Source organism: Myodes glareolus, chromosome 22, assembly GCF_982192425.1.
Source record: "Myodes glareolus chromosome 22, mMyoGla1.1, whole genome shotgun sequence".
In the NCBI taxonomy this organism is placed as follows: Eukaryota; Metazoa; Chordata; class Mammalia; order Rodentia; family Cricetidae; genus Myodes; species Myodes glareolus.
This window is the reverse complement of record NC_142047.1, coordinates 46,412,387-46,531,457: the sequence shown is the minus strand read 5'-3', so window position 1 is coordinate 46,531,457 and position 119,071 is coordinate 46,412,387. Positions and strand designations below refer to the sequence as shown.

The following is a 119,071-nucleotide window of genomic DNA, read 5'->3' as shown; positions in this document are numbered from 1 at the left end:
TACATGGTTAAAGAAAATCTTGAACTCTGGATCTCCCTGCCTCCACCTCCCAAGTCATAAATTAGTAAGTTTAAAAGCACTCTGAGCTACTTAACAAAAACCAAAATGAAATGAAACAGAAAAGGGTTTTGACAAGTGTTGAAACAGCTCACTGCAGGACTTGAAACAGCAGGTGTAGCAGGGGGCAGCTGCCCCCGGTCAGGCCACTACCCCTTCCAGCAGCATTGGGCAACCAAGAGTCATGGCTATGCTCTCTGGCCACTTCACTGTCCCCCCTACCTCTTTTCTGGCCACAGCTGCTAAGAGCATCCCACGGGATATACATATATCCACCCTTACTGTGAAAGCCCAGGCTGGGATTCTGGGCTCCTCTTCCCACATCTAGTTCAGGAGTGGGTAGCAGGGAGAAGGTGAGACATTCCCCACCTGCACTTCAGACTGGGAATTGCTGGGAGAGAGCAGGCTGGTCTGACTAGGGCAACTAGGATTGACTCTGGGGTGGGGGTGAGAGTAGGACGTTCATTCACCAACCAGCAGTCTTCTTGGGTGGTGGTGGTGGGGTGGTGGTGGTGGGGTGTGTGTGTGAATGTGTGTGCTTGTGTATTAGGAGCTGACATCAGGTATTGGTATCGTCCTCAATCACTTTCCACTTTTTGTTGTTTTTGTTTGTTTGTGTGTTTGTTTTGAGACAGGGTCTCACTATGCAGTTCTGGCTGGCCTGGAACTTGCTAGGCAGACCAAGATGGGCTCAAACTCATGGGAGATCTACTTGCCTCTGCCTCCAGAGTGCTGGATCACTGGCCTGTGTCAACAGCCCAGCTACTTTGCTTTTTAGAGATAGGGTCTCTCACTGAACCTGGAGCTCTCGATCAGCAGGTTTTACTGGTTGGTCAGCCAGCCCCAGGAAGCCTTTCATCTCTGCCTCCTCAATACTGAGAGTACAGGTTACTGCCTGGCTTTCTGATGCTGGCTGTGTGGCATCAGAAAAGAGCCCATTTTCCCAGCTGTTGTTTGGTTAAGACAGTCTGACTATGAAGCCCAGGAAAACTTCAAACTCAAGGCCCTTCCTCCTAAGTGCTGGAATGACAGACATGTGGTGTTGTGGTTTGCCCCTTGTAATGAGCCCCGCCCACTCCTCCCCACCCCAGGCAGGCAGATCTTCCTTTCCTTTACAGATTCAGATTCTCTCCCCAAGAAGTAGCTGCTGCCCTGGCTCCCCCTCCTCTGTCTGCTTTTCCCCCTTCTCCCCTTCCCTTCCATAACCCACGAAATAAATATCCAATCTCACTCTGCATGGCCCGCCTATCCATCTTGGTCTCTCACCCACCATGCAGCTCCCTGCCTGGGACCTGGCTACCTTCGTGGCCTGCCGTGGTCTCTGGACCTGCTGCCCGCTGCAGCCACTCGGGGTTTTACAGCCATGACATAGTGGTTTTCTTTTTGTTTGTTGTTTGTTTTGAGACAGGCTCTCTCTATTATGCACTGGCTGGAACTCACTCTGTAGACCAGGCTGGTCTTGAACGCAGAGAGATCTGCCTGCCTCTGCCTCCCCATTGCTGGGAGTAAAGCCGTGTGCCACCACTGCCCGGCTATGCCATAGCGTTTCATCATCTCTTTCAAGTGATGGGTCAGCATTGCCTGTATGAACGCAGCACAATTTGCCCTGATGACGCTTGCATATTAGCATTCCTCCCTCCTTCCCTTTGACAGGCTCTCACTGTCAGGTCCAAAGGAAACTGGGCAAAGGGCTATCTCTGGCGCTGCTGGCCCCCTAGGCTCCCTCAGTATCAGGACCGCCTGTGGCTCTGCCCAGCTCTTCTCCCCACACCCCTGCCCTAAACCTTTCCAGCTCCCAGGCTTCTTATTCCCACAGAACCCTGTCATTTCGGCTCCGTTCTCTCCTTTATCTTCCTCTCTCACCTCCACCCCCTTCTCTCATGGCCAAGTCCATTCTGCTGGCCCCACCCCATTCAACTTACTACTTCCCCTGCTCTGGACTCTTCCAGATGCTGCTGGCTGCACCCTTCCCCCTATCTACAGTAAAAACTTACCCCCACCATACCTCGGTGAGGTCATGTCTTCAGTTTATGTGCTAAGTAGCCCAGGTTAGCCTTGAACTTTCAGCAGGGTTCCAGCCTCTCAATGCTGAGATTACACAGCAGCCTCCATGCCCAGGTTCTTTTCTTTCTCCCCCTTTTCTTCCTTTCCTAAGAATTTTCCTATATAGCTCAGGCCTGGCCTTAAACATCTGACCCTCCTGCCCCCGCCCCTATAGTGCAGGGATCACAGTGTGGCCACCATGATGCTGTTTTCTTTCTTTTACCTGCTTTTATTTCTGTTAGGTTCATACACATAGGCATGCAACTGCTGAGGGTCAATGTGTGATTAACTTAAAGACTTAAATTTTGTATATGTTAATGTGTCTGCTTGTATGTGTATGCAGGCATACGTGTGCCTGTGTGCATGCGCCTGTGTGTGCGTGCACGTGTCTTTGAAAGGCAGAAGGGTTGAAGCAGATCTCCTAGAGCTGGAGTTATGGGCAGTTGTGAGTGGTTCCATTCCAGTGCTGAGAGCTGGACTCTGGTCCTCGGCAAAAGCAGCAAGTGCTCTTAACCACTGAGCCCCACCTGCAGTTCCCACATGGCAACGGTTAAATTGAGCAATAACTACCCATTTCCCTGCTGTGGCTGTGCCATTTCACACCAGTCAGACACAAGGTTCCTGTTTTGATACATCCTCATCAGCTTGTTCCCTTTATTTAAGAAAAACAAAAAAACAAGAGCCAGGGCAGTGATGGTAAATGCCTTAGTCCCAGCACTCAGGAGTCAGAGGCAGGCAGACCTCGGAGTTTGAGGCCAGCCTGGTCTACAGTGAGTTCCAGGACAGCCAGGGCTATACAGAAAAATCCTGTCTCAAAAAACAACCCACATTCAAAAAAAAAGAAAAAAAATTGAGAAAATGTCTCTTATATCCCCAGGCTGGCCTTGAACTCCCTACATGTCTGGATGTCTGGGGTTGAGCTTGAACCCACAGTGTTGGGATTACTTATATGTGGGCTGTCAGTCCGTCAGCCCAGTTTCCCAGTTTTTCTGGGGTTGGGGATTAAAGCCAGGACTTTGGGCACGCTCGACAAGCACTCTACATGCACAGCCACATCCTCAAAATGTTAATTTTTTGTTTTGTTTTGTTTGAGACAGGGTTTCTCTGTAGTCCTGGCTGTCCTGAAACTCTCTCTGCAGACCAGGAGCTGGCATTGAACTCACAGGGACCTGCCACCACTGCCCAGCCTTAGGTTTGGATTTTTTTTTTTATTGTTGTTGTTAAGTGCCTCTGATAGAGTAACTCTCTGTAGCCATGGTCAGACAGCATGTAATGAATCCTTTGGACTCAGTGTCTACCACCCATGTGAGCCGTGGTAAAAGGCAGGCCTCCTTTGAAGACTGGTCCATGCTGTGTCTATAATGCCAACTCACGGAATCCACTCCAAAAAAATAAAATGAGGGGCTATGGAGCGGGCTTAGTTGGAAAAGGGCTTGCCTTGCAAGGATGAGGATGTGCATTTGATCCTCAGGACAGACATTAAAACAAACAAGACCGAGCAGGACAGTGGTGGCGTACATCTTTGAGCCCAGCATTTGGGAGGCAGAGGCAGGCAGATCTCTATGATTTATAGTCCAGCTTGGTCTACAGAGCAAGTTCCAGATCAGCCAAGGCTACAGAGAAAATGTTAGGATTCAGGCATTATGCTGGGCTGGCCCCTGTCACCTGGCAGGATGCACTCAGGCAGTACTCTGGCCAGCCCAGGGTCCTATGGCTGCTAGGTCACTACATAGTCTCTACCCTGCCCTTCCCATGCTCTTCTGTGAACATCTTACTTACGTGCTTCACTAAAGCCACACATGCAGCGTTACCTCCACAGGCCTGGTTTGTAGGCTTTCACTTCAAGCTCTCTAAGAGTGTTCTCGAGTATCTTCAAAAGAACCTACATCCTCCAGGTACTGTACACAGTATTTTTAAATATCTATATTTTCTGTTCTTTGGAGCAGGATGTTCTGTATCTGGGTGCTTTCTGGCCTTGACCAAATGGTGTGAATAGTGGGGACTCTGAGTCACGACACCAATGTAATGATTCTGTGCAAAGAGGGACTTTGGCGCGGGTGAGAGCCCATGGTGGGTAAGGGACTGACAATATAGAGCTTGGGTAAGGAGCTTATTGAGAGAAGAGGAAAGGAGGGGGAGAAGAGAAAAAGGAGAGAGAGAGGGAGAGGGAGAGAGAGAGAGGAAAGAGAGGAGGGAGCAGAACAGCGGGAAGAATAGGAACTGGCAGAGCTTGTCTCTTAAAGGGACCGTTTCCACCCGCTTATAGACTACTTTGTGACTAATGACGTAGCAGCCATAGGATACTGGACTGACCAGGGTACTGTCTGAGTGCGTCCTGCCAGGTGATGGGCCAGTATAATGCCTCAATCCTAACAGAAACCTTGTCTTGAAAAGCAACAAAATAAAATAAAAAAGAACCCCAAACCAACCAACCAAAAATGCTGGGTATGGTGGCATTCACTTGTAGGATTCTGGACACACTGGCTAGCCGGCCTAGCCGACTTGCTGAATTCCAGACCAATGAAACTTACTCTTTCAAAATTAATTAATTAATAAAATAAAAAGGCAGAAAGTGCTTAAAAACAAAAGACACCTAAGTTTGACGTCTGGCCTCTGCATACATGTATACACACACACACACACACACACGCACATGCACACGCACACGCAAAAACAAAGTGACTCAAATGTCTTCCCCATCAAATTATTTTATTAAGTTAATGAAACAGCTTGAAGACAATTCATTTTGTTCAGCATTCTTCTAGAAAATAGTTCAAGTTGTAAACGAACTTCCAATACATAAAACAGAACTACTTGACCATACACAAATTTCAAGCTCAAAATACAACGTTCTGTTTTCTTACCATTATAAAACCCAGTCAATACAAACTACGTAAAAAAGATAAAACACTTTCACTGATCCTTGGTACAAGAGAACAGCACAATGGCAATATTTCCCCAGGACACAGGTCGAGTCCTGGGGATGAGGGACCCAATCCCACAGTTACTGACAATATCCAAACCCCTAAACAAAGTGCTGCTACTTAATTTAAGAAAGTTACCACATCCTTCTGCATCAGTGTTGCTTGTAAACCATAAAGTAACTTTGTAAGAAAGGTTACAAATTAAAAAAAAAAAAAAAAGACGTCTGACTTTGCTATAGACACCAGCAAAGCAATAGAAAATCAGTCACTCCACTGAACAGATACATTTGGCCCACAAGGCAGCAGACAGGGACATTGCAAGGAAGTTCAAAAGTTTTCTATTCTCCTACTAAATCTGGACAGTTTTGTAAGGTGCAACTTTTTGGCCCCTCAATATTTTACACTATTTCAGAGAGTGACTTGTGTTGCGTTTGTATGCGCCCATTGCAAATGTCCCATTCTCAGTGGGAGCACTGTGTGGTGCGCGCTCGGCTTTACCACACTCAGTTCAGCCTGACCTGAGCGTGGTCTTCCTGGGAACTTCACCGGACAGTTACAGCTGCAAGATTTAAATGAAAAGCCGTCCTATAAGTACCATGCCAAGAAACACAGAGATGTTAATGAGACAGGTTTGTTTTGGCAGGATGGATTTGGGGATGGAGTTTTTGAGACCTGGCAGGCTATGGTCTTTATGGGGTTGTTCTTATGGAGAAGCAGCAGAGGACGAACCAGCTGGGAACCCGCTCTTGGCAAGGGTGACCACGAGGGTGACCACTGCACGCCAGTGCTCCACACAATACTGACAGGGCTAGGGAGTACATGGCAGGCCACTGTGCTGAAGCCAGGCCCAAGGAAGGCTGGTCCCGAGCCTGGAGACAGAATGTCTTATTTAACTCAATTACATTCTCTTTTCAGTGGGGTTTCCTTGGTAGTTTTCTGTCCTGGCAGAAGACAGACACTCAGTGACGGAACGGCTACAAATTGCCATGTTCATCGTGTGTTGTGGGCAGGCCTTATTCACATACGGAAACAAATGCCCCATCATTGTGGAATGAGGTCTGCCCAGGCTGTGTCTACAGTCTGGGTACTGACAAGGAGTGAGTGCCGGGCAACCTCCATAGCGGCAGTTCTCAACCTGGGGACCGCATATCAGACATTCACATTCCAATTCATAACGGCAGAGAAATCACAGTCATGAAGAAGCAATGAAGTCAGTGAAGTAATTTTACGGTTGGGAGTCACCACAACATGAGGAACTGGATTAAAGGACTGCAGTGTTAGAAAGGTTGAGAACCACTGCTCTTCGGGCTAGGGGTAGGGGCCCTGGGCCTGTGGGCAAGAACTATGGAACCCACTGTGAAGTATGCTCAGCACTTCCTCCAAAGCCACCATCTTTGTCTGCGGCTGTCACAATTTACAGATGGGACAACATGATTTAAGCAAGTATCACCATGTACCGCCATGCCACTGTTGACATGAGGTTCAGGGGAGAGGGAAGACAGATGGTAGCCGGGTTCTGAGTGGGTTCAAAATGGAAAGACCCCAGAGACAGAAAAAGCCGCTGACTACTGAACTAGGCAAGCTTTGCTACACAGTTTGTGCTTTCTTTTTATTTACTTATTTGTTAGTTTTTGTTTTTATTTTTATTTATTTTTCAGCAGTTTTTCTCTGTGTAGTCCCGACTGGCCTGGAACTCACTCTGTAGACCAGGCTGGCCTCAAACTTACAGAGATCTGCCTGCCTCTGCCTCCTGAGAGCTGGGATTATAGGCATGTGCCACTCCTGGCTTCTTTTCTATTCTTTTCCACGGAAGGCCACTCGGTACAGTTCCCGACATAAAGTTCTTCAGCCCATGGATTTAGATGCCCTCTACATGATGAAGCTGGACCCTAAGGTGCCATCTAGAAGTAGGTGTTGCATGATAGACAGGGTGAGGGCTTAGGTGCTTTTAAAATCTGATACTTCCCTCAGGGTACCAGTTTCCACATTACTTATTATCTATTTGCCTGTATTTATGTGTGTCTGTGTGAGCGGTTGAGGAGGTCAGCGAGGGTATCAGATCCCCTGGAGCCAGACTTATAGGCAGCTGTGAGGCTCTATGTGAACACTGGCGGATTCAGGTCCACTGAAGAGCGGCAGAAAGCATTCTGAACTACTGAGCCATCTCTCCAGCCCTTCACTGTTTATTATTGTTGCCTTTTTAAATTTTTATTTATTTATTTATTTATTTCAAGACAAAGTGTCTCTGTGTAACAGCCCTAGCTGCCCTGGGACTTGCTCTGTAGACCAGGCTGACCTCGAACTCACAGAGATCCACCTGCCTCTTCCTCCCAAGTACTAAGATTAAAGGCATGCTCCATCACCACCTGGCTTATTGGTGTTTTTTTTTTTTTTTTTTACAAAGCCTAATAGTCAAGTACAGTAGGCTATTCTAAGTTACAATTCATGACCACCATATTCCTCATCACCCTGGTCATCAACATTACATACACATTCTCTTGAGTTTCTTTGAAATCAAATACCCTTGTGATGAGAACATGAAAAAGTGGTCCCTTTCTCAGTGCAAACAAGACGTGGGAATACCCACTTCTGACTCAATTCACTGCTTGAGATGTTCAAGTCAGAGTTAAACAAGACGGGAGGAGATGGAAGCCTGGCCTGCTCTTGGGAACATGCCACGGGATGCAGGAAGGAACCCCATAGCAGTTTTCAGGGCCAAGTGCAGAGTGAGGTGTCAGACGGCCTCTGAGAGGCCACCCAGGCTCTGAGTACATCTTAATGGACAATCTGGGACCACACGATGCTGTGACTGAGGCTGGATGCTGAGGTAGTGTGTGTGGCCTGGTGCTGGCCCCTGACTCAGAGAGAGCCCTTGGTGGCCTGAGGGCAGGTGTGGAAGGCTCCTGTTCATCTCCAGTTGCTTGAGGCTGGAGATGGGTTGGGGCTATGCTGGGTGCTGGCCCAGGAAGCTGCTGGGACTGGCTGGCAGAAGGAATGTGCCAGCACAAAGGTATGGTCAGCGACTGAGAAGGCACGCCTCCTGGCTAGGCTGCTGATCCCATGCTCGGTGGTCCAGGGAGCAGTGAGTTACAGCTTTCCTTCCTTTTCCTTTTCCTAATTTCTCTTTTTACATTTCCTTATCAATACACATATGTGAGTGAGTGTGTATGTGTGTGGGGGGGGGGCAGAAGACAACTGTGGGAGACAGTTCTCTCTCTACCACACGGGTCCCGGGAATGAAACTCAGGTCATCAGGCTTTCCCTGCAGAGCCACCTGCTAGCCTGGCCCCCTTTTCCTTACACAATTCAAGTGACTAGAAAGCCAGCCGGGGATGAGCGTGAGAGGCTCGAGAGCCGCAGGAGAGCGTGACGACAGCGCTCTGGTGAAGAGAACCAGCGTCCTCCTCCTGGACAGAAGCCCTCAGACTGCGAGAGGTGACTGTGCAGGCGGTGGGAAGGACCCTGTTCTCACCTGCAGAGGATGCTCCCTCGTGACCACAGGGTTCCCATTTCGAGGTGAATGGCTGAGGGTCCTATGGCAGGCTTCCACCAGAGAGGAGACAGAATAGGAACACAAGAATGGGGCCCCTAGAAATGTTTTACAAGAGGTAACAAAGAACCATGCCAGCTCCCAGGGAGAGTTGGCTGAGTTCACCAAGCACCTTCCCGGGCAGCCAGCCCAACTTGGGAGGCATGACTGTCATTCACCAGCTTAAGACAGAGTAGGCAGCAAAGAGCTTAAAACAAATGTGTGTCAACCAAAAATCATGGTTCTGGTGGACATTATGGCTTAAAGAAATCTCTGGAAACCAAAGACTATTATAGAAAGTTGGACCATGAACACCCTGGTGAAGGGACTGCCATGGTGTGGGGGCCAATGGCCACAGTCAAGGGACCAAAGTGATGACGAGTGGAATAGAGGGGAAGGACATGAGGCGAGCGTAGAAGGGACACAAGGCTGCTTCACACAACCCTCTGAAGGACTCCCTTTTTTCCAAATAAACAGCCACCAGAAGCCAGGGCTTGCAGGAGCTCTGGACGCCAGGCAGAGCATCACACTGACTCCTGCCCACAGCCGGCCCTGGTAGAGTACACAGAAGCCATCAGTTGGTAATGTAGAAGGCACTCTGCTACCCCAAAGCTGTTCTACCTCATGGGTCTAAAGATGACAGAAGAGGAATCCTAGCATTGGGAGGCAGAGGCAGGAGGCTTAAGACCTCGTCTCCAAAACATTCAAGAAAAAATAAATTAAATAAATAAGCAAGGTGATGAAATTCTGTAACTCTGCCTACTTGGCCTGAAATGTTCTGGAGTGTACACACCTCCTTGCTAAGCCTAGCATCAGGCCAGAGCCTGGTCACTGCAAGTGACTCGGTGGTCCCAGGCTGCCGTACCTCACACTGCACACTTGCCTACATCCTCCAGGCTGGACGCTTCACCACAGACACAGGGGAGCAGTTTCCACACATGATATCCAAGTTAAAGAAGCAGAAACTTAGGTTTGTGACCGCAATCAGAGATGTAAAAAAATACCCAGTTTATTTGGTCAAGCTAGATGATAAATTCGATATTCTGGTGAAAAGTAAAATTCTACCTTAGTAAAAGATTTTAAGGAATCTTAGAGAACTCGATTAGGCAAGCTCTCAAGAGGGTGACTGGCCATATATGTGTGTGTGTGTGTGTGTATACACACACATATATATATATATATTATATATATATTTTGGAGACAGGATTTTTCTATGTTGTCCTAACTGTTCTGGCGCTTGCTATGTAGACCAGGCTGTTCTCAAATTCACAGCGATCTGCCTGCCTTTGCCTCCCAAGTGCTGGCACTAAAGGTGTGCATCAACACACCTGGCTTGACCATAATTCTCGAACACTCCAAGCACACGTGTTGGGGGTGTTTCTGATATCCATGGTTACCGTGAATATAACCATTAACGCTGGAAGTGAGGTGGCATGTGGCCAGAAGGGAACACATTTTGCAAGCATAAGCAGACATTTACGTGTATCTAATGTGGTGGCAGACACTGGGGTGAGCAATGGCAGGAGCCCAGGATGTTCAGCTCCAAGCAGTCCCCTACTGGCCCGGGGTCTCACAGCACTCGTGTGGACAGACGAGATGATGACTGAGCAATGACAGCCACCACAACTTGTGTGTAGTCACCACCCAGGCTCCACAGGCGTCTCTTCCTTACCACCCAGGGAGGTCAACACCCTCTCTCCAAAGGCAAACGGAGCTAAGCCTTGAGACCAGAACGTAGGTGGCAAAAGTCTTCAACTCTAGATTCTCCAACTCCTGTGCTCTTGACCACCGGGCCTGTTCAAGTCCCAGGTAATTCCCTAGGAATAACCAAAACCACAGACCTGGGGCCTAAGCAGGAAGGGAGGATTTGCTCTCTTGGGACCTGCTCGTTGAAACCATGGGCTCCTGTTGCTCACCTGGGCACAGATGCTGCCATATGCTGCCACCTGAGGAGAAGCTTTGCTATTTAGTGTCTCTGGGCCAACTCTGAAAGCACCAGAATACACATTCAATCATCTGATTGCATGAGGTGATGTTTTTTTTTTTTTTTTGACTTTCGGGATACGGTTTCTCTGTGTAGTCCTGGCTGTTCTGGAACTCACTCTGTAGACCAGGCTGGCTTCAGACTCACAGAGATCTGCCTGCTTCTGCCTTCTGAGTGCTGGGATTAAAGGCTTAGGGCACTACACTTGCATACGGTTTTAAAATGTACCAGGACTCAGTTGCTCTAGCATGCAAGGCTCTGAAGCGAGGGCTGGAACCAGGCAGGGAGCTCTGAGGGGAGCACTCGGGAGGGTGTAGTACTCTGAGGGGAACAGGAAGCTGAAAAGAGGGTTGGCCTCTGTTGATTACCCAGGTCTCCTACTTAGTAGGCCAGGTCTACCTGTGACCTGAGAAGCGGCCATTCCTGTAAGAACGCACTCCTGGAAGAGTGTCTTCAATTGCTGAGCTCCCTCAGCGATGCCATTCTGACCTAGGGACCAGCAGAGACCAGAGGCTGGGGCAGTGAGAGCCTGTTACTGGGTGAGGAGAAGGGTGAAGTGCAGGACAGTCCCCTACGAGTGTGACAAACCAGATGAGTCATGGTTTTAAGTAAACCGTGATTCAAGGTAGTTGGGTCAACCTTGAAAACATGTTTCATTCTGACATCTGGTGCTCCCAGGACTGAAGGAAGAAGAGAATGTAGTGAGGAGCCAGCAAAAGGAGGAATCAATTCCCAGGAATCAGCAGCACCTTGCAAGAAACATCACAGCAGCCTCAGGCATCTAAGTGCCAAACACAGTGTCAAATCGCAGACACGGTCTCCACTGATCCTAACAAGGACAGAAACTCCACAGCACTGCTGCGATGCCACTTCTCTGCTACAAGGAAACATCGCCTTTAAGTGACTCTTTCAAGTTCAAGTTGTGTTTCAAGTAGTCACCTCGCAGAAGCCCCAGAAGAATTCCTGCTCCCCCAGGTTTGGTTTAAAGTGCCTATTAAAAAAAGTACGAAAATGGAAAATACGCCTTAGAGGACTGACCTTCTCAAGGCTGCTCACTGCTTGCTTCCTTCCAGGCGTTTGTTACAGGACAGAACCAAATCCAATGCCATACCATGAGGTAGCGGACAAGAGGGTTTGTTTTTCCCCTAGAAACACAAAGAATGGGAATGACTGCAAGTATTCCCATTCAATTAAACAGGAAATGCCATAAAGTAAGCTACGGAGACTTCCCTGGTGCAGTTTGAAGAAATTCAGCACCAGGGTCTAAGGGGTACGGAAGAACAGTACTAAGGTGCTCAAAAGGAGGAAGGGAGCTCACCAGGCAGAAGGCAGAGCCGCTCACAGCTGCAGAATACGCGGAAGAGCCGGAAGAGCCTACTCTTCAACTCCACCCGGACTTCACTGACTGCGAGAGTGAGACACCCGCCATCTGAAGCAATGGACTCTCATCCCTACCCCAGAACTGTGTGTGTACAACAAGTTGAGCTAGAATGAACCTTTGGATATGACTCAGAAGACAGAAAGACCCCTCGGCTTACCAAAGCAGTCCTCTGCCCCCCACCCAAGGACAATCAATGAAATATGAGCTTTAGTATTTATAAATAAACCGGGCCTTGCTTCCAGAAGACACTCAGGAAAGTGTGAGACTTTCAACAGCCAACTGACAGGGAGAGGCAAAGGTTTTCCAGTTTCTCCAGCCAGAATTTAGGTCTGGGAGCTGAGACCATACTACAAAATGATGTATATTTTAGGAATAAACACACCTGCACGCCAAGGAAGCTCAAGCGCTTGCTGAGTTGGCTGGATTACCCTTGGTAACCCTGGGGCCTGGCTTCTGCACACACTTGAATGTTCACTGCAGGAAGAGGAGAGCGCCCCTACCCACCTTAGACACGGAAAAGATTTTAAGCCCATGTAAGATGCAGCCAATCAACATTAACATGGTGAGCATTATGAGGTGCGTGGGGCACAGGGCCTCCACTGTCCTGCGGAAGCACTTGGGGACGCAGGCATGTGCGAGTAGTACACGAGGCACTTGGAATTTCCACAGGAGGCCAGCCCACCTGTGTACACGGCTTCTCATTTAAAGCCCAGCAGAATCGAAGAGCGCACTCTCTGCCTAGGGAAAAGCATCCCACCGAAGGCCAGGGTGCTGTGACTCAATGCCTACTTGCAAACCCTGGGCCAACTCACACAGACAGGGTTCCTGCCAAGCTCCAGGCATTTCACAAGGCAGAGAGGGAGGGCTGTGTCCCCTCTGCCTCCTTGTAAGGTTCCCAGAAACGCAAGCACAATTCTTGGGAGGCCCTCCGTATTTGCTGAGTGGCCCAGGGCAGGTGCCATTATGCCTCTCCAATCACTGGCTTTCTCGGTGCTCTCTTGGCTAAGGGGAAGCGACAGTAAGAAGGAAGCCTTGCTCTACCCCTCCGGTGGGCATTTCTCAGGTAGTTCTAAAGCCTCTAAGTGCACACAGTAAAAGTCACCTCACCCTTTCCAGAGCATCCGACCACAGGAGGACTGTGTAACCAGAAAAGCCTCCCTACTCTAAGAGAGCACGGCGGTGCCTGTCATACTCCTTGGAGGACTTCTGAGACCCTAGCACAGGGCACTGTGGAGCAGGTACCAAGTAGAGCCCTCAAGGAGAGCTAGCTGTTTCCGTAAACACCTGACTGGCATCTTGTGAGAATCTGAGGCACCACAGAAAGGACAGCCCTACCTTCACCACCTCCATAAAGAGACTGTGTTTCCGAGACACCTCTGAGGGGTGGCCTCTCCCCACTTATAAAGGTACAATGACACTGTCGAGTCATCGGAGATCAGAGTAGCCTCAGCAGCCGTGAGACATAACAGAACACTCGCTCCAGCACAAACAAGATTCAGACACAGCCCCCGCAGGCTTTTGGTTGCTGTATGGTGTGGAAAGCCCAACCAGAGCCATGACTCCTCAGAGCAACCGCACAGCACGCTTGGCCCCTTAGAGACCAGCCCTTCCTAGGAGCAACTGCTAGCTGGTAAATCCACGGTTTAGCTTCTGCTAAGGAAAAGATGCAAAGCTGGTAAAATTGACTACTGTCCACAAACAGGTGGATTTACACACGGCATGTGTTTGACACAGCCATGTAACTGAAGGTCGACAGACTCAAGGTTTATCTGAAGCACCAGGAGACGGTAGCATAGATAGCTCATGACTACGATTCAAAAGTAAACATATACAGACAGACGTGTCGCGTCACGTGGCACAGCACGCACACATTCACTCATCTCTCACTTTCTCATCGCACAGAACATAAACACTCTTCACATAAAAAACACTTCATTTTAAATTAAGCACTTAAATCTTTGAAAAAAATCTATGTTTAGATATGTTAGAGAAACAAACAAACAAACTTTAGACTCTAGCCTAGGAGAGTGTCTTGATTACACAACTGTAGCCTAAGACCTTCCAGTGAAAACAAATTGCACTTCCCCCAAGATGTTTGCGTTTCAGATTTTAAGATCCAGCCTCCGTTGCCAAATGCAACATCTACCCCGTCAAAGCACCTTACCGAGATGGGAAGGACCACTCACGCAGACTTGACCAAGACACAGGTGCAGTAGGGAAACACAGCCGACATGACAGGGGCTACAAGCTACTGCTCGGCACTAAAAGAGAGTGGTTACCAAGAGGTTCGGCTGACTTTGAAACATCATAGTAAAATTAAATACAGCCCTGCTTTTCAACAGAATAGTCAGTCTCTCTCTCTCTCTCTCTCTCTCACACACACACACACACACACACACACACCCCAAAAATTAACAGTTTGGCACTTAGCAGCTTTTGTTATTGCATCCCATATTAAGTTGCAAATTTATTTTATAAAACATTAATTTCTGCAGCCATAGTGTCAATGAACTGAATTGAAAAACCTGTTTGTTTGTCTGTTTGTTTTTTTAATGAACTGACCAAGTCAACAGGCACTAGTGACATCACCATTGGACCCATGACTCTAAATAAGGAACTGTCTCCTTGGAGAGGCCTGAAGCAGACTGAGAATTTTAAACTTCAGGAGTGTAAACAAACAAACAAACAACACCACAACAAACACAAACCAAAACAGAGCAGTTGCCACAGCTGTCCTGCACCAGTTTCGCTCTGCTCTGGCAGGCCATGGCTGTCCTGTGCAGGTATTTCACCAAAGTCAACTTGCCCTTCTGGCAATTTCTCTCCTCTGAAGCCCCCATCTCAGGAAGAGCAGAAGGTGCTCTTTCTACTGTGGCTTCCTCAATGGAAAGCAACATGGCTAATATGCAACATAATCCATTGACTGACAGTAAATCTGACTGGATGGGATGGCATGGATGGGTGGCACATCTGGCCTAGAATAAAGGATAAAAACTTAGACCTTCTCTTGCCAAGTTGCTCCTGGCCACAGCAGAGTTAGGAAGCCACTCCCAGCCCTTTTTACATCCACCCTCTGGGTTCTTCTCCCCAACTTTTTATAATGCCAATCCCTCGAGACAGGTATAGGAAAATCCCTGCAGAGAGGCCATGCCCTTTCAGGTCCACAGGCGGGAAAAGAGGATTGATGTTTCATATGCATTTTAATTGCATATAAACATCTCATGTAGGAAGTTTCTAGAAGAAATTCCTGTTCTCCAATTTATAACCAAAGGATGTACTTATACATTTAGTGATCACTAAGATACAATGTTGCCTCTTCTAGCCATACTCTAAGAGAAAGAAACTTGTCGAAAACAATTAGAAATGAAGAACTCTGTATCAAGTTGACTAGAAGTTTGATATTGCATACAACTCACACTATCAAGTAATGGAGTGCACTCCAGTCCCTGATTTCACACCAAAGTGGCATAATCTGAATGGAAAACAGTATCTTACGAGATAAATTCCACCAACTAAAGATTTTTTTTTTTTTTTTACACTAATGGGAAATGGGAAAGAGGGTGGAAGTGGCAAAGAGTGACGGGGAAGGAGGGAGAAAGGAAGAGGACAGTAAGGGGAACAGAATGAAATTAAGTTGAGGTAGTTTATTCTACCAGCCAAACATTACTGGGAGTGAACGTCTTCTAAAACTACCAGAGAACGGCTTTGGGAGCAGCCTGTTACAAAGACGAGATTCCAAACACACCTGCATTCGAAGATAAGTTTGTAATGTCTAAGCAGCAGTAAACAGGACTTCGTGTGCTTTCCGACAGGGTAGAAGAAGGTTTGACTCCTATGGACATCACCTGGACAGCTTTTTTGTGTGTTTTTAGTGTTTCATTATTTTTAGTTGCAGCAGACCTCTGTCATTTGCCTGACTCTGAAGTCTCCTCTGTGCTAAGCCTAGAGTTTGCTTTTCCAGGTGGAAAGAATGTTACACGCTCCCTCCCGAGCTCACAGCGCCCCCAGAACTCTCTCAGAATGCAGGGTCTTTTATAGCGAGCGATTCCTTTAAGCTCATACGGGGCTGCAGACTTGAGCTCTTTGGGCAACTGAATCTTCACTAAGACAGATTGTTGTCAGAGAGGAGTTTTATCTTAGTCTCAATTCATCAGAATATAGTTCTTAAAGAATCTTAAGACAGAGCACTAGGAATAAATGGGAACTAACTGGCACAAACCTCAGTTTACTGAGTGTGGCTAGGCATTATACCCTCCGCACCATACAAGGACAGCCTTGTGTGCGGGGTATGTTGGCTTGCATATATGGGCTCTGCTGTTTGTATACCACAGCCACACACACTGGGACACAGTCAGTTGGGTAAGAGTTCCCTTCTGGGAATACGCACCTTAGGGCTTTAACTCTGATATTTCACATGACACCAATCCCCCACTCCCTCCTTTTGACACTCACTAGCCTCCACGGTTTACGGACGCATCGGGCTGGAGGAACTGATTCCTCCCGGGTAGTTTTTCAACAGTTACATGGTCTCCAAACAAGAGCAGAAGCCCAAGTTTCTAAGCATTAAAAAACCACCGAAGAGTAACCATACTGATGCCCAGCACACAGCAAGATGGAGCTGCTTCTCTGCGCTTGCTGACGACCAGCCACGTGATGCGCTTGGGGCAGGATCTCGCATTTGGCTCCTCTTCCTCTTCAAGGGGAATGGACCCGGATGCGGAACAAGCCTTGCTGCAGCTGCAGGCGGAAGAGCTTGCAGTTGGCTATGCGCAAAGCTGCGCAGCCTGTGCGCCGAAGGTCGGACGGCAGGAGTGGCTTCGTGTGGTGCCAGGTGCCCGTGCTTCTCTTAAACTCACGCACGTAGTCATAGTTGGTACCTAGACCCAGAGAGGGAGCAGAGCTGAGCTGGTGCACCCGAGCCCCTGGAAGCAGCTCCCGAGAAACCCCCGCAGTTTTCTCACCTGTGTCAAGGTCTCCGATAACATAAATACTGGCTCCTATGGGGACAGCGCCATACACAAAGGATGAACTGGCAGGAATGCATAGGTTCTGATCGTTAAGATAGATCCACCTGGAAGCAAGACCAACAGACACAACTCAGGAAATCAAAAGAACAAATGGCATGTTTAGGAAGACAAATGGAGACAGTGCAACCTGGCAGGCCACCAGCATGCTGTGCACCGCCACTCTTGACCCCCCACTCCACTTGCAAGAACCTTGGCTGTGGTTAGTGTCGGGAGAGACAACAAAGGCTCCGGCAGTGACTGCCAGAGTAGGACCGCCTCTGCCGAGCACCAGAGCTCCTGGACTTGTCCATGTGTGGCTTGCTCACTCACATACTTAAACTTTTAAGTGTGTGTGTATGTCTGTGTAGGTATGTGCATATGAGTGCAGTGCCCATGGAGGGCAGGGGACAAAGCCAACCCCCTGGAACTGCAGTTACAGGCAACTGTGAGCCCCTCTGATGTGGGTGCTGGGAACTGAACCCCAGCCCTTTCCAAGAGCAACAAGAGGTCTTCCCCACTGAGCATCTCTCCAGCCCAGGGATATGCGTGGTGTTAAGGTTCCAGCACACTTGCTAGCGCTCGTCTGATGCCTTCCGCTTTGGGCTGCTCTAACGACAGCCGTCAGGGACATTAGGTGAGCCTGAGCCTTGTCTGGTTCTGGCTTTTGGTGGACTTCCAGAACGGCTGGATTCTGTGGAGAGGGCATGTGCCATGTGATGGGAAAATATCCCTCTTACTCAAAATACAATGCTGCTCTGTGTTTTAGTAGCAAGGCGTGGGAATCCCAGCTGTTCATGCTCACTGGGTCTTGGTGCCCTCAGTCCTTTGAAGACTGAGCCACTATAACAACAAGAATTCCCTTAAGTCTAACTGTGCTGGGGATTTTGGCACATGCTTACTGGGTACTTCTATGCACCTTCTTTTGCAAAAATTTGCTCATTTTAGAGAACACACACACAAATAAAAATAAGATAAGTCCTTTAAAAAAAAGGCTTTCTAGGAAAAAAAACCTGACTAACCTTCAAGTGTCAAAGTCAGGAAAGACGGGCTATCAAAGGCTAAGGGGCAGCCAGGAAATAGCACCTGTTGGCAACTGCAATCCAGGTTGAGTTGAGGCAAGGGACATGTTGGCAGAGAGCAGGTGAGGTTGCAGGCAGTCTGTACTTTAGACTAGCCCTGCATAGCTTTGACACCAGGATTCGGGTCAATGGGAACACTAGCATTAGAAGGCAAACGGATGGCTTATGGGAATACCCTGACTTTATGAGACTTTCCTAGAGGCCTAAAATGGCTGCAGGGGCTGGAGAGACGGCTCAGGGGTTTAGGGCATTTGTTGCTTTTACAGAGGATTCAGTTCAGTTTTCAGCACCCACATGGTGGCTCACAGCCATCTGAAATTCCATTTCTAGGGAATCTGATGCCCTCTGCTGACCTCCACAGGCACACACATGGTAGACATATAATACAGGCAAAACACTCATAAACAAAAATACATAGAAAAATCACTGCAAACAGATATGGCTCAGTTGGTAAAGGTGTTTGCTCCTCAGCCTGTTGCCTTAGTTTGATCCTTGGGATCCACACTGTAGAATCAGCTCCTGCAAAGGCTGCTCTCCGACCTTCACATGAGATAGATAAAATCTAGGCTTTGCCATGTAGGATCGTTCACTCAGGAAACCGTGGCCCATTTCCCACTAATAGCTTACAGGCCTGCCAAATCATAGCCACTGCCTAAGCAGCCTCGAGGCCTCACTGTCGAGGATGGCGCATGTAGCAGTGGACACTGTGGCCTCTCCACTCTGCACAGCAGCAGAAGAGCCTGTGGAGCAAGCACGTGAACGCTGACATCACACCAACACAGGAACATCTCACTTCGACTTCAGTCAACTCCTCCCTGGCTGTTAGGAAACAGCCTCCTTATTTTGAATTCCAAGAAACAAGGAAACACGATTATTTGCCCAAGATTATAAAATAAAGCTAAACCACCACCCCCTTTCCCTGCCCCTCTCCTATCTCACCTTCCCTCTTCCTTTCCCTTTCTCTGAGACAGGGCCCCAGCTGGTCTCCAACATGCTAAGCTGCCAAGGACGACCTTCTGATTCTTCTGATCCTTCCACCTCATGAGTTCTGGATAACAGGCCGAGCTATGGGGCACAAAGGAAGGGCCCCAGGGCTCCATCATGCTCTCTTCTGAGCCACATCCCCAGTCTATGATCAGTTGATTTGCTGGGGCTAACAATATGGACTTTGGCCTCACAAATGTTAAGCATGTACTCTACCTACTGAGCCAGCCCAATGGCTGCTGTTCTCAGAGTCCTTCTCATCCCTTATCATTGCTGGTCAATAATTATAGACATTATTGCACGTTCTCTGTTTAGGTTACAGTGTGGTTTCTGCCTCCAGGCTGGGCCATGACTGAAAGTGATGAGGTCAGGAGCAGGGTTCACGCAGGGCGGTGGGTCTCAGCACTTGGGAGGCAGAGACAGGCAGATCTCTGTGAGTTTGAGGCCAGCCTGGTCTACAGAGTGAGTTCAAGGACTGCCTCCATAGGTACTGGGAAGCCCTGTCTGGGAAAAACAAAAACAAAAAAAGAAACAAACAAAAGAGCAGGCTCACTCCCTACTCACTACCCCACACGTCTTACTACGGCAGATGAAGAGCTCCCTTCTTCCCAACCATTCAGTGCAAATGCAATGCCATGCTCAGCAAGGACAGGCAGTGTGGTTTTCTGCAGAATGTCAGGATGACCAATTTTCATACATGGCTGAGTCAGCCCTGAGACCACACTGCGCAGGTTAACTGCTGGCCCTGCCTTCTAAGACCAAGACAGAGAAACTTCTCTGTTGATCCTTGCAAACAGGATGAAGAGGAAACATCAGCTAGCTCACAGCTGCAGATCAAGGACGGAACGGGAAGACACAGCCTGCCCACGACACACCACATCTGGACAGCAATGGCGATCAGCCCAGTCACCTAGCAGAGCTGCACACACTTTCCTCCCCACTCTCCCTCCTAAGTTTGCAGTATGTATCCATGTTAGCTTGAACTAAAACTTCTCCTGTTTCAGCCTTTTGGGTACTAAGATTACAGTGTATTCCACCATGCCCAGCCCTTTCTTCTTTTTCTAAGTGAATTGAATAGAGGGATAGGTTTCACATGCTTGTATTTTTTTCTACCAGTTCCTCTTGGATACAGTGGGTTTCTTGTCTTTGGAGGGCAGAAGGAATCCAGGGATTGAGTTAGTCCTTCCTGCCACATGACTAAGGGTCATGTGCCCAAGGGTCACTAGCATCTGCTCAGGTGTCAAGCATCCCTGTTCTATTGTACACTCGAAGATGAAAGGATGGCACTGGCAACACAACTTCAGAGTTAACACAAGGACCATGTGTCAAGGCAGGAAACTCAGGCAGAGGTGAAAGGACAGGACTCGGGAAAGGAAGACGCCACAAGAGAGGCCTCAGCCTCAGGACACAGAGGACACTCAGCAGGGCACTCGGAGGACAGGACAGCAGTGTCTGCTTCCCCTTGCAGAAGCCTGGGAAGGGGAATGCATGCACACATTGCTCTGAGGGGAGGAAGAGTCCATGGCGGGGGCAGCAGGGGAGAAGGTGGGTGCCCAAGAGACCTCCTGTCAAGGTGAAAGGTAAAATGTGGCAGTGGCATGAGACTGAGAACTGGGAGGACCCTGTCAGCGTGTGGGCACAACTGGGAAGAGGGCACAGAGACAAATACCACAGGGACACAGGACCGTCCAGATAGAGAAGTCCCTGCTCTCTGGGTGTCATGTGTCATTACCATGACTCAGAAGTAACTTGCGGCCCTATTTATTTATTTATTTATTTAAATTCAGAAACCACAGAAAATAGTAAGATATGGTATTTTCCCAGGAAAGCTTTAACCTAAAAATAGGGAACAAAGACAGGAAAGACAAGAGACACCTTACAATTGGAATGGTCTCCGTGCTAACAGAGATCGCACATCTGGCATCAGCTCCCACGGCTGCGAGGAGAGCATACCCGGGAATGCTGCCCTGTGGCTGGGTGCTATTTTTCTGCCAGGATTTACGGGAACAGAGTTAGGCCAGTAGGGTGGGTGCATTGGAGAGCCCTGCAGTCAGAAGCCTGAGCTGCTCGGGTGCCAGGTCTGCTGCACGCTCACCTCCGTGTGCTCTGGGGTCGTCACATGTGACACGGGACAGGGCAGTGCCTGGGCCTCAGAGAGGAACAGAGGAGCCAGGCAGAGGCTGTGCAGCATCTGGTGTTGCTCACGCTCAGCGTTTCACAAATGTGCAAACGTCCTGCACGTCACTGACAAGATGTCTTAGCAGCTGCTTTCTGTTTATAAACTAACACTGGGGAGCCTGGGAACACAAGGCTGGAGATGTATGTATTTTATTTGAAATTCTTCCCCCCATGAGACACGGCTTCTCTGTGTAACAGCCCTGGCTGTCCTGGAACTCACTCTTTAGAACAGGCTGGCCTCAAACTCACAGAGACCTGCCTGCCTCTTCCTCCCAAGTGCTGGGGTTAAAGGCGTGCACTACCACGGCCTGGTGAAAAGAATATTTTAAGACGAAAGGTTGGTGGTTTGAAAGCAAATGGCCCCCAAAGGGGGTGGCACTACTAGGGGGTGTGGCTTTGTTGGAGTAGGTGTGGCCATGTTGGAGGACATGTGTCACTCTGGAGGCGGGCTTTGAGGTCTCATACATGCTCAAGCCACGCCCAGTGTCTCAGACACTTCCCACTGCCTGCAAGATATAGGACTCTCAGCTCCAGCAGCGTGTCCCACTATGATAACGGACTGAACCTCTGAACTATAAATGAGCCCCCTCGATTAAATGTTTTCTTTCTAAGAGCTGCTGTGGCCATGGTGTCTCTTCACAGCAACAGAACCCTAACTAAGACAAAGGGTTTTATTTATTTCTTGTGTAGATGTGGATGTATTCGTATGTGATAGTGCACTTGCACATATGTGTAGGTCAATGTCATGCTTGACTTTCATGTGGGTGCTGGGGACAGAATGAGATCCACATGCTTGAGCAGTGAGTGCTTTCCCAGCTGGTCCACTTCTCCCCCACCCCCTTTCTAAATACAGGCACGGGGCTGGGGAGGTGGACAGTGGTCAGAAGATCTGAGTTCACTTCCCAGCACCCACATCTGGTGCTCATAACTCCAGCTCCTGGGGATCTCACACCCTCTTTTGACCTTCCTGAGTGCAAGCATATGCATACACACACATATAAATAATAAAAAATAAATTTAAAGCCAGGTACGGAGGCAGAGGCAGACAGATCTCTGTGAGTTCAAGGCAAACCTGGATTATACAGAGTTCCAATTCAGTCAGGGCTACAGGGTGAGACTGTCAAGAAAGAAGATAAAAAAGAAAAAGGAAAAAAAAAAGGAAGGAAGAGAAGACAAATAGAAACAAGGAGTACTGCGTCTACTCGTAGGGCGGCGGTTTGGTACTGAGAGCAGGCAGTCAAGTTTACCAACAACAAAGATGCTGTGGGTGACTGGCAGGAATGTCAGGGTTCTAGAACGCAGCATGTCACGGGACAGCCAGGAAGCTCTACAGCCAGATTTGGGTTCCACCCAAGGCAACAGACAAAATGAAGAAAGAACGTCAGCAAACGACTGCAGACAAGTCGCAGCTCACAGTGACTACGCACTGAGTCAGTCGTCATGAAGAGAGGTGTTTATCCAGAGCCAAACACGCTGCTACTGCCTGTTAATCAAGCGGGACAGACTGTCTCACACTCATCTGGGTGAGAGATTAATACACTATTTTCTACTGCGGCAGCCGGCCCCCACAGTAGCGTATCAAAGAAGAAATGTAGCAAGCCGCTGATATCCTCTACCCACCCTCACACAGCAAATAACGTCTAAACGGCTTCATTTTCTGTCTAATAAATTCCCCTAACAGTCTACCCGACTAATGGGAAGCAAAAGCATCTCTACAAACATCCCGGAGGGAAAGCACATGGCGGACTGGGCGACATTTATATGCGTGTGGAACGCCTGGTATCGGCTCATTCTTCACCCAATCTCAAAGGCAGGAAATGAGATAACATCTATCTTATGGCTCCCCTCTCTGGTAACATGAACATGACCAAAGCACGTAAGATCAGCCATGACCTTCTGTGGGGATCTGAACGGGTCACTGCAGTGAGAACACTGCCTCATGCTTATGAGGGGAAAGTGTGTGAGACGAGGGGACAGCACCTACCACAGAAGCACGCCATGGCCTGTTAGGCATTTTAAGAAATGTTTTTCTTAAGCTGGACATGGTGGCACACGCCTTTAGTCCCAGCACTTGGGAGGCAGAGGCAGGTGGATCAGGATGTGAGCTCTCAGCTGTTGCTACTGCCACGCCCTTTTCCCCCAATCATGAATGCTAGCCCTCTGAAACTGTAAGACCAATTAAATGTATACTTTTATAAGCTGCCTTGGTCATCATGTCTTATCACTGCAACAGAGAAGCAACTAAGGCACTCATCAACTTCTGAAGTCACTGAAAAATATCTAGTATGTACTGAACATACTCCTTAAACAGAGAATTCAGAAAAGTCACTAGAAATCAAAGCTGAGACACATCTCGAAAGCACCCAGGGCCTCGAGACTGTCCAATTCTCAGAGCAAGAGAACCTGGGCAATTGGATTATGGGATAATAGCTTTGTACTTGTGAGTTATTGTTTTTAGACAAATATATTGGTATTGATTCTTATATATTGATACAAAGTTAAATTATGTTGACTATTTTATGCATGCATGCTTCTACCTCTGTTTAAAACATTTTTATGTATTGACATATATATATATATATTGTATTGATATATGTATATTTTACCATATTGCATTGTACATTCCTACCTCTTATTAAGATACTTATGTATTGTTTATGTATTGATATATATTTACCATATTGCAATGTATACTTGCACATTGTTTATATTTGGAGGTCACATTGTCCTCATTTATTGCACAGTTGTTTATTATCTCAGTCTTTAAGTTAAATAGATATTGAGAATTATATAGAACAATAGTCATCTAAATTTGACATTTATTATTAGACTAATCAGGTTCTTTATATATACAGAGATTATATCAGTATAGATAGATAATCTCCAACCTCTTCAAAGAGCTGTAGAAAATGGCCTTTAATCTAACTCAGAGTTCTGTGGTAGTGAGACACAAATACTCCTGGCAACACTGACCTATTCCCGAGAGAATGTTGAGCACCAAAGACACTCCACCTGGAGCCTTTCTTCTTGGCAGAACTGGCCTTTGGGTAAAGAAATGCCCATATCTCAACTACTGACAGAGTTTCAGAATATCCGTAAATGGATAAAACAGGACTGTCATATCCTGCCAAGACAGGGTAAGATAGTTTTGAAAAGTTCCTTGCCTTTGAAAATGGTATGTCAGTTACGTTAGGCCTTAGCCAAAGTTGGTTGCTTCAACGCTGCAAACGTGACTTTGGGTGTTTGCCCAGGTAGCCAGTTGTCTCTGTGATTTGTTACATGTTCTGGAAGTTTGATTGCACTTCCTAATTACTCAGGTAACATTATTTCCCTTCTCAGATCTTTGATGGGATTGAAGATTATATAAATGTAGTTACTTTCCTTTCATGACTTGGCCAAGTTATTTATTATACAAGACTTTAGCTAGTTAGAATAGGATATTTGTACTTATTGTATATAATTGTGTAGGTTTGTACTTACTGTATATAATTTCGTAGTAGGCTTAGAACTCTCTTACTTAAACAAAAGGGGGAGGTGTTGTGGGAGTATCTTCTGCTGCCTCAGCCAATAGTCGCTGAAGCATGAGCCCACAGTGCGCAGGGGAGCGCCTTCCGCTCCGTCAGCCAATAGCCGCTGAAATACCAGCCCACCGGGGCATGGTATATTTCTCTTTTAAAAAGAGACACAGATCCTGGATCAGGCTCTCTTGGTTCTGGCGCTTGGTCCCGGCTCCTGCTCCCGGCTCCTGCTCCAGCGACTAGGCTCCCTTCCTAACGGTTTATGGTGTATGTAAGTTTGACCCCCCAAAATAAATAACCCCTTAAAACATAACTGGTGTGGGACTGATTTGCCGATAATACTCCTGCGCAGACCACGGAAGAGGCAGCATGTAACTTGCCCAGCTGAGAAAGGTACGGAGCCATTATGGCTAACATAGATGAGAATAATGGGTTAATATAAGTTATAAGAGTTAACAAGAAGACTGACCTAATGGGCCAATCAGTTTATAACCTAATGTAGACTCCGTGTTATTTTCTTTGGGAATTGCCAGTTGTGGGGTACCGGGTGGGACAGAAACCCCAACAAGCCGGCCCTCGTGTTACACTGGGCAGAAGCCTCAACACCGCTTACCTCTTAAACTCGTCGTGATAGAACTCAGACTTGCAGGTGACCATCTCACTGCCCTGGATGTCCTCTCGGCTTCTGACGCCTCCGAATACATACAGCTCCATAGCAACGCCGCAGGCCACTGCTCCAAACCTGTAGGGCCACAGACACAGGTGCGGGCTCAGAGCTCAGGACCTCAGCCCTGAGTCCGCTGCTCGTTCTTCCGTCTGCTGGTCTCTTGAGACAGGGTCCCGTTATGTACTCAGGGTGGGCTGGAGCTCATTGTGTAAACCATACCAGCCTTGAACTCACAGTAATCCTCTTGCCTCAGCAGTCTCCCAAGTGCTGTGATGACAGGCAGATGCCACCATGCACAACCCAATTGCTTTTGCCTTCATGTGTTTAGGCACACGTGTGTGTGTGTGTGTGTGTGTGTGTGTGTCTGTCTGTCTGTCTGCATGTGGAGGCCCTAAGGCTGACATCAGTAGTGATTTCTGGATTCCCTATTCGTTAAGGCAAAATCTCTCAACTGAACCCAGAGTTTGCTAACTTGGGTTAGCTGGGCTTGTCTAGCAAGCCAGCTTTCTTAGGAACGCTTGCCTCTGCCTGTCCAGTGCCGGGACTGCCTGCCTGGCACTTCCTCAGGTACTGGGGATCTGAACCCTGGTCCTGACGCTGCGCAGCACACCACACCCTCTAGCACTAAGCTACCTTCCCAGTCTCTAGTGCTTGTTCTAACTGCACATGGGCCTTCTGTTTTAAGAGATGCCGTACTCTGAGGCCTCAGCTACATCAACAGTGGCACACTGCTGGGCACACACACTCTGCCTCACCTCCTCTCTTTCAGCGGACATATGGCAGTCCACTGCTGGGTCCGTGGATCGTAACACTCCACAGACTCAAACAGTTTTCCATATGATCCTCCACCCATGGCATAGATTTTCTTTTTCATAGCTGCATAACAGCCAATCTGAAAGGAAAAAAAAAAAAACAACAACAATGGCAGGGAGAGGTATCATTTGTCACCGGAACTGGATGAGCAGACAGCAACTGACGCAGAGAACACGGTCTCATACGCAGGACAAGCGCTGACTCCTAATAGCAAAACAATGACACCTCCTCGCATGACCCCACAGGGCTTTGGAGGTGGAGACACATACTGGAAATCCCCAGAGAAGGAGTCTTCATCCATCTTCAGAAAAGAAGCAGCAACTAGCAGTAACTATACTTTACTTTTTGTGGGGTCATGCCGGGCCGGTGTTCTGCCACTAAACTGGACCCCAGCCCCTAATCTTATAAAATATATATATATTTTTTGCCCTGGCTCTCTTCTTCCACCGTGTGGATTCTGGCACTTGAACCCTGGCCATCAAACTTGGCAGCAAGCACCTTTACCCACCGAGCCATCCTGATGTCCCCGTAATCTAACTTTTCACAGGAGCTTTGAAAACCGGTGTGCACAAGCCACAAGTTCCATCCGTGCCACACTGGCTGAGATGGGCGCAGGAGGGCTTTCCAGCATCCGTCTCCTTTCACCAGTATTCGAGTCCCCCAGAGTTAAGATTCTTGGAACAATAAGCTGCTCAATCACTTCACAATGGTCTCACTGGTCGGGTACACAGTAAGAGAAGACAGGATATCCATGACCCGAACCAGAATCGCAGTCAGACGGCTTGATGGACAGCTCTGCCTGGGACCCGAGTCTCAGTGAGGGAGGCTCACGGGAGGAAGCCGCTGCAGTTTTTTACTTGTAGAGGGCAGGAGGAATGAGAGGTCAGGCTATCCACACGGTATTTTCTACAGACCCTGCAAGCCAACACTGCTGCTCGGAGGCAGACTAACACTTGCTCGGGCGCTTTCCACTCGGGACATGTAACCTGCTGACATGAAGGCAAGCTGCCAGCAGAGATCTGTCTAGAATTCTCCAGCCTTGATCCTCTCGGCATTGTTCAAAGGCATGCTTAAGAACGAAGATGTGTGCTGGGGACTTTGAGGAGCAGAAGAGCACTCTGTGAGTCCCTGGGTATGAGCCTCCCCAGGAAGAGACACTGACTTTGAAGTCAGCTTGCAAAGACGCCAGCTCCCGCAGCCCGCTGCACTCACCTTTCTAACCATGGTCAAGTCAGGCTGCTTTGTCCAGGTTTTTGAATAAATATCATAACACTCCATGGAAATCAACTCCCGGTCACCATCCTCCCCTCCAAGGATGTACAGCATCCCATCTATCTCCACGATCCCAAAGTTGTGTCTTGCCTGGAAAAATATCACAAACCTTTGTAGGAGAAAGTGGATGTTGAACATTTGCTAAATGTCACAGGCACTGTCCTATTCCAGCATCCCAGCAGGGAAGAACCTTCTATACTTTCTCCTTGGAACTATTATGTGTGGCTTCCTCAGCACAACAGAGAGAGCCAGTCACTCCTTAGGACCAGGGACCAAAGATGCAGGGCTCAGAGATTCTGTGCTTAACCCACAGAAGTCAGAGGAACGCCTGCCTCCCAGGCTAACTGAATCCGGGGCATTGATTATCAGCACTTATGGGCAGGCAGGTTTCCGAGGAGACTGTGACAGATGACAAAAGCCAGGTACTGTGGACTATCAGTGGCCAGGACTGGCCCTAGAGGGGAACAGGGCATGCCAGAGTCTCAGGAACTACAGAAGCCAGAGGTGCTTATGATTCGCCCTCAGCCCAAACAGAACATAACGACTTCCTGTCTTGTGGAGTCTCCGTAGGAACACGAGAAACCAGCGTGTGCAGAGGTGGGGAACAAGAGAGGAAGGAGACTGGGGCAAGCAATGGGGGGAGGTGCTAGGCAGCAGGCCACGAGGAGGCGGGGGAGGGGGAGGAAAAGGCAGGAGAGGCAATGGGGGAAAGCAGGGCTCCAGGCAGGGGGAAGCCAGGCTGCTGTCTCTTTCCGTACACTAGACCCCACACTGATAAAATGCCACGGAGAAAAGAAACACCTTGGAGACAAACCGCACCGTACCTCATTCATGGGCGGGAGAGCAGTCCACGTGTTGGCGTCTGGGTCGTACTTCTCTCCCGAGCTCAGTGTCTGCTTATTTTCATCTTGGCCCCCCAACACAAACAAAAATCCTTCTGAAGAAAGCACAGGGGACACATAGGACACCTTCAGCAAATGCTATGGTGCATTTAGAGCTTCCCCTCCCAACCCCTGACAGTCTTCTTCTTCTTCCCTGGTGACAGATCCAAACTAATTAGTCACTCTGGCCATTCTACTATACTCAATACTGTCTTTGTTTATGTTTTTCAGCACAGGGTTTCTCTGTGTATCTCTGGCTGTCCTGGAACTCGCTCTGTAGACCAGGCTGGCCTCGAACTCACAGAGATCTGTCTGCCTCTGCCTCCCAGGTGCTGGGATTAAAGGCATGCGCCACCACTGCCCGGCTCAACTTTCTTTTTTTAAAATTACATTTGACACTTTTTTTCCCATCTCCCAAAATGGTAGCTTCTCCTCTCTTCTCCTCCCCCTTCTTCTCTGTTTCTCTTTCTCTCTCCGTCTGTCTCTCCTCTTCCCCCCTTCCCTTTCCCTCCATAACCCACTGAATAAACTATACCCAAACCCTCAAAAAAAAAAAAACCACATTTGACATTGAACACACTCTCTCTCATGAGTGCAGCTCTCAGCCTCATCAAAGAGGCTGTTGTACTACAGCAGTGAGTACCACTGGCCAGACTGCAGGAAGTAAATGACCACGGGGTGCCCGACCCTAACTGGGACATCACAACACAAGCGCTGCATCTAAGGCTCAGGGGACACCATGGAAGAGAGGGTGGGGACAGATGGGCCAGGACATCTGCTGCGAGACAGTGTCTTCTAGACAGGAAGGGAAGCTGCACCAGCGAACTCTCAACAGCTGGGTCGCCTGCACAAGACCACAACCGTCCACAGCCAACACAGCAGGGGAAAAATCTCATAAGGCTCCACGTGCTTCTAAAGGAAGCTCTAGAGGCAGCTAGATAGGTTTCCCAATCCTAAGTGGTCAACCCTAGACACACATACATACAGACAACACTGACTCAGGAGATTACACACATGTATATATGTGTGTGTGTATGTACATATATATACATATATATATATATATATATTTTACAAAAGGCCATTAATTTGAGATGGGGTCATGGTGGAACACAGAAGAGTTGGAGTGAGCAGAGGAAAGGATAGGAATGGTATAAATATAATGTACTCATAAATGGTATTCTCTAAAAATTAAAATTAAAACAGTTTCAAGTGCGTGTGTGTATGTGTGTATGTATGTGCACATGCCACAAACCACAGAACATGAAGGTCAGAGAACAACTTGCAGGAGTTGTTTCTTTCCTTCCACTGTGTGAGCCCCAGGGATTGAACTCAGGTCCTCAGTGGCGGCAAGTGACTTTCCCCACCTTGTCCAGCTTGACTGATTTAAACCTCCTGCTTGTCTAAAAAGTTTCAAGCTTGAACTCAATTTTGGAAACACAGTATTTTCCTGTGACTATCAGAAACAAATGTCAAACCTCTACTGAAGAAAGAGGGCACTCTCATGCAAGCCCAGACTACCTGACATGTTGCAAGGCTCTCAGGCACATCAGGAAACATGGTCCCCCGGAGTGAGAGCAGACGCAGGCACTGGCAATGGGGTTGCCAAGACTCGAAGTACTGATAACTAGAGAAGGCAGAGCAGCAACCCTTGCCACAACCCCGGAAGACACATAAGTACTAAACGAATGAACACCGAACAAAGATTCACAGACAAACAGAATCAGAAAAGCCCCATGGATGGACCAATAGAGTCTCAAAGCTGAAAAGTCACAGAAGATAAATCAAAAGCCACCATTAACCCAGCAACAGAGAGACAAAAGTCAGCAGCCGACAGGAGCAAGAAGAGGATGGGGGAGAAAGGTCTGACATGCTTGGCAGGACTCCTAAGAGCAGAGGCAACACAGGCAGGACAAATGGATGAAGACGAAAAGGGCAGACAAAATGGCTTAGCAGGAAAAAGAGCTTGCTGCAAAGGCTGATAACCTGGGTTTGATCCCTGGAACTCATGTCACCACACCAGGTGGTGATGGAGCCCAAACCTGACCACACTACTGTAGAGCCACACCCCCTATCTTTTTTTTTTTTTTGAGACAGTATGCAACTATATATCCCTACTGACCTAAATTTGTTAGGTAGACCTGGCTGGTCTTAGACTCAGAGATCCTCCTGCCTCTGTCTCCCAAGTTCTGGGATTAAAGGTGTGTGGCACCACCCTGGGCAAAATTGCATCTGCGTATCTGCATAAGCCTGAACCAACATACTCCTTGGTCAGGGCTCTGCTAGAGCTAAGTGGAGCATACCTGCTGAGAGAACGCCATGGTTAATTCTGGGCATGCTCAGAGGGGCCAGTTCGATCCACAGCTGCCGATTAGGGTCGTAGAGAGGGCACATACATCGCATGGCGGCCGTGGGTTTCCGTGAACTAAGGAAATACACAGTTGATGTTTTACACTTCTGTTCACAGTTGAACCCACTGTCAATGTCAGTGGTCTACAGACGGTTAACCACCTCAGAAAGCCAATTACTGTTATTGTATATTACCAGAATATTACCCTGCATTTTTTTTTGTGTAGTAACTCCCCCTCCCCCCATACCCCTCTCCCAAGGTCCCTGCCACACTCACACTCTTTCCTCCCCTCCAATGGTCACTATGCACTCTGAGTAGCCCCTCGGCTTGAAGCTGGCCAGCATGGCCTCCCCCTGCTGCGGCTGGCTGAGCGGGATGTTGCTGCACTCTTTGACGATTTCTCGTACCAGGGGCTCATTCAGCATCTGCTCCCGCAGGTAGCTGGAGTCCAGCCCTGAGACCCACAGTGCTGACATGACATCCTTCATGTGGACCTGCAGAGGGAGGAGGAGGAACAACAGGAGAGGGATGACACGGGTATCCGAGGCACACCTCCTGACTCTCAGCAGAGGGCGGCTGCTAACAGTCTATTGGCAGACACCGTCACTCCTTGCAGAGCCTGAATATGCATACCAGCTCGCTCTTTTTCTATTCTTAAAAAAAAAAGATTTAATTTTTATTATTTTACGTGTATGAGTGCTTTGCCTGCATGTATGTCTGTGCACTACACACAGGCTGGCGCTCACAGAGGTGGTGAGCCTCCATGTGGGGCTGGGAATCAAAGCTGGGTGCTTTGCAAACGCAAGTGCTCTTAACCACTGAGCCAGCTCTCCAGTCCTGAAGATTTTATTTTTATTTGTGTGTGTGTTCCTGTGGGTTAGAAGAGGACACCCAGTTCTCTGGAGTTAAAGTTACTGGCTGCTGTGAGTTGTTCAATGTGGGTGCCAGGAACTCAAGATGGGTCTCCCTCTGCAAAAGCAGCAAATATTCATAATTGCTGAACCATTTCTCCAGCTCCCCCCTTTAAATAAAGCTTTATTTTATTTTATTTTTAATTATGTGTGTCGTATAGGTGCCTACAGAACACAGAGGCCACCAGGGTCACTGGAGCTGGAGTTAGTGTGGTTGTGAACCACCTGATAGACGTGTGTCCTGAGGACCCAACGCTGGTCCTCTGCGAGAGCAGCATTCATTCCTAACTGCTCAGCCATTTCTCTGGCCACCCCCACCCCTTTTCTTTCTTTTGAGACAGTGACTTGCTATGCATTCTAGGCTGGCCTCAAGCCCACCATCCTCCTGCCTCAAGACTCCAAGTCCTGGGATTACAGGTGTGGGCCACTCTGCTCCCCTCTCTTTTTTGATTTTTCTTGCTGCCCCAAGTCTCTGGGAATAAAGGTTTAATACTATAGCAACAACAACAACAACAACAACAACAAAAATCAAATTCATTTGTATTTGTTTTGCAAAGTTCCAAAAAGTTTCCACACACTGAAGTGCCCCATGTCAGTGGGTTCCTGAGTGAAAGCGGCCACACTGCTTTATCTCACCGTCTGGACGGTGACTAAGCCGCTCACGAAAACACTGGAATGATAACAGCTACTGCACGGTAAACATTGATATTGGAAGAAAATCAGCAAAGCCAAAGGTAAAAAAAATCCCCAGAACTGTATAATAATTCAAGCAATGATCATGGCTCAAAACTACCTGACAGCTTTGGGTATTTTTGGGTCTCTGACACTTGGGCATGCTCTGGGTGATTTTGGCCATAGACTTGATCCAGGACCACCTCTGTGGTTAAGGGGACACTCTTGAGTAACTTAAAACATACTTTCCCATGCTCTGAGAGGTCAGATTAGTCAAAGCGCAGAGAACTGCCCTGCTTCCAGGTAACTTGCCACCCTGAGCACCTTGAGCAAGAGGAGGACCCAGCACAAGTCAAGGAGGATCAGTGCCTCCTAGTGGCCTCTGTGAGTATCTCCTTTCCTCAAGTACCTAGCATGGAGCAGAATGCCAGGTGTCTACTTGCAGCTAAGACCTCAAGTGTGGTTGTACACCCTCACAGGCTTACAAAATTTAAAAACTACAAGATAATCCCTGTTTAACTTTAATTCTAATTTCTTTCTTTTTCTTTTTTTAAAATTAAATTTATTTTACATACCAACCAAAGTTTTCCCTCTTCCCTCTCTTCCCACTCTGGCCCCCTCTGCCACCCCCCTAGAAAACTCCAGCTTAAACTACATTTCACCACTAAAAGCAATGTACAATGGAGAGTACGGCTTTAGAGGTGCCTAGCATATTGTGAAGTATATGGACCCCTCTCTCAGGCTGTCTTTGGGGGCCAATGTGATGACCCAAGTCTCCTCGGGGATGCTAGGTTAAATAATGTGAAAGCATTACACTGCTTATGTTTCGTTTTGTCCTGTTTTCCGAGACAGGGTTTCACTGTGTAGCCTTGTTTGGCCTGAACTCGCATGGAGACCAGACTGGCCTTGAACGCAGAGGTAATGTCCATCTCTGTCTCCAAAGGGCTGGAATTAAAGTATCTGCCCATATCCAGCTAAGCATCCCTTTGTTTTTATTTTTCCTCCTAATCAGCTCTGGGGTCATCTGACTCTAGTTGACAACTGTTAGTCCCTTACCTGGCACCCTAGCTGTCTGGAGTAGAGACCGTCAGCTAAGCAGCCAGTTAGGCCTCCTTCTGCCCTGCTTTAAACATTCTACAGATGCCTCTGGGAGGCAACATAGCTGCCTGCTGCTGAAGAGAGGGCGCTGCATGGCCACCTCAGCTGCCTGCTGCTGAAGCGCAAGTCTGCCTCCAGCAATCTCTGTCTCGGCCACAGCATTTCAGACAGCCTGCACTGGACCTTTTGTCCATCACAAGCCTCACTAACCCCCAGCAGCCACTTTCACTCAGGCCAGAGGGGGAGCACTTCCCAGTGGCCAGCCTGAGGGTAGTGGGAACAGTCCTTCACTGGTATGAAGGTCTACCGTGAGTAGCACAGATACAGTCACCTCCTCACAGGCAACCCTCAAGGACGGCTGTAATTATTCCAAACACCGCTGCTATACTCCCTTCCTGGGTACACAGGCAAACTCTGAATGCTAGTTGGGCGCTGCCCTCCTGTGCTGTCCCCTCGTGTTATTACCCCCCCCCCCCCCCCCGCACACACACACACGCGCACACAGGTTATCCTTCCGCGGCCCTTCATTCCCGCCTTTGATCTTAACTGTTAGCCTAGGATGAACTGTGGCACAGAGAGGAGAGACTGGAAGAAAACAAAGTGGGGACAGCAGTGCAGAGACAGCAGCAGCAAGACAGCTGAAGGGGCATGACGCGACCAGGACTGGGGTGCAGGGGATAACAAGGTCTGTAAAGAGCTAAGAAAGAGAAACTATTAGCCAAGTTACTGGAAGAGTTCCAGAGAAGGGCTAAGATGTAAAATCTGAGAGTCTCAGAGGAACTGAGGGTCAACACCTGAGGCCCTCAGAAGCTGTAGCAGCTATAGGAAGGAACCCTGCTGCCCACTGCTGCTAGAAACCTAGGATGTTAAAAGCTGTCCAGTGCCAGGACCACTGGTAATCAAAGCCCAAAGCAGTAAGCTTCCAACCCGAGCATCTCCAGCCTCCAGTGAGAGTCTGCCTGAACAGCCTGGACAAACAGGATCCTGGCTCTCAGCGCTGGGAGTGTGAGCCTCTGGGTCTGCCCAGTACCTTGGCCTTGGGCACTTGAGGACCTGGGACTGCCAGCTATGGAGTATTTTTCCTTGCCATCTGGGAAAAGCCAAGGATCGCAGCCAGATGCCTGCAGATGGCCCGAGAGACTGACAGCTTCAGCAATAGATAGAAGATGCGTCCCAGATATCCTTTCGTCCAGCTTGGTTGAGTCTTTCAAGATGGAGAAGACAAAACTACTACAATTTGTTAACAATAAACAAAGGGCTTGCCCTCCAATTGTGTTACCTGAGCCTGATCTCCAGACCCACGTCAAATGCTGGGCACGGGGATGTGAGCCATGGCTGACCCAGGGCTGGGCAGGCAGAGGCAGGAGGACGAACTCTGGGGCTTGCTGGCTAGTCAGTCCATCCTAATGGATGAGTTCCAGGTTAATGAGAGACCCTCACAGAGCTGGATAGTGTTCCTACAGGACACCACCAATGCTGGCCTCTGTTGTCACATGGATCCCTCCCATCACACAAAGCAAATAAACACATTAATGCAAAGGGGCCCCGCGGCCATGTCCTGGGTGGCCGGTACCTTTCTCATCTCTGTGTCATGTGCTATCCACCGAATCACCGCCTCAAACACGTATTTTTCATTGCCAACATTCAGCTTCTCCAGAGAGATCACTTCTTTGAGCTTCTGCGGACTCAGCTCCAGGAACTCCTCCGTGTTGCTGACGTCGCGGAAGTGAGTCTCCAGGTACTCCGTGGCCAGGTAGTGCACATGGTGCAGGCAGTAGTGCAGCGCGAAGTCGCGGATGCCGATGCAGTTCTCCGCGGCAATGCAGCCCTCCAAAAACTCACAGCACAAGGTTTTAAGGTCCGTCAGCAGCAGCAGGTCGGCTGCCTGTACAACATCTTGGATTGTATCTTCATTTAGCCTGATCTGTAAGAGGACCATAAAGATTTTACATCTGAATGCAGACATAAAACCCAAACCACCAACTCAGTTCTGGTTCACAGGAATTTCCCAATTTTTCTCTTATCTTTAAAGGTTTATTTTTAATTATGTGTATGTGCAGGCGAGTGTGGATCCCACTGGAGCTGGAGTTACAGGCAGTTGTGAGATGCCAACATAGGTGCCAGGAACTGAACTTAGGTCCTCTGCACGAGTAGGAAACGCTCTTAACTACGCCATTTCTCCTGCCCTCAGATTCCCACTGTTGTATGTATACTGCACATCTTTCAAGAGTCTGAGGCATCAAAGGGCCTTCTCTCACAGCACATGCGTGTGACTTTTAGCCTGTTCCCCTGCCCACGTTTTCCCCTCCTGTGCCAGCATGATCTACCCTCCTCCTGTTGAGGGAGTTCATATTTGCAACTCACATAAAAACTTGACTGAGCATTTAGGAACAGTACTGCTATTAATGGAAATTGGAGTTATCTACAGATACATCAAGGTTTCTGTCGGCCAAGTGGGTGCGAGCCTCAAAGTGGGGGACTTTGTATCTCTTCGGCAGCCTGTCCTCAACACCAAAGCACATGGCCCTCAAACTACCATCTAGAATAAGTCCCCACTGTACCGGTTACCCTCCCTGAGTCTTTAGTTTTCTCCAGTGTCCTGACTGATGCTTCTCTCCCTGTCTCACGCTTCCCCAGGCAACCATAAAATGCCATACCACAACTAAGCTCCCCTAGGCTTTGCTGCTTCAGAAATGAGAGAGTTCAGGGTCCAGCAAGAAACCTTTAACCACATCCTATGCATTTTCATAACTACAGATTTAAAAATGTGTTTTTACCAATTGCCTCAGAAACTAAGCACAACTGTAGGAAGTAATATCTAAGTGAGGAAAATCTCCCATGCTGGGGGCATCACTAACCTTCTCTTCTTCATCTTTGTTGTTGTTGTTGTTTTGGTTTTGTTTGTGCGTGTGCTGGCTAGTTTTAAGCCAATGTGACACAAGCCAGAGTCATCAGAGACGAGGGAACCTAAATGAGGAAATGCTTTCATAGGATCAGGCTACAGACAAGCCTGTAGGGCTTTTTCTTAACTAGTGATTAATGTAGGAGGTGGGCTTCCCCTGGGTTGGTGGTCCTGGGTTCTATAAGAAAGCAGGCTGAGCAAGCCATAGAGAGGAAGCTAGCAAACAGCACCTCTCTATGGCCTCTGCATCAGCTCCGGTCTCCAGGCCCCTGCCCTGTTTCAGTTCCTGCCCTGACTTCCTTCAGTGATGGGCTGTGATGTGGCAGTGTAAGGTGAATAAGCCCTGTCCTCCCTGCTGCTTTGGTCCTGGCATTCATCACAGCGGTAGCAACCCTGACTAAGACAGTGAGAGTGTCTTAGATCTCTGTGTGGGGGCATGCGAGCCAGGACACCCGCGGAGGTCAGAGGACCTTTCAAGAACGGATGGTCTCTTTTTACCATGCAGGTCCTTCAGAATGAACTAGGTGATGGTGATCAGGTTTGGCAGCAGAGCTTTTACTCACCGAGACATCTCTCCAACCCTCCTCCCATCTCTATTTTTTTTTTTTTTTTGCACTGCTTGGGATGGGACCCAGGGCCTCATGCATTCCAGGCAAGAGCTCTACCACTCAGCCACATCCCCAGCCCCAAGAATATTAAATTCAGCCAGAAGACAGGGAACAACCTCAGATACAAACCCATGAAGAAACACATCTCAGTTAAACCAAACAGCTAATTTAGAAGTTTGTCATAGTTTAAGTTGCCACCTGGATCCTAAGGTTTAAACTGGGACAAATGCTGGCAGCCAACCTACAGACAGCCCCAGAGGGCAGCCGAAGCCTGCAGCCTGCACAGAGCATGCCCTCCATGGCCCGGCACCTGCTGTGCTCATAACTGTAAATCAGCTGGCTGGGCAGATGCCTGAGTCCCCACCGCTGCAGAGTGCTTCCCGGATCTTAGCTTCATTCATTTCCATCTTCACACACATGCGCACCCACTGCCTTCTGTTTAGGAAGAGTTTCTCTGAACTGTATTTCCCCAATGCTACAAAATCACACCACACGCTTCTAGTCGGGGACTAGAATCCCTGACTCTGTGGGCAGAACAAACACATTTAGAAAAGACATTCAGAATGCTCAGAAAACTACTGGGAAAAACCGACCCTCCAGAAAAGGGGAAGTGGGGAAACAGCAGTGCCGGAGCAGGGGTCATGGGGAGGGCAAGACATAAGACCTTGAAAAATGGGGAAGCACACTTTCACACACCGAAATGGACAACACACTACCCTGGCCAAAATACCAAGGAATCTCCTTTTCTGTTTCTTTGTTTTGTTTTGGAGACAGGGTTTCTCTGTAGCTTTGGGGCCTGTCCTGGAACTCGCACTGTAGACCAGGCTGGCCTCGAACTCAGAGATACGACTGCCTCTGTCTCCCGAGTGCTGGGATTAAAAGTGTGCTTTTTTTTTTTTTTTGGATTTATCCTTATTTACTTATTTGTGTGTGTGAGTGGGGATGTATGTGTGTTTGTACACGGAGGCCAGAAGATCTCCTGGACCTGGAGCTCCAGGTGGCTGTGAATCATCTGCTGCAGGTGCTGGGACTGGAAGAGCCGTGAGCTCCGAGGTTTCTCTGTAGCCCTGCTAAGCGCTGGAAGAGGTCTATGCTAGAACTTAAGTTACAGAAAGAGGGCGGGGTCAGGAAAGCAAGAAGAAAGCAGTCTAGGCGCTGACCATTCCTGGCCTATGTGTTATCACGTCTCCGAAGCCAGGTGACACAGAGTAGAGGGAACGCAGGGAGCAGGGCCGGGGTGGGGTGAGTGCAGCCACCAGCGAAGACCACAAGGGTGGCTTTCACTGGGAGGCGCCTTTCATGGCAGTGACCCACAGGAAACTCTGTTTCTACAGAATAAGCCCCAGTGCCCAGAGAAGCCCCTGTTTCCGTGTAGACAGAGAAGGTCCTGACAGGGTGGATGTTATGCAAGATCAAACTCAAGATGTGGTGGCAAGAGTCAGCAGTGAAGGGTACACATGTTCTTAGAATCTCTGCCTGGAGGGTGGGACTCAGAAGAGCATAAACTGGGGCCTGGTCTATGACCTAACTATTGCTCTTTCAGGATCAGAGTCTGGAAGAACACGTATTTGGGGCCATCGCCAGCAAGATGCCAACAGATGCCCCTGATGGCAGAAGATGATGTGCAAGTACCACTCTGAAAGCTGGGAAGCCTCTGCTGGGCCTGGACCCTGGGTCCCACCATACCTGCCCACTGAAGATGTAATCCAGGATCTCTCTCATAACCATTACCGATATCCCTTCAAGTTCAATCTTGTAAGTGGAGCCGTCATCTTTGGGAGGATTATAGTTTAACTTTGTCCTAAGAAAGGGAAAACAACGTAAAATTCCTATGAACCAACAGAAACAGCTCGAAATGTTTATGCACTAAACACTACACCATAACATGGACTGAGCAGCAAGAATACCTCCACTTAAGGAGTTTAGCTTCAGATCAATATACATAGCTTTAGCTAAAAAACATTGGCCCGAGTATGCGCAGGTTACTTAATCTGTTCAGGGGTTTACTTTTAATTATGTGCATGTGTGTCCACACGAGTACAGACACTCACGGAGGCCAGAGGCATGGGGCTCATCCTGGAGTTACGGGTAGTTCTGAGACAACTGATGTGGGTGCCAGAAACTGAGGTCTTCTGCAAGAGCAGAGAGCCAGCGATACACAATGAGACCCCATCTTTAATTAAAAAAAAGAAGGTGCGATGGCTCTGTGGTTAGGAGCACTGGCTGCCCTTCCAGAGCACCCAGGCTTGATTCCCAGCATCCACGTGGCGGCTCAGAACGATCCGTAACTCCAGTCCCAGGTGAGTGAACTCCCTTCTGGTCTCGGTGGGTACTGCATGCATGTGACATACAGACATACATCCAGGAAAACACGTATTTACATAAAAGTACATCAAATCGCAAAAAAAAAGACAGAAAAAGTTAGAAAAGAAAGAGAGCTACATTAAGAAAATTAGAAGATTAACCCAGAAGGTTGAACATTTAAGAAAAGGTCTATCTCCAAGTCAAAGAAAATAATACCTAGTAAGTACTCATGAGTAGAGAAAGACAGACCAATCCAAGCTGTATCGGCATGCTGCCTAAGGATGCTGGAAACAGGAATGGAGTCCTTGAAGCTCTCAGAAAGAAGACAGAACACAAAGGAAGGAGTGAAGATCAGAGTGCTTCCTACTTCACAAATAGGAAGATGTAATATCAGGGAGAAAGCTTCAAGATTCTGACAGGAAAAAATTTCCAACTAAGATTTTGACAACCAACAACATCTATCTAAACATGAGGAAAATCCAGGTGTGGCGGCACAAACTTCAAATCCCAGCAGCTGAGAGTCAGGGGCAGGTGTATCTTTTTAAGTTCCAAGTTAGGGTAATATAGTGAGACCTTGTGTCAAAACATACAAACAACAAAACAAAACAAAAGAAAAAAAACCACCAAAACAACAAAAAATAAAACAACCCAAAAGAGAATTTTTAAAAATCCAGGATAGAAACCGGGTGGTGGTGGCGCACGCCTTTAATCCTAGCGCTCAGGAGGCAGAGACAGGCGGATCTCTGTGAGTTCGAGACCAGCCTGGTCTACAGAACTAGTTCCAGGACAGGCAGCAAAGCTACACAGAGAAACCCTGTCTCAAAAAAAATCAATAAACCCAAAACAATCCAGGATAGAGAGCTGGGCAGTGGTGGTGTCTGTCTACCTTTAATCCCAGCACTCAGTAGGCAGAGGCAGTCAGATCTCTGAGTTCGAGGCCAGCTTGGTCTACACAGCGAGTTCCAGACAGTCAGGGAAACTCTACACAGTGAAACTCTCGTCTCAAAACAAAACTGCAGGATAGAATACAGGCATTTTCAGGTACACAGAGTCACCAAACAGCTTACCAACCTTTCTGAGAATGAGGTTGGGAAATGTGTCCCAGCCAACCAGAGAAGTCGACCCAGAAAGCAGATACTGCACACGACACAGACATGACCCTGTCACTGTGCTGGTGGTGCTGCCACACAGCCCAGGAAAGGGAAGGACGCAAAGGTCAATGGTGATGAGCAACCCCTGGATCACAGCCGGCTACCAGGACAGGAGGCCCCTGCAGATCTTCAGGAAGATGGACGGTATGACTCCCAAGTATCCATAAAGCAGGCATTTAAACACTTTGTTTTCTCTGGCATTGAAATCCCTGACTACTTACTGACTCTAAGTCTGAGCTAAGGATTTACTGGGCCTCCACTTGTGGCGCCATAGGGTCTATCTGTACACCTGGTACTAAAAATGAAGCCTCAGGCAATCTTCAGACAAAAGATAGTATGGATAATACTAAGCCTCCCAAATGCACATGTGCAAGCATATGTCTCCTAGCAACCTTTCACCTGGGATGTCATGGCTGCTGACATCTGTCAGAGTCACTGTGCTGGTGACATTGCCACTCCGTTTCCAATTCACCCTCTGTGAAAGTGGGCCTGGGTCCCTTAAAGCGTTTTCTTCCACTGGAGTAATGGTAAGCTTTTCAGAAGAAGCCGGTGGAAACAAATCAACTAGACAAAAGTAGAAACAAGATTGCAGGACAAGAGAGCTGTGCTTCCTGGTTCTGGGGTGTCACTGGGGAGTCCCCACAGTACAGGTCTTTCCTGGCCTCTGGTTCCTGCTCTGCCAGGCTACCCAGGGGCCACCTTCAGTCACCTCCCCAGATCAGCTTTCTCAGGCACCAGTGTGGCTTTCCTGCTGTGCAGTGAGCCATAGGCATGTCTTGTGCAAGGTCAGCCCAGGGGCTGTGGCTGCTGCTCAGATCTGTTATTCCTGTATTTTAAGGTTTCCTTTTCGACTAGCCAACCCATGGCTACCCTAATCTCCTGTTACAGTGAATGATTCTTATATTAAACTTCCTTTTTTTCAGGACCAGGGAGACAGCTCAGCAAATAAAGGAGTCTGACGATCTGTTGGACAGACAGAAATGACAATTGTTCTCTAATCTCCACACGTGTTGGGGCACACCGCTCACCCATTCCACCCCTCCCAAAAAATTAGTAAAGCACAGAGACTATAGACCTGGTAGCAGTGGGGCATGCCTTTTTGGTTAGTTTGTTTTTGCTTTTGGAGACAGGGTTTCTCAGTAGCTACAAAGCCAGTCCTGGAACTCACACTGTAGACCAGACTGGCCTCAAACTCACAGAGATCCACCTGCTTCTGCCTCCTGAGTGCTGGGATTAAAGGCATGTGCCACCATTGCCCAGATGGGCATGCCTTTAATCCTAACACTTGGCAGTCAGAGGCAGGCATAGCCCTGAGTTTAAGGTTAGCCTGGTCTATAGAGTGAGTTTCAGGACAGCCAAGAATACACAGAGAAATCCTGTCTCAAAAAACAAACATAAAAAACAAAACAAACAAACAAACAAACAAAAAAACAGAACATTTAATGCTCTTGCAAAGGACCTGGGTTTAGTGCCCAGCACCCACATGGCTGCTCAGAACAATCTAATCTACTAATTTCTACTTCAGGGGAACCGATATCCTCTTCTGGTCTCTTTGGGTACCAGGTACACAAACACTATTCACATACATACATGAAAGCAAGACACTCATCTATAAATAGGTACTTATATATAAAATAAAAGTAAATAAACCTTAAAGACAAAACAACAACAACAACAAAAAACCCTTCCAAACTTTCTTGTTCAAATTCCTGTGCTGTTTCTCTGACCTGGATTGATACACAGAAGGCTATTAAAGACAAGCTTTCTCTCACCTTAATGTCCAAACAAGGCCTGACTGTGCAGAATGAGGGAGCTGAGCTACTAGGGCAAAGGCCGCCGCAAACTTTTCACCATTGCTCTTTTGACAATCTACTTGAAAATAACTATACTGTTGCATGTTTTTACAACAAGAGGTGATCCATTTTAAATTGTGTCATGGTCTCTGAACAGGTGGTAGGACAGAGACAACTGAGAGAAAAATAACCAGCTTAATATGAACTATGTCACTTCAGGCTTTTAAAAAATGAAGTCATTTTCAGAATCCATGAAAACTTAATTTTATACTCTACACATCTAGAGACTAAGTAACAAAACTAACATTAATTTAAATTCACATGTTCCCGTCTTCCATCTGCCCCATCACAACACCACCTGAGCAGATCTAACTGCTACCCCGAGTGACCAGTCCCCAGGGCCAGCTGTTCTAGTCACACATCTGGAGATCCTCCCCCTGGGACAGGCAAGACACATATGAATGTCCCCTTCACTGTGACGGACCTAAGTTCAAGTTCTAGTATGTACATATGTGTATGTGTGCCTGTGTACGTGTGTGTGTACGTGTGTGTGTGTGTGTGTGTGCGTTCCACGTCCTCTTGACAGGATCTCATGTATTTCTAGCTGGCCTCAAACTCAAAGAAAACAATACACTTCTGCTCCTCCTGCCTCCACCAGCTGAGCACTGGAATCACAGGTGTGCATTATCACACCCACCTGGCTTAGGTGGTGCCGCCACCCAGGGCTTCGTGCATGCTAGGCCGACACTCTGCCAACTGAGCCACATCCTAGCTCCTCTGCTGAGTTCCCAGGCCTGAGGCAAGACTTCCTATCACTGTACTCCTACCAGGAAGCCCAGCAGGTTTGGAAAGAAAACGATGCTCTTTAGTGTCCCCCTAAAACTCATTTGTTGAAGGGTCAGTCCCCCCTGCAAACAGAATCCAGGGCCTTTGGGAGGTCACTGGATCTTGAGGGCTCTACCTCATGGGTAGCCCATGCATTGTGGACTTGGATTTATGGGTTTGGAGGAGCCTTTCCTCAGCTTTGCCTGAACAAGCATTTCTTCTATAACATTCAGCTTTAGTAGACTTAAAGCAACTGAGCCAAGCAACCATAGACCGAAAGTATGAGCTCAAACACCCCTTTCCTTCTTTAGGTAGATTTTCTAGGGTACTTTATCACAGCAATTGAGATGTAACCAACATAACAGCCAACAATTATCTGTAAACATTCTAAACTGTCAGTTGCTATTAAATAGCCAATGCACTGCCACAAAAAAGATCACCACCTGATGATTTCAGGCGCAACAGAGCTGAGGGAGAATCAGACAAATAGGCAGGACTTTCTAATAACTTGATCTGTTGTCCTCTTCTGCACACATGTGCACATACATACATACATGAAGACAAGACACACACAGAAGAGCTCTGGAAGGAGGTTCAATGGGACAGTGACAAACAGCAGCTCTACAGGGCTGTCTTCTCTGCTGATGCAGACACCATTCCCTTCAGGAAGGGAATGCAATGTCCACGGAGTCAGGGCACTGTGGTTTGGGGTGATTCATGGCATGAATCACATGGCTGCAATGTTCCTGTCGCCTGGAACTCCGCGGCTATGAAGCAGGCCTTCTGAGGAGCCCAGAGACAGCCTGTGCCAGCACTTTTGCCCCAAACTAGTCATTTGTTCTTTGGAGGATGTGTTTTACAGGTGACACTCCCTCACAGACTCCTTTTCCTGTTTTTGTGAGCTTCCAGAAGCCACATGAAATGGGTTAGGGCAGTGAAAGCCCTGTATGTGACACCGTACTGGCAAGCATGTGCATCAACACGTTTGTGTAAATCCACAAAATCCACACCCACCAGAGGGAGCCCAATGTGAGCCACAGTCTGGGTTACCATGTGGTGTCAACGTAGGTCTGCAAAATTTAACAGACATGCCATTCTAGTGGGGATGTGAGGGTACTGGACGGGGGACTCTGCATACGTGAGCTCGGGGGAGATGCAGCGTTCCTGTTCCTTCCTTTCAATTCTGTCGCGAGCTTACAATCGCCCTAAGATACATGGTTTAGATAAAAAAATAAAAATAAAAATAAAAATTTTTTTTTTTTAGTTGTGTCTGAGTATAGCTTTGTGCACATGAGTGCAGTGCCCACAGAAGCCAGAAGAGGGCACTAGATTCCCTGGAACTGGAGTTACAGATTGTGAGCTGCCTGATCCAGGAGCTGGGAACTCAGGTTCTATGGAATAGAACAACACTCTTAACTGCCCAGTCATCTCTCCAGTCCCTACAGGCTGTTATTTGTTTTGTTTTTTTCAAAGGTCTTTTCTCGGTTCCACTTGAGGCAGTATCATTTGTTGCTAACACTACAACCAGCAGACGGTACCCTCTGGCAGACTTTGGATGGCACAAGCTCCAGCAGGAGCACAGCAGCTAGCCTCTCGGCTCCTCCCAGACACAGGAGGAAAGAATGCACACTGAGGTCTCAAGACTTTACAGAGCTCTCAGAGGGAGGCCTAAGCAAGGGGGGCCGTGAACTGGGAGCTAGAGACCCAAGCAAGCTTCATGCACAGTCCCACCACATCTAGGTGAACCAAGAGATCTTCTTAGTGTTTTTTTGTAGCCAAGCCACAAAAGGGAAGTGAGAACAAGCAACAGAAGTCGGGGGGTGGGGGGAGCTGCCCATGCAGTATTAAAGAGAAGAAGGGTAAGAAACGGCACCAGGCTGCTGGATTCTGAATGTCATTTTTATAAACATTTATGTGTATGTGTGTAGTAAGTGCATGTACATATAGATGCTTGTGGGGTGCAGAAGAGGTGTGGGATCCCCTAGAACTGGAGTTGCAGGCAGCTCGGAGTCACTAGACGTGGGTGGTTGGACCTGAATTCAGATCCTGTAAGAGCAGGAAGTGCTCTTAACCACTGCACTGTCTCTGCAGCTCCAAATGCATTTCAAAGGGTGACATCAACCGTGTGTACGCTACCACCTTCACCTTCACTCTGATTCTCTTCCAGCCATTTCTTCTATGTATCCAAGAATATGGTGCTTAGTTACTTTCAAAATTTTCCCTCATACAGATCCTGAATTGAACGACTTTACAAGTAGTTCCCTGGGATGACCTCCCGGAATCTTCCCGAGAACTGCTGTAGACAATCAGATATCTGGGTCTCATCCTAGACTAGGTCAGCTTCAGATTGCATAACAAATGTGAGACATCCCCTGGCTCATCTGGCCTGTTCCTGCTGCCTGGAATGCTTCTTTCTAGGGCCTCTCCCCCACATCTGCATGTTCTGGTCCCCCCCACCCCCAGCCTGCACAACCGCCCTCACCTCCTCGCCCCTGCACAGCCACCCTAACCATCTCTTCCCTGTTCACGTTCGTCTTCACAGGACTGATCCTCTCCTAATGAACTGCACCTGCTTCACATCAACTGCAGCTCGCCTGTGATGTTAATGAAGTCAACTCCACGGGACCTAAAATGATTTAGATTAGGTTAGCCCCCAGGCATGCCTGTGAGGGGTCATCTAGACTCGATTCACTGAGGTCGGAAGACCCTAGTTCTGGGTGGCACCATTCCAGTCTGCGCCCTGGACGGCATAAAAGCAGACTGTGAGCTGAGCACCAGCGTCCACCTTTCTCTGCTCGCAACTGCGGATGCAATGGGACCAGCGGCCCCAAGCTCCTACCGCCCTGCCCTTTCGGCCATAATTGACCATAACGTCAAACCATGAGCCCACATAAACCTTTCTTCCCTTAAGCTGCTCTGCAAGCAACAGAAAACTACCTAACACACTGCCCTATCCCACACCAATACTCATGGTACTCGGCACATAGGAACTGGACATTGAACACACAACCAGAGTGGGAACTGATGGGTTCCAACCCTGCACAACCCGTGACTGAAATGAAATGAAATGACCCCAGCTGTTTGGACAGGGCACGAGCGGCCAGCACAGCGGCTGAGAGCATTCACCATCACTTGCCCAGAAGAGGATGTTTGCCCTCAGCAGGCCAGACTCACTTAACCTCTGAGCCATCTCTCCAGACCCCTTAACTTATTCTTTGACAACGCCATATACATATACAATGTATCTTTAAAAAATTTATTTATGTTAAGTGTATTTGTGTTTTGCCTACCTGTTGCCTATGGAGACCAGAAGAGGGTACAGGATCCCCTAGAATTGGAGATGGTTGTGAGTTGCCATATGGGTGCTGGAAATCAAACCTGGGTACTCTGAAGTTCATGCTCTAACAGCAGAGACGGCTCTCCAGTCTATACAATGTATCATGATCAATTCCACCCTCAAATCCCTCTGGACCTCACAAAACATGCTCCTCCCACCTTCATGACTGTTCTAAAAACACAGTAACCCACTGGGTCCAGTCAGTGCTGCCTGCATGAGCACAGGCGCCCACCGGGGGCCACACCCCCGATTTTCATGACTCCCCTTCCCCCAGCAAACACCAACTGACAATAGCTCTTCAGCTTGGGTGAAGCCGCCCCCATCTACTCTGGCATGATTGGCAGGCTTGGTCCTCTGCAGGTACCTATAGCCGCTGTGAGACCATGAGTGTGTCAGTCTGTTTAGTCCTGAAGAGAGCATCTCGTAGCACACTCCTCCAAATCCTCCGGCACAGACTCTTCCTGCGATGTTCCCCGAGCCTTGTGGGAGTAGATACAGATGGAAAGATCCTGTCTAAATAGGTAGGGTGGGGGGCTGGAGAGATGGCTCAGTGGTTAAGAGCTTTGCCTGCTCTTCCAAAGGTCCTGAGTTCAATTCCCAACAACCACACGTGCTCACAAACATCTGTAATGAGATTTGGTGCACTCTTCTGGCCTGCAGGGACACATGCATTCAGAACGCTGAATACATAGTAAATAAATAAACCTTAAAAAAATAAAGTTTGTAGGGTGGATTACACATGACCTCCAGGAGCATGTATACATATGTACACACACATAAGCTACACATGTATATACACATATACAGGACAGCTAAGGAAACATCTACAGTGTATACAGGAGTTGGGGATCTAGAGGTAGCAAGCAGCAGACATGGCATCCCAGGAACAATGGGAATGAAGATTGACAGAAACAGCCACCCCCGCAGAGAAGGACACAGCCTATGACCCCAACAGTACAAACTATTTGGTTTAGTCTTGTGCAACTAACCCTTCCTTGTCCCAGGCATGGCAACAGCACTTCTAAACAAACAGCATGAACAAAATCAAATGTGGTATCAACTCCTGGAGTTCAGGTTTTAACTCACTCCTGTCACACATTACAGTCCACTACTCCCTTCTTTCCAGGCTGCTCCACGGGATGCTCCCCTTACTAAATGGTACTGTTTCAATCCAGCTGTGTAAGAAAAGGAATTAATAAATACTGGAGGAATAAAGATGTTACAAACTGTAGGTGGATGCTGAAACTGGCAGGGGACAGTGGGTGTCACTATTATTCCCCAGATTTGTTTCCTGGTTACACAGGAAAAGCTGCATTGGCCAAAAGATGTCTCCAGTTGTGACCCAAGTAAAAACTGCTGGTGCTAGGACAGCACTGACACCACGGTGTTTTAGATCTGAAACACCCAGTAGGTCACACTCTTATCATGGCTCGTCATCAGGGGCAAACCTCTGCCCAAGTCACAGGCCACCCCATGAAGCATCCAAGTCAAAAAGGAACAGTTGATAACTGCCACAGAGAAGCAGACCCTTCTGTGACCCTCTCCATCTGTGTCTTTAAACAGCACTCTCAGGGACAGATGTATGTATGTGTATGTATGTGTGTGTGTATGGGTTTTCATGCACCACCTGTGTGCAGACACCCACAGAGGCTAGAAGGGGATGTTCGGTCCTCTGGAACAGGCCACTATGTGCTGTCTGAAGTGGGTGCTGGGAACTGAACTTGTGTCTTCTGCAGTGAGTGCTGGTAGCTGAGCCATCTCGTCAGCTCCCTCTTCTTGTCTTTCTAGACTTCAGCTCTGTAGAGCGGCCAGTTACCTTGTACAGCATCCTTCAAATCAGGGTTGGCTAGTTTCTATGGTCACACTGTGGTTGTAGGTTTGGGGCAGGAATGCTTATGGAAATGCTGAGGTGCCCGTATCTACTGGGAAGAACCTGTCTCCTACGGGTCAGTGGGCTACATGGTTCTGAGGGTTCTCCACTGCAACCACCAGTTTTCCTTTCATAGGTAATAAACACATCGGAGATCATTCGGGAAAATATAAAAATCCATTTCTCTCAAATTCTTGCCCAGTGCTCAGTACCCACCAGTGGATCCGCCTGCAACAATTACCACCGTGGCAAGGATGCTGTCCCCGGCCCATCTCTGTCTCTGGCTACCTTCCTGTCTCTGGAACAACACACATACTGGGCTCTTTAAGCTTGCTTAGCCTGGCTCTGAACTCACGATTCTCTTGCTTCAGCCTCCTTTAATGCTTAGTTTCAAGGTGTTCTATTCCAAGCCTTTGTAAGAGACACACTGCATCTCCTCTCTCCCATTTGTCAACATATTCATTCATTCATTCATTCATTCACATATGGATGGCTGTTTACTTTATTCTAACTATAATCCAGCACAGTTCCTTGTTGTTCAAGCCACCTTAGCTAAGCCACTGGCCTTTTCTGAGGCTGGCTCTTTTGGGTCCCTTCCTACTTTTCAGCACAAAACCCTTCAGGCTCACAAGAGTTTTCCTGCCCTGGCACCAAGCCAACTAGGTCTCTGAAGACATTAGAGTTTTAAATGTCATCTTGATTCCACTCTGGAAGCCTCCCTCTGGCGGCAACAGGGTGGAAGACAGACGGGGACTGTGCGCGGAGGAAGGCAGGCCAGCGGGAGCCGGAACAGCGGAGCCAATGGAAGCCGGAGCCGGAGTGGGCAGTTATGGCGTGGAGGAGACAGACTCCAGGGACCAGAGCGCAGACATGATGCCTTGGCACTGATTAGATGCTGAGGGAAAGAGGGGAGGAGGCCTTTCGCCAACAGCTCTCAACTCTCTCCTGGGGAGCCTGGTAGCACATTAAAGGTAATGGAGGGGAGTGAGGTGGCTCAGTGGGTAAAGAACTTGTCTGTAAGCCCAACGAGCCGACTCCATCCCTAGGAGAGAGCCAACCCCACAGAGTTGTCCCCGACCTCCACACACCTCACCATATAAATACCCAATAATAATGAAAGATCGGAAAATTCTTTGAAGAAGGAAATAAGGGTCTGGGGAGATGGCTCAGTGGGTAAAAGGACTTGTTCATAAACTAGGAGGACCTGAGTTCAAATCCCCAGCATCCACATGAAAGCTGGACATGGCTCCATGTGCTGTAAGCTCAGGTCTTGAGGTCACAGTCAGGTGAGCCCAGGATCTGGCTGGAGGGCTAATCCCGCCACAGTGTGAGGTCTTGTCTCAAAAGACATGCAGCCAGCAACAGATGACGGTGCTGACACACTCTTCTAGCGTCTGGGTGGGCACACAGGTGCCCCACCCCACACACCACATATAAAAGGGACAGGGTACAACCTACTTGGAAGGAGGAGTGTGACCACCAGGATTGAAGGTGGCCGTGCACGAGGTAAGTGACCTTCAGACTTGGGAGAAAGAGGAGGTCAGCAAGTGTCTTGGCACAGACAGAGCTGCTGTAGTTGGTGGAAGGCAGAGTGAGGTCAGAATGCTACACCTGACTGCAGTTAAGGGGCAAAAAGGGAAAGGTGGAAAGCCGACTGTGGGGGACACAGACAAAAGGTGTTATTGGAGCATAGAGAGATCAGCTGTCAAGAAAATGATGGACTGTGATAAACAGGCCAAGAAAGAGAAATGTATTGGTTTTCTGTTGTGGAATAATCTTTTTGTACACTGTGCCTTCTGGTTGGTTTAAGAGAGAGCTGAATGGCCAATAGCTAGGCAGGAAGAGATTAGGTGGCACTTCTGGGCAGACAGAGAGAGAGGAGAAGATATGAATCTAGGCATGGGAGAGATGCCAGGCGACAGAGAGGAAACAGGAGGTGTGAGACGGACGAAAGGGAAAAAGTCAAGTGGCAAAGCAGAGATAAATATACATGGGTTAATTTGTTATAGGAGCTAGTGGGACAAGGATATGCTATAAGGCAAGCTTTCATAATTAATAATTAGTCTCCATGTGATTTTTTTATGAGCTGGCGGCCCAAAGAAAAATCTGTCTATAGTTTCCATTGGATCTGGAGATTGATTTCAAAGAATGGGTTTAGTGGAGCCATGAGGTGCAAGTAACTACAGAGTGACGACAGACAGACGGTAGGTGGGGACACAGCCTTGACCAGGAAGTCGGGCCCAGGCACCCTCAGAGGAGCCGCGTCAGAGTGACACCGAGTCACTTTGCTTTTCACTAAGGCATGCGAAGACTGAGGCAAGTTTCCCTGCAGGGAAAGAAAGCCAGAGAAGGAAACAGAAGACTGACTGAGCAGGAGGGTGAAGAAACAGAGGTTCCTGTAAGTGAAGGAGGGGGCTGCCCAGCCTCGACAGCAGAGGACGATAACCATCACACAGAAGAGCACCAGGAGAGCCTCAGTGACGTACCTTCCACACAAGCAGAAGGACAGGAGTCTGGATTCACAGAACCCATGTAAAAAACTAAGTTTGGGGAGACAAGTACCTGACACCCCAGCTCTAGGAAGGTGGAGACAGGAGGCTACCTGGAACTCCCTGAAAGCCAGTCTAGCTGAAGAGGGGAGTTCCAGGTTCAGTCAGAGACCTGGTCTCAAAAATAAGGTGGAAAGAAGTAGAGAAAAACAGCCAGAGTCAACTTCTGGCCTTTTTGCATGGCGCACCTGCTTGTGTGTGTACACCCACACACCTCAAATAAATAAGTCAAGGAAGGAAGGGAGGGAGGGAAGGAGAAGGGAGGAAGTAGAGAGCGATCGAGGAAGACATCTGACCTTACCTCTGGCCTCCACACTCGTCCTGACACACGCACAGCGCCACTGCACCTGGGGACATGTACACACACAGATACACAGAGAATGTGCTTACATTTCTGTCCGAACAGTTAAGGCTCTAGTCCTGTAGCAGGAAGGGTAGTGGGTTTCATCTTGCTGCCCCCTGCCTGCTTTGAGTGAAGGCAGAGTTTACGTTTTAAAAGTGTGTTAGGATTAGGAGCAAGAATATGCAACAGAGACCACAGGCCACCTCCAAGACTTCAACGTTTCTGACTTACAGAGAAAGCCTGCCAGTCCCTGCTTTGGATACAACTGCCATGATTGTAAATTTCAGTCTACCAGAGACAAAACCATGATCTTGCGAGCTCACTTCCAAAAGTGCTAAGTAATGGTGACAGGTCTTTTAAAAATGACTGGTGTTTTTACAGGATGGTGTAGTCTCACTGCTCAGTGGTTACATCACACAGCCCAGCTCAACAGTCCACCCAGAACAAAGGTCCTCAAGATTAGTTTACCTACACCACAGGGTACAAAGCAAAGGGAGCTGACATATTTTCTGACTGCTTTATAGGGTCACTATACAGGAGGGGGAAAGTAGAACTAGGAACATCAACCGAAAGCGTGGGAGACGACCGTACAGGGAGCTGCAGGATATAACAGAGAACACTGGCGAGCGAAGAGCTGGCTGGCTGCGGTCGCTCATCCCTGCAAGAGGAAAGAAGCAGGACTGCTGTGGTTCAAGGCCATCCTGGCTGTGGTGTGAGACCCTGGCTCACACACACAAACTGCCCAGCATGGTTGTGAGCATTTTTATTGAGATCGAAAGACCTGACGTAACGTAGTTTCAGCATGAACGAAAAGCGTGTGCACACACTCTTGACTCTAGTCTCCTGCCACTCACAACCACTCACACTTAGAAATGACTGAGCTGGACTCTTATGACACCTTCCATTTTTGCATGGGAAACACAGTTTCTCAATTTAAGCCCAGTTTTTGTCATTTCCAAAGTCAGGCAGGAACATTTACGTTTTCAAAAGCAAAGCGGGAAAAACACATGTTAAAATTTCAAGATGAACTCAAAGGCAGAATGGCGATCCAGCAACTTTTGAAGCAAATTCTTCTTGAATGAAACAAGCCAGATTCCCTGCCCTGGTCACACCCGACCTTTTGAAAACACACAAGAGAGACAGATTCATGCAGAGACGTGTCAACACTTCCAGATTTTCTACCTGGGAATTAATTTTTTCAGGTGCCATTGAAAAGTGGCAACTTCATGCAAAAGGTCACGTCAAAGGCACACCCCTTTGCTGTGGCTCCTGTCATTTTATATAGTTCTGGAGGCCAAAAGGCTGAAGACAGGTGTCAGGATACTTAGGCTCCTCCTGGCTTATCCATGCACACGTATGTAGCGGAGACAGAAACAGGGTGGGGGTCGGGAGAGATTCAATGAGGAGATCCTCTTCCTCATTAAAAAAAAAAAGTTCATCAGGTTCTTCTTTGCTACAGTATACAAATGGCACTAAATACCACAGACACCCCACATCTCTTTTCATTTTCTTTCCAAACAGAACAGTGAGGAGAAAGAGGGGGAGGAGGAAGAGAATTTGTGGCTATCAAATACAGCAAGCCTCCTGAATAAACACAAAGGCGCAGTAGGAGTTCCAAGCATTTATCCTTTCAGAGAAGTCCAGACCAGAGTGCAACGTGAGCAGGAGAAACAGCAGCTCAAGCCTCACACCCCGGAGGCGGCTCCAGGATCGGCTTCCACTCAGTAGCATTATGCTCCAGCTTCAAGCTACTTCCATGCTTCTGGCAGCTCCTTAATTATAACCCGCTGCTATAACTGTCTCCAAACAACTTGAAGCTGCACATGGCTTTCCAAAGTGTTGTCAAGGGAATGAATGCTTCTCCACAAGTCCCCAGCCCGGCTAGAACAAGGGCTCTGTCACTGCAGCGAGTTTCTGAATAGAGCGCGCTCCTCTCCCAGGCCTCTTGCACCAGAGCAACAGACCGGCATCAGGGCCCCCTCATGGGTTACTCTCGCGGTGCGATGGCTGCTCTGTCCGTCTCCCTCCACACTGACATATGCTCAGCCATGAAGTGAAGCCCAGCACCAGCACGCACAGGCTGCGCCTGTCTAACCCTCACGCACACAAGATCCACTTCCGCCTCTAGCACCTCTAGTCTGGATGACAACATGATGGGCCTTCAAAGCAGCCACCCCACTGTGTCTGTTCCCTTCTCCTGCTTTAATGTGGGTGCTGGGATCTGAACTCAGGTCCTCCTGTTTGCGCAGCAAGCACTTCGCCCCGAGCCACCTGAGCAGGTCTTGAAGGATGGACACGAACTGCGCCAAAGCAGCAGGAGGTCCAGGAAGGCAGAGACCAATCACGCTGGACAGAGCCACACATGCATGACAGCGAGGCTCTGAGACTGTTATCTACAGGCCCCGACACCTGTTCGTTCTCCTTCTATTTTGTTTCATTTATGGTTAGTTCCCCTCCCCCTGCATCAATTTCTCCTCAATCCCCAACATCAGCCAAACTTGGAGCCTCCTTCTTGCCATGGAGTGAGAACCTATTCTCTCCCTTGCCAAACCTCACAACAGACAATTCTCCAGCACATTCCAGAGGATTCTCTGTAATGATAGCAGCTAAGGACTGAATAAGAACCTAAACAAAGAAACCTGGCCTTCTAGAACCCTTCACCTCCATATGCATCCCTCAGCTACCTGGGCCCGCCCACATGTCTGCTCGCTACCTTCTGTCTTCCTCTCCACCAAGTCCCAGTGCCAAGACCCAGCCCCTTCGCTCCAAATCCACAGCTGAGCCCTGGTCCACAGTACCCGGCCTTCTGTCTGAGTAAGCACAGTTGTCTCACCATTGGCTCCTGCTTCTACCTAGACTCCTCTACCCGTTTTAGAGTGGCCCTTAAAGAAATGTGCAAACCAGGACTAACAATCTCTTTCCAAGAACTTGCCAATGCCATTCACAACCCTGCAACAAACGTCAGCTCCAGCACGAACTGAGTGGTGTCATGAATGTGTCCTTTGGCCCCTCCCTTAACCCTAACTAGCAGTGTGACACGTGTGCGAAGCCAACGACAACATTTCTGAAGAACGTTCTGACTATGATGGCGGTGAATACCGTCCTCAGCCCCCCTTTCTGCCCACAAGGGGACGGAAGGAAGCATCTGCCTTCCTGCTCTTGGGTCCCACTGCAGGAGGAGACGGCAGTAGACATCTCCATGCCAATAACATGGACTGGAAGTTTTATGTAGGGGACAGACTTGGACCTCGGCCCAACCAAGACAGGAGCTACTGAGGAGGCAGGTAGGAGAGCACAGTGACGAGCCACATACCACTGGAGGCTGCTGCTTACGGTCAAAGAACCCACACCAGGAGGGTGAACTGACATACCTGTAACCCTGACACACGGGAGATGGCGGCCAAAGGAGCCTAAGGTTAAGGCTATTCTGGGCTACAGAGCTGAGATCCTACCTCAAGACAAATGAGTACGGGCTAGAAAGATGGCTCAGCAGTAAAGAATGTTAGTTGCTCTTCCAGAGAACAACTCTAGGTTGTTAGCAATACCAGGCTGGGTGGCTCACAACCAACTGGAACCCAGCTCCACGGGCTTCAAAGTGCACCCCCTCACACAAAGATATTTGAAAATAAATCTTTAAAAACTACGACAAAGCTGTCCTGTACTATATCAGCTCCCCAATAGGAAAAGCTAAAGCATAGCAATGTTCCCTTTACTAAGAGAGGAAACCTATGCAGCGAGCCTGGGGTCCTTCAGCCTCCGATGCTGTCCTGAAGTACTAGCTGGACCCCAGCCTGCAGAGGACAGGGCAGACACAGTATCCACGGCTCTTCTCAGGATTCTCACTGCTGTTTGAAATCCTGACCTTAGACTTCCAGCCACACTTGTCACTAGGCCTGGGTAAGAAGGTTAGAGTCCAGTGCAGAGCCTGCCCAACACAAACAACTCAAGAGACAGAAGTCTGGGAACACCTTAGGCCGCACAGGACAGACTATACTCAACTCTTCAGAGGCACAGGCAGCTGGTCATGATGAATGCGAATATGACTAGACAAACCAGGTTTCAAAATGTATCAGTTCGCTAGTGCTGAACTCTCTTTCAAGCTGTTCCTAGAGACAGGGAAATGCTTCTTGGTAAAGAGCTAGGAACAATATGGCACAGTGGAGTGTCTGCCTCCATCAAGACGAGGACTCCAAGAAGGAAAACAAAAGATGGAGCCCCCTCGGTGCTTCTTAATCAGCAGATTTTCTAAAACCAGTCTATCTATCTTCCACTTAGGACGCACACTGCCAGCAAAGCTGGTTTTACTGAGTGTTCACGTTGTGTGCAGCTCTGTGGAACGCAGGGGTTTGAGAAGGTGAGAGTTCTGCTCCGGGTGCCTTCCTCTGGCACTAGATAGCTTTGATGAGTCGTCACATTATTTAAGAGTCTCTTACACAGAGCCTGTAGTTCACCATTTCAACTAGAGCGCCTCATCAGTCAGCCCGGAGCATCCACTGACTCCCGCACTGGGGCCCCAAACACATGCTGCGACACCCACATCTTATGGGGGTGCTGGGAATTTGACACCAGGTCCTCAGGCTCACACAGCAAACACACTCTTACCCACCGCGCCACCTCCCAAGCCTTGGAGCTCGTTTGCGCTTGCTTCCTTCCCTCCTTCCCTCGCTTTTCCAGGAAGGCTCTATCTATCTACACGAAGGCACATTCACTGTGTCAAAACCTTACTTCACCTATGTATTCTTTTCCTAACATCTCTTAGAAGGAAACAGATGCCTTTTCTCCTATGATGGAAGATGGACTGTGACAGGAGAGGAGCACAACCTGACTTTCCCTCAGCAGAGGAAAGGAAAATGTCTGGACTTTTGAATTTTTATACACAGAAGATATTCTGGGGATAAGACCCAAGACTAGCAAAACACTTCATGTAATTTTATGTTATTTTTTATTTTGTGGATGGACCCTAACACTTACCAACAAAATTCATGCGATTTTATATCATTCTACATTTAACTCTGACCTATATGACGTGAGGTCAGGGATCAGGCTCTGGATAGTTTGGATTTTTCAGCCTGGACGTTTCCCACTTCACTCTGTGACAACCTGGGACTTTGTCATCACTGACTCCCACGGGACACGGGAGCGGCAAACATCAGCCCATCTCCGTGTGGTTTAGTCGTTTGCAGGAAGGGCTCTGGAAGACAGCCCAGCTCTGCTCTGCAAGCATGAGGTCAAGGGCGCTGCTGGAGGATGCGCAGCCTTCGCCTCTGTGAGGACAGGCCTGCCACCCACACCTGAGCCTCCCATCCGCTGCCTTCTTCAGGCTTCTGTGGCTTAGGAGGCAAAGAAGTCATGGAAAGCACTTAGTTTTCCGGCTGTAACCAGAGCCTGCCATTTGTCATAACCCACGGCCCCCGCACCTCCACCCTTAACCCAGAATCCTAACTTGCAAATTATTCATTTATATTATAGCTTCAGTACACAAAATGATAGCCTTTCTCCTCTGGAAAGATGAGGCAGCTTTCTGAGACTTGCTGCCTGCTACTCGAACCAAATGCCTCCTCATTTGTCTTAATTATGCTCCCTTTATGGATTATAAAGAGGTTGTAGGTCCCTCTTTGACAGCACGAGAAGGAACCGATTAGCACATCACATAATAGGTAGCGTGGTTCTGACTCCCAAGGCTTCAGAGTTCCCATGTGGAAAAGCACTTTACTGAATCTCAACTATAAAATGAGAGTTACTGTAAGGATGACGAAGGAGACTGATGAGAAAATCCAGAACATAGCAAAGGTCAAACATGTCGGAGTAACAGAGGACGGGTAGGTCAGACAAACAGCACCAGCTACAGCTGAGCTGTGCCACTAACTCCAAACGGTACCCCGCACCGGACAGCAACACTTCCCTCTACGTTCCAGCCACAGTCTAACGAGAACTGGATTAATTTATTTCTGCATTTGAAACCCTCCTCTCTAATCAGGGCCTTTCGTGACCACACCGTGGCAACACCTGTCACACACAAACATGTACCTTTAGCAGAAGGGATGAAGCCTAAAGACCGCACCAGTTGGCAAGTGCTTATTGCCATAGAAGCCAGACCAGGATACTCTGGCGATCCGCAGGGGGTCCGAAGGGGGTCACGACTACAATAGTTCTCTTGAAAAACTCACATATGAATGGGTTTTAACCTTATTTGGTTAAATAATGATGAAGAAAGAGCATTAAAATGTTTAATTACATTTACCTATTTATGTGTATGCAAGCTCTTGTTCATGTAACAGAGTATGTGTGACAAGATCAGAGGCCAGTTTTTAGGAGTTGGTTTTTCCCTTCTACCATGTGTGGGCTTCAGGGATCAAACTCAAGTCACCAGGCTGGCGACAAGAGCCTTTCCCTGCTGCGCATTTAGAACACTTAACTCTAAGAGCTTCATACTTATTCTTTCAAGCAGTTGCTAGGAAAGCCTTATAGTAGGCAGATAAAAACACACAAGACCTAGATCCATTAAAAGATAAAAGATTCTATCCCTGTCCCCCACCAGATTCTGACAAGAGATGGGTAGGGTACCATGAGCCTTAAGGAGTGGCGCAGACTCAGACAGACAGCAGAACCCAGCCTACTAGAAGACTCCTAAGACACGCAGTAGGCGACCCTCCTGGCAATCATTCAGAAGCTGCTACAAACTCAAAGTGCTGGGAAAAGATGAAAACAAGGAAATCAAAAGACTGTTTGGAGAGCATCACTCTGCAATGCCTTTGGTTCACAGCAAGGACCTTCGTGGGCGTGGCTGCCTGGGTGGCTCAGCTTCAGCATCAAGGAAACAAAGATGGGTTAAAGGTTACTTGGTTATTTGTGTAAGTGAATCAAGAAAAAGGGCTTTGGGAACTAACCACACGCTCTGTATATAGTGAACAACACTAGGGATAGTCCTTAGATCCCAGTGACGGTGAACTTTCAGTCATCCCTGACGTTGACAATTTCGAAGCCACTATGAAACCTGGCTCCTCTCTAAAGCTCAGGCTAACTCCCTTCAGTATTTTCCTCCACACCATTTGACCATAAGTCAAATCTTAGCTCTAGATGTCAAAGCAGGACTGCCAATAATTAGGCCTGGAATGTACCCAAGCTAACAGTATGGTATAAATGCTCCTCATGACACAACGCTACTGGCTGCATTCATACAGAACACCAGACAAAGTCCTACAGCGCAAGGTAAGGGAGCGTTCAGCATCAATGTACATATAACAACATACACAAAACTAGAAAGAGACTATCCCTCCACCACACACATGCAAAACAAACGAGCCACACGCTTCCACATTACTTGGGATTTGGCCTCGTGTGACACAGTCAACTTCACCTCACAGATAAAAGAAACCAGGTCCTACAAAAGTTCAGATGGCCAGACTTCTCACTCCACCCTCACCAGACCAACCAGAAAGCAAACAAACAAAGCCATTTCCATTGCTGACTGACTCATCAAAGGACTTAAAAAAAAAAAACCTTGGTAACTCTGTGCTATCCAGCACTGAATGTTAAACAGTATCATAACAGGCCCCCAGAAAAGTGTAAGTTCTGGAAGGTGCATAGGACCAAAGCAAGGCGAGCTCTGCAGTATTCCCCAAGGGGCTATTCCCTGGGGGAAGGCAGAGCTGCTAAGGCAGAAAAGACGGGGAGCCTCATGTCTATGAGTGTAGTCTTGTCCTTTGCTAAGGCTCTTAGCTGCACGGAGGTATAGTTTTCCCAACAAGCCAGAAGCAAATGCCAGCCAGGGATGGGACTGGGAAAACAGCCTGCTAGAATATAAATACTTATATTCATTTAAGTTTCAACAGAGTCTCTAAGGTGCCATGTCCACTTGCAGAGCTGAGTGATAAAAATCACGGGAGAACCTGCCCATCTCCCCTGAGCGTCGTGACGTCAAACTTCAGGACACACTCTACACAGGCCCAACCTCAAACTTCTTTCAGCTGATTAGAAGGAATTTGTTGCTGAAACTGAGTTTTCTGACTTGTTCCTTTTTTACTTAAATTTTTTCTAACATCGCATGGTTGGAATGGCTACTTACTGGAAAGAAAAATAAATATTACAAAAAGGAAAAGTACAAGAAAAGATTAAACCAGTACATTATGTAGCAAGACTTTTTGGGTAGTATGCATAGACGTACATGCAGGCAAAATACCAATACACATAAAATAAAAATAAACCTAAAAAACCATTAAAATGCAAGATCAAGACGTATATTACAATATGTACATTGCATGTACATATGAAATTATCCAATAAAAAATACTGCAAAAATAAATAAAAACTAAGCTGCATTTTAATTAGTAATTCCGATACTTTGAAATACCCTTGAAATTGGTAATCCAAAAATACCACAAAAAATCTAGCATTTCACTAGTCAAATTTAACACACTCTGCCAATAAAGAAAATTTGATATTTATTTATATTAAAAATTGATTTATTGATAAAATGTTAACAATGTGTAATTTTAAGCATAACATAATATTAACATAAAATGTTAACCAACTGTAAAAAACTGGTTAAAGATGAAACTCAAAATGGGTCAGCCTACGAATGACCATGCTTGAAAAGCATTTAAATGGTAACATCCTATAAACCATCAATCTTGGTGTTCTCCAAAGTACATCCAAATACAGGCCATGCTGTCTTTTGGAGCAGTAGGAACAGGAGACTAGGCACCATAAACTTATATTCAAATTCTAGTTCAACCACTAAGTACTAGTAACCCTGATATACCTAACATCCTCTGAGATGATACTTTCCAACTTGAAAAGTGACAACAGACATGGACCACAGGAGATTCATCCTTTATTTGGAAAGTGACAGACAGACAGACATGAACCACAGGAGATCTTTCCTAACCAGGGAACAGACTTGTGTGAAGATGTAGAGTGTCTGAAACTCATTTCTTTGTAGGTGCCTCTGAGATTAAATGACACAAAACCACACTGTGTCCCTCCTTTGTCATATGAGTGAGCTGGAGTCAAGACTAAGTCATCCCCAACAACTCACAGCTAGGCAGGTTAAGGGTCGAAACATGAAGCAGATCTCCAAACACGGAGCCCAGAGCCCTAGCCAGCCAGCTAATACAACAAAGCCTGCCCCCTCTGATATCCAATGAAAGGAAGGTGATCATTCATTCAATCCTTTACTCTGGCACCAGGCACTATTTCCTCTGTGAAGGGCCGGGTAAAAAACAAAAGAAAAATCCTTGGCCTGAGTTTACATTGTGGCTGAGAAAGATGCACAAGATGAGCAAAATACAGGTTCGATTAGAGTGGTAAGTGCCATGAGGAAAGATGGAGACAGTAACTGTTTCAGGATGTGCAACTTTAGAGGCAGGTGCCACTTAAGAATCTGCAACAATACCGAATCCACTGTAGTTTTCCTAAGCATTTCCCAAACAGGGACTACTTCTGGATCCGGGAAAGGTCTGGCCTGCAGATCTAATTTGATTGATTGTCCTAACCTATGAACTGCCAGCTATGAGCTGTCATATTGGTGATCTGAATTTCATAATAACAAAGACATCTGACCTCTTAGTCCACAAAGAGCTAGGATAGAAGTCAGAAGTTTCAAGGGCACTTGGATTGCTTTTAAGTTCCAATATCTCCAAAACCAAAGATTAAAATACAGCGTATGTGCTGAGTTCTGCTGGGACAGAGCTCTCAGAACGGCATACACATAATTTTCCTTTTTCTGACTTGCCAATTCTAGTCACACTGTCTACCATTAGTCTATATTTAACCAGCTTACTGGGCACTTTCTCCAGCTTTTAGCTCGCCCGCCTCCCAATATTAAAAGAGCAACCCACTTTGCCTGAAGGAAAGTTGCTAAAGAAAAGACAGCAGCCTCCTTGCAAATTCTGACCCGATGCTATAAGCTGGGTCTGAACCTTTTCATTACCCTGGTAAATTAGGCTAAGGTTTGTGTTGCTGAAGTTTTACAGTGCTCTCTTGGTGGTTACAATCTCTTGGTCCTCGACAACAACTGTATCCAAAGAATCCTGGTGGGTCTTTCCAAATTCGCAACAGTTTAACCTGTTTGTAACAAGGGAGTGGCAAACTGACAGTTGGGCTTTGAGGGTGGGGGTGGGTCCCACCGAGATCTTACCGCGGGTGTTTGTTTGGCTCCACACACCCCCCTCCCCGCAAAACCCGGCCCGGCCCACTGTGCGGTGACTGGGAGGTAAACTTCTGCGGGGCTCGGCGGGCCGGGCGGGGCCTGTCGGGGAGAACAAGCAGCTCTTCCCGGAGCAGCCCCGCCCTGTTCGCGGCTGCGGGTCCCCAGACGGCCTGTACACCGTGTTTGGGGTTTTGCAGACCTCCCGGGGCTCCCGGGACAGGGCGATCTAGGTGGGGAGGGGGCCTCCGGGAGAGGCCCATGGGGGCCCCGAGAGGCGCGGCGGCGGAACCACGGGATCCGCGGGCGGCCAGGCCAGAGGGAGGGAGGGATGCGGAGGCGATGGGCGGCGGCGCCCGCTCACCTGATGTACGGGCTGGCCGCCGCCAGGATGTTCTTCTGCACCGGGATCTCCTCGCCGTCGAGGACCAGGTGCGCGTCGCAGAAGCGCGCCTCCTCCCGGAACGAGCTGAGCGCCCGCAGCAGGCGCGCGGCGTGCTGAGGGTCGGACACAGCGCTGCCCTCGGCCATCGCGCCTCCTGCTCCTCCGCCGCCACCCGGCCCGCCCGCCGGCCCGCCCGCCCGAATCCCGCGCGCGTCCCCGCCGTCCACTCCGCGCGTCCGCCCGACCGGACTCAATGTAGCGCTGGAGTCAGAGCTGGAAGCCCAGCAACGCGCCTGCGCCATCGGCGGCGCGTGCGGCCGGTGCCTTTAAGGATCCGCGACGTTGCATCATCTCTCCGCGACACCTCCCCCGGATTCCGCCCCGTCTCGCAGCAGCCAATCCGAAGCCTTTTTCCTTCGGGGCTGGGCTCTGAACCGCGGGCGCACCCAGGGTGGATGGAGTTTGGGTTGCGTTCGGGAGGAAGGGTTTAGCGGATCGGCAGGAGCGAATACGAATCCGAGTCTCGGTTATCCGAGTGCTATCATTGTTGACGGAGTTGTGATGCAGAGTGAAGCCGAGGACTTACTCCGTTCACGTCCGTTATTCCTGGGCAGAGCGCGGAGTCTGCAGGAAGCATTCGTCGAAGATGTGAACCGAGAGAAGCGCTTCAGTTTTGCAAGGCTGTGGCAAGGACGTTGTTTTCCTCCTGCAGCGTCTGCGGTTGGGTACCAGAAAGAGTGGAAGGGTTTTAAATGGGACTGTAGGGGTAAGGTGTTATGGACGTCATTAAGAGGCTGGGTGGAGAGTAAGATCCGGATGCCAGAGGCAGATCGAAGCTAACATTAGATGGTGGTCTGGATTAGGGGTTCTGTGCACACACACACGCACAAGATTGCAAATGTGAAGGGGGGGGGGTCTAGTTAATTGTATAGATTCCTACCTTTTCAGGAAAAATAAAGTCTGAAAGGCTGGGAGGTATAAAGGCCGGATGTTCAAATGGTGGGGCCAGGCTTTCCATACAGGCATATCAAGGCTGTGACAGTAAGCACCTCTGGGTGAGCTCACCCTACAGAACAAGCCTTAGACATACTGCCTTAAGTTTCCCTGGAAGTTGCTGAAAATGCTTGGGAGTGGAGGAAGTAGCTGCCATTTTGTACAAACATTAGGTGCCCAAACCTCCAGAAGAAAAAAAAAATACTGTTTGTTTTTATTTTTGTTTTTCGAGACAGGGTTTCTCTGTGTAGCTCTGGCTGTCCTGGAACTCACTTTGTCGACCAGACTGGCCTTGAACTCGCAGAGATCCTCCTGCCTCTGCCTCCCAAGTGCTGGGGTTAAAGGTATGCTCCACCAAGCCCAGCTCAGAAGATTAAGTTTTATGAGGACTCAGGATTAAGTTTTATGAGGAAACACATTTGGGCAGTGTTTCAGCTAAGGTAGGATGGGGCTCTCACTGCACCAGCACAGCCTCCCTTAGTCCAAAGGCCCCAGGAAAGTATTGGTGAGGTCTTCACCCTGGAAGCAGGCAAGGCTTTGGAGTCACTGGCAGGAATCAGTATAACCTGTACTCTCAGGGCAGGAGACCAACTGAGGCAAGGGAGTTACTAGTGGAGACCCACACATTTCCAGTTCCCTTTTCAAACACGGCTCAGGATCTATAGGAGCAGTGATAAAAAAAAAAATATCCAGAATCTGCCAAAAACCAAGGGCTGGGGAAAGCAGAGGTAAATCACAATGGACCGCGAGCTCCTCCTGAATAAAGCTGGTAGGGGCTGTGGATATGTGTTGTATAATACTACCCTGTATTTGTGTCTGTTGAGAAAATATTATAATAAAGTAACGCAAGTTTGTGTTCTCTACAATACCAGCCCAGCGCTCCTGGGCACAGTCAACACTGTGAACATTGCTCCGTAAGACACTTACTGTAATGATCTTTTTTATCCTTTTGACTAGCTAACTTCTTTGTATATTGTAGATTGGCAAGATTTCTAGGTGCTAAGCACTTGGTAACAGGGTACTTGGTGCACTTTCTCATGGTTGGGTGGATGGCGGGTGGTATTTTATTTCATTTTTTTTAACTGAATTTTTTTATTGAACACCAAGCATGAAATAAATCTTTCTTGGGTTGTATTTTTGTTCTTGTTCGTTTTTGGTTTTGTTTTTTGTTTTTTTTTTTTCTCAGTTGGGCTGTTGTCAGAAGCGGACTGAGTGCTTGCTGTGCGAGCATGAGGACCTGAGTTCTATGCACCCGTGTGAAAGCCAGTTTGTAATCTGGCTTTGTAACCTGTAGCTGGGGTTGGGGGAGGCACTGGGCGATGGGCAAGAACATCCTCGGGTTTGCTAGCCAGCAAGTTTAGCCAGAATCGCATCCCAAGGAACTCTGTCTCAAAAGTAGTGTAGAAAAACGACTGAGGAAAGAAACCTGATGTCAGTCTCTGACCTCTTCAGATGTTTGCATCCCTGCCCCCACCCCCACCCCCGCCAGTGATGTATATGACTAGGTATTTGATAAGAAGGTATTGCTTGCAAGGGTCATCTCCTCTTCGTGTGTCAGGTTCGGAAAGAAACAGCTCTGATAACAGAATGATGGTCAGTCAGCTGAGGATGGGAGCGTTGTCTCCACAGAAGCAGCCGGGAGTGAGTGAAGCTTCAGCTGCCTCTTCCTGGTAGAGACGAGCTTCCAGTGTTTGCATCAGGAGGAAGGTGTGAGTTGGGCAGAGGCTCCAAACAGTCATCCTCAGTCGGGAGGAAGGCGATTGCCGCAAGGTGCACCTGTACAACAGGACACAACACCACCTCCACTGTTTCCAGTCTTCCCCACCACTAAGTCTGCTCGCTGACCTCTGAGTCACTCTCTGAAACCTTTCAAACACGACCAGCAATAAAGCCTCCTGGCTTCCCAGGACAAGGCAGGTAAGTGCTATATTTATCATACTGTGCTTTATGAATTTACTGTGGGGCTGGGATCCAGCTCAGGGCTTTGTGTATGTTAGGCAGTTGCTACACCCTTGAGCCCAGCCATTTCGGACTTCAGGTCGACTTCTGCACTTTGCCCTCTTCCTCTTCTGGCTTGTGAGCACTTCTAAGGACAGGTCAGTGTTGGATGCCCCTGTCTTCTCTGGGACTTGCATAGTGCCTGGTGCCTAGTAGATGCTCATACTTTAGTTAGCAAATCAGGTAAGAGAGTAAGATGAAGGATGCCGAGATGAAGAACACAGCCCCTCAATCCCAGATGATCGCCACATGGGATTAAGTGCCAGCAGCTCATTCCACTTAGGGGGAATAGCTTTGTGGGTCTGAAGCCAAGATCCGACTTTGATTCCTTCTCAAAGATCATCAGAAAACCATCACCAGAGAGTTCATGGTCCGTTGATGCTAGGCTGACAGTAAAATATATTCCGCTGAGTTCCAGTGTCTCAGAAGTGTTCAACCTTATGTTAAGGGGTAGGAGGAGTCCTGGGGATTGGAGGAGCAACTGTCCACCCCAGAGCTCCTGGATGTGCCTTGGAAGGCTTTGCAGTCATTCTGGATATGGCTCAAACTGAGCTGTCCTTGATATTAACTACGATCATTGAAGTCGTGCATACGATGTTATTGTTTTTCAGCATTCCACAAGTATCAGATAGTAGCAGTTGTGAAACAGGACATCGGGGAGATCCCAGACTGCCCAGCCAGTTTCAGTCTCTGGTGACAACACTTAAGATCACAGCCTCCAGAGGAAGGACTTCCTGTGTGCATATGTGCATGCGTGTTGTCTGAAGACCAAAAAGGCTGTTTGCAAGATAATAGTAATAGTTGGTGAGTAGACCGGCTTTTTAAAGCGTTGGCCACCGGGTCCTCACAGCAGGTACAAGAATCCTAAAAGTAGACATGTGTCTCTCAATAGTTCTCTATTCTCTGCACTCCCCTCCGCTTTTACTTCCTCACTGAGCATGTATCGTATTTACAGTTGAGAAAAGGGCAATTTCCATTTGCAAAAAAAAAATATTAAAAGCTTTCTTCTGTTGAAAACTGAGCTCTTGAGAGAAGCATCGCCCTTGGGAACGAAGGCTTTTATTTTAAAGTAACTGTTAGACCAAGACAATAAACACTGTAACAAAAAGATGCAATCAGGAGTTTGAAAACATGGGATCAGATGGACTCACTTTATTGAGGAGAAGATTGAAGTTCAGACGAGTCAAAGGCTCCATCAAGGTCATTCGTGAGACTGAGGGTAGAAAGGACTGAGGTCAGATGTCCGCCTTCCAGCCCTGTAAGCTTTTCCATTTTCAAAGGCTGGCTGTTTATAAATACTCATTGGGTTGAGACAGTCTCTTCTGATTCATTTTAAGGTAGTCCTTAGACATTTTATTGGGCAAATCTGTCATTTGTCCAAATCCATAGAGAGCACTTTCTGAAAAGCCGAAGTGCTTCCCAAATTGCTGAGTCAGAGAGCAGGTCAGTATTTATGATGCTCGAGTTGATTCTGTGTATTTCCCAGTACCCAGAGAAGTGTCTCAGAACCCAGAGAGCTAATTAAATTGTAACAAAACTCCATGAAGGTAGAGGCTGTCCTTGTGCCCCACCCAGGATCCATCACAGTGCCTGACACGCACACTAGGTCCTCCCTACAGATTTGCTAAGTGAATAAATATTAATAGGGATGAGGGATATTTTTCCAGTCCCTACCAGGTAACGTCAGGTACTGTTTCCCACAGGTCTCCACTGACCTCCAAACTGGCTTACTTAATAATAACTGCCTGACTCCCTGCGATAGCTAATGGCCACCTGCAATGTATGCAGGCCACAAAGTAAACTCATGAGGGCTGGAGAGATGGCTCAGCGGGTAAGAGCACTGGCTGCTCTTCCAGAGGACCTGGCTTCTGTCCCTAGAACCTACATTGTGGGTCCCAATCGTCTGTATAACTCCAGCTCTAGGGTACCTGACACTCTTCTCTTGCCTCCTCAGGTTCTGCATGCACTGGGTGCACAGACACACACACATGCACACACACACAAAACCACTCATAAAATAAAAATAAATACGTTTTAAAATTAAAAATTTGATTCCTCAAATCTAATTACAATTCCTCCTAAGTATGTAGTAGTACTCTGATAGTATTTGTTTACACAGTGGCAGAAAATGGGGGTCTTTTTAAGAGGGACTGGGGATGGAACTCAGGGTCTTGTGCACACAAAGACAGTCATATACTTGGATCTATGCCCCTAGCCATTGGCCTGTATCCCCTACTGTTTGGGGCCCTTCATCCCACTCGCCAGTGAACTCCACAAGGTCCCAGAGACTGCTCTGCCTCCAGCCATTTCAGCCTCACCCAAACCATTTGACCCTCCACCATCTCACCCTTCCTTGGGAATCCTTCCTTCCTGACAAGGAAGTCAAATAAAGCCATTTCCGGTTTACATAGCCTCCAATGGCTTTCTGTCAGACTTAGGAAGAAGATCCAAAGGCCTTCTCATGATGAACAGGGCCCTGAGTGAACAGCCTATGGCCTATGACCACAACCTCTAATGTCCCTTCTCGGTGTGCACTAGCCACACTGGCCAGCTTGCTCCTCCTGGAACAACCCTAACTCATTCCCACTTCAGGGCCTTGGGATCATCCTATTTCTCTGTCAGGGAGTCCGCTGATATTTCCATTTTGCTTCTCTGTTCTGTGAGGAGACGATGCCTCCCTCACCCCACTTCCTCTTTCTTTGGATATTTAACCCCTGCCTAAGTTATATACATGTATGTGTGCACTGCATGTCCTTTCTGGTTATCTGTTCTAAAGGCTTTCATGAGCCTTCACAGGGGTTGTTTGTTTTTATCTTTGTGTCACTAGACCCTAAGATGAAGCTGGAAACAAAATAAGTATCTTAAAAGGCTTCCTTATTAGGTAGCTATCTCTTTTCTGCCCCATCTCCCTAGCCTAACTCTGCACTCCAAGGACGCGAGTTATTGAGAGTGATTTAAAGGACCCAAAATGGCACTTGTAAACCTTAGATCACAACAAGCCCAGGCATAGGTTACCTTAGTAACTTTTTTCAAACAAGGTCCTGTGCTAGAGCCTTTGTTTTGTCCTAGTAAGGCATGCACCACTTTATAAAAATGGAAACAATATATAAGAAGTACTCAAATTTTATTCTTTAGCAAGAATTCTAACTACCTTGCTGTGGGGTGTCTGGTAAGCTGGTTTATTTGGCAATATTTACATGGTATAAATAATTCACTGCACTTAGGACATATCTAATCATCTGAACTCATTTGAATCCTCCTTACCCATTGTACTTCCTCTGGGTCTCAGCCTTGGTGGCTGGGGAAGTTCACATAGTATTGTCTTAACTCTTCCAAAGGAAACTCTAACAGATGCCCTCTCCCCCTATAGGGCACCAATGACTGACAAAATTAACTATTTCATCAAAACGGGATGAATTTATTGGGGTTACTTACAGAGCGCGAGGGATAGTTACTTACAGGGGTATGTGTGACCCCCAAGGCAGCCCAAACCCCAAAGTCTTACCTCAATGTAGATGCTATTTCCCTAAAGCTGAATAAATGACCTGCTTGCTCTCTGCCCCCGCCTCCCCCACTTCAGTGAACTTTTCAGACTCTCTAGAGTATCTCATGAAACCACAGGCATCTGGGGCAGAATTGCACACAGCTGGGAAGGGGGCCCAGCAAGGAGTGGCTGAACCTCAGGTGAGACTCCAGTGGCCTTCCCGTTGCATCCTGGTCACAGTTGCTCTGGTTAAAATGGTGAAGTCTGGAATTCCCAGGGCAGTCTGCGACACACCACTGTTTCTATAAACCTGGGGTAACCAAAGCACTTCCTCACCTGGCAATAGGGAGGGCACAATGAGATGGCGCTGGCTAAGGCCAGCAGCATGGTCTGGCACACAGTAGGTACCCAGCCTGTGCCATATCGTTCCTCTCATTGTCACCATTTCTCCTACCACCATTGCTTTTGCTTTTGGTGTGATCTTGCTCAGCTTGGGAATTATCAACCTCTAGTTGACCTTTAAGTAAGGTCAACTACTTGACCTTTCTCCTCCTGTAAAGCCAGCACTGTCTTCAGGGCTGAGTTGATATCCATCTCTCCTTTTGTTTTTCTTTGACCCTAATTCTGGGAGTTAGGTGAACTTCAACTCCATTTATCGCCTAATTTCATCACATGGCCTTGCCTTCCATACTATATCTTTAAATACCCTATTCTGTCTCCTTTATATCATGCTGCATGCCTTTATTTAATTATGTTTCACAGGCCAGCCTTGAATTCATAAAGATCCATCTGCCTCTGTCTCCCGAGTGCTGAGACTAAAGGTGTGTGCCACCATACCCCATAGTTATATTATTTATAACTATGCGTGTTTCTGTGTGGCTATGTGCACATGAGCACAGATGCCCATGGAGAGAGACCAGAGGCATTGGATCCCCTGGACCTGGGGTTACAGGCGGTTGTGAGCCATCCAATATGGATGCTGGGAATCAAACTTGCATCCTCTGCAAGAGTAGCCAGTGTTCTTAACCACTGAGCAATTTCTCCAGCCCCTCTTCTTCTGATTTACTTTTAAACACTTAAACCAATCCAGCTATTTTCAGAAAGCCATCAGACTTTCAAAGGCATCCAGGGTTGGTGCCTCATCCACACTGTGCTTGAGACAGCCTTGTTCTCAGGGTGTTTTCCTGTGCATTCTTTTAGAGGGTCTCGTTTTCATGCTTCAGTCTGTGATCGGCCTCTGATTTATGGGTTTTCTGAATGGTAGCTCAGTCCTGCAGAGACAAAGACACCTACATAGGAGCTCCATTCACACCTCGAACAGCCTGTTCATTCAACCAAAATTCTAAGTGCTTACAATATGCCCGTCTCTTGTGGGAGACCATATGCAATTAGGGTCAGCACTAAATCTAAGGAACTAATTGGCTACTCGGGGAAGGAATGTCTAGAGAGCAGTAATTTAGTTGGCAAAGATGACACGGCCTGCTTATTCAGATTTGTGTGTGCGCACCTCTGGGAACACAGCGGACAGGTGCCATCCCCTCCATCAGTCACCCTGTCTCTAACACATCTGTAAGTCCCTATTCTTTTCAGATACGAGTCCAGGAAGACTTGCAGGAGTCAATCTTCTTTTACTAGAGACTGAACTGGGCCATCAGGCCTGGCAGCAAGCATCTTTAGCCACCCAGCCATGTCACCAGCCCTTTCTCATTTTCAACATGTCTACTGTCTTTCATGTCCAGCCCTCTGCACTGAGCCTCCTGAGCCTCTCAATGGAGCCAGGGAAATCTCCGGGCTGGCCTCATGTAACTGATTTGTCCTCTGTCTCCGGACCTGTGCCCAGGGCCGACAGTCCCCAGCATCACTTCTCTTAGCTCCTTTTTGTCTCATTGGACCTTGAACTCTCCTGGAGTCTAGCTACCAGCCTCGAATCTTGCTTCTGTCACAACTTTCCACCCTCATCGTCCTGCTACTGCAATGGCTTGAATCAGGCACATGGCAGGAAACAAGCGTCTCACTCGGATCCCGCCTGACTCCCACTGGTCATGTAGTTCCCGTCTGGAACAATCCATGTTCCACTGTGGGACTTGCTGGATGGATAGTCACGTCCCTCCACTTTGACAGACACACCTGGGCCCCCGTTACACCTCGTGTACCTAGTTTTCTCGTTATTGTGAGAAACTGCCTGATACAAACGACTGGCTTACAGTCTCAGACGCTTATTGTCCGGCTGTGTAAAGCACTGTGCATGACAGCTGCGGTTATTTAGATGTCACTATGTGCCACCGTGTCCAGCACCTGGCAGGTGGTCAGTAGGCACTAACTTGAGAAAGCAAGCCATGGGGCTGGAGAGGAGGCTTGGTGGTTAAGAGCACATACTGCCCTTGTAGAGGACCCTAGTTCACTTCCCAGCATCCGTGTCAGACAGCTCATAACCATCTGTAACTCCAGCTCCAGGGGATCTGATGCCCCCTTCTGGCCTTCTCAGGTACTATACTCATGAACACACACACACACACACACACACACACACACACACAGCCCTGCAAACAGAATCACAGATGGAGAGATGGCTCACTGGTTCAAGTGTTAGCCAAGCAAGCTTGGGTGACCAAGTTTGGATCCCAAGAACTTACTTGAATGCTAGGTGGGTAGAGTTATTTACCTGTAATTCATGCCTGGGAAGAAAGAGACAAGGGAACCCTGAGCAAGCCGGTTGGCAAGACTAGCCATGTCAGCAAACTCCAGGTTTGACTTCAATACCCCATCTCAGTGAATAAGGGAGAAGAGTGATAGTGGATGAGATCTAACACTAACCTCTGGTCTCCAGATGGACTCAAACACATGTGCATCTGCACCCACACACATGCACCCACACATGTGCAAACATGCACACCACATACACATGAGAAACAAAAACCAAACCAAAGCAAAAAATAAAAATAAGTAAAAACAATCACACCTATGATATTGGTGACAGCAGCTAAAACTTCTCTCTTTTCACTATCTTGGGAGTTTCTTAAATAAGGGGTCATTAACTCAGTTTCTCTATAATTACCACTTCCTCCGGTGCTCATTTGTGGAGCTTTTGGTGCCTCCCTGTGCCGGGAGCTCCCTATCCATCACACTGACTGACCCTCTGAAGTTACATACCAGATACTCCCGTGTCATGGTCTAAAAGACTGTGGCTCAGAGAGGTGAACACTGGCCCTCAGCGAACCCGCAGAGCAGCCAGGACTTCGCATTCTGTAATTTTGGAGAAGTTTGTATACTCCATACTCCATCATGTGTCACTCACTGCCCATCTGTGCGTTCCCAGCATCTACACAAGGAGCCTGGCAAACAGTCAGTGAGTGGAATCAAACCTAAGAGGCTCAGAACCTAAGCACACATGAAGGAAGGAGCGTGAGTTTAACTGGGCCACCACAGTTCTGAACGTGTCCCTCCAGGTTCAGTCAATCAGCGCTGCAGATAGCATCTGGGCTGGTGGCTGTTTTCAGCGTTGCCCTCTTGGGAAAGGGTGGTTTCAACATCAATAATTTGCACTTTGTGGCTCCCAGGTGTGCTCTTTAATCACGACAATGCCGTTCTTCCGGAGGAACGGGTTGTCACTTTTCACAAAATTTGTCCCATTTAATGAAACTTTTGTTGTTGTTGGGTGCCTAATGAACTGCTTTCTTTGTTAGTCTTAAGCTCTTAAAATGGTGTGCCAAGAGTCTTGGGGAGTCCCTCTCTGGCAGACACCGCAAGCTTGGCCTCTGCAGCTCTGTTCTAAGTGTCTGAGGTGCAGGGACCATGGGCAACCCTCTGAATCTCCTGCGGCCCCTGACTTGGGTAGGTAGGATTTCAGCAGATCATTGCCAAGTCCAGCATCTGCTGTGGTGATGTTTCATGGTGAGTGTTGCTGGGATAAGCCTAGGGAGGGCTAAAGAAGGAATCAGATTCGAATATGGTCTCTAGGAATTTCTAAACCTCCCCGCCTTGGGATAAGACACAAACATAAATAATGAACAACCGATTTGGCTGAATGAGGTGCCTAGTAGCGAGTGTGTCAGTGAGCGACGATGAGATGCAGCCCCTTCCCAGAGCATCGCTTGCACTCAGACATGGAGAGGTCCTTTGAGGTTAACACAAGCATTAACTGCCACAGCCTATGCTGTGGAATCTTCATGCATGTCTTGGTGGACCCCTACACCGCACCAGCCCTCTCTCTTTTTCGCTTACTGTGGGAAAATGAACGATTCAGCATGGATGCATGGATAGATGATGGATAGACAGGTGATGAATGATGGATGAGAGATGGGGCAGAGAACAAGACAACATGTCACTACATAGCGAACAAGGTATCATGAATTCTGTGCAATTCTGCATCATTTGCACACCAAAAGTCCTTTCGCCTCGCACCAAGATCAAAACACTAGAATGATTCCCGTTCAACTGTGAAGAAAACTGCAGCCTCAAGCAATAATGTCCCAGGTCTTACATAATGGAGATTGGTCAGCTTCAGTTCTGAGCTGGCACTTGGCTCTGTCTTCAGCACAACCACTCGGGGCAGCTACAGGAAGAAGGGAGAAGGCGCGCCATTGAAGCCTCGGCCTTTCTTTCCTGATCTGTGGACTGCCAGTTAATTTCAGCCATATGTCACAAATCAGTGCTGGGCTAGGCACAAGTGCTTCTGTGGAGACTCTGCCACGGATTCTGCTCTTCTTGGGGACATTTGTGAATGTGGCAATTCACATACTATCTCAGGAAATCGATGAGAATCCTGCAGCCCTCCTCCGGCCTTCTCAAGTGCCCAAGATTCCTTCATAGGGGCATCTTGAGCCTAAGTGCACACAGACACAAACCCAGAACCTCCAGGAAGATCGAGTGACAGTGGTGTTGGTGGCACACTCAGTGAGCGTAGCATACTCAGGCCTCTCCAGTCAGGGACACTACATCATGCAACTCCACAATCCTCCCCTTCTGAAAACTTCCATGACTACTCCAAGCCGACCTATCCCTTTTTCTCTTAAGACCTCTCTCAAGTATTAGTGGAGATGACAGTTAAGGTCATCTATTTTAGAGATCCAGGCTGCTAGTATGTTAACAGGGCAAGGTGGAAGAAGAGAACAGGTCAGTCCACAGATTTCCTAGAACCGACTGGCTCAGCACAGGCAGCATCTTCAGGGCTTTGAATGCCAGGATTGACCACAGCAGGTAGAAGATTAACGGCACTGAGTTTATATGTTCACTCAGCACATGTAGATCGAGAACTTTCTCTATGCGAGGCCCTGGTCTGAACTCTGGCCTCTTCAACTGGAGGTTGTGATCCCATGTAGGGTCATGAGATTGAATGGAGGAGCCCTGAAAAAAAAAATGGTAACAAACTCAGCAATCAAACTAGTTTGAAATCAGATGTGAAATGAGTCTGAGGTGTTTCTGGCTTTTCGCTCACGGCAGGAGCTCCTCTGCAGCCTCCGTTCTGACCGCTCTGTGCACATTTTGTACGGCACACGTCATCACCCGCACAACACCTGCGAACTCCACTTCCAACACCTCAGCTCAGATTCAAGACCATTGTATACTACGAACTGCAGTGTTTGTTTTTAAAATATATATACTGTATATATACATTTTCTGCTCTTATACAAAAATGGTTTAGTTGCAGAAAACAAAGACTTGATGCTTTCCTTCCATCGCCCCTCAGCGTGCATAAAATGAGTTAAGTCTTTTGAATTGGATTGTGTTAGAAAGTTTGGTTCTAAAAATTACTGTTTGAGGAACTGAGGAGCTGCCTCAATGAGTCAGATTGCCTGAGGACCTGGGTTTGGATCTTTAACATCCACTAAAAAGCCAGGAGTGGTCACATATACCTGCAACCCAGCACTGGGGTGGGAAGTGGGGGTAGGGGGATCTTTAGGGCTTGATGGCTGTCAGTTTGGCTGAAAAAGGTAAGCTTCAGATTCACTGAGAGACCCTGTCTCAAGAGAATATGGCAGATCAAGATAGAGAAGGCCAGAGCTAGGTGCTTGTGGTCACCTGACTGACACCTTCCCCCAAAGACATCTAGGTCCTGGAACCTGTGAATGGAGCCATAGCAAAAGTGTGTCTGAAGTAAAGATCTACATTTACAGATGTGTCCAAAGTCAAGATCTAGAGATGGAGACACATCCCACAGTATCCCAGAAGGCCAATGGAATCACAAGGGGGAGGCAGAGGAGGATTTGACCCCGATGTGCCCCTGGGAGCAAGGGCAGAAACTGTGCTGTTAGGACCTAGTCAGGGCAGGAGGGTGAGTCAGGGAGAATTCCTCCTAGACTCTACAGAAGGAAGGTGTCCCAAGATTCCTTGCCATTTGTCCTCCAGAACAGCAAGCGGACCAGTGTTCACTGCTTTAAGCCAGCGGTTCTCAACCTGTGGGTTGTAACCCCTTTGGGGGTTGAACAACCCTTTCACAAGGGGTCACCTAAGACCATCAGAAAACACAGATATTACATGACTGTTCATAACAGTAGCAAAATTACAGCTATGAAGTAGCAAAGAAAGAAATTTTATGGTTGGGGATCACCACAACACGAGGGACTGTATTAAAGGGTTGCAGCATCAGGAAGGTTGAGAACCGCCCGCTTTAAGCCATACCCAGTTTATGGAATTTGTTTCATCCACAACAGCTTCCTTACTCCTTCGTGTAAACACCTGGTTTACAAGCTGGTTTGTCAGTTTACACACACTCTCGTCGAAAGAAATCTTAGTCCCCCACCCCTAGCTAAGAGGATGCACCAGTCACGTGGACAGAACTGTCCTCCTATGTCAATTCCTAGGGTAAGGTGAAGAGCCCCTAGAAAGGTTAGGAGCTGGGGCCTCACACCTGCCCCGCCCAAATGACAGGAAGAAAACAAAACCAGAAGGTCAAGTGACCTTCCCCACTCCCAAGGCCACATGGAGGCTCCGCTGCCTTCTGAAAGGGCAGGAACTATGAGATGTCAGAGACCACTACTCATCCTACAACACAGTAGATCGAATTTGTAGGGGAAATACTGGAAAAACGTACTTGGACGTCTGAATTTAACCAGGTATAGATGTTACCATCTGCAGGCCCCACTGAAGAAGAAGAGTAGTTAAAATATCTATAGAAGAGCGAGCTATGGAGCCACCTGTGACTGTGGCTGACATCTTTTCTAGTTTTGAACAAAAGTCTAGTTTGGGTCAGAAAAAAAAGATAGATAGATAGATAGTAGATAGACAGACAGATAGATAGATAGATAGATAGATAGATAGATAGATAGATAGATAGATAGTAGATAGTAGATAGATAGGTAGATAGATAGATAGTAGATAGATAGATAGTAGACAGACAGACAGACAGACAGATGGATGGATGGATGGATGGATAGATAGACAGATAGATAGTAGATAGATAGTAGATAGATAGATAGATATAGATAGATATAGATAGATAGATAGTAGATAGATAGATAGATAGATAGTAGGTCGATAGTAGATAGATAGCTAGTAGATAGATAGATATAGATAGATAGATAGTAGATAGATAGTAGATAGATAGATAGATAGATAGATAGTAGGTAGATAGTAGATAGATAGATAGATAGATAGTAGATAGATAGATAGATAGTTAGATAGTAGATAGATAGATAGCTAGTAGATAGATAGATAGATAGATAGATAGATAGATAGATAGATAGATAGATAGATAGAGAGTAGATAGATAGATAGTAGACAGACAGACAGACAGACAGACAGATAGATTATGTGGGATGTCCTTTACTGGATAATGAATAAAGTTATTCCAGCCAATGGTTAGCATAGTAAAGCCAGGTGGGGAACCCAAACAGAGAAATAAAGAGTAGGTGGAGTCAGGGACGTGCCATGTTGCTGCTGAACGAGGAGGACACTGGAACTTTACCGATAGGCCACAGCCTCGTGGTGATACAAAGATCAAGAGAAATGGGTTAACTTAAGATATGAGAGCTAGCTAGGAATATGCTTGAGCCATTGGCCAAACAGTGTTGTAATTAATGTAGTTTCTGTGTGATTATTTGGGTCTGGGTGTCCGGAAAATGAGTGAGCAGTCTCCATCTACACACACACACACACACACACACACACACACAGAGAGAGAGAGAGAGAGAGAGAGAGAGAGATGGTTTGAGTAAGAGTGTCCCCTATGGGCTTGTGTACTGGAACCCTTGGTCCCCAGCTGGTGACACTGTATGAGGAGGCATAGGAGGAATGGCCTTGCTGAGGAAGGGTGTCATTGGAGGTGGGCTTTGAGAATTTAAAAACTTGAACCATATCCAGTCGCTCTCTCTGTTTTGTGTTTACCATTCAAGATGCTTGCTCTCGGCTGTCCCTGCTGCTATGCCTGTGGCTTGCTGCCAAGCTTCCCTGTGTGCTAGTGATGGACTCATAGCCCCTGGAACCATAAGCCCCAAATAAGCCCTTCCTTCCATAGGTTGCTTTGGTCACAACGCCCATCACAGCAGCAGAAAAGTGACTAAGACTTTGGAAAGGTTCTCAAGGTCAAAGGTGACAACCATAACCATATGCTAACGAGGAAAGCAGACTCTCTGTCTCATACCGAACATATAAAACCAGGAACAGGTTTTCATGGCCATAGGTTAAATATTGGCTTCTCAGATTCACCACCAATATCATAGGATTTAAAAAGAAATATAAAAAGAAATTGCGTATCATCCAAATTAAAATAAAAAGGTTTTTTTTTTTTGTATTTTGTTGTACTTCAGAGGACACTGTCAAAATAAGTGAAAAATCCTCTTATAGAATGGGGGAAAATACTGGAGAATCATACCTTTGATGAGGTCCTAAAATCCATAATATGTTAAAAAAAAGTCTTTTTTTTAAATTGGTTTTTCAAGACAGGGTTTCTCTGTAGCTTTGGAGTCTGTCCTAGAATGAGCTCTTGTAGACCAAGCTGGCCTCAAACTCATAGAGATCCGCCTGCACTGCCTCCCGAGTGCTGGGATTAAAGGCGTGCGCCACCACCGCCCAGCATAAAGAAGTCTTTTTTTTTTTAAAAAAAAAGAAAGTTTGTTCTTATTTATTTAAATTGTGTGTGTGTGTGTGTGTGTGTGTGTGTGTGCGTGTGTAAGCACATGCACATGAGTGTAGGTGCCTGCAGGGTGCAGAAGATGGTGTCAGATCTCCTGGAACTGGTGTTATATAAAATTGTGACCCACCCCATGTTGAGGCTGGGAACTACAAGGGCAGTAAGATCTTTAACCACTGAATCATTTCTCCATCCCACCCCCTCAAGACTTTCTTAGACTCCACAATAAAAGACAAATATCACAGAAAATGGGGGCAAAGGGTTTGAGTAGGCATTTCTCCAAAGGAGACTTCACGCACACAGCCACACGGAGATGCCACTTCACACCTGTGAAGAACAGCAGGCAGGAAGGATGTGGGCACATTGAATTCTCACGCCTTGATTGCAGGAATACCACAGGCTCCAGCCATTTTGCAAATGATCTAGCGGTTTGGCTGATGTTGGTGAAGGATTCCAAGAAGGCTGGGCATAAACTTGCTCTAACCACCATTGATCAGATAGCTTTTGGGGAGATCATCCTCCAAAACCTAAAGACAAACGTAAATTCCCTAAAGTCCTGGGAGGAGACCTCCACACTAGATTGGCTACTCTGTCTGGGAAACCACCAGCAATGGACGAGACTTACTGTATGGCCAATGTGATCGAGGCCAGCTTGTTGGATGATTTTGAAAAGAAGGATAAAGCCATGAAGACTCCTGTGCTCGAGGAGAAATACATGGCCCTGGTGAACGGTAAGGAAAAGAGGAAGCAAAGAACTGTGCTGAGTCTGTGTCTAAATCTCAGCTCAGGATCCAGGAATTTGAGAAGCAACTTGAGAAAACAAGAACATAATTTCTTCGGATCAGATGACCACGGGTGACCTGGATGAATCTTTCCAGAAACCAAATTAGATGAGAAGGACCCACTCTGGCCTCAGCTGTCAAACAGTCCAGAAACAGCTCCAGGCCTTGAGTTACAAACTCTAGACATTAAATTACACAGTGTGGTGATTTGAAAAGGAATGGTCTTCACAGGCTCATAGATTTGGATGCTTGGTCATTTGGGAGTACACTACTTGACAGTGATTGGAAGGTGTGGCCTTGTTGGAGGAAGTGTGTCACTGGGGCTGGGCTTTGGGGTTTCAAATGCTCAAGGCAGACCCAGACGTCCTCTCTTTCCTTTCTGCCAACTGATTCAGATGTAGAACTGTCGGCTGCCTCTCCAGCAGCATGTCTGCCTGTGTGCCACTTCCCACCGTGACAATAATGGACTAAACCTCTGAAGCTGTAAGCCTGCCCCAATTAAATGCTTTCCTTTATAAGAGTTGCCATGGTCATGGTGTCTCTTCACAGCAACAGCATTGACTAAGATACACAGTAAAGAGAAAAAGAAAGAAAGAAAGAAAGAAAGAAAGAAAGAAAGGAAGGAAGGAAGAAAGAAAATTGCCTAGCAGTTCCTCAGAATGTTGAAATGTAGAGATTCTGTGTGATCAAGCAACTACTTAGTATACACTCAAGAGAAATGAAGATGTATGTGCACATAAAACTGAAGCATGGTACTGGGGTACAACTTGGTGGTAGGGTACTTACCTAGAATGTATGAGGTCATGGTGCCCTCTCCTCCACCACCATCGACAATACTTGCGCATCAATGCCCACAGTAGATTTGTTCATAGCCCCAAGGGGAAATCAACCAAATATTACCAACTGATATACGAAGAAGCAAAGTGTGATACAGTCATACAGTAAGTGATAGCTTGTCATGAAACAAGATAGACAGACCTTGCAAACGTTATGCTGAGAAGCCATTCCCCCAAATAAAAATACTGTTGGAGAGATGGCTCATCAGGTAAAGGTGCTTGCTGACAAGTCCGACAACCTGAGTTTATTCCCCAGGCCCACCAGGTGAAGGAGAGCATTGATTCACACATGCTGTCCTCTGATCAACATGTACAAACACAGATGCACACACACAGTCTCACATACATACATACACACACACACACACACACACACCAAAATAAAATATTTTAAAATTTACGTATCAGACTGGGAGATGTAGTTCAGCTGGGAGAGCAATTGCTGGCACTCATGAATTCTGTCCCCAGTATATACACAGTGTGCTGTCATGTGCTGCTAATTTCAGCACTTGGAGGACAGAAGCAGGAGGATCTGGAGTTCAAGGCCATCCTTGGGTATGAGTTCAAGACCAGCCTGAACTAAATGATACTCTGTGTAAAAATTAGAAATCAATCTACCGTTCTATGTATAAGCAACTTTCCCCCTAACTCACTCCAGACCCACCCTCTCTCTCCCACCCCCACCCAACTCACCTTTATAGCCCATAGACTCCAGTCTGCGCTGCTCATATACTCTGGGTGTGGGGCCATCCACTGGAGCATAGTACCAAGGGCCACACCCTGAAAGAAAACCGCTCTCCCTCCAGCTCCCCAGCTAGTAGTAGGGCATCATGGTAAAGGTGACTAGCTTAATGTTGTGCAGACCATTTTTTTTTTAAATGGAAACTGTACCATCACCTGCATTCCAGGCAAGGATGGAGTCTAGAATTTCATGCAAACTGACCCATCAGGGCAATAGTGACCGGGGTGGGGGACTGGAAATGATTTCAAGGATAAGATGGTAGGTGGTACCCACGCTGCCATGTCCCAGAGAGGGAGTCATATGCACCCATGAAAAGAAGGTAACAACCTGTTAAGTGCAAACAGTGGAAGGTTTTCAAGCTGGTATGTTGCTCATCAACAGATCTCTAACCTGTGGACTCTGCACCCAGACTATGAAAGCTACAGGAAACATACCAGAATGCATCCACTGGTCATGGGACTCTCGTGTTATTTTAATCTAGCCAGGTGTTTTACAATAAACGCACAGGAATTTATAATCAGAGAACACACACACTCCCTCATCTGTCTCTCTCCCTTCCCATGGCTCTTTCTTGGGGATTTAGTTCTAGCCTCGCTTGGTTCAATAATCTGCATCTACCTCTGTCCTAGTCCCAAATTGCAGTCTCCATCTGCAGGAGCAACCTTTTTCAGGTCCCCCAAAGGTATTTTTCAAGTGACTCCAGAAGTACCACCCATCCCAGAGGCTTCTGTCAATCACCAAGAAGAGGGAAGTCTTGCTTATTCTTAGCCTGCGTGGATACAATGTTGCACACTTCTTAGATCCCGTAGCTTAGAAAAGGCTCTACTTCTTGGCTGGGACTCAACCTCAGTAGGATGCTTTTCAAGACAGCCCTGTGTGATAGTGGCCATGAGTTTCAACCTCCAGAGAGAAGAGGAAGCATAGAGGCCCCAAGGTGTCTCACTGTCAGATGGGATAGATGGTGGGGATGGCAGAGTTGATGTAGGCTTTTGTATGTGTGTCCTGATTTGCCACAGCAAAGACTTCTGGGTGTTTCCAAACCACCCGACAGATCTTGAAACAGTGTAAGAAGGGATCAAAAGTGTTTTGATTTAACCTGGACCAGCAACCTGTTCCAAGCTGTGAGCCCTGCAATCAGTAACTTTGGTTCTGCGGAAACAAGAATGAATCAACATTGCAAACGTGGCTCAAAGGCATGAAGGTTTCTCAGGTGCTGATTTGCCCAGGCAACACCTCCGGCTCGTCCCGGCACCGGACTCACCCTAGAGAAACCTGTTGTGGCCACCACCAACACCTGTGAGCCTTCGCTGCTCCTGACACTCTGGTCTTGGAACGCTCCCGGAAGTATAGCTCTTGAGGACAGCAATAAACAAACCTGGGGAGTCTCTCCCAGGACTTCCTGTTCGTCCATCTTGCCCACCCACACGCTTCATCACCAGGAAGTCTGAGAGGAGGTGGAAGGGGGAGGCTGTTTTGTGGGCCTTTGGAGAAAGGTTCATGCATGGAGTTCTGAGCTAAGTGCCCTGACCTTTGCATATACGAAATGTAATGGGATTATAGGACACTGGACCCAGACAAATCCAATATCCTGTCGTCAGTCTTCAGTGTTTCTCTTTTTTTTTTGAAACCGAGACGACAGGATCTGGTGTGCCAGCCTTGCTCACCGGTATGGCATTCCAGCTGTCATCTTAAATAAGGTCAACAAACCACCAACGTTGTTTCCTCCCTGCAGAACTGGGTGCTTTCTTGAGATTAGGTCTGGGTGCTGTTTGGCAATTGGGAGCACGGAGGTGGGGACATGGCCACCTCACATTCCACTCTACCCTCAAACATGTAAAGCAGAGGCCTGGGTGGGTGAGTGGCTGTCACATTTGCCACATCGCTTCTGCCACCCAAACCCAGGCTCTGATCATGTCTCCTTTAGGCAACTGCCACTGACATCCCCAACCTTCCAGGGGCTGCAGGGCTGAGTCTCCCACAGGAGATGAAGGGGAAGGACTCCGGTGGTCAAGGTTATGTCGCTAGACTGTAAAGGTGGCTCAGATAGCCATGACCTGACTTGTTTGCAATCCCAGTCACTGTCTTGCTTGAGGACCTCCTTCCACTCTGCCCCACATGTCTGGTCCACCTTGAAGCACATACTGGGCACCCCCTTTCCCATCAGTGGCTGATGCGCTCTGGCTCTCAGGCCCGGCCTTGTCCTCCACCCTGAACTCTTGCCCTTATCTGGTCAGTGTCTGTTCAGTGTCCCCTCCTGCAGAGAGGTCCCACTCAAACCTGTCAGTCACTGGTCATACAACTGGGCCTCTTGCAGGCCAGGAAAGGTGAAGTTCTGCAGCCTACGTTATGGGCTCAGAAAAACTCGAAGAGGCAGCCGTATAAAAACAAATAAGCTCTGAACAGATCTTCAAGGTTTTGTTTTTTTTTTCTTTTATATCCTATGTGGGATGACTGCAAAGCATCGTGCCCTCCTGTTCGTGTGACTTATGAACAGGACTTGGCTGAGAAAACCAGAGGCCACACCCACAATCTAGTCCATTAGAAGGGGGGGGGAGAGGCAGATGGAGGAAGGAGCAGTGATGATTCCCACCTTTTCTTGTGCTCAGAAGAACAATGATAACATGGTTAATATAATTCTTGATTTTAAGTATTTTGCATGTATATATGTATGTACCTGTGTGTGTCTCTCTCTGTGTATGTGCACGCGCAAATATATGTGTAGACTAGAAGTGAACACTGGGTATTTCCCTCCATCCTGCTCCACCTTTTTCTCAGACAGGGCCCCTCACAATTTGCTGAGTGTGTCAATTCAATTAGACTGTCTGACTATCAGGCCCCAGAGAACTTCCTGCCTCTGCCTCCCCAGAGCCTGGGTGATAGGCACACGCTGCCGCGTCCAGCCTTTATGTGGGTAGCTATGGGCGGGGGCAGGGTGCTGAACTCAGGTTCTCGTGTTTGTGTAGCCAGTATTCCCACCAGCTAAGCCACCTTCCCAGTTCCTCAAGGTCTTTATAAGAAGAGAAAGGGCTTTCTTTTTTTTTTTAATTTTATTTTATTGGTGTTTTGCCTGTATGTATGTCTGTGTGAGGGTGTTGGATCTTGGAGTTAGAGACAGTTGTGAGCTGCCATGTGGGTGCTGGGAATTGAACCAGGGTCCCCTGGAAGAGCAGTCAGTGCTCTTAACCACTGAGCCATTTCTCCAGCCCCGAGAGAAAGGGCTTTCTTAAATATGCCAGAACTGACCGCACAAGACTTGATTTTTTCCATAAGGATTCTAATACAATGGAATCAGAGCTGTCTCTGTGGATTATTTTAGTATTTGCACCAAAAATAATAGCAGGATGAAATGCGTGGCCACCTCCACCCAGAGAGAGAAGGGTACAAGCTTACTCACTTTCCCATTGCTGGGATAAGATCCCTACAAAAGCAACTCAAGGAAGGGCGGGTTTATTTTGGCCCTCAGGAACAACAGGTATGGTCTATCATGGGGAGAAAGGCAAGATGTCAGGAGAGCGGGGCAGCTGGTGGCATTGCATCCACAGTCAGGAAGCAGATGAATGCTGGTGGTCGGCTGGCTTTTTCCTTTTCTATTCAGTCTGGACTTCAATTCATGGGATGGTGTGGCCCACATTCAAGGATCTTCCTTGCCCAGTATAGAGACTCTCCCACAGTCAGGTCTTTGTTTGTTCCTTAGTGATCCTAGATGCTGTCAAGCTGACAGTGTCAGCAATCACCCTTACTGTCCCCAGGTCCCACCAGAGAAGTCATTCTCACTGTGGCCCAATCCTGACACCCGTCAGGCCTGTTGGGTGATAGGGGCGTCTGAGTTTTCATCCTCCTGCGTCACGGCAGGGGTCTGCTTCTCTGCACTCCTGTCTACATCCGGGATAAACAAGCCATGCAGGTCCAGGTGCAGGTCCGCGTGCACAGAGGCACGAGCCAATTCCGTAAAAGTTTTGGCATCCAGAATAAGTAAAAAAGGCAGCTTTTGGGGATCAGTAGAGACAATGGCTGATAAGATCACCCCTACAGGAAGACAGACAAAACCCTGTTTATTTTCACTAGCAGAGCTGAGAATGTGATCCCGGGCTTTCTCGCAGGCTAGGCAGCTGCTCTACCCATGAACTCCAATTCTGCTCCTAAGAGATACCTAACAGTGTTCAACGTATAAGCTCTGCAAGTCCTCCACCTGGAGAGGGACATTTCTCAGGGGTCTCTCTGTCCTCTATCAAGTCATTCTGGATCCAAACAGAGGGGAAGAGGATATAGGACCTGCTGTGTTGGCAGAAGAGAAGTCCCGGACTGCAATCAGAATCAGTCCAGGATAACCACTTAGCCTGGCTGAACCTCAGTCTCTTCTCTTGGTAGACAATTCCTACCAACCTCCAACCTCACAGGATACCGAGGAGATCTGCAGGGCGGACTCTGGAAGCACCTCGTTCATTTTCATGTATATTGAAGAACGGTTCTTTTTCTATTTTTTGAAACCTCTGAGTGTGGAGAGACCCATCCAGTTCCAGGAGCACGTGTGGAGTAAGTGTGCCACTCAGCTGAGCAAAATTGAATCGCCCGAAGCATTTGCATTTGTGCTATTGATGCTTTGTTTTGAGACAGGTCTTAAACCAGGCTGGCCTTAAACTCACATCTCCCTGCCTCCACCTCTCCGAGGCTGGGATTACAGACCACGCGTTGGTATTTACACTTTGCTTGTGCTGGCGCTGCACAATATAGCTCATCTCCTGGCTATATTGGCAACCCTAACTTTTGCCTGTAAACTGGAACATTCTCTACCCTCTGCCCTCACTTACAAGGTATAGCGGGGTTAAGGAAACTGTCAGGAAGTACCCAAGATTCCTCCCAAAGGACCTTGGTTGCCATAGCCGAACGTGGGTGACGTCAGATTTGGCCTGGATTCAAATCCAACCTCTGCATATGGGGCATGTGACTTTGGTCAATTTGCCTCACTCTGAGCCTCCCCTTGACGAAATGAGGACAATGTCACTCCACACCCATGAAGAGGAGGCGTGAGAAGCAGTTGGGCAGCCAAGCAAGGGACTGGTCTCAGTAGGAGCGGCTGCTAAACAGTCCCTTGCCTCGGAGATGGCAGTGACACGGGATCCCCCTTCCTGTGTGCCAGGCCAGAATCAGTAGGAAGTCAAGGCCAGGTGGAAAGGCACTCCTCTCACCTGAAGGAAGAAGCTGGCAGCCTCAGTGGGACGGTCTGCCCTCCCCTGCAGGTGTGGGCAGCTCCATCACTGGCTTGGCCCGGCTGGTGTCCCCACCCATAGCTTATTAGCCTCCCTAGCATCCCCAAGGCTCTGGGCAGGGCATTTTTGAGGCAAAGGGGGATCAGATGATTTGGCTATGTGGAAACCCACATTTTCCAGGTGCTAAGAAAACTTCACATGCGTGTCAGAGAGATCATTTGAGAGGTGGGGACCAGTCCTTGGGACGAGTTTTAAAACCTAAAACAGCACGTTTTGAGGGAGCGTGTGTCTCTCAGTGGAAAGATACAGGCATTGTGTAGCAGAGAGGTTAAACCTTGCCCATAGAAGGTCTGGCCTTTGTCACAGTCTTACCTATGAGAATTTTTCAGAGGCTGTGGGCCATGTGTAGTATTATATTCTAAAACAGTCGTCCGTCCGTCCATCCATCCATCCATCCATCCATCCACCCATCCATCCATCCATCTATCCATCTACCCATCCATTCATCTACCTATCTACCTACCTATCTATCTTCTTGTTGTTGCTTTTTGAGACAGGGTCTCAGTAGTTCAAATTCTCTGTGTCGCTGAGAATGACCTTAGATCCCTGATTGTCTACCTCCCAAATGCTGAGATCTCATGGTAGGTATACCATGCCTGGCTGACAATGTGGTATATATGATGGAGCCTAGGACCACATGGTTCCTGCTTGGCCTCTGAGAAGCTGAACACTGAGGTCATCTATACAGGGTATCAGTCATGCGATGTGAGTGAGCCATGGTAAAATCTCTGGATATGGAGACTCGGGCAAGCTTCCCTGGCTGGAGATGCTTGGTTGTCGGAGGTTAACACTATGGGTGAGTCCACTGGGAAAGGATGGCCAGGGGCTCTGTCCTGGCCCTTCCTGCACCCCATCCTATGTGCCCTCTCCAGACTTTTGCTAATTTTAGTCTATACTCTTTCACTGTGATAAGGCATAATCTTAGGAATAATGACTGCCCATGAGCTCCGGGGTCCTAGTGAATTACAGAACGCAGTGGTGAGAGCCCTTGAGCTGGCACTTGACATCAAAAGCAAGTGTGGTTGTAGGAAGTTTGTAATGTGGTTTTGCCAATGACACACCTAGACTCCTCATCAGGCTACTGACTTGTGGGGTGCCTCTGGATGGTGCCTCTGTCTGGCGGATGATCACACCACATGGTCTCCCTCCCCCCACTCTTACCATCATCCTCATCCTTGGCTCCCGGCGTGGGTACAAACACGGGTTCCGCGGGCCAGCAACACTCCTCACCCCACTTTAAGGAGGACTTTGTGAGAACATCGTATTTTAGTATCTGTGGACACAGAGAAGAGAAAGACGGGGTCCCGTGTGTGCAAGCACACTGACTCTGGGAGCAGGAGGGCAGAAAAGGGGTGAGACTGAGCCCTCAGACCTACACGTGTGACATCACCTCCAAGTGACACCTGTCCCAGGCAGCGCAGTCACAGAAAGGGAAGAACCAAACTTCCTCCCTCAGTATTGAACACGGGGCCCACACAGGGCTGAGACGCAACAATCATGAATTTTTCTGGTATTTGGCACTATCTCACAATGTTTTAAATTATATAATTAAGGTGTTCTAATGCCACTAATTAAAATATGATACAATTCTTTGGTTGCTTTCAAAGTGGAAACTCTGAACTACGGTTGGAGTGGCTGTGGGCTGTGGAGCCCCTGCCCAGAACACCTGAGGTTCTGGTTTGAGTTCCAGTATCCAAAACAAAAGAACAAATAGAAAGGAAAATTTCCATAATCTCTCACAGGCCTATTCCTGTAGGGTATAGAATTAGTGGGAGTGGCTTGGAGTGTGCTGTGTGTGTGTGTGTAAACCTTAATTTTTGCTTATGAATATTTTGTACCATAGATATTTCCTTTTTTTTTCTTTTTGGTTTTTCAAGACAGCATTTCTCTGTAGCTTTGGAGCCTGTCCTGGAACAAGTTCTTGTAGACCAGGCTGGCCTTGAACTCACAGAGATCCACCTGTCTCTGCTTCCCGAGTGATGGAATTAAAGGCGTGCTCCATCACCGTGTGGCAATATTTTAATTTTTTAAATTTATTTTTAATTCACTGTTTTATTTTTACTGCATGCTTTTTTACAGTTAGTGTGGGGGGCACTCGTCATTGTATCACGCCACAGCACGTATGTGGCAGAGGACAGGAGTGGGTCTCTCACTGTACTATGTAGGTTCCTGGGCTCAAACTCTGGCTGCCAAGCCTGACAGCACATCCCCTAACCCACTGAGCGATCTCATCTGCTCTGCATTTTTTTAAATGCAACTAAAAATGTTGATACGAAAGAAAAGTGGTGTCTGACCAGCACTTTGGACAGCACCGGACTATAGTAACTACTGACAAATAGTCACTTAAAAAACAAAATTAATCCTCCAGGCTCCAGTGACCCCTTTCCTGCTGGAGAAGGCGAGCTGGCTGCTGGGGGCAGCACCTCCTGCCAATTCCTTTGTTCTCAGAGCCCACCCCGGGGCTCACAGTGCGGATGGAACCCAGAACTTACGCTTTAGATTTATCCCAACTGATTTCCCTCCTGAACCCCTTTTCCCAGTCTTAAGCCCAGAGGGGCCTGCTTTGCAGACATTGAGTTGGGTCCAGAGAACCCAGTTTGCACGCACAGGGACAGTACCTTGGTCGGGATGGGACTCCACTGAACTTCAGCAGCATAGATGTAACGATAGGGCTTCCCGTTGTGAGCGTAATTTATCCGAGGGAGCTCTAGGCCTGGAGAGGACAGGACACTGATGAAATCCCATCTCTGGGGTGGGGAACTCCCGTCTTCATGCCAAACTGGGCCTTGTTCATAGGAACAGTTCCCAAGTACCACCCCTGACCTTGATTCAGACCCAGATTACATCAAAGGTGGTCACGGGTAGGGAGGGACCTTGGTAATGATGCCGGCCCTGCCAGAAGGTTCAAGAGTGAGGTACCACAGACCAGGGGGCTTTAAATGCATAAGTGCCTGTAATTATCCATGATAGAAATCAGAGAATTACAGATTTAAATCAGAGGCTGCTGTAATTTTTAACGCTCCCCCCCCTCTCTCTGTGTGTGTGTGTGTGTGTGTGTGTGTGTGTGTGTAAGTGCACATGAGTATGAAAACAGACTCCAGAAACCACTGGGAGGAATGTCATTGCATAATATAAAATAAATCTGGTACCTGGGTTTGTGCAGTCACTGTGTAAGCACTAGGAGATACTAAGGCAACAGGATTGTCACAAGTTCAAAGCCAGCCTGGCCTATAGAGTGAGACCTTGTCTAAAATAAACTAAATAAAATCGGTAAATCCTATTATAATATGTATAAAAAGGATGTTTACAAAGGATTTTCCCAACATGGGAAATGTCTGTATGATAAGGTTAACTGTAAAAGGCTGGCTATAGTGTTCTGTCCCTATGTCATAAACAGGAAGTTCAGAAGCATTGCTGGGGTCAGTACTGCCTGCTAGCTGATACTCCATCTTGCAACTTTCAATATTTCTATGACTTTTTGCCCATTTTTTTTTGGTCTGTTTCAAGACAAGACCTATTAGAGCTTCTGCAGGCTTTTAACTCACGATGAAGTTGAGCAACCCTTCACCCCCAACCCCATCTCTCAAGAGCTGAAATTGCAGGCATATAATTTGCTTTTGTTTGTTTGTTTTTGAGACAGGGTATGTGGCTTGGGCTAGCCTGGTACTCACAGCAATCCTTCTGCCTCAGCCTCCTGATGCTGGGATTATAGGCATGTATGACACACCCAGCTTCACTGTACACTTGGAAGTATGAAATGCAGATTTCTCTACACCAGGCTTTGGGGTACATCTTGTAATACACCAAGCACAGAAACTCAGCCCTATGGGACAGTGGCACTTTCCAGAGAGCTCTTGGCTGGCTTCTGTTTAGGGTAAGGCTATTTGACACCCAGGGATGTTTCTGCCCATCCTCTAAGGCCAGCACTGCCCTACCACAAAGAATACCAACCCCACATGTGCCTGACGAACACAGGCCCATGGGTGTGGCTCCTGTTCTGTGGTTTGACACTCCGTGTGTAGCTCAGCATCTCTCAGGCTCAGTGGGCCAATGACGCCCCACTTTGTAGAAATCGTGGCAGTTTAGAGGGAAGAGACGGGACCTACTATGCCTATTTAATACATTGCAGCCGTTTGTACACATCCACTATGCTTGTCATTCATCCAAGGACCACAAGTGCTGGGAGCTATCCAAGGAAGATCCCCAAATTCTTTTCTGGGGTCTCAAGAGCCTTCCTTGCTCTTTTTTGTACCTGCATGAAAGGGAGGCACCACAGAGAGGGGTTCTGGGCGTCTCAGTGGGAAAGAATGTATCAGAATGTATCCTACCTTTATAGAGAACTTCGGGTTGGCAGTAGACATGGCCGTCTTTCTCCTTCAAGGCTGTTGCTCTTGTAGATGGCACCTTGATTAAATTTGAGCCCACTTCTGCATTCTGAAAAGAGCGAGTTCAAAACAACAACATAAAAGATTATTCCCACAAACCCTTCCTGGATCATATGCTCTTGAGCAGAGCTTCCAGACATAGCACCGTGCTTGGCCTCTCCGTAACCACAGGAAGCAGCTGTTTCATCGCTGTTATTCTTAGTTAAAAATACTGCGGTTCACTGGGCAGTGGTGGTACATGCCTTTGATTCCAGCACTCAGGAGACAGAGGCAGGTGGATCCCTGAGATCGAGGCCAGCCTGGTCTACAGAGCAAGTTCGCGGACAGCCAGAGCGACACAGAGAAACCCTGCCTCGAAAACAACAACAACAACAACAACAACAACAACAACGAGGAATGGGGCAGGAGAGATGGCCCGGCTTTTCCAGAGGACCTGAGTTCTAGTCCTAGCACTACAAGGTGGCTCACAAACATCTGCTAACTTCAGTCCCAGGGATCCGATGCCCCCTCCTGGCCCCCAAGAGGCAGGGACAAAAAATGCAAATCACCGATACATTAAGTAAATACATTTAAATTACATAACATTAAATTAAATTAAATACATTTAAATTAAATTCCATTAAGTAAATACATTTAAAAAATGCAACCATCCCTTTAAAATGAATGGGGATTGGCAACAGGAACAGACTCTTCCAAAGCCACAGATCTGGTGGGCGGTACAGTCAGAACCTATCCAGGCTTTTTATCTCTCAAAGGGAACAATATGCTCCAAAGAAAATATTCTCTCTTTTTAAATGCTGGCCGATTCACCTGCAAAAAGCTGCTCCCATCCTCCGACGGGTGTTTGCGGAGTCTGCAGTAACAGATAATGCTGAAGATGTTACAGTGAGAGGAAGCCTGGGAACAAATAGCACACGTGGTCTGAGCCCAGCCACGTATGCTAATGAAGTATACCGGGATGGGAGTGTGAGAAATGTGACAGATCTGAACAACAGAGCAGGTAGGGGAGAAGGCGTCCCTCGTTTTCACATCCTAAGCTTGAGACTTCGGGCAAGTAATTAGTGTCTCTGTGGTCCGAGGTCTTTCTGTGTATCATGAAGATAATAGTATGCGCGTCTGCGACTGATTGCAAAGATTGACATCATCTGCCAAATGGTTCACAGTAGGACCTAGAGCAACACTTTTGTTGATGAGGGCATCTTTGCAGCAACACAGTAGGTCTATGGTATCACTCTCAGAGGATTCGTTCCAGTTCCTCTGCGATGCCCTGAAACTCAGATAACACCGAAGATGACTTTGTGTAAGTGTTGCAACCAACAGCACTGACCTGATAACTGAGACAACTACAGAATGACTAACAGGTGGGTAGCATATATAGAATGGATACATTGTACAAAGTGGTGTGTTGTGTTCTGAGCAAGTCTGAGATCAGAACAGAATGCAATTTAAATGCAATATAAGTATCATTTCTTTAGAGAGGGCCTTTCTTTCCCTCCCTTCTTTCTCCTCCCTCCCTCACTCCTTCCCTTCTTCCTTCCTTCCTTCCTTCCTTCCTTCTTTCCTTCCTTCCTTCCTTCCTTCCACACAGGGTTTCTTTGTGTAGCCCTGACTGTCCTGAAACTTGTTCTGTAGACCAGGCTGGCCTCGAACTCACAGAGATCCTCCTGCCTCTGCCTCCTGAGTGTTCGGATTAAAGGCAGCACCGTCACCGCCTGGCTAGAGTGGGGGCTCTCACTGAACATTTTTGGAGCATACTTGAATCTGAGTCACTGTATGGGTGGAAAGAGAAACCAGATGATGGAATACTGTTATATTATTATTACTATGGCTGACTTGTCTGTCCAAATTTTCAACATCATTTTTAGCATAAAAACAACCTGTTTCTTCTCTTTCGGCATGCGTATATACCTAGTGTATATGTGCTTGTGTATGGAGACAGCGGTTGGCCCTCGGTGTCTTCCCTCTGTCGGCACGCGTATCTGTCTGGTGTACGTGTGCTTGTGTATGGAGACAGTGGTTGGCCCTCGGTGTCTTCCTCCATTGCATCCCTTCTTGTTATTTTTTCACATGCAAATTTCTAGATTTTAGAAATCTGCCCCACTGCAGCAGAAAAAAAAACCATGGCAGGATCTCTACTCCTTTTGCTTTTAAGCAGCACCAGCGATGGCCTCTGCAGTCCCCCTGATCCTCTTCAGTCTGTAACCCGCTTTCCTTTCGATACTTCCTGGAAGTCATCTTCTAGTACAGGCCAAGTCTTGCAAGCCTGGGTTTAGGCTCATTCTTCTTTGCATCACCCAAAGAGTCATCGATCACACCAAAGCCACTGTCTTGCCACCACCAAAGTGGGTTCTGAATTCAAATACAAAGATGCTAACTGGTGGGGTCTTATACATTGTGGCTATCTGTTCCTGCATTTCTGTCTTTGGTACTGTTGTCTTCCTAGAGACATCAACGACCATGTGCTTCCCCTGGAGCAAAAGCTTAGTCATGAACTTCCTGGTGAGGACCATTAGATCATTAGTGTGTCTTTCGTGATGGTGGGTCCTTGAGCAGCGAAGCAGGGTAGGGAGGATTCCACCTCTCAAGCTTTCTTTGATACAGGTTTCTTGCTGAGCCTGGGATCCATCAATTATCTTTACTGGCTGGCCAGACAGCTTCAGAGATCTGGATCTGCTTGTCTCTACATCCCCAGTGCTGGGATTACAGGTACTCAATGCCATGCTCGTAGTTCATGTGGAGACTAGGGATGGAGCCCAAGTCCTCATGTTTGCATAGCAAGCATTTCCTAGACTGAATCACCTCCCCAGCCCCCAACAACCTATGTGAACCATAGCAGCTCTTTTGCTGTGAAAGAGAGAAAGTTAACCACGCCATGGCAGCTGAGTTGAAGGGGTCCTTGGAGATTGCTCATCTAGTTCAAGCCTTTGATTGTTAGGAGCAGAAGCTGAGGTTCGGAGATGGAAAGTGACTTGTCAAAAGCCATACAGGGAGAAGCAGAGCCTGGGCTCAAGCCTTCACATTGAGATTCTCCCAGAAGCAAGAGTATTTGGGACAGAGGGCAGAGCGAGGGGCCCTTTCCTGTTGGTCTCAGCTCAAACATCGTCCTCCCTAACCGCTCGATCTGAACCCGCTGTGTCTTTGGCACAGCAGCCCAGGCTCTGATTAGTTCATTCAGGAAGCTTTGTCCCTCTTTGTGGTCATTTTTTCCATGATGTCAGAGGCCAGATTTTCTTCAACACATGGCACACGGCACCCAGGAAGTGACTACATGACTTAATAAACTTTTCCTTACTTCCAGTGGTCAAAGGACAAAGAATATGCATGCTTTGCCGTTTGGTCGAAGAATCCAATGAAACCAAGTCTGTGAACCAAGTAGCCCCATGCTGGGTACATTGTAATAGCTTCTACTGTGCCCGTGGCTTGCTAGGCACATAACAGCAGCACCCTGTGCCAGCCCCTCCCCGCCCAAGGCATGTCCAACCTTGACTCACAGGGAGTTGGTCTACGGAGACTATTCTGGCTCCAGCCTGAAACTTGTCAGACTGGTTAAGGGATAAACTTTTAATTTTCCACACACAACAGTAACCTAACATGACTTGCTGCTTTTAGCAGCCAACTCTGCTCAGCGTTGACAAGAAATCAGCCAGAATTTAGTGAAAAATCCCAAAAGTTTGCCCACAATCTTGATGCCAGAGGGAACTTCCGGGGGGAAGCAGTGAGCTCAGAAATCTCCCCCTACCCCCATTCCCATGGAGATACCAGCTTCCGTGTGGAATCGGAATTCATTTAATTTGCTATGTGAGTTTGAAAAGACCCTTGGCCCCACTGGATTGGCTTCCCTGTCTATAAATGAGGTGCTGGGTGAAACACAGTGGGTTCTGCCTGAGCTCAGAAACTTGTGGTTATGTAAGCATCTGGTCCCCAGCCAGAAGCATTGTAGTTAACTACAGACATGAATTCAAATCCTGACACAATCCCAACGATGAATCTTTGGCGTTGGGCAAGCTACTTTCCCTCTTAACTGTAGACTTAGGGACAAAGAATAACTCGTTAGGTTGCAGTATGAATCGGCAAAGAGGTGAACAGTTCTTAAAATTTGTAGGGCCTGGAGCAATAGCCCAAGTTGAGGCCCACAGGCCCTATGCCCAAACACTGCACACTGATTAAGTAAGACCAAATCACTCTCCTACCCAGACACATGTTACCATTGTCACGGGGAACTGCTCTGTCTAACACACGAGCACTAAAAACAACCCATTTCAATGCTCGCAGTTCTCATTTTTCTGGAAAGAGAAAGTTTGCTGCATTTCTGTAGTTGGATTGCAGGGGTCTTTAAAGATTGGCCCAGTTCAAACCCCTCAGTCTGTAGCAAAGGAAGCCGAGACCAAGAGAAGGAAATGATACAGAGAAGAGCCCCATGTGGCTACTCAGACTTTAAAATAAGATAAAGTGAGGTTGAAACTTCCTTGGACCCCAATGCTAGCCAGATCTCCCAGGCTCCAGCACCACACTGGCAGTTGGTAGCTACTGTGATGGATAGGGAGAACATTCCAGCACCATAGCAGGTTCTAGCTCATAGGCTGCCCTGAAAGAAGATAAGCAGGACCCCTTAGCTCTCAGCCAGATGAAATGGCCCAGTGAAAGCTTCTCATTCCAGGCTCGGCCAGGACCTACGCAGATGCCCCGCTCAGGATTCGAAGTCCCAGCCAGTCCCACCCCAGCAACACAGTCTGCTCTTAGGAGGACAGAGGCAGTCTCTAAAACAGGTTGGTACCCCAGTTAGCCCAAGTATAGGTAGGTGTGATAAAGAGATGCCTTTTATAGTATACATGACCCCTTGGTCCTAGAGATAGAAGGGACAGACTGAGGCCTCTGAAGTAACAATCTCTGAGAAGCTTCCTATTGCCCAAGTCTCGGGGAAGAAAAGTCATTTCCCACAGGGCCCAGCACTCAGCACACCCTCCACGGATTCTATTTCATCTTATCCTCATAGATTCACGGCTGCCTTTGGAAACAACTTCCAAATCTGCCGGTTCAGGATCCAAAGCCATCTCACATCGCCCTGGCTTGCCGCCTACGGTGACAGCCTCTGACCCATGACAGCCAATGCTCACAGACCTATTTCTAACACGCTACGGCGCTCTTCAGCATGAAGGCAGGGCCGCTGCCCCACTGTCTGGACATGCCTAGGGTTCCTCCCTGCCACTGCTCCTCCCCTGCAGAGCCGCACCTCAGGTGCCCACAGCCCTACATAAATAGCTGGGGCGGGGGGCGGGGGGGGGGAGCTCTTCCACACTGCCTTCCTTTGACCTCAGCTCTGAGCATCAGGGGGGACCAGGAGGTCCTAGACCTCTGAGAATAATCTCCCATCATCTGCTCTGGGTGTAGAGCAGTGCACACTGGGAAATACTGTGAATGCTGATGGAACTGTGCCCTCTTACAGACCTTGCTTCATGGTTTTCATTCATTCATTCATTCATTTCCCCATGTTTAAGAATTGTTTTTTTGGTTTTTTTTTTTTTGCCTACTGACTGACTTTTTTATTTATTGATTTTTATTGAGCTCTACATTTTTCTCTACTCCCATCCCTGCCTCCCCCCAACCCTCTCCCAAGGCCCTCATGCTCCCAATTTACTCAGGAGATCTTGTCTTTTTCTACTACCCATGTAGATTAGATCCATGTATGTCTCTCTTAGGGTCCTCATTGTTGTCTAGGTTCTCTGGGATTGTGATTTGTCGGCTGGTTATGTTTAAGAGTTTTTAAATGCAAGGATGGCTTGCTGCAAGGCTCAGTCCCTGCCCTCCGGGGGCCTGTACTTCAGCAGCAAGAGGGGAATCAAACAAGCCTGTCCTGCTGGAGCAGTGTCACCCTAGGGGGTACCACAGTGTATGCATGCCCCCAGGGAGCGATGACACAGAGACCCAAAGGATGAAGAGCTCTTTAGGCCCAGAGAGTCTTTTCAGCCTGTGTTGCAATCACTCAGGATCCTCACGTCCACTGGTACAGTACCAGGGAGGTTCTGCTGATACTGTCCTGAGCGTGGGCTGGGAAATTGCAGCAGATGACTCCAAACTGTAAGCAGGGAGAACAGGCAGGGCTTCAGAACAGCAGAGGGGACACTGATGGGCAGAGGCCCCTGAGTAGAGGGTATTTGAGAAGGGCCAACGTTCCTAGCCCATGGTTAGGAAGGAGCCAGGCTCTTGGAACAGGGTGTGTGCGGCTGTGTCCACCTACCCAGCTTTCCCATTTGTACAGCCAGGAAGCTGAGTGACTTGAAAGCCAAGAAGCCATCTTTAAGGGACAATAAACAGCAATTAAGCAGCGTGGTTAGAGCCACCCATGCGAGGGTTTGCTCTTCTTTGCTGATTTCAAAGCGCCTGGTGGCTTACAAGGTGGCTTTTAAAGACACACACACACACACCATTCAAGCTTGGTTCTGAGGAAGTAGCCATTCTCCCCCGTGATCAAAGGATGTAAAGCCTTACATGGGGGCAGGGAGAGAACGTGTCCCCCTTCTGGCATCAGCCCTGGCCTGAGTTCAGCCTCGTGACTCATGCCCTGTGTGCTCTGTGACACTCTCTTCCTGTACCAGAAGACAGTCCTTGGTGCCGCATTGTGGGGCTTTCCCAGCATAAGGGGTGCAGAGGTCAGGGTTGGGGGTGACTTTATGGGGTGCCATGGGTCACTCAAATAGCCTTTACCATTAGGGTGGCTTTCTGATAGTTTTAAGCACCCTCACCCCCGTATTTTAGCAGAACGGTGAAACAATTGAACCCAGGGCCTCGTGTTTGCTAGGCAAGCACACTATCATTGAACTATACTAAACCCTTATTCTAGTTGTTAGATTGATTTTTATTTTGAGGCAGGATCTCACTGAGTCGCCCAGGCTGGCCTTAAAACTTCAGGTTTTCCTGCTTCAGCCTCCTGAGTAGTTGGGAGTACAAACCAGCACCACCAAGTTCCATTTAACCACTTCCTTCCTTTTTTTTCCCAATTAAAACAACGACAGCATTTTTTTTTTTAAAAGAAGATCTTACCAGGTAGCCTATCAACCCAGACTTGACCTTACAATCCTCCTGCTCTGGTCTCCCGAGTGCTGGGGTCATAGGCATGTGCTACCATGCCCAGCTGCTTGGCTTCTTCATTCTTGCCCAATGCCAGATCAGGAATGAAACCCAGAGTCCCTGAGTGTTAAGCATTCTTTCTACCCCTGACCAACACCCCTGCTCTGGCTAGTTTTATCTCAGCTTGACACAAACTAGAGTTATCTGAAAGTTAATTGAGAAAATGCCTCCATAATATCTGACTGTAAGGCATTTTCTTAATTAGTGCTTGATGGGGGAGGGCCCAGCCTATTGTGGGCGGTGCCATCCCTGGGTTCGTGGTCCTGGGTTCTATAAGAAAGCTGACTGAGCAAGCCAGTAAGCAACACCCTTCCATCGCCCCTGCATCAGCTCCTGCCTCCAGGTTCCTGCCCTGTTTTGATGTTTCTGTCCTGACTTCCTTCAATGATGAACTATGATGTAGAAGTGTAAGCCAGAGAAACCCTTTCATCTTCAACTTGATTTTGGTCAGTGTTTCATCACAGCAATAGAAACCCAACCCTACATTTATTTTCCAAAGTCAGGCCTTGGGAGGAGGCAGCCTTAGCTGGAGCTGCAGACCTCTGCTGGGCTTTCAGATCGCATTTGCACGCTCTTCTCCTCTCTGCAGCAGGCAGTGCCCCTTTCCCCGGTGAGTGACATGTTCCCTTTCGCACGGCTTAATGACCAGTCAGTTGATTCAAACAACAACAAAGACTTTGTGGATATGAAGTCAGAGTGATGTGAGAAGTGGCAGAAGCCATGGCAGAGATACAGGGAAAGGTGTCAGAGAGGAAAGAGCCAAAATTGAGGACCCACAAACCTGGGTGCAAATCCTGACTCTTCTGCCCCCTGGACTGGCCCCCCAGCTGGGCTGAACCCCTGCACTACAGAACCCAGAGACAAGTGTGGGAAAAGGCTCCCTGGGTTGTGGAGAGCTGTTCTCCAGGCGGAAGGCCTGCGAGGGTGAACAACCGATTTCCGGTCCCTTTCCGGTTACAGATTCACCTTTAGTGATTGGTCCAGGTTCTAACCTTGCACTGTGGCCAGGGACACAGTCCTTTATCTCTGACTCTCAGTTTTTACAGCTGTAAAACGAGGCTTTCAAGCTTTCCCATAAGTCGCTTGGGTCACCAAATGATGTAACATAAACCATGAGATAAAACACCCAGCAAAGCACCTGGCATGCAGCTCTCCTCTAGTAAGTGGGAGCCGCCACAGTTTAATTGAGTTCAATTTGGTTCCATTTAAGTTAATTATGTCATGAAGTCAGTGAGTTCTGGGGCCAGAAGCTTCCTTCTGCTCAGAGCCATGACAGCAGCACCCTGATTGAGGACGACTCCTGTCCCAAGAGTCTCAACAGAGTTAAGAACAATACAGCAGGGGCACCATGCAAGCTGGCAATAATGGGTCCCTACCTGGACCATTAGCTGAATATTTAAGATGAAAACATAGAGAGATGCCTCGGTATATAATTGAAATAAAAGGCAGAAGGCAAGATGGTGTGCACACGCTTGGCCATGAGAGAAAACCAAGTGTGGATACACACCACCATATGGGCAAACAGAATACACTGCTGAGTAAGGGAAACCAGTAGGGCCAGGCCGTGTGCTGGTAGATTCTGCCAACATAATGGGCTTGGACAGGTGATATACCTTTAAGGATGGGAGGAGATCCATGGTTACCTGGGGTAAGGGGGAGTTTCTGGGAGCTGATAGCTAAGGGGTAAAGGGTATGGGATTTCTCTAAGGGTGAAAAAATGTTCAAAATCGAGAATTGAAAAGGATGCTCAACTCTGACTATAACGAATGACAATGAATTGAATACTTTAAATGGATCAAATCTGTAGTGTGTGGATTATAAATAAATAAAAAAGTATAATCAATAAAACCATCAAAAAGATGCAATTAAAATATATAAAAAACATGTACATGTATGTATGTATCTATACACATATGAACGTGTCTAAAGAGACCGGAGTCCACACAAACACATTCACAGTGACCATCTTACATGGTGGGTTTAAAGAGATTATTTATTTGAGACAAGGTCTGGCTACGTAGCCAAGGCTGGCCTCTACCTCCTCATTGCTGGCAACACAGCCTATGTTACCATTCCCAGCCATGTTTAAAAGGACTTTCCTTTTTTCTTACTTAGATTTTCTACAGTTTCTACAGAACATAGCTGTTTTTAGAAAAGCAGTGAATTTTTTTTTCAAGGACTAGTTTAGGGCTGGGGCAGGGATATGTTATTCAGTGGCAAAGAATTTATCTGTTATGTGTGAGGCCCTGGGTCCTGTCCTCTGCTCTACAAAGCAAAGCAAAGAGCAAAACAAAACAAAGAAAGCCCAGTTGATTTGGAAATTCAGTGTTAACAAGCGTCCAGGAAAATTCTGGCTCAGGTTCAGGGCTGTCCAGAAAACAGAGAACACAGTACCTTGTCCACATGGAGGGGTACAGCAAACCTCTTGAGGGTGGGCACTGACGTCATCCTGGAGTTCTCCTCGAAGTTCTGGTTCAGGTTGGCCAGGTAGAAGAGCTGATAGAGGCTGCTGTCCTCATAGGCAATGACGTCAAACACAACACAGCCTTCCTCCTCATAGGCGTTGACATGGTGGAAGACCACCATGGGGTCTGTGTAGAACTTGGTTGGCACAGGCTTCCTGGTCCTCTGGTCGATGATATGAATGTAAGTCTGAAAGAAGACCCAGTGGTCAGCTCACTCTCTGATATACCTGGCATGGTGACATCACAGCAGCCAGGCCTGCCCTAGCTTAGGGCCCTATGGATGTCCCTTCCCCCATTCTGAGCTCTGCACTCACCTCAGGATGCCACGCAGTGCTATTCACAATGGCCAAATTATGAAATCAGCCAAGCTGGCCACACGCAGATGAAATGTTTTTTCACGATTATATTTATATATATTTGGGAATGCATGTGTGTGGATGAAAGCAGAAGGTGGGTAGGGGGTGCACACAGTCAAAGTACATGATACAGTCGAATGAAAATACTGGTGCAAATCCACCATTTTATATAATGAGGACTTGCTAATAAAGATTAAGGCAAGGGGGCTGGGGGGATGGCTCAGTTGGTAGCGTTTCCTGTACAAGCAGGAGGACCTGAGTTTGAGCCCTAGCACCCCCGTGTAGAAACCAGGAGTGCTGGGGGCCACCTTTAATCGCAGTGCTTGCGGCGTGCGGTGGGGGGGCCGAGACAGGAGGGTCTGTGGTGCTTTCTGACTGAATAATCTAGCTGAATTAGCAAGCCACAGGCCAGTAAGACACACTGTTTCAAAAAAAAAAAACAAGGTAGGTGGTACCCTAAGGTATCACACACACACACACACACACACACACACACACACAGGAACACACACAGGAACACACATGCAAGCACATAATACACAACTAAATAAGTAAAAGTTAAAACAAAACAATAAACCCTGCCAAACTGACAGGCAGGTAGGAGTCTTCACTGAATGACCATACAGAGGCCACAGGAGGACAGCTTTCCCATGATTCCAGTGGCAGACGGACAAGTTCCCTGGGGACAATTGTGCCAGTGGAACCTGCTAAGTGCAGTCTTCACTGGAACTGGAGTCCCCAGACATCTAATGCTCTGCTCTTCGGTCCCCTCTCCTGCACACACAGCAGTGCAGAGTCTGCTCCCCAGGGCTGCTAGTCACACCCACCCCACCTGGCCCCCGGGGCTGCAGTGGAGCGGGCCCAGGTCTAGCTAGGGAGCTGCATCTGCCCCGGGTGACCTGGCTGTGTGCTACCAGGCTGGAATCACCCTGGGTGCTAATTTGCTAACTCTATGGGTCAGTTGTCTGATACCACCCCCCATACCCCGTGGACGTGTGTGTCTGTGTATCTGTGTGTGTGTGTGTGTGTGTCTGTGTATGTGAGGATGTGTGTGTGAGTATGCTTGTGTGTATGTGTCTGTGTATCTGTGTGTGTGTCTGTATATGTGAGCATGTGTGTGTGTCTGTGTATCTGTGTGTCTGTGAGCATATGTCTGTGTTTGTGTATCTGTGTATGTACGTGTGTGTGCATGTGTCTGTGTATCTGCGTGTGTATCTGTGTGTGTGAGTATGTGCGTGCATCTGTGTGTGTGAGTATGTGCATGCATCTGTGTGTGTGAGTATGTGCGTGCATCTGTGTGTGTGTGAGTGTGCGTGTGTGTGTGTCTGTGTGTTCTCTTTTGGCAGTTCTTGCTTAACTTCCTTCCTGAAGGAGGAGGTGGTGGTTTCTTTGGTCTAGCTGTTTTCTTCTCCCTCCCAGAGGCCAGAGGAGAGCTGTGACATCATAGGGGTGGGGAGTGTCAGTGTGGACAGGTCAGCACAAGGGTGATTGGTTTAGGCATTGTCTCTCCTGTGACCCCAAACCCAGGCCAGACACTTGGATTTTATTTTAATAAAAGATTTCACTCTCAACTGACTCCTAGAGCCTGGGCCCCACTAGCCCAGGGCCTCCCTAGTCACAGAGTGCAGGCCTATAGCTCTCCAAGCTCCTGGAGCAGGACAGCCTCAGTGTCTCTGGAGATGGATACAGGGTGTACTCAGCTTGAGTCGGCTTCTCTGGCCTGTTCACTCATGCTACAAATAGCGCTAGTCCTTCTGAGTCCCAGGCGCTTCTTTGGGAACCATAGAGACAAAAAGCCACTCCTTTGAGGACAGTATATATGAGTGAGGTGGAACCCACAGAAACATAAAATCTGTAATACATGAAGGATGAAGGGCGCTCTCAAGAAAAATGCCGTAGTGGTAGGAACCCAGAAGAAGCCAGTGTGGGATTTCCTGCAGGTAGGCTCAGGAAAGAAGGCTTTGGGAGCGAGACCAGTGAGGGAGGAAGTCATCTTATTCCAGAGGAACAGAAGACAAAGGGGCCCTTAGCAGGGGGTGGGAGAAACGGGGCTGGGTGGGGGTGAATGGAGCCCTTGAATGTTATTCTGAGAAATATGAAAAAGTGCTAGAAGATTTAAGCAGTGGTTGACCTCATCTGCCCCCTTCTCCTCCTGAGGAAAGGGGGGGGGCGTCTTGTGGGAAGGGGATTTAAAAAAATGACAATTTTGAGACAAGGTCTCATGTAGCCCAAGCTGGCATTGAACTTGCTGTGTGGCTGAGAATGACCTTGAACTCTTGATCTTCCTGTCTCTGCCTCTGAGTGCTGGGATTACAGGCGTGCACCACCCTGCCCAATTTATACAATACTGGGAATTGAACCCGGGGCTTCATGTACGCTAGGCAAGCATTCTATCAGCTGAACTACATTCGTAGCCCAAGAAAGAGAGTATATATTCGGCTTTCTATACTAGTATGTTATTTGAATAGATAACACTGAGAATTACCAGACATTTGTCAAAAGTAGCAACAGCAACTAAATAAATACACACATAAGTACACTCACGTGTGTGTTTTAACACCCATTCACGCATGCACATACACATATACACATGTATATAAGCATGGAACACTTATGTGTCTCTAACTGAAGGAGATATCTTCACTCAACATCCGTGGAACCCAGAGTTATCCTGATATTTAATATCACTGATATCCTGGACTCACTAGGCCCCCCAATATATGACGAGAGTAGAAGTGAGGTACGGAAGGGGCCTTCCCAATGGATGATAGAGGCTGTGTAGGCTCTTAACTATGGAGAAAGACTTGATTCCATAGCGGCCATCTCGGGATGATTTGGGGGCGGGTTGTTTGCCCAAGATCACATCCTGTTCCCAGGATATCTGCACTTGGAAGTAGGGACTTCCGAACTCAGGCTCACTTTAGTGAACCCATCCCAGCACCTGAACTCTCCAGATGGTGGCAGCTGCCTACAGAGACACGCAAGGGCAGTTAATGTTCCTGATAAGCATCCCCCGAGTGGGGTAGGTGGACAGGAAGGTCTCACCTTGTCCTCCCTGTGGAATGACATGCAGGAAGCCCAGCTCACTCCCCGCATGTACGCGGTGGCCATTTTGAGGATATCCAACTTGAAAGGCTGCTCCAGAAAGATCACATAGTTCTCTGTGACTCCGAAGCTGTGGTAGTAGCTGGGGGAGAGGAGTGAGCGGGAGGGGATGGAGCAGAACACTTCCGTGTGCTTCAAGGGGTTCTTCTCTTTCTTCTTGGTGCCTGGAGGAGAGCAAACCTGGGAATGTAGCACCATCACCTACACTCTGACTGTGTCCTCAGGAGAACCTTTGACGAACAGCCCACAAAACCAGATACCAGGACTGGAAATTCTCCCCTACAGCCCACTTGCCATGCTGAAAAACCACTACCTTAACCCAGGGAGGCCTCGAGGATCCGATGGTGCCCATTCCAGGCTGGAAACCAAACTTAACCTTCAGCTGCTTTTATGAATACAGTCTTCTGTGGAACACGGTCACATCTGCTGCTTTCTGTCATAGTTGACTGCTTCCGGGGACAGTAGGCCAGTAGGGCAACTGTGACCGACACACCAGATAGCTGGTTCTCAGGACCTTAAATAGTTTCTTATGGTCCTTTGGCAGAAACAGAAGCTGCTGACCCCCTACGGCAGAGCCACCTTTTTCTCACATTCGGAAGAACATACGAAGCTTGTGGGGATGGCGATCAAATGGAGAATTTAACGTGTTCCTGGGCCGGGGCCCCAGACTGCATTTCTACCAAGCCTCCCGGGGACGCATAAACTTCCCATGTGTGTTTTGTGGGGTGTCAGTAGACACAATATATTCCACAGGGTTTCTACCCATTGTTTTAACACTATCTATAACAAAACACACAGCAGAGGACTCACTACCCGTTGTGACAAGAGACTCCTGTGTGTCTCCCCCGAGGTGAGGCAAGTGTGTGCACATGCGCAGATTTTCTGTGGTGAGGCAAGTGTGTGCGCATGGGCAAGCCCAGAAGTCAACCTGCGCTGTCATTGCTTCTCAAGTGTGTCCCCCTTGCTTTTTCAGATAGGGGTTCTCACTAGGAACACCCACACATTAGACTAGCGAGTCTTAGGAGGTCACCCAGTTTTGCCTCTCTGGTGCTAGGATTACGGGTGTGTGTCACTGCATCTGACTTTTCCACACAGGCTCTGGGGACCAAACTCAAGTCCTCTTGCTTGCCAGGCTAGAGCGGTACTGACAGGGCCACGCCTCCAGCCGACGATGAGGGACTTTTACATGGACCATGGCAATTAAGCAAGACTGTAGGATGCCCATTGCACACATGGGCAAATGAGGGGAATGGTTTATGATCCACGTCATAGCCTTGACATCCTCCTGTGTTACTAGAGAGAAACATACCCAGAAAGGCAAAACAAACAAACAAACAAACAAAAAACAAGACGTGGGGCAGGAGTGAGAGGGTCGATACCCACCCCCTGTTCTAACTGTAGTTCACAAGTTCACAGTTTACAAGCGCAGGTCTCCTGGCACTGAAGGCCATGGCCGTGTGTGTGTGTGTGTGTGTGTGTGTGTCTGTGTTCTGTTTCTTTTGAGTCCTTTGTAAGCATGATTCAGCCTTGGGCAAAAGGCCTCCCCACCCAGTCCTGGGGCTGATTTATAATGAGTTCTCTGTCAATGTCCCCACCTCTCTGTGGCCACCTGTGCACGCTGTAAACAGCTGGCTGGTGGGAGGGGATGCTGTAGGGCTGTGGGCTAGTTTCTCTGCCAATGGAGAACATAGAACAAACTAAGATGGAAGGTTCAGGTCTGGGATATAGAGCATGAATGCCCTGCACCAGCGGGAAGCTGAGATGGCCTCTTGCATGATGTCAGGGCTCCTGTAAGCTATGTGACTAACACCATGTCACCTAATCTGAGTCTCACGGTCCCCTGATAAATGAGGCAGTACATAAAAATGCCCAGAAGACCCCTGCCTGACATGCCAGGATGCTGGACAACTGGATCACACATCCTTTACCAGCCCATGTAACTTGAGGGTCACTTAACAATATTCACGGCACCTTTGGACCTGGGGGAGGGGGCTGTGCTTCCAGATTCTGGCAGAGCCTGGTAGTTTTCTACAGACTGTAGGGGTTGAGAGCAGGCAGGGACATTCAGGGTCACAGATAGAAACTTGTTACCTAGGCCAGAAGGTCGGGTCAAATGCTCTTTAAGGCCTCATCGGCTGGGTGTGGCAACCAGGAGGGTCCTGGACAAACAGAGGTGGTTGGGAACCTCACCCTCTTCCCCCTCAGAAACACGCAATCACTGGCCTGGGCTTTGCTCCAGGACCCGGCCCTAAGAGGAGGAGGTCCAGAAGGCCCCAGGAACAGGGTGTGGATCTGGAGTGGATCCCAGCAAGGCTCAGCACCCCAACAGCCCTGGGAGCTGGGCTGCAGGATTGAGGGGGTGGCACAATCTTGGCATGCAAAAGTCTCTCAGAAGACTTTTTTTTTAAAAAATGACTAACTCATCCCTAAAGTTAGAATAGGCTAAATTGATGGATGGATAGATAGATGATTAACTACACAGGTGGGTGGATGATTGAATGGTTATATAGATGAACAGATAGGTTAATGAACGGATAGAGGGATGGATAGTTTGGTGGGTAGGTGAATAGATGGGTAGATGGACGGTTGAGTGACAGGTGAGCCGATGAGTGGATAGATGAATGGGTAGGTGGATGGATGGATGGACGAATAAATGGAGAGTTGGATAGATGAATGGATGGATGGCTGATGGAGTAGGCAGGCGAATACATGAATGGGTAGATGGATGGACCAATAGGTGAATGGATAGGTAAGAGGATAAATTAAATACTGATTTCATGACTTGGAGCCTAAAACCCAGGAGGTTAAAATAGTGACAGGATTTCCTTTATCCAAAATAACCTCAGAAATGTCTCTTTCATGTTAAAGGAGAAAACTGAGTGCTTCCCAAAAGAACTTTTGGATTTTGCCTAAAGGACAAACCTGAATTGAAGGTCATCTGGAAAATCTATGGGGGAAAGTTCTGCACTGAGCTGTGTGCCACAAACACAGATCGGGGCTCATCAGCAAGGGGCACTTAGCTGTCTTTGCTTTGCCAGATCCCAGAGTGACCTACCTGGCGCTGTGGCAGGGATCTTAAACATCACATACTTTGTCCTTCCATTGTCCACGATGGACGTGCCCATGTTAAGGACATTTCCAGCTGCATCATAATGAGGGTGTGCGGTCGCCAGGTTTACAGCCACATACTTCCGGTAATCAACCTGCAAAATACAATAGCCACTCCATCTTCAAAAGCAGAGAAGATGGGATCCAAGGAACACCTGACTAAGCCTGGGTCTAGAAAGGCGGATCTCCTGATTGGAAAAGAAAGGCATACTTTGCCTTTAAAGAAATGTCCTAGCCAGGAGGTGGTGGCACGCACCTTTAATCCTGGCTCTTGGGAGGCAGAGGCAGGAGGATCTCTGTGAGTTCTGGGCCAGGCTGGTCTCCAGAGCGAGTTCTAGGATGGCCAGTGCTACACAAAGAAACCCTCTCTGGAAAAAAATAAAACAAAACAACAAGAATAGAGATGTCTACTCTCATGACCTGAGGTGACCTGGCAGTAGGAGGCGCTTCTGCAACTAATCAGCTGTGGGAAGCTAGTGAGCAAGCATGCGTGTGTGCATGTGTGTGTGTGCGTGTGTGTGTGTACGTGTGTGTGTGTGTGTGCCCATCCCACATTCCGGTCTTGTCAGGATCCTCAGCATATAGTGAGAGGGTGCCTCATGACTGAAGTCCCAACAATGATCAGGGCAGGTAGATTGTCACCTTCCAGCCAGTTTCGGCCACTGCTCTGTGCTGGCTTCATTAAGTCATTTAAATTCACCCCTGCTGGAGTCCACAGAGGCAGAGATGCTGCTCTCCAGGCCTCTCAGGGCATTACTCTGGAAACAGAGGTCATAACACCATTTACTAAAAATTCTACTAACAAGTTGAGCTATGAACCCAACTCAGAACAAACCACAGGTGAAGAACAATGGGGTGGCCAGGGACTAGCTGTTTGCTCTTCTTCAGGACAACACAGCTAACCAAGGGTTAGGTGGGACTCTGGCCTGTCCGATATTTCCCATCATGCATCTGTTGGCCCCTTGCCACCTAGTTACACAGAACGGGAGGTCATTTCCCAGCTAAGAAAAGTGTTCAATTTAGCAGATCATTCAAATGCCTTATGACAACACCGTGGCTTTGAGGAAGTGGAAGGAGCAAATTGAAAAGGGGTCTATTGATTTTCATGAGAATATGGGCCCAGCCTTTTCCAGGAAGGCTTTGTCTGCTGGTGCCCTTGCTCTCTGAGTAATACCTCCCTCTGCAGGTCACTGCGGGTAGAACCCCTGGGTGTAAGAGCTATGGCTATGACTCTGGGCTGTCTTCCAAATATACAGAGGGAAGTCCTAACCCCAGTGCTTGTGACTGTGACCTCACTTGGCAGTAGCATCTTTGAATGTGTAATCACAAGATGATGTCATACCACAGGAGAGTGAGCTGTGATGCCATGACTCGTGTGCTTACGGAACATGGGAAGTTGGAGCATACAGACACAAAGGGAATAACACCACGGGATCGAGGAGATGGAGAGTAAAGTGATATGTCTAGGAGCTGAGGAACACTGAGGACTGGTGATAAGTTCAGGAGCTGGGAAACACAGGAAGGATACTCTTCCGCAAACTACCAGACTCTTTGGATTTAGAATTGTGGCCTCCATTTATGCAGACAGTAGATATCTATTATCTTAAATCACTTAGTCTGTGCCACTTTAAAGGATGGGGAGATACTCTAAAGATTTATTTTTAAAATTGTGTATGTATATTTGCATACACATGAGAATATGTGTGTGCGTGCATTGTGATGTGTGTGTGTATGTGCACACCTATGAGTGCAGTACCCCTGTCGGCCAGAAGGGGGCATCCGATCCCCTTAAACTGAAGTTAACAAATGAACTCTTTAAGGGAAGTACATACTTTTTACCATGGGCCATCTCTCCAGCCCTGTGGGTACACATGAGAAAGGCATTGTGAAGAGATTTTACTCTGTGGACGTCATAGAATTTATCAGATAAGATAGCTACCATGTCGGTAGGTGGAACCATCTTTAGGACCCCTATTGCGCATGTGTTCCACGGTTAACTGAAGTATACTTAAACTGCATATGACTGGGCTGTATACAGCAACCACCAGGAACCAGGACAGCCACAAAGATGGAGACCCTGCAGTTCCTTCTTAGACAGAACAATAAGCACCATATCAGAGGAGGAGACCTTCCAGTGAGTTCCTCGTAGACAGCTTGCCCTCTCCCTGGGGTTGGGGAGTGGGGGTTCCTTTCTTGGGTCAGACATGGGCGCTGACTGTAAGCCTGTGATACCTTGTCCAGGGTCTCTAGAGTCTGGGGGTTGATCTTCCTGATGTAGTTGGTCTCTGTGGTCACATAGAAGTCATCTCCGCACCTCATGATGTTGATCAGGCAGTTGTCTGTGAAATCGGGGATGGTGTGGGACAGGTAGGAGAAAGCTCTGGAAAGAGAGGGGGCTGGGTTAGTCCCTGCACCCGGGTAGTTCTGCCCTCTGGGCTTGCCTTCTTGTCTTCTAACACGTTCTGCTTCAGCAATAGAGAAAAGTCTGTGGGTCTCCGTGAGCCACTTGAGGAATCTGGAGGACTCAGGTATCAGGTTCCCCACACATTCCACAACATGGAGTCAGCCAGCAAGAGAGGTACTGGGGTAACGTGGTCATACGACACTCCTCCTGCGTGTCAAAAGTGCAGGGGGGGCGGTCTCTTCAACTGGAGCCAGCAGGAGCTGCTATGCTTTCAACTATGTTAAGTTGTCATGCAGATATCAGACATGTACGCATAATACCATCCCCACCTTCCCACCCCACACTCCCCATCCCCACTCCCACCCCCACCCTGACCCCCGCCAAAACCTAGCAAAATAGATCATCTCTGCTTTGGCAGAATCTGAGTCCTCATTGAGCATCTTCAATTTCTCAAGAAGTGATTTGGGGCTATTTTGTTTTTCTTTCGAAACAAGGTTTCATTTGTCCCAGGCTAGCCTCAAGCCGGATATGTACCCAAGGATGTCCTTGAATTTCTGATCATCCTGTTGCCACTTCCTGAGTGCTTGACTAGGCATGGTCACACACACTGTAACCCAAGTGGAAACAAGAAGATTGCCAGGGACCTGCTGGCTTTGTTTAGCTCCGACTTCAGTGAGAGACTTCCCAGGCAAGAGGCATTGGTCCATCATATCTGGTCTAAGCTTGTGCTGGGATTGAACCCAGGACTTTGTGTAAACACTCTACTAACTAAGCTACATCCTCAGCTCTGGAATTAGCTTTGGCAAAAAGGAAAACAAACTCATGTTAGCGAAAACTCATGATTCATTTTTCCAAATGGCAAACTGCAAACACCGGATGCAAGTGTTGAGTGGTGCTCCGCCTACTGGCAGAGGATGTAACTGCAGGAATTCTCCTCCAGGTGTGATTCTGAAGCCCTTCCAGCCCCCTTTTCTCTGTTGACACCTACCCAGCTCAGCCCACCTGCAAGGGCTGAGTTGTCCTGTTGCGGGGATGGATGATGTCACCCTGGAAAAGCGGAAGCAGCCTTCCGATCTTTGGCCAATCCACCCCGAATCTTTCCATAGTTCTCTCCTGTCTGAAGTGTATCGGAAGGGAGATTGTGGCAGCAGGCCTGACTCTAGCCAAGAATTTAATTGTCGAGTGTGTAACATACACAACTGTTTCATAACCCAGATGGCTTCTGATGTGTCCCAGAAAAATCTCCCCTCCCCCTCATTCGTCAGCTTCTGACAACTGATCTCTTTATGCTCTGTGTGAGCAAAAACACACCTAGTCTTAATTTCTGTTTTTTTTTCTCCCTGAACAGAGAACACATTTATGAACCTTGTTTTTTGTAAAAAAAAAAAAAAAAAAAGTGTGTGTGTATGGTATGTGTGTGTGTATGTGTGTGTGTGTGGTGTGTGTGTGTGTTGTTCATGCACATTTGTGTGTATGTGCAGGTACATGTAATCATATGTGTGCACAGCGCCAGGGAAAGACGTCAGGTGTCCTGCCTCTCACTCTTTCTTTACCATACTCTCTTGAGCAAGCTCTCCCTCCCGTTAGACCTGGAGCTAGGCTGGCGGTCTGTAAATCCCTGCAACCCGCCTGTCTCCTTCTCACACGGTGCTGGGTTACAGGCGTGTTTATGACCACGCTTAGCTTTTACAAGAGTTCTGGGGATCTGAAGTCAGGACTTTGTGCTTCCCTTCACCAAGTGCTCTCACCCACTAGCCACCTCCTCAGCCTACCTGGATCTAAACAAACAAACAAACAAACAACTTCTTAACTAATGTATCTTAGAATTTTTTGTACGGCATAGCTAGTGGTCTCGTTTCTTTTTTGCCCCACTGAGGCATTCTCTTATACACTTTTGCAGTCAGGTATTCAGCCAGATTTCTGGCAGTGACATCAGGGCTGTGTGCAGCTTTTATCATAACAAATGACATAGCCAGGAATAACTGTCTGTCTGTCATTTCAGACACAAGCAAGTGTATCTCTAGACCAAAGGGAACACACATTTGTAATTTTGACTGACAAGGTCCAAACACTCTCCCACCAGCCAGGCAGGAGGACATCCGACAATTTGTCAACTGCTCTCTGCCTCTCTTGCTGTCAGTGATCAAGAAGCACACAGCATCCACAGTGACAGGCCAGTCACGCGGCGCTTTATCTACCCTGAAGGAAACTCCTAGGCGAGAAAATATGGTCTGCTTTGACCATCAAAGATATCAAAAGAGCACGAAACTGGTTAAGGTTCAGAAGGGAGCGTTACTTGGAAAAGATGTTTTTGCAGGGGTCTGGGTAGGCCATTGTTCCAAACTCAGACACCACGATTTTGTTGGCCTCGATGTTGGCGCTGTAGGTATCACTCTGCAAGTATTTGCTCCTGTAGAAGACCTCCCCTGAAATAGAAGAAGCAGACACTTGTCAGCCTGGTGTCTTCTGGGACTTTGAAATTGATGGCAGTCATTCCAGGGCTTTCCTGGGGGCCAGGGGGAGGTGTGCCACCCAGACATGCCTCTTTCATGCCAGTGCGTACTACAATAAGAAGGGAATTTGGAACCCAAGTTCATGTACACACATTAAAAAATGTGGATGTTTCGTGTGTGTGTGTGTCTTGTGTAGCCCAGGCAGACCTTGCACTTGCTCTAGCCAAGGTTGAGCTTGAACTCCTGATCTTCCTGCCTCTGTCTCCCAATTGCCAGGATGACAGGCATATGCTGCCACGCCTGGTTTACGTGGTGCTGGGAATCAAACCCAGGACTCTTTATACGCTAGTTGAATATTCTACCAATAGCTATATCTCCAGCTTACACCACATAGAGCCTCACTGGAGACTCATAACGAGATGGTAAGTGTGTCCCTCTGCTCCCCATTTCCATCCAGGAGCTGAGACTCAGGAACACCCAGTCACCTTGCCCAGTATGGTCCAGTCACGGGCAATGCCTTCCACCATGCTGGTGTTTGTCCGGGGAAGACACAGATTTGGAGCACTGACTGGGAAGGTGTTCCTGACCCCTGAAGCCTCCTTCACAGCTGGGGGACCTACTTTTGGAAGCCTGGGTCAGAGATTTCAGCCTCTTGGAGAAATATTTCATATCGGTGGCATCCGGGTGTGGGAAATGACACCACACCGGATCCTGTGTAGCCACGGAGGGTCAGAACTTCCCCAGGTCTGTCATTAAGACCCAGAATGACTAGCTCAAAGTCCTTGGTCAGCCGGAAGTGGGACAGCTATACTACTCTCCTTCCCGTCAAGGCTCAGGGAACACTGAGGCAGAGGCAGCAGAAAAAATTTAAAAGGCAGAGGCTGGGGAGAACAGAGGTGAAACCCTGTCTTCTGAACTCCCTAGAACCTGCAGGGCTCACAAACCCAGCAATTCCGCTTGCCTGCAGGACATCAAGTCAGTCACAGAGATGATCTCATAACCTCATTTTTCCCATCCCCCCGTATCCCCCCACCACCAGCTGAAGAGCAACTGGCGGTTGTTGGCTGCAAGCAGAGAATTGGTTTTCTTTAGAGGTGTGACCGACCCCTGTAGGCATCCCAAGCTCTAGGGCATGGCCCCAAGCCTATGCGCATATGGGCAGCATTAATTAGACCCAGTGGGCTAGAAAAATGAAATAAAGGATGGAAGGGGATGCTGGGGAAGAAAGCTCAGGGCATAAAGGCACCTGCTGGCAAACCTGATGATCTAATTTTGATCCCCAGAACCCACGTGGTGAAAGGAGAGAACTGAGCCTCCTCCCCAAGTTGTCCTTGGTGCATGCGTGTACTTCTGTAGACACACACAGACACATAAATAAATAAAATATGGAAAGAAATGTCCTGGATTTTGAAAAAATAAAACCTAAGTTGCTGATCAACAGCAACATCAGAGAAGTTATAAACACTCGAATGTAAAATTTCTTAACCCATGCAGAACAAACGTAACCACAGATACACTCTCACCTAATGAAATCGGCATGCAGAGAGGTCAAATGTCTTATGCTCCTAATGAGTAGTAGTGGATTCCCAGACTGGTAATGAACATAGAAACAGCCTCTCTTAGGCAGGGTCTAACACAGCCGCACAGCTGGTCTGACTCTACTGAAAATACACGTATAGGGATAGGTTCAACATCTGATACATACCTGTATGAGAACTAAAATAAATGCAAGAAAAATGTCCAAAACAAAATGAACAACAACTCCCATTTCCTTCTTTACTCCCCTGACCCCAATTTCTCTGCACATGCTCTCTTCTGAACTAGGAAGAAGGGGGACCTGATATTCCGTGTTTCTGCCTCCACTGTTACACATTGGGGGGCCACTGGAGGCTCCAGAGGAGATGAGAGGCCTGGTTGGCAATCTGACCACACTTAGAGGGCTGGGTGGCAGATGTGGGAGACTCTGATAGGAGAGGGCCCAGGACACATTGCCACGATGGTTATGGCAAGCAGTGCGCTCAGCTGGCTTAGTTTCAGTCTGGCCTCCTGGTTTCATCAGAGGCATGTCTGAGCTCCCAGTCCCCGTCACCTTCTCTATTGTTGCTCATCCCATGACACATTCGATCACAAGATGAAATGACAAAGAACCTTGGGCGTCTTTCCAGGTTGTTTGCAGTAGACCGGGTAATGCCCTCCCCAAGATCAGCCTGCATCCGAACCCCTGTGGTACCAGTGTGATGGAAGTCACTTTGTGGGTCTTACTCAGGTAAAGCATTGGGGTTATCTGACTGGCAATGATCTGATGGTCCTTCTAAGGGGGAGATAGGGAGGGGGAGATGGTCAGCGAGGTTGTACTGATGAGTGGAGAGAGTGAGAGAGAGAGAGCAAAAGTTGGGGAGAAAAGAGGAGGATGGGGTAGGATGGAGAATATGGAAAAGGAGGAGGAAGATAGGAGGAGAGAAGAGGGAGAAGAGAGAGGGGGAGAAGGTGGAATAGCAGAGGGGAGGGAAGGAGAAGGGAAGGAACATGAACAGAGAAGAAAGAAGAGGAGGAGAGACAAAGAGATTGAAAAACATCAAGGTACTATGCCACTAGTTTGAGACAGGGATGGGGCCACAAGCCAAGGGTACAGGCAGCTTCTGAAATCTTGTGTAGCAAGGCAATGGGTTTTCCCCAGAACTTCCAGAAGGAAAGCAGCCCTGCCAATACTTTGGCACGACTCCCAGTGTGATCAGTTTCAGACTTCTGACCCCACGAAACGGAAAGAGAACAAACTCCTGTTGTTACCATGGCAACAGAAAACTCACGCTGGGTTCTCACCATCTCTGATGGAGAAACTGTGGAGAAGGGCCAGGCCATCAAACCAGTGGTTGTACCTGCTCTCCCCCACTGTATGCATCCCAGGCCCATTTCGAAGCAGGGTCCCCTGCAGCCATGCTGGAATCTTGCCTGTTAAAAGATACATTGTTTAGTTGCCAGATTCCATGATCAAACTGAAAAAAAATCTCAAAAAGTGTGTGTGTGGGGAGGCGTTGAAAAGGAATTGAGCACACAGGGTGGGTACTGCTTCTCACTGTCTGTCTGTTTACTCCGTGGTCCTTTCTCAAAATGGTACAGCGAGACTGGTAGTTTGCTAGAGCTGAGGATGACCAAGGAGAATAGACACCATCTCAAGCCTGAAGCTGCTCTCTGTCCATGAAGGAGACAGAAGAACAGATACTCCAAACACACTTCTCTGGAGGCAGCGTTGCAGCCCAGGGTTGCCCTGATAGCCTTGAGGGAGAGCCTGTGCCTCACTAAGGCACAGAAGAACATTCTAGAGGCCAGGGATGGCTCCCTTGGTAAAGCACGTCCTGCACAAGTGTGAGGATCAGAACTTGGCTCCCAGATCCACATAAAAACTCAGACAAGATGGCACATGCTTGTGATCCCAGTGCTGGGGAGGTGGGGACAGGCAGATCCCTGAGACTTGGCAACCAAACGGGCAAGCTCCAGGCCAGGGTGAAGACAAAGTCAATGACATCTTGAGGAATGACACCCAAGTTTGACTTTTGTCCTCAGTGTGTGTGGCGTTCAGAGGTCAACTTTCAGGAGTCAGCTCTCTCCTTCCACTACCTATGAAGACCAAGCCATGGGGAGCAAGCCAGAAAGCAGCATCCCTTCATGGCCTCTGCATCAGCTCCTGCCTCCAGGTCCCTGCCCTGTCTGAGTTTCTGTTCTGTCTGCTTCCTTTGATGGTGAACAGTAACATGGAAGTGTAAGCCAAATGAGCCCTTTCTTCTCCAAGTTGCCTTGGTCCTGGAGTTTCATCACAGCCGTAGTAACTCGAATGAAGACATCTGTCTTATGGAAACTCGAGAGACTCTGGGAAGATGGCGCAGTGGTTGAGAGCACTCACTGCTCTTCCAGTTCCGGAGGACCTGAGTTTGATTCCCAGGGCCCATTGTAGCTCATAACCAACTGTAACTCCAGCTCCAGGGGAGTCTAACACATCTGGTCTTCCCAGATACCCGCACTCATATTTACACACCCAAACACAGATATAGACACATAAACATGATTAAAGATAATCAAAGCTTAAAATACACTTGAAGGAAATATACTCAAATAATGATGCTTTAAATTTGCCTTTTATATCTTAACACTCACCTGTTATATATATATTGAACATATATATGTATATATTGAACATATATCCATTGAATATTACATTGATAATCATAGAAAATATATAAGAAAGCTAGGAAGGTTCCCATCAACTTCTAAGGCAAACCCGCGGTTGGAAAACTCCACCCGAGGGCCAACAAAATGGCACAGCAGGTAAAGTTACTGGCATCCAAGCCTGACACCTGCGTTCGATTTCTGGGCCCCTCATGGTGGAAAGACCCCCACTCTGGGCCCCTCATGGAGGAAAGACCCCACAGTGCAAACAAGGAGCCGTCAGCACCGTCAGCAGTCTCCTTGTTTGCACTGTGGCTATCTCTCCAGGCACTCTTCAGGGGACAGCGGGAAGGGACGGCTCTCTCCCTGGAGACTAAGTTAGCATCTGCAAACACACCCAGGTTCCCACAGAAACGGTTTGGGGATCTTGCCTTACCTTGTTCTTATGCATGGGTTTTCAGGTTTCCAAAAGCAACTTGTAATAGAGAAAAAGAGATGCCCACCTAAGGATAGACGCCTCACCTGTCACTCTGGCCGACACTGGCTCCAGCTGCTCTTTCTTGTTCCTGCCAAATATTATCTCCATGGGACTGGCGGACAGCAGTGAGGAGGACGTTACTGGAGCAGACTTGACGTCCTGTGTGCTGCTGTCTTCCTGCCCTCTGTCCCTTTATGTCTTCATCTGTCCCTCCGCACTCTCTCTCTCCCTCTCCTTCCTTCCTCTCGGCAGCTCTGCGTTCCTGCCTGCTGCTGGAAGCTGCTGGGTAATTTATATGATATTTGGTCAAAGGTCAGTTCCCAAGCCATGTGTTACGGATAATCTTTAATCCCGTGAGTGTTTTTCCAACTCTTCCTCTCCGCTTTCACTTTTGGCTTAACCAAGGAAGGCTCTGATTTAAGTGGGTGGAGAGGATTCAGTGCATTCGGCTGAGTTAGGTTGCCTGAGCTAGCCCATCCCGGGAATTGGATGTGTTTATGGTTGGAGCAGGGCGATATTCAGGACCAGCAAAGGCTCTTCAAGCTGGGGAACTATCAAATGCATTGATCACATTATTGCATGGTGTGGGTTGGTGACAACTTCATCTTCTGGAAATGAGCGTGCGGTGTGTGTGTGTGCATACGCACATGTGGGCTTGTGTTTAACCGAGGATCTAGTTCTTTCCCACTCTTAAAAATCATATGAATGAATAGTTGATTGGCTTTCTTTTGGGAAAAGGGGACAAAAATGTATTACGTACCTATTTAAAAAACAAAGACAGGCAAGAAAAGGCTGTCATCAGGAATCAAAGAGTAATTAAAACACGAAACAACTTCGGGGGCTGAGGACAAGGCTTGTTGTGCAAGCGTGAGGACCTACGTTCCACCCAAAGCATCTATATAAATCCCAGCAGTGAGAGAGAGAGAGAGAGAGAGAATGATCCTTGGGGCTTGCTGGACAGCCAGTCCAGCTGAAACCCTTTGATTAAACTTGGGCTGTCAAGAGGCAGAAACCATGGCCGTCTTTGGCTCTAGGGTGTCCCCAATGTTCACATCTATGAACCATTGATACGATGCCATCGTCTGAAATCTACATTGACTTTCCCAGGGCGCTGAGTGGGAGTTGGTGAACTCACAATGCCTGCTGCTCAGAGTGCTGCCTGACTGAGGAGAGCAATGGAAGCCTGAGATCGACCTGGATTCCACACTACACAGCATGGACAGGGATCAAAGCGTCATGGGGCACCACACATGTGTACAATTCCTCTGCTTTATGTAATTAAATACATTTTTGAAATCAAGATGACTTGGAGTGGGGTGGGTGAGACAGCTTGGTCAGTAAAGTATTTAACTTGCAAACATGAGGCAGACCTGAGTTCAATCCCCAGAATGCATTTTACAAAAAAAAAAAAAAAAAAAAAGGGCCAGGCCTGATTGGCACTACCTGTGTATACTCTCAGTGTTACAGAGGCAGAGGCAGGTGGCTCCCTCGCTGCTGGCCAACTGCTTTAGCCTTCTCAGTGAATTCCAGGCCAAAAGGGGACCATGCGTCAAAAATAAATAAGGTAGATGGTACTGAAGAAGGCAACTGTCAAAACTGTCCTCTGGCCTACACATATGATTACATTACATGTGAGTGCACACCCGATCATGTAATGCACACCTGCTCACCTGCCAACACACACACACACACGGTTTGGGGAGAGAGGAAGAGAGGAGGCCATAGTGCCTGCCTTCACATACCCAGCTGTGGAGGAGGGTGGGGGCTGAGCTGAGAGTCATCCTTCAGGATGTCAGAGAGTTCTAGAACAGGCTGTGCTTCCTCCCCTGGCTGCATATTGCCGGCGCCTAGAGAGAGCTCGCAAAGTGCCGGTGCTGGGCTTGGCTGGACTCCAGACCTTCTGACTCAGAATCTCAGCGGAGCCTGTAGAGCAGCGTTTTCTGTCTCTAGATGACTCCACTGGGCACAGCTGGAGCTGAGGAGCCCATTGGCAGGACGAGATGGAGAGTTTGACTGACACCGGGTTGGAGTGTCTGTGGGCCTGGTCATGCCACACTCTCTGGGCCTCCTTTCCCCTCACTATGAAGTAGGGTGCAATGACAGGGGAATCCCAAAGCCCCTTATCTTTTCTGTCTTCTCTTGGAAAGCATTTCCCTCTGTCCCACATTTCCAGGAAGTTCCTTGATAAGCTATCTCTTTCTGCTGCTGTCACGTCCAAACACATGCGTCCACGCCAGAATTATTTATTCCAGGCTGTGAAAGCTGTATCCTTCCTTGTACAGGTATCTGGGATGCATCAACGGATCAGGGGGGAAATTACACTGCTGGGGGAGAGGGAGAAGCTTCTGGTTAAAAGATAGAGGACTTGGATTTGAAACGCAGCCTGAGCTTTTGTAATTGTGGCCCTGAGTGTAGTGATATTTCACTTGTATTTTAATAAATAAGGCTTGCCTGAAGATCAGAGAGTTAAACGGCCACACTGGTCAACCTTACACACCAGGCAGTGGTGACACACGCCTTCAATCCCAGTAGCCACACTAGTTTACCACAGAAACCAGGTGGTAGTGGTGCATGCCTTTAATCCCCGCACTAGAGAGGAATATAAAACGGGAGGAGACAGCTCTCAGTCAATCTCATTCTGAGATTCTGGAGGCAGAATTGCCATTTCAGACTGTGGTCGAGGTAAGAGCCAGTAAGGCTGTTTTACTTCTCTGATCTTCAGGTTGAACCCCAATATCTGTCTCTGGGTTTTTATTAATCGTGCTACACCTGGGAGAACAAGATGACTCAGTCTGTAAATGCTCTTTCCTCCAAGTTTGATGACCTGGGTTTAATCTCCAGGACCCCCATGGTGGAACGAGAGGACTGACTCCTACAAGCTGTCCCCCTGCCTCCGTATGTGCCCTGCACATGTACACTTGGGAAAGGAGGATAGAAGCTGAATTGACTGCTTATTATCAAACAAAATCCTTGCACAAACATCACAAGACAAAATGGGGAATCTAAACTGAGTCACCAGCAGTCACTGCCGCCCTGTGTATGTGTGTGTGTGTGTGTGTGTGTGTGTGCATGTGTGTGTCCCACAGGTTGGTTTCATGAGGCTAACATATAGACATGGTGGGCTGGGGAGATAACTCACAGCAAGGCGCTAGTCATGTAAACCTGAGAACCTAATTCAATGTCCAGAACGCATGTGAAACCAGGCAGTGGTGGTGGCATATGCCTTTAATCTCAGCACCAGGGAGGCAGAGGCAGGCAGATCTGTGTGAGTTCAAGGCCAGCCTGGTCTACAGAGTGACTCGCAGCACAGCAGGAGGGGCAGAGACAGGGGGATTCTTGGGGTTCACTGGCAAGCCAGACTAGCCTACTTGGTGAACGCCAGGCCAAAGAGACCCTGTCTCAAAAATCAAATGGAACCTCATCCAAGATTGACTTCTGGACTGTACACACATGGACTCACTCATACATAAACACATACATGTTGCTAAAATTCCTTCCATGAGGGAGATGCCCACAATGGTAAACCCAGGAGCTGTTTCACCCACGTTCACTCTGGGGAACCAATGAGTCTATCAGGTTGACTTTCAGAGCACTGAGTGAGGGATTACAGTTACAGGCAGGAGGGTGGGTGACCTTCAAGTGGCCACTTAGAAGGTCTGTCCCCAGGATAATGGAGCTGTCTCCTCTAATCCCCACCTTCTGTCCTTCTCAGAGACCTTGAGGCCATGTTCAGTTAGGGCATAATTGCATCCAACTGGTTGGGAGGGGTGGCTGGATACTCCACTGAGGGTGTCCCAACCCTCCCTGCCCTCTGCTTCCAAGAAGGGACATTGAGGGTAAACAAGCCCAGCTGTGATAATCTTTTTGGGAGTGGGCCCATTCTGAAGATAGTGGCAGTTGGACTCAGAGGGTAGTCCTATACAACAACAATAACAACAACAACAACACACACACACAGACACACACACACACAAAGTAAAAGTTGAAATCAACAAAAAATACAAATTGTGTTATAAAAAACTCAACAGTCTTATTTTGCAACTCTGTATCTCTTGCCAGAAGTCATGGCCCAGCACGAGTGACTGTTTCCCTGTAGGAGATAGTGTTATCATATCTAAATTACTTTGCAGTTTTCCAATTAAGTTAAGTTCTAGATGGTGCTGCTAATTAGCCGGGGTGATAAGCTGGGCAGATAATGTCCTCATCTTGGTTTTCAGGGTTAAAGGTGAAAGGTAAATCCTCACGGAGGCAGCAATTGCCCTTACGGAAGGGAACACCGTGTGCGGCACACTGTAAGTATT

At 47.9% G+C, this 119,071-nt stretch overlaps 2 protein-coding genes, 1 long non-coding RNA gene and 2 pseudogenes across 6 annotated transcripts; 2 read left to right on the top strand and 3 right to left on the bottom strand.

Annotated features, from left to right (window-relative positions):
• Nucleotides 1-4,792: 4,792 nt before the first annotated feature.
• On the bottom strand, nucleotides 4,793-62,010 carry Gan (gigaxonin). The gene is made up of 11 exons (XM_048437357.3): nucleotides 61,541-62,010; nucleotides 38,544-38,658; nucleotides 34,921-35,271; nucleotides 30,943-31,160; nucleotides 30,620-30,741; nucleotides 28,260-28,372; nucleotides 27,376-27,525; nucleotides 26,106-26,242; nucleotides 25,297-25,425; nucleotides 16,880-16,989; nucleotides 4,793-16,795 (listed from the first exon to the last, which is right to left on the bottom strand). The coding sequence occupies exons 1-11, from the start codon at nucleotides 61,861-61,863 to the stop codon at nucleotides 16,614-16,616; spliced, it is 1,950 nt and encodes a 649-aa protein (XP_048293314.2). The 5' UTR covers nucleotides 61,864-62,010; the 3' UTR covers nucleotides 4,793-16,613.
• A 267-nt stretch (nucleotides 62,011-62,277) lies between these two features.
• LOC146890170 (uncharacterized) lies at nucleotides 62,278-65,667 on the top strand. The gene is made up of 2 exons (XR_014999045.2): nucleotides 62,278-64,471; nucleotides 65,164-65,667. It is a non-coding gene; the product is annotated as an uncharacterized LOC146890170 (long non-coding RNA).
• An 11,873-nt stretch (nucleotides 65,668-77,540) lies between these two features.
• Nucleotides 77,541-78,097, top strand: LOC125402310 (ATP synthase peripheral stalk subunit d, mitochondrial pseudogene; annotated as a pseudogene).
• A 4,661-nt stretch (nucleotides 78,098-82,758) lies between these two features.
• Bco1 (beta-carotene oxygenase 1) lies at nucleotides 82,759-115,049 on the bottom strand. Of its 4 annotated transcripts, none has more exons than XM_048437354.3 (11): nucleotides 114,815-115,049; nucleotides 112,952-113,080; nucleotides 109,975-110,104; nucleotides 107,507-107,654; nucleotides 105,222-105,369; nucleotides 102,107-102,330; nucleotides 98,635-98,892; nucleotides 89,059-89,164; nucleotides 87,349-87,443; nucleotides 85,892-86,003; nucleotides 82,759-83,489 (listed from the first exon to the last, which is right to left on the bottom strand). In XM_048437354.3, exons 1-11 carry the CDS (start codon nucleotides 114,876-114,878, stop codon nucleotides 83,260-83,262), a joined length of 1,644 nt encoding a protein of 547 aa, XP_048293311.3. In that variant the 5' UTR covers nucleotides 114,879-115,049; the 3' UTR covers nucleotides 82,759-83,259. The 4 variants fall into 4 exon arrangements, with proteins under 4 accessions (XP_048293311.3, XP_085537907.2, XP_048293312.3 ...); XM_085681781.2 differs by having other exon boundaries at nucleotides 112,939-113,080; nucleotides 114,815-115,046; XM_048437355.3 differs by having other exon boundaries at nucleotides 113,008-113,080; nucleotides 114,815-115,046.
• LOC125402535 (small ribosomal subunit protein eS24 pseudogene) lies at nucleotides 90,691-92,886 on the bottom strand (annotated as a pseudogene).
• Nucleotides 115,050-119,071: the final 4,022 nt, after the last annotated feature.

Excerpts from the sequence above, each read along its gene's own strand:
- Gan (XM_048437357.3), bottom strand. The coding sequence starts at position 61,863 with ATGGCGCAGGCGCGTTGCTGGGCTTCCAGCTCTGACTCCAGCGCTACA. Across the intron at positions 26,243-27,375 it reads ACTTGACCATGGTTAGAAAG|ATTGGCTGTTATGCAGCTAT; the intron begins GTGAGTGCAGCG and ends TTTTCCTTTCAG. Across the intron at positions 16,796-16,879 it reads TATCGGAGACCTTGACACAG|GTACCAACTATGACTACGTG; the intron begins GTGAGAAAACTG and ends CTCTGGGTCTAG.
- Bco1 (XM_048437354.3), bottom strand. The coding sequence starts at position 114,878 with ATGGAGATAATATTTGGCAGGAACAAGAAAGAGCAGCTGGAGCCAGTG. Across the intron at positions 98,893-102,106 it reads CATTCCACAGGGAGGACAAG|ACTTACATTCATATCATCGA; the intron begins GTGAGACCTTCC and ends GTCTTCTTTCAG. Across the intron at positions 87,444-89,058 it reads ACCCGAAGTTCTCTATAAAG|GCCTAGAGCTCCCTCGGATA; the intron begins GTAGGATACATT and ends TGTCCTCTCCAG.